The sequence below is a fragment of the Strongylocentrotus purpuratus genome, unplaced genomic scaffold (genome assembly GCF_000002235.5).
Source record: "Strongylocentrotus purpuratus isolate Spur 01 unplaced genomic scaffold, Spur_5.0 spur5_scaffold_14, whole genome shotgun sequence".
Lineage (NCBI taxonomy): Eukaryota > Metazoa > Echinodermata > Echinoidea > Camarodonta > Strongylocentrotidae > Strongylocentrotus > Strongylocentrotus purpuratus.
In genome coordinates, this window is record NW_022145599.1 from 27,118,290 (window position 1) to 27,255,432 (window position 137,143).

At 37.2% G+C, this 137,143-nt stretch overlaps 8 protein-coding genes across 12 annotated transcripts; 5 read left to right on the plus strand and 3 right to left on the minus strand.

Annotated features, from left to right (window-relative positions):
* Positions 1 to 2,678: 2,678 nt before the first annotated feature.
* LOC594475 (small RNA degrading nuclease 5) lies at positions 2,679 to 15,588 on the minus strand. Of its 2 annotated transcripts, none has more exons than XM_030984602.1 (14): positions 15,472 to 15,588; positions 14,452 to 14,601; positions 13,957 to 14,079; positions 12,478 to 12,686; positions 11,791 to 11,914; positions 11,098 to 11,206; positions 10,397 to 10,641; positions 9,153 to 9,268; positions 8,441 to 8,579; positions 7,044 to 7,135; positions 6,083 to 6,235; positions 4,961 to 5,078; positions 4,155 to 4,265; positions 2,679 to 3,478 (listed from the first exon to the last, which is right to left on the minus strand). In XM_030984602.1, the coding sequence occupies exons 1-14, from the start codon at positions 15,571 to 15,573 to the stop codon at positions 3,278 to 3,280; spliced, it is 1,992 nt and encodes a 663-aa protein (XP_030840462.1). In that variant the 5' UTR covers positions 15,574 to 15,588; the 3' UTR covers positions 2,679 to 3,277. The 2 variants fall into 2 exon arrangements, with proteins under 2 accessions (XP_030840462.1, XP_030840463.1); XM_030984603.1 differs by lacking the exon at positions 15,472 to 15,588 and adding an exon at positions 15,341 to 15,460.
* Positions 15,589 to 18,959: 3,371 nt separating this feature from the next.
* LOC587789 (NADH dehydrogenase [ubiquinone] 1 alpha subcomplex subunit 6) lies at positions 18,960 to 22,626 on the plus strand. Its single transcript, XM_787498.5, has 3 exons — positions 18,960 to 19,122; positions 21,035 to 21,150; positions 22,173 to 22,626. Exons 1-3 carry the CDS (start codon positions 18,984 to 18,986, stop codon positions 22,299 to 22,301), a joined length of 384 nt encoding a protein of 127 aa, XP_792591.3. The 5' UTR covers positions 18,960 to 18,983; the 3' UTR covers positions 22,302 to 22,626.
* Positions 22,627 to 24,938: 2,312 nt separating this feature from the next.
* On the minus strand, positions 24,939 to 31,561 carry LOC587808 (soluble calcium-activated nucleotidase 1). The gene is made up of 3 exons (XM_787516.5): positions 30,719 to 31,561; positions 29,975 to 30,178; positions 24,939 to 27,907 (listed from the first exon to the last, which is right to left on the minus strand). The coding sequence occupies exons 1-3, from the start codon at positions 31,338 to 31,340 to the stop codon at positions 27,537 to 27,539; spliced, it is 1,197 nt and encodes a 398-aa protein (XP_792609.2). The 5' UTR covers positions 31,341 to 31,561; the 3' UTR covers positions 24,939 to 27,536.
* Positions 31,562 to 37,982: 6,421 nt separating this feature from the next.
* LOC588335 (transcription elongation factor, mitochondrial) lies at positions 37,983 to 56,098 on the plus strand. 4 transcript variants are annotated; one of them, XM_030984604.1, is made up of 8 exons: positions 37,983 to 38,166; positions 39,041 to 39,180; positions 40,794 to 40,907; positions 42,037 to 42,189; positions 52,194 to 52,498; positions 53,736 to 53,850; positions 54,669 to 54,818; positions 55,369 to 56,098. In XM_030984604.1, exons 1-8 carry the CDS (start codon positions 38,043 to 38,045, stop codon positions 55,810 to 55,812), a joined length of 1,545 nt encoding a protein of 514 aa, XP_030840464.1. In that variant the 5' UTR covers positions 37,983 to 38,042; the 3' UTR covers positions 55,813 to 56,098. The 4 variants fall into 4 exon arrangements, with proteins under 4 accessions (XP_030840464.1, XP_030840465.1, XP_030840466.1 ...); XM_030984605.1 differs by having other exon boundaries at positions 52,197 to 52,498; XM_030984606.1 differs by having other exon boundaries at positions 42,037 to 42,180; positions 52,197 to 52,498.
* Positions 56,099 to 59,063: 2,965 nt separating this feature from the next.
* LOC100890214 (cytochrome c oxidase assembly protein COX19) lies at positions 59,064 to 62,184 on the minus strand. Its single transcript, XM_003726018.3, has 3 exons — positions 62,040 to 62,184; positions 60,874 to 60,985; positions 59,064 to 60,279 (listed from the first exon to the last, which is right to left on the minus strand). Exons 1-3 carry the CDS (start codon positions 62,119 to 62,121, stop codon positions 60,186 to 60,188), a joined length of 288 nt encoding a protein of 95 aa, XP_003726066.1. The 5' UTR covers positions 62,122 to 62,184; the 3' UTR covers positions 59,064 to 60,185.
* A 6,470-nt stretch (positions 62,185 to 68,654) lies between these two features.
* On the plus strand, positions 68,655 to 88,743 carry LOC754565 (indoleamine 2,3-dioxygenase 2). The gene is made up of 13 exons (XM_030984609.1): positions 68,655 to 68,886; positions 70,147 to 70,242; positions 76,091 to 76,210; positions 77,329 to 77,462; positions 77,709 to 77,829; positions 79,498 to 79,594; positions 82,109 to 82,160; positions 83,109 to 83,184; positions 84,492 to 84,573; positions 85,289 to 85,381; positions 85,888 to 85,984; positions 86,912 to 86,991; positions 87,929 to 88,743. The coding sequence occupies exons 1-13, from the start codon at positions 68,785 to 68,787 to the stop codon at positions 88,225 to 88,227; spliced, it is 1,449 nt and encodes a 482-aa protein (XP_030840469.1). The 5' UTR covers positions 68,655 to 68,784; the 3' UTR covers positions 88,228 to 88,743.
* Positions 88,744 to 101,490: 12,747 nt separating this feature from the next.
* On the plus strand, positions 101,491 to 109,952 carry LOC581575 (aqualysin-1). Its single transcript, XM_003726015.3, has 9 exons — positions 101,491 to 101,514; positions 102,230 to 102,355; positions 103,051 to 103,167; positions 104,126 to 104,267; positions 105,853 to 105,962; positions 106,463 to 106,604; positions 107,739 to 107,923; positions 108,771 to 108,942; positions 109,391 to 109,952. The coding sequence occupies exons 2-9, from the start codon at positions 102,248 to 102,250 to the stop codon at positions 109,528 to 109,530; spliced, it is 1,116 nt and encodes a 371-aa protein (XP_003726063.2). The 5' UTR covers positions 101,491 to 101,514; positions 102,230 to 102,247; the 3' UTR covers positions 109,531 to 109,952.
* A 9,117-nt stretch (positions 109,953 to 119,069) lies between these two features.
* LOC587112 (aqualysin-1) lies at positions 119,070 to 127,309 on the plus strand. The gene is made up of 8 exons (XM_030984610.1): positions 119,070 to 119,226; positions 119,911 to 120,027; positions 121,376 to 121,517; positions 122,576 to 122,685; positions 123,575 to 123,716; positions 124,778 to 124,962; positions 126,118 to 126,289; positions 126,718 to 127,309. The coding sequence occupies exons 1-8, from the start codon at positions 119,119 to 119,121 to the stop codon at positions 126,855 to 126,857; spliced, it is 1,116 nt and encodes a 371-aa protein (XP_030840470.1). The 5' UTR covers positions 119,070 to 119,118; the 3' UTR covers positions 126,858 to 127,309.
* The last annotated feature ends 9,834 nt before the right edge of the window (positions 127,310 to 137,143 follow it).

Below are 137,143 nucleotides of genomic sequence, written 5' to 3' on the forward strand. Positions count from 1 at the left end.
ATTACTACTAATACTCCTGCTGCATTTGGTAATAAGCTATACTACTCCAGCTGCTATGGCTACCATCACCACAACTACCCCAGCTTCTTTAGTCTCTTGTACTGATAGTCTTGTTATCCCTCCGCCCACCAAAGATTTTGGGTTCAAAGGTCAAAGGCCATAGAGGTCAATTTCTGAAATGACATGCTTTAGCCTGGCCATTGCGATTTATATCTCAAGAACCACAGGAGATGGGCTTTTTGTTTTCATTGTGTCATGTCACGAGTAAATCCATCCATTCCTATACTGAATTTAAGGCGGAGGCATATAAGAGACTTGGTCGCATTCGTCTTGTTTAATTTACTGATATTTCATCCTTATTATTGCTAGTTTCCTGGGAATGTAAATTCCTACTTTATTTCTTTAAGTTGCAGTTCTGGAATTTTTGTTGTTGCTATGGAAAGAGTACATGTCTTCTGTTATGTATTTGATATCGCCTGTGTCAGGTAGGCAAAAAGAAAACTAGATCACTGTAAACCTCTGGTCTCTCCTCCTGGTATAAGTGATTGGGGGTGTGCAGGTGGACCACTACACTGGGGTGTACGGTATGCAGAATGAAGTAGGTTCTTAATGTGCAAAGATGGTGTCTGGCTAGAAACCGTAGACTACAACATTGTTTGAAGTATCATGTACAATGTACATATCACAGAAATCGACTGGTTGTACACATCACAGAAATCAATTGGTTGTACACCGACTGCTTAATTGTTTCATTAGTCAAATCATATTCCGGTAGCCAATTTAAGAGTCAAGGATCTAGTAATGTATAATGTACATATCATATGGGCTTTTTCTTTTTACTTGGTTTGTTGAATATGTTTCTGGATTTGATTTATAATTATTCATTTATCAATTTATTTTGAAAAAAAAAATCTATGCTGTATCATTTTAATGGTGTTTAATGCAAAGTAAGTATTACAGTTGTGGCATTGAAGGTGCTTCTCAAAGAGGTTTACTTGTGGATTTTCACGGCAAGATTAAAGTACAGTCGACCATCCTAACGTGGCCATCCAAGGGGAAAGAGACAAAGTGGCCACTATAGACAGGTGGCTTTTAGAGAGAGATGGCCACTATAAGACAGGTTCGACTTTAAATTGTGAAGTATTTCTAGATGCACAACATGCACTCTTGTCATATACAAAAATATGTCCACAAAATATGTTACATCCACAAATTATCCATACAACGCCTTCAGTTATTAATCAATTAAAAAAAAAAAAAGTATCAACCATTTGCCATTTGATTAAAATGTCATATTACTGGGATAAGATAACATTAGCTTTCATCAAATCTAGGAAGTAATTTCATCCATGTATGTGGTTAATTAATACAAATAATGACAAAAGTATTGTGTTTAAGATATTTCCTTTTCCAACCAATACAGTGTAATCTTCATTATAGTGTGGTACAAATATCCTTTCACTGGCATTAAATTGCAGTTCGTATTTTGACATGTCAAATATAATTTGCTGTAAAATTGAGATTGATGTTTATCAAGCATAATATATTCTAGTGTATGGTCATTAGGTCAGGCTCTTGACCTTTTTAAATGTTAAATTTTTCTTTAGATTGTGTGATGTCAAGGTGATATTTTTAGTATGCTATGATATTTTGTGGCTATGACTTGATAGAGTAAGTTTGATCACGACAACTAGGATAATATATATCTGTGTTCTTTATTACAACTAATATTTCTTTGATTTAAGAAGCAGTTACTGATCAAATTACCCCCATGATCATTTAAATTCATGTATTTTATGTTATCAATCATCTGTATGAAGTTATTCACTCATGTTATTTTGTATTAAAAGATATGGAGAAAGTGTTATGTGCATATCCCATCAATTATATTCTATAGGAACAATAAATATATTGATGATACTCACAAATCTCACAGTGGTGAAAATGTGTTATTTTTTCCTGGAATTGTGCTTTCTTTCTTCGCCATCTATGGATCTTTCTCTTCTCTTTTCCTCTCTTCCTTCCCCTTTTCACATACACACACTCATGTGCACAATACCCACACACAGTCTCTCTTTCTCTCTTGGAGAAGATGATACATAGTATGCATAAGCTGTAAGCTTAGTCAACATTTCTAAGATTCTTGAGATGTTTCATTGCTATGCCCCCATAACAATAGACCTACCTGTTTATATGCTTTGAGTTTCTCATGACATCTAAAAAACTGGCAAGTGGCTTAGTAACCGACATAGCAACAATTAATATATGCAAAGTGGATTCCATATAGAGTTGGTAACCAGGGGTTTGGGAGAGAAACATGCATAAATTGAAATACACCAGTGCACATGTATACATGTATTGGCTTTACTCTTTATTTTGCACCGGTAATTTATGTGAAATAATTCACCCATGGGATTCAGATTTTAAGTCGAAGAAATCTGACAAATTTTAGTACGAGTTCTATGAGCAATGCAGCATATGAATGCATGCCCTAAATTCCTTCTAGCACAAATCGATCATTCTTTGGACTTCACTTCTTCATAATCGCTACAGGCCTACATTAAATGGTGAAGTACCAGCAGTATTCATAAAGGTTGTAAGGTAATTCCAAGTATGCACGGTTTTTAAGTTTTATGGCATTCAAGCACTGACAAGAGAATAAGGTTTAGAGTCAGAGATACAGGTGTATTATATGTCCTTTATTGCATACCAAATCTTGTTCAAGAAAAGGTAAAGAAAGAGAGAGAAAGATATGGTTGATAACTTGCAAATGCAATTTCTCAAGATATATGCTTTGCGAATGATTAACTACAGTGAAAGAGAGCAAGAGAAAGAGAGAGAGAGAGAGCGAAAAAAAAGGTCGGGGGGGGGGGGGTGGAGAGAATAATATTGTAACTGTTCAAAGGCACTTTATGTATTTTACTATTTAAAAATGTAAATATGTATTCATATGCTTTTTAAAAAAATCAAAGAAATCAGAGTTATCCATCTTATCCAACAGCAGAGATGCAGAGCTCCTTTTCTGTAACGCAAGTTGGTCATCACTTCACCAATAGCTCAAGACTTCAGTACTAATCTTGGGGTAACAATTTCCTATCTAGACCACGACGCACTTAAGCATTTTGTGTTTGGTGAACCACAATGTCTTTAATAGATGTCTTGGCATACCATTCATCTTCTTGATACCTGTACTTATTTGAAAAATAAAAGAGTACCGGTAAGGCTACTGTCCAAATGTAAAAGTTAATATATGTTTCCTCATCAGTGTAAGTCACTGTTATCTGTTTCCTGGGTATGTGATTTCTTCTAGCTTCAGACCAATGACGCATCTGCCGTGTCTCATCTTGTAGTCGCCTCGCTTGGGATCTTTGACCTTTCTCATCTCTGTAGTCCCAGGCATAAGGATCACATGTAAGGAGTTGTCTGGAAGGGCGTCCAATACCGTGCCTACTCGTTCGTCCATTAGGGAGAGGGTCGTCTGAAACGGAGATAGATTGAAAGTGATACAGGGCTAAGTTGTTGAGATGAAAGCAACAAGACCACACGCAATAATTAGCTTCATAAGCATTGTGAAACACAGTGATATTCATGACTTATGACTCAGACATTACTATGCGATATTCAGTATTTGGCCAAGAATTTCAAGGTTAAACATGATGTGTAGACAATGAGGGTTGTACTAATGATACAATTTATTAAAAAAAAATTAAACCTGGGAGAAATAGATTTGTGAAGTTTATTTTAAACAAAAGACAGCACTATTTGAAGGAAAACCGGGGTCCTGTTTCATAAAACTTGATATAAATAAAATTTTCGAACATTCCAAATTAAACAAATTCTCATGACAAATCAAATGCACAGAATTCTGTAGCTTACATGCATATCAATAACTGTTTATTGCTATAGTTCACAACAAGGTTTACGAATCAGGGCCCTGGCATTACAAAGGACTTTAAAAAAGTCGACAGGGTTTGATGGAAAGCATCACTGAGTGTACTTCCATAATCACTCTAGGAAGTATTTGTGAGAAAAATATATATTTGGACAAGTACATCCATCACTGTTAAAACCAATTTCATAGACACTTATGAGAAATTTTTGGCTTGCTACCAGTCAAAAGAAGGGTAGAATGATTTCTAAAGGTTGATGTTTACCTCTGTATCTGCTTCATCCACCGTGTTGCCTTGAGTTAGATTGTTATAACCATGAAATTGCATGTAAACAAAGTCTGAGGTGGAGAGTGCATTACAGGCTTTCTTGCAGATCTGTATGAAACAAGAAGAAAAAAGAAGTTACATAAGGTAGGTTTATTAGTTACCTTACATTACTGAGATGTACTTGCAAGAAAAGATGCGTCCGGAACACAAAATGCGCAGTAGTTAGGGATTTTTGTTAATTAAAAGCTCTCTTTTATATATCTGAATTAAGTTTAGCTAACAACAAGCCTCAACGAGATGGTCCATGCATTCAAAAGCTCTGAATCCTAAGGATGTCGTTCTAACTCTTTGTGATAGAATTATGATTTTCAACAAGTTTGCTTTCCAGATGGATCTTTTTGTGCCACTAGGTAACTATTGCTTAAAATAATGACATGTTTCCAAAAATCTAAAAACATTCTACAAATCCTCGGTTTGTTGAAGCATCATATAAGGATTCTCAAGATATTCAAAGAGGAATTTACTGAAACCATCCTTTCATGGATCTCATCTTGGTGGCACAAACACTGTATATAAAAGGAGGAAGGTAGATTATTAGAGCAATACATCTCATATCTCTGCACAATACTAAATAAAAGATATAGTAAAACCAGTATCATTTCAAGTTTTGTTTATCCCTGTAAATACAATTCAAGATGTTCTAAAAAAAAACAGGCCTGAGTAGAATCATACTTTAGATTCATAACATTAAAAAGTGAATAGCATATGTACAAAGCACGTACAAAAAAGCTTTAAACACATACCTCTTTATCATTGAAGCAGACGTTACAGCTGACAGGCTCTTTCTTGAATTTCTTGAGTGTGAATCGGGTGTCAACAGCAGTTACTTTCTTCCCCTGCTCCTGGGCTATCTCAAATATACTACAAGAGAATTATCAAGATCACACTTTGAAGAAGATACATTTCATTTCATACCAACTTTGTATTTTTTTCTATCAAAATTTTCAGGGGCCTTCCACTTCCTCGGGGATGACAAGAGAATTATGGATATACATAGAGCAAGGTTTAAGAACAATACCAGTACTTGGAGATTCAACGTTCTTGTTGAGGGGACAGTGGGGTTTTGTATTCAAGGAACACTATTGTCACAAGGAAACCACATGTACTCTCATACTTTGTTAATGATAAGTTGGGATACTGTTCTCACATCAGAGCAACCATATAGTGTGCTAGAAGTGGTTTGTAAGTCAGACAGGCGTGAACGCATAATCTTTTTAAAACGGATTAAATGCCCCTCTGACTTTTAACAAGCGATACCATGCCTTTGACCTTTTTAACGCAGTATCTCATCAGCTCATGATTACGTGCTCGTGTGAATTTTGAGAGTGCTTTGGTTAATTCATGCTCACTAGCCCTTGAGCCAGCGTAATTACTAGATTTTCAATCAATTCATTAACCTGTTGGATGCAATTTCATTTGAGTATACCACACATTGACAATGGACTCCAGCACAAAGTTATCTTGATCTCAGCATTCAACAAGTAAATCGGTCGGAAATGGTTTAATCTTGTGATTTTTGGTAACACAGTATTTATCCTATGCGGAGGTGTTGTGGCATTGTGGTTCATTAACTCGACTCGCACTCCAAGGGTTGAGGGTTCAAATCTCAGCCTTGCACTAACGTCCCATGGCAAGACATTGATCCACTTTTGCCACTCTCCACCCAGGTGTAAATGGGTACCTGACATGCCAGATCGCTCCATATATCAGGCCGCCAGTTATGACTGGGGAAAAAATGTAGGAATGCCAGGAGCATCACAGTGTGATGGACATGTGTACTATATAAGAAGGCACAATTATCATCACTATTATTATTATCATTATTACATCATCTCATCAAGGATTGTATGATCTTGGTAACTCACCTCTCTCTTGCTGCAAAGACAGGTCCAGCATTGCATTCTCTGTAGTAGGTTCTGAGCTTATCCCCCTTGGCTAGTTTGAGCTTGAAGAGATCCATGGCTGCTGCAGCATCTTCTACAGAGTCATGACCAGCTGTACCACACTGTATATCACGACTGGGAGAAAAGATTAACGGCATCGTTTAATAATGTTTCCAGTTTTACAAATCTGAGATGCATGGCCATATGTGTTATCAGTGTCTGTGATATGGTGTAATATTGAAGCCCTAAAAAAATTGTGCTTCAAAATGATCATGGAGTGCCTCAAAAAAAAATGAAAATCTTTGAGTGACCGGTTTTAACATACTCATTTTCCCCCCAAAATCTGTAGTGTTGGGAAAACGGTTTTTGAAAGTTTGATTTCCAATCATGAATATCTTTATAATCAGACAGGCAATCGACTTTTAAAAGTCATGGGATTTCTGACTGACCTAAAGGTTTATAATTTTGATAGCAGCATGAGCTAAAACCAGTATTTTGTATAGAAACTGAGGCAAAGATACCAAATCCCTTGAACTAGAGGTTATAGAAAAGGTTGGATACCGGTAAAGATGACACATAATTTGTGATATCTCACATTCCTTTTATGTCAGTCTGAGGGGATATCAAAGTAGAAAGGGCCCTGGAAATGAATTGCTCTTCAAATTCCCTCATATTCAAATTTTTGAAAATTCATTGTATTTCAGTTGTGACTATTAGCTCCAAATCTAAACCACTCACAAAATTCATAAAAGTTTCATGCATGCAAAACTTTCTGGTTTTACAGGAAATGAAAAGTCAGATGCGTACAAAAACATTAATAGACATTAATGTCCCTACAGAGTTCAAAGTCATCGTTCATATCTCTTCCTTAGAAAACTGTTCCTTGCTGCGATCAATTTTAAACCTTCTTGAGGATAACAATGATTGTGCATAGACTTCTTACTTGAGGTATTCCTTGGCTAGGAGTTTCAGCTTGACTCTCCTTCCCGATGCAGTGAACATATTACTAGTATCCACACAGTGAGGGTGATAGATCTGTAGAACACAAAGGACAAACAATCTTAACCCACTGCCTACTGGAACCTGATGGTATACAAATAATACATAGCAGTGAGGGCATTAGTAAAATTACCCACACAAGGTACCTTCGGAACAGTCTAACATGCTTGAGGCGATAGCCGTGGGTGTTTGGACTGTTTTGAAGGTACCGAGTTTGGGTAATTTTACTAATGCCCGAACAAAATGATGTGTATTATTTGTTTTATGAGATTACGTTTGATCTGTTTTATAAAATGATGTTCTATAGCATGATTTTACTAATGACCGGTCATTACTATTGGATAATGACCGTTTATTATCCAAATTACGCAAAGGGCATTGACTTGGTTTCAATTTTAGGATATCCAAGGGCCATAGATTAAACAATTGAGCAAACTGGCTCAGAATGCTTGGTGTCACCTTCTTGTATTAAACTAGGCATTACTTGGTCACAATAGCAGGTTTTCAAACAAAAGAGAGGACATTGATGCCCTGGCAGTGATTCAAACATGTACCTGGTAGGGTGGTTTGTACTGATTTATTGACTATATCAATACTCCTTCACTATCGATGGATTCTCAAAATCTTTGCATTAGTGTTAAATTCCTACATCCAGTCTCAAATTTATGCAAAAGAGCATCTCTGGGACCTGTCTCATTACCAGTTGCAATTAATCGCAACTATGTGCATAAGAGATGGCACACTGTAAAGCTGTGATTGATTGGAGGACATATGATTGATTCCGATCTATCGCAACTCTTTATAAGACGGGGCTCTGGTTTACCTTAGGAGCTCTGAGATCATTCTCCAGTCCCTGTCCTACCAGTCTAACAAGCAGTTGCAATTAATTACAATTATGTATATAAGAGATGGGATACTGTAAAGCTGTGATTGATTGGAGGACATACAGTGTAAGATTGGTTCGGATCTATATCGCAACTCGTTACAAGACGGGCTCTGGTTTACCTTAGTAATGAGGAAGTTCTTAGAAGAGCTGGAGACAGGAGTGCAAAGGAAGATGATACGTGAGATGTTGCTTAGGCAGATAACGTTCATGGGTCAAATTACACGTAAAAAAGGCCTAGAGAATCTTGTATTGACAGGGGAAATTGCGGGAAGAAGGAGTAGAGGAAGAAGGAGGATACTTTGGATGGACAGTCTGCAGAAATTGTTGGAAGAGAGAGAAGTGAAAGAACTGGGAGTGGTGCTAATAGAGAAGGCTAGGAGCCGAGGGTTGCGGACCAGCATGATCGCCAAAGTCAATTGATATGGCACTTAGAGAGAGAGAGAGGGATGGTTTACCTTCAGAGCTCTGAGATCATTCTCTAGTCCCTGTCCTACCAGGATGGCATCCCTTGGTAGGACATCTATCACAGCCTTCTGGGCGTCGGCCAGCCGGGTCTCAACAGGCTCCAGCAACTTCTTGGTGATCCCGCTATACCTGAAATGGTTCAGAGGAGACAAGACATGGATTTAAAACAGGATAAATTTTGTGAAATTAGAATTGAGTAGTAGTATTAGAAGAAGTAGTAGAAGTAGAACAGGTAGATGTAGCAGTAGGCTATGTTGGATAACTTGTAATCCTTCCTTTACATGAAATACATCTATAGAACTGGAATGCTTAAAAATTCATATAACTGTCTTCAAACTATTCATATGTATGTATGTGGCCCTAAATCTCTGCATGCTTTTAATGCCATGAAAGAAGCCGTAAATTTGCCAACTTTTAACAAATCATTGTGTAAAATGTCCTGCCCTGTATCTTTCCTTTCCTGCATGTAGGATGCTTGACAAGAAACAAAAATTTTGAGTACTGTAATGTCCGAGATAAACCAGTCAATTATGCAATGATACTTTCTTTATCATCACAAATAATGCCTACAACATCTGATACATGAAAATTGTAATGAATGATAGTATTATAATATGAGGCACCTCTACAGCAGGGGATATAAATTCAATTTTATATAAGATCACATACTCGTTACATTTCCTGTCTGTGGTCAAGACTTACCTGGTCACATAATCCCTGACAGGGTTTATTGGTTTGACCAGTGAGTTGTAGAGCATCTTCCCTTTGTCATCGGTGAGAGAGACCCTAGCTAGCTCAGTACCAGCAGTCGTTATCACCTTCAAGAAAATTATCAATCTACTTTATAATACCTTTCATGACACAAATGACAAATGTGGAAATGAGGGTTTAATTCCTGGAATGTCCCATATGCAACTGAATATTTTTTAATTTCTAATGGATTTTTTAATCAAAATTGACATAAAGATATCATTTTATTTATGTTTTGTCTGATTCAAGCTCTAGTAGGGCTATCAGCTTGATACAGTCATCAAGATAAACTGTAATCTTAGATGTGATCAGTATCGTAAGGGACAAAATAGTTTGGAAGTGCCCATGACGTGACTTAACATGTAGTTTAAGCTTATGTTTCTTTGAACCAAACTAATCATGAGCCATTTTTTATATTCTCACCTAGATGTTTGATAGGTGGGTTCTTATGGTGAATTTGACACCATTTGAATGATTACCCGTTAACAGACGTTGTCAGTCACCATGAGTGGACTTCACTTTTATGACTGACAGGCCTTGTGTAATGCACTGTGCCTTACCTAAGGAATTCTCATCCTATTATGATGCAATACACATGGACACTGACTACTATGTGGCTCTAACTTCTTTCGTGAAGGCTCTATTGCGATTAATTGCTGACATAGCAAAAAAGTCCCATAACAGGAAGAAGAGAAACAGAAGCTCTTACTGCTTAATCAAAATTGTGAACAATGTACATCATCCTACCAACCCCTTTCACATTAATAATGCAATATCATTCACAATAGCACTATCACTTTAAAAATAAAGTTGAGTTCTGGTCATGCGATTCCATTGTGAAAGAAACGTGGAATCGATCAGAAAAGGTTGAACATCTAGGATATAAGTATTGGTATGAACTGCAAGGTTCTGAAATCATCAAAATGATAAGTAATTTGGCCCAGTCTTGGCAAAGTTTTAGCACTATACATAGAAAGATGTATATGGGTCTACACGAACATGCGGCATAAAAATCTGTCCTGATTTGTATGATGTTACATGCCATATTTGAAATATTAAGGCACTTGAAGAGCCATGCTTTTCAGGTAACCTTTTTTTTCTGATGTTCTTCCACACTTGCATAATACAATAACACTCACAAACTATTTTTCACCTCTTCCCAGAACTCAAATTTCTCTTTAAGGACATGTACATACCATTTCACAGTCAATGCCTATGATGGGGCTCTGATCAGTGACTTGCTCCACAATCCTGGTGTGAACACACCCCTCGTCACCCGGACGGGGGTAGCCCCTACTCTCCATCTCCTCCCTGCTGACTAGGTAGTGGGTCTTCCCTGGCTGCGGTGCTCCATCCACAATGCCATTTTCAGCCTTTCCCTCAATCAATTTCAGTTCTTCTTCGACCTGGTTCTCCTTGACTGCTTTCTCATATTTCATAGCTGTAGAAAAGAACAAACAAGAAGATAATTTCTTATGATTATGAGACAACTAGCCTCTGGGCTACCATTTCCTACCAACTATCCCTAAAGGACTTCTACCTAGACAGCTCAACTCGCCCGTCTACTATTTAAAAAACAAAGGATGGCAATTATATATCACATTAATTTAATGGATATTTCAGTCTCTAATATGAGATAACCAACGGAACAGAATTCAGTTTATCGTTCTATTGTCATTGTTTTTTGAGACAAAACTTTTAAAGTAATCTTAATTGCCTGGTAATGACAGAAAATTAAAACAAGAATTTATACCTCATACCACAAACTAACCTTACTACTAAATGATTTTAACTGATATTGAATGCTTTTTTTAATATCCCACAGATTTATACTTAGCTGACCTAAATGATATAATTCAATCCAATTAAAAAGGATTTCCTCCTATAACACCTTTACCTGCTATTATCCTATGCTTGTGAAGGCTGAACTTGGTGTTGCTTTTCACGGTAGATAGAACATCTTGGAGCATGGCAAAGTAACTGAGAGCTGGAATGACTTTGGTAGACTGAATATTGGAGCAGATAACAAATATCAAAATGCAAATGAGATAGATAATTATATCAAGAATAACACCTTCAACATACATTAATAGTTAGGACCCCAAAACAATGGAAACACCAACAAATATGATATATCAAATACACTACATCATACATGATCAACAGAAAATCAGAAATGCCTGCATTATTAAATCATTTGATTTGTGATGAAGCTGAATGATACCACATGCCACAGTGCAAATAATAGATGGCAGCTCAAAATTTCATTCCTAGCCAATCTAAGGTTAACTTACTTATCATGATAAGTTTGCCTTTTAATATAAGGTTAACAAATAGTAAATTTGGTAGAAAGTTAATGTAATGTTTCTTAAATCCCAGTTTGTTCAAAGAAAAATGATTAGTTAAAACTGGCTATAAATGGTTACCGCCTAGAAGCAACTACACAGACTCAAATACAGAGAAAATTTTCCTTTTTTGTACATAACCCTACCAGTAGACATCATTCAATCTTAGAAAGAAGATATTCCCCAAGGCTTGAATATCAGACTATGAGAGTAATGAAAATATAACAACATGAGGCATTACTCACAAGGGATTTAGAAGCTATGTTTGGGAAGCAATGTCTCTTTCTCCTGTAGATTCGGCTGGTAACACCATTCAGAATGATAAAGACGACCTTCTTGATCTTACCAACCCTCAGTAGCTTGCACCAACTGTACCAAATAACAGAATAAAGAATCATAATATTTTAGCATATCTCAGTTGGTATCATTCAGACTTAGTATGTGAATTTCATATTCTATATACATTATCAATGTGTACGCCACTTCCAACAACGTTTTCATTGTTTCTCTTTCTTGCTCCTCCTCTCTCTCTCTCATGTGACATCCCCGTTGACCAAAGGTCCATTAGAACAAGGGCAACTGAGGCCAGAGTTCAACATTATTTTTCTTTAAAATAACTGTCTAGTTCTTGGAAAATTTCTTTCAGAGGATTATATACAATCCATGGTAATCCTCAAAATAGTAGATGGTTAAAAACTCAATCAAAATCGTTCGATTTTGTGGGTCTCCAGCCTCATAGACTTGGGTTAAATAGGCTTTCTCTCTCTTTCTCTTCCTCTTTCTCTTTCTCTCTCTCTCTCTCTCTCTCTCTCTCTCTCTCTCTCTTACTTTATCTCCCTTCCTCTTTGACTTTCCTCCCTATCTGTTGCTCTCCTTTTCTCTGTCTCTGTTTCTCTTTTCACTGATTATCAAAGAATATCAAAATCTCATACCTTGGTGGAAAACTTGCAGAGTTCCCTAGCAGTCCATACTGGAGAAGATACAAGACTTCTGTGAGTGTTATTGGATCTTTTCGTTTAAATATGGTTGGCACTTTTATCTTTGGTGAATCTACACTCTTTTCCGTGCTGCTGCCATTGTTTGCGATGTGGTTACCATTCATTTTTGGTGTATTCTCATTTAGAAACAATTTTGGTTGTTGCTGAAAATAAGAGAGAGAGAGAGAGAATTGTAAATACACATTTAAATGATGGCAATAAGATCTATTAAAGGTACTATGTCCCATTTGCAGGCCAAAAAATTAAAAGGTTAAATTCCAATGGCATTTGAAAGATAATACTAATTTAGAACTTCCCTAAAAAAGGTTGGGATTAAAAATGTCTTCAAGAGGGAAAATAACGACTATTAGTTGTCAAATCGACTTGAGAGCTGTAGAGCCAATAAGTAATAGTCTTGATTTTTAGACCATTGTACCGAATGGTCATACGTTTTATGCTACGCAAAGATTCAATCAGTTTAATTTTGGCCATCACAAGAAGTGGGTTATTGCTATAGACAAATGCTCATGTACCATTTACAGCTATTTTATGTATGTTATTACCAAAGAAGAAAAAAATCCAGTTAGTCACTCAATAGTGTCTGACAGTGAAGTCTAGCATGTAAACGGGTTTCCTTGCATAATTTGAATATTAGGACACTGCTAACGTTTAAATTTTAAAGATAGAACATATATGACATATTCATAATTCCTGCAAAGTTCTAGGGCAATTCCACGGTAACGGAAGGACACTCAGACAAGATTTTTGAACTTCAGGTTCATACTAAAAGAAATGTTTTATTAGTATGTATTAAACTATGGGGAACAAAATGTGTTTCAGTCAAGTGGAAAGCTTCATCAACTTCACAAAGTTTGGATAAACACTAATTAACTGGAAAAACCATGTCCATTTTTATGTCCTTCCGTTACCGAGATAATTAATATGCACATTCTTAAACTACTTAACTATAATGACAATTTTTTTTGGGAGAATTAAAGGCACTTATATAGGTATTATATCTGTACTGTTTCACATCTTATACTAATAAAACAGTTCTTTTAGTATGAACCTGAAGTTCAAAAATCTTGTTTGAGTGTCCTTCCGTTACCGTGGAATTGCCCTCTACAGAATTTGAGGTTGGCTGCAAAAGGGACATAGTACCTTTAAAATAGATCAATTGTGAAGAAAAAAAACAAATACAAATATTTAGTAGTAAAATGTAACATGAAGAAAGTAAAGAGACCTTGTTCATTCACAAGCAAGACATTTCAGTATCAATGAATTTTCATGTAACACTTGAAAGGTAGAGTAAAGAAGTACTTCTGAAAAATACATGATGATGTAATTTTTTTGCCACGGTCCACACTCATAAAAAGACAGATAAATGAATGCTGATAGATAAGCAGATTGGTCAAGCTATGCAGCTTTTCTTACCATCTTCATCTTCTGAAAATAAACTTTCCTCTTCTTCCATTCTGCCGTTTCTTCTGCTGAGTATTTATGTTCGCGTTTGGGAGACGGCACTGCATCGCTGATGGTTTCTTCACGATTTACTGCCTGTTAACAGAGAAAAAAATATTAATGTTATGGTTAACCCTGCTTGAGTGACTACCTGGAAGGAAGACTATGTCTGAATTAATGATGGCAGTGTTTCTATCCACCCCTGTATTAAGCGAAGAACCTTTATGTTTTGTAAAAAGGACACATAGGTCTGCTAACTTCTTGTTTCCTTGATCAGTCTTATGTAACGGTCTTTCTTTCCTGCCATATTTTGCTTGAGGCATCTAACTTGGAATAAAAACAGTATTTTGGTTGCCTTCCAAAACAAAATACTTAAAAAGCAAGGGTTGAGCACCACAACCTTTACTGTTTAGTTGTCATATGATTTACTAATCATATTTTTTTAATCAAATTAATATAAATTTATACCTGAGCAACAACTGTTTTTTCTTTCTTCTTCTGCTTCTTTCCTGAAGGTTCCTCCTCATCCTGTTTGGATGAAGTCACAATGGCAGCAGATTTACGCTTCCTGCTTGGCTTGGTTGAATTCTCTGCTACACCCATTTTACTTGATGTCAGCTTCAAAGATATAAGATTAGGAAAAGGAAAAAAAGTGAAGATTTCAATCACTTTGCCAGAAGAAGTGCAATTTGTTTTAAAATAAATTAGCGGACGATTTTTCCATTGGCGGTCTGCGGGTGTTGGGTTCTCGATCCACGCGCCGACAATGCGAAAAACAGAAAATACCCCTAGTTCACTGTCTACTTTTATGGGTTGTCCGTCTCCCCAAGGATTAACGTTCACAACGTGTAACTTAGTGTGAAGTGCATCAAGGAGCATCATCGCTGAATCAGATTTTCGCATCGCCAAAGCGTGGACGCGTCTGTCCGCGTTTACGAAGACGATACTCGTTTATGACGAAAATCCTTATTCTCCGATCAGCGCCCCTACTGCTAAACCCAGTACAATTAGGCCTATTCGCAAATCATAAACCGTGTCATCCGCTCCGGTTCCGTGTTCATATGAAATGCAGCTAGAATTATATTATTATTCACTGATTAATGAGAAGAAATACTTCAAGATGGAATCACGATCGCATTAAAAGAGTGATTTTCACTCAAAGATCTAGAACATCTACACCTAGTTAGTTACTCGATTCATGGCTCATGCGTCATGACATGACATGCATGTCATGCATTTGTGTTTTCCACGTTTGCTCACACATTTCGTAATGTGTGGGACCATTCTGGTAAAAACGATCGAAGTATTAACACGTCTCAATTTGTTACCGGGTACATAAAAACAAAAATAAACATACCATTTAAACGAAATCGTTGTTATTTAACAGATGCATTATAGAACCATTCATGCCATGGGTTATCTGAACGTTAATCGATAAAATCTAAGCATTAAATGTAAATCATTAAATGTAAATGTGCGTCTGCTTACCCCTGCATGCGTGATTGAAATCCGTCGAAATGGAATTCTGACGTTGCCAATATAAATCTCCTTACAGATTTGTGCTGAGGTGTCGCGATGGGCTGAGTGCATGACCACAGAACATGAAAATACGGAATTTTACCGGGGAGAGCTCGAGAGAGGTAATTTATTACGGAGGCCCACATGTTTATATCGACAGCAGGGGCGGATCAATTGGGGGGGGGGGGGGGGGGGGGAGGCGAGGTGGCACACGGTATCATATCTCCCTCGACCTTTACATTAATTCAACTCACTAAACCTTTATTTATTTATTTTTCATATTCGAATACATACAGTGGAAATAACTTACGGGTGGCAACTTTTCTTAAAAGCAAACGTTTGTGGTGAGAGTTTGTGGCCTTCATGCTTATGATAGTGGCCTCATGCATGCAGTGCATCTTAATTGATTCTTTGACGTTCGGTTCTTCATATGAGAGTTAGTAACTCCATATGCATTTTAATTTATGTGTGTGTATTCAGTTGTCACTCTTTATGTAAATCAATTATGCTATTATTTTTATTTGAATCAATAAATGCAGAAACATCTGATACAACCCCCCGGGCCCCCCCCCCCCCACCCCCAACAAAAAAATGAACATGAACATGTCACTTTGTACATGATACAAATTTCACATGGGCAAAAACAATAAGTGAAAATTCCCAAGGATATACGAATATACACACACAAAGGACAGACAATAACACACACACACACAAAAAAGAGACGAATAAAAAGGATTGTCATCTATGCCTGACGCACACAACAAAAATATATTTCTTTCTTTAAATCTTGATTTAAAAATGAGTTCAAAGGTGCTCGATCATTATCTCCATAATCATAAAAATCAGTCCCTGTCTATGGGCAAACTATTTAGACCTTCTTTGAGTTTGATGCCATTGATTTTATCAGTTTTAAATTGACTGTACATTTGCCCCCGTTTCCCTCATTTTGGTGGAGTAAACGTAAAGAGCACAATAAAGCCAAAAGCATAAAGCACAAAACTCCCCTCCCCCCAACTCCCCCCCCTCTCTCTCTCTCTCTCTCTCTCTCTCTCTCTCTCTCTCTCTCGTTCTCTCTCTCTTTGGGGTCGGGCTAACCGGATCAAAGACAATATATATATATAGAGAGAGAGAGAGAGAGAGAGAGAGAGAGAAAGAGAGAGAGAGAGAGAGAGAGTTTGGGAGGAGGTGTTTTGGGGCTTTATGTTCTTTACATTTACTCCACAAAAGAGAGGAAAAAAGGGGCAAATACGCAGTCAATTTTAAACTGATAAAATCAATGGCATATCAAACTCAAAGAAGGTCTATATACCGTGTGAGTCAAAAAAAAGTTTACACCTAGAAAATTGCTAAGTATTTTTAAAATCATCTATGAACAGTAAATTATTATACATCTCATGAAAGAGTGTTTTATCCCAAATCATTGTGTTCACGCTTGGATGAACAGGTGGCATTGTTTGCGAGAGTGCAAAAATCGACTTGCGCCAAAGTGATGCCTTCAGTATGTATTATGTTGGGATTAGCGGAGTGAGGGAATGAATTGAATGTATCAAATGAAATGCATTGCATATGTTTTTTTGCAAAGGGCAAAGTCACACACACCCACACACACGCGCACAAATTAATGTTCGTTGATATTTGATATTCGATATTTGATATGTGTGGCATGATTAATTTTGTTAGGGATGTTATTTGGATCTGCAAAGACCGAATTAATACCCAAATCCCAATTGTTTTATTCAAACATCACATAGGCAACTTTGGCGCAAGTCGATTTTTGCACTCTCACAAAAAATGTCTCCTGTTCATCCAAGCGTGAACACATACCACACAAAAATGGTACCAAATGATTTGGGATAAAACACTCTTTCATAAGACATATAACAGTTTAATGTTCATCGATGAAATAATTAGCAATTTTCTAGGTGTAAACTTTTTTTTGACTCACTCTGTAGTTTGCCCATAGGGCCAGTAACTCGGCTGCGCTGCAAAAACGGTCATTTTTCTGTCTTTTACCTTAACCCCTAACTCTAACCCTAACCCTAAACCTTATACCCTAACCATAAACCTGCAAAAACAGTATATATCCCGGCCCCTCTCCGTATTTCTCTCTCCCCCCGCGCGTCCGCCCCCCCCCCCTCTCTCTCTCTCTCTCTCTCTCTCTCTTGAAACCATGAACTTTATAGTTATTTGTTTTATAGTACTTAAGCGCTTTTGACGCACATTTCTTGTATTAATTTACAATATTATATAACCAGGCTGTTTTTTTTTATTATTATGATCTGTTGCTTTGAGGGACCTGACTTTTGCAAGCTAGGCTTTTCTTAATTAGGTCGATCTCCTCGATCGTCTTTCTGTATTCACTAAAATGCATTATTGACTTGTTTTGATTATCGTAATTGTTCCTTTTTATATGTACTCTGTCACATGTAATAAATTTGTTAAATTGTATTACATTCAAGTTGTAAGAAAGACAAACTAAACTACTTGAAACTTGACAACTTGAACTTTTGACATTCATCTACAATAATTCAGTGGAGGAGGGGCGAAGAGGGGGGGGGGGGTGGGGGGGGGGGGTTATGAATCATGCCTGCAGTGGTATATAGCTACGCCTAAATCATTATGAGGCCTACAGAAACAAAATGTTGTATTGCCCTTTGCGACCGACCCCAAAATCTTGAAATCCACGGTCGAATTTCTTTAATTTTGTTTACATTTTTTTTTACCGTTTATATCAGCCCAAAGAGGGACGGAAAAAAAAAAGATTTCCGACCGACCAACCCATGTAATTTAAGTCGATACATAATCCAAATGAAAGAAAGTGGAGACCTTAGAAAAGCTGGGCTTGTAAGAGCAAGGTCCCCATATAAAATAATCCATCAAGGTTTCACTTTTAAAAATGTTTCAAAGTTATCAAAATTACACATGATTGAATATGGGGGAAATATGTACAAAAGGGATAGCTTGAAATTTGAAAAGGAGAGGATGAAAATATATACAAAGGAATCGAGAGGAAAAAAGCAAACTGGAACGAGAAAAACAGAGAAAGAAGAAAGTTATAATGGTATTTGGTGTAAAGAAAAAGAAAAATAGAAGAGAGGAGGGGGGGGGGGTGGGTGGGGGGGGGGGAGAGAATGTGAAATGCTGACATTTATATTGAATAATCAAACATAACAAAAACAAAAAGATAATGCACGTTATCAATAACAATTGATAAATTATTACCTAATATCATTTCTGGTGATATAATTTTTACGTTAATTGTCGACATAGTTACTCAATAAAGGGCTTGCAAGAACAACATCTTTTTTTTTTAGTGAGAGTCTGAGACAGATCATTGATATTCGATCGCGAGATTACCTATTTAATTGAAACACTTCAACTACACACTTCTAGACCATTTACTTCGCATCGATCACTACTGTACATAGTTCTACACGTTCGTACTAAATTGGCATCAATTCCCCTTTTAGCACATAAACATGGCGTCTATTAATCAAGCAGCTCGGGCTGCGGCTGTAGCCAGGCAAGTAAAGCCTTTTATGTCGAAGAATCCTGAAGAAGCCAGAGGAAGGGTGATACAGCTATATAAAGCTTGGTGGAGAGAAGTACCTCATGCAAGTAAGGATGGTCATATGATGTGAAGAATTATGAATTTGATCGAAAATGATGCGTTTGTTGCGTAAGGATTTGCCTCCCCGTTCATCGGGCATTTGACCAGCAGCTCCGCGGGCAGGATCGGGGTGGCGTGGGCCTGGTCATGGTCTCACCGCACCGTCTAACCTAGACGTTCGTTAGCCTCTTATTGGGGTAGGGTCGGCTCTCTCTTTAGAGACGGAAACCGTATATACACATTCCCTTGATAACGCCACGGCCATTTCAGGTCGTAGCGTTTTGCCCCCAAAATCCCCCAAAATGTCATTTTACCTCATGCATTGATTATTTAAAATTAGGAGAAGGTAATAGTTATACTACATCGGTTCCACTTACCAACTTGACTGAAATAATCCGTTTAATGGTCCCTTTTAAGGAAATTATGGGTCAAAATCGATATCCATGTTGAAATCTTGCAAGCCGTGTTAAACTCTCGCTGCGCACGGAGTCATCTAAATCAATCTCATCCCTTCTAGTCTAAGCCGAACGCAAAACAATTATGAAGGAAAAACATCGATAACGCCATTACGAACGTGTAGATGGCGCACAGTTTTTCCTGCATAATCGTTTTGCGTTCGGCGTAGACTAGAAGGGATGAGATTGATTTAGATGACTCCGTGCGCAGCGAGAGTTTAACACGGCTTGCAAGATTTCAACATGGATATCGATTTTGACCCATAATTTCCTTAAAAGGGACCATTAAACGGATTATTTCAGTCAAGTTGGTAAGTGGAACCGATGTAGTATAACCTTCTCCTAATTTTAAATAATCAATGCATGAGGTAAAATGACATTTTGGGGGATTTTGGGGGCAAAACGCTACGACCTGAAATGGCCGTGGCGTTATCAAGGGAATGTGTATAGACGGTTTCCGTCTCTAAAGAGAGAGCCGACCCTACCCCAATAAGAGGCTAACGAACGAAAGAGACGGAAAATTTGGTCTACGTCTAACCCCACTCCAGCAAAGCATAGAGTCAATCAGTCAATGCTAATGCGTATTGACCTCTAGCGCTGAATACTTGCTGAGAGGCAGCAATTGCACACACTGCACACTATTGCTCACAAGCAAGTTTGACAGTCAGCTGACAGTACTAGACTACTCAGTAGACTCTAGACTCACAATTTGAATTTTCATTAGCAGTAGGGGCGCTGGTCCGAGAATGAGGATCGTCCTCATAAACGCAGACAAAAATAAGTACCGTCTGTATTTTCGAGGACGTTTTTTTTTCATCGGCGCTCTGCGGGTTTTGGGTTACCAAACGGCCAGCTGGCGATGCAAGAAATGGATTCCCTGTGGGAATATAACCCTAGTTCACCGTCTACTTTTAAGGGTTGTCCGTCTTCCTAAGGATTTATTGCTCATAATGTGAAAGTCTCTGTACAAAGTCAATGTAAAATACTTCAAGAAAATCATCTGGGAATCCTTTTTTTTGCATCGCCAAAGCGCTGATCTGCCGATCTAAAATATGAAACGTCTGCGAAAATGCAGACGGTCCTCATTTTAGAGGACGCATCGGTCTGCGTTTACAAAGACGACCTCTTTTATGAAGACGATCCTTATTCTTGGACCAGCGCCCCTACTGATTAGGGGGTCTAGTCAAACATCGGTTTAAATAGTAAAAATTGTATTTAATTTTTAGCGAATTCAGTTGAGTTTTTTGTACAGTGGTGTTTGAAATGTTGAGAATCAACTGAACAGTTTTTAATACACAGTCAGGCAGCCGGCAAGATAATGCAGCTACAAATGTGGTCTGTGTGGTCTATATTTCTATAAACCCTACATGTATGATGTAGATGTAGTCTATACCTAGATTTCTAATGTGCTTCAATGTGTAATTATGTAATTTCTGTTTTCTTTTGCTTATCCTTCATTTAACAGTTCAACAGTATCAGCTAGACATATCTGTCAAAGAAGGAAGAAACAAGGTGAAGGAGATGTTCATGAAAAATGCACACATCAGGGATTACAGAGTCGTGGATATGTTAGTGATAAAGGTACATTTTACTATGTCTAAGACTCTAAGTAGCAAAATACCATTCATTATATATCATGAAATTGACAACATTTCCTCCCTCAAATCCTTTGTAATAACATTCTGTTTAATGTTCATGTTACTATTCAGTGTGCTGTAAAATTGTAAATATTATTGTACATTTTCTTTCCTGTAGATGGAGCCCACATGTAAATTTGTGTGCAACATGTATGACAGCATATGTTGCTCTTGTGCAATAGATATTTGAATTTATAGGTGTGATGTTTTTTAATGCATATTTTTAATGAATGATAAATAAATGTTCTGCTGCGGTGCTGCCCATATTCACATAACATTCAAAGTCAATATTGTGATTCAAAAGATGATTCCCATTTCCCAAAGATAATGTAGCATGTTCAGTGAAACTGCATTTGAAAAGAAAAATTATTAAAAAGTTATGTACTGAACTTATGCATCAAAATGTTTTTTTAAAATATAAATCAGATGAAAATAGAATAAGCTATTTGTGTTATTGATATGTTAGCTTCAAACAAGTTTGTGTGACATAATTGCCTAAGCATTTTTTAACAGTTTTCCAATCTGAATTTATTTATCATCATAGCAGAACCGAAGACTAGTGCCTACATATCTGTGAGATGGCTACGTGTATACGGAACCTTCGAAAGAATAACCCATACCCAACTCTGTATTATACATGTACATGTATATTTGAATATATGAATGACACTTTTTGTGGAGTTGGTTAAACTGGTAGCACAGACTAGTCTAGCTCCGAGACCCTTTTTATGTTCTTGCATGCTCATAAATGAATTAATATCAACTATGATTTTTGCTATTTTTCAGTAAATTATTTGTTTATTTTTCCATTACTCATTTTCCAAACTGCTTTATAATAAACAATATCCTTCCGTTTTCTCTTCCTGTCTCTCGCTTTCTTTCCCATTCCATTTTTCTCCTCCCTTGGCTCTCTTCTGAACACTTCCACCACCCTGTCACTGCTCTCCACCCTACTCCCCATTACAGGGAAAGATGGAATTAGAAGAAACAATCAAGGTCTGGAAGCAGAGAACCCACGTCATGCGCTACTTCTACGAATCAGAGCGACCAGCACAAACAGACTTCCTCAGCAAATTCTATTCGGGAAAGGAATGATGGCATATATATCTAGTTAGCATATTTAGTTCTGTACCTACATTGTAGAAATTGTAATGTATAATATTGCATTGAAATACACTTGGTATCTATTGGAAGGCATGGACAGTCCCGATTGTTTTGATTTTATTGGATACGTTCAGATTTCTTCTTGTCAAAATCACATCTGCAATGTTATGAAGCAGTCTTGATGCTGGGAGATGCTCCTAGGTTAGAAATGATTGATTCCTAGATGTGTGAGGAATTTGTTTTTCTGTAGAATAATGATCAATGGCAGACACGTGTTCATGACATGATGGGTTTAGTTGAAGCTCCTCCTGAAAAACAAGGGAAACGCTCTCGGCGGTCTCGCCTGCATAACGCAATTCAATATGATAAACCAGAACTTCAATGACGCAGCGCTCATCCGCATCTCGCAACAACAAATATCGTAAATTTTATGTGGAACACTTTTGAACTGGTCAAAAAATAAAAATTTGATGCCCTGGAAGGGACATAATTTCATTTCATTTGCATAAAGTACCATAAATAATCAATGGAGCAAAGTCTCAAAATTCTGTGTAGAAGTTTAGTGTTTCAAATTTAGCTCTACCAGATAAGGCAAACCAAATCAAAATCGGTCAAAAAATGAGGGAGAAGAAGCAACTTTTGTTATTTTTGGAATAAATTTGCATAAATTACCATAATTAATTAATGGAGAACAATTTCAAAATTCTGTGTAGAAGTTTAGTGTACCAAAGTTAGCTCTACCAGATAAAGCAAACCAAATCAAAATCGGTTGAGAAATGAAGGAGAAGAAGCATTTTTTGCGATTTTGAATAAATTTGCATAAATTAGCATAGATAATGAATTTCACGATTCTGTGTAGAAGTTTTAAATCCCCCTCCTAGCCCTATCATATGAAACAATCAGTATCAAAATCGGTTGAAAAATAACGAAGAAGAAGCATTTTGAAAATCTTGATGTTGATGCCACAACAAAGTCTAAGTTTATTGACCTTAAATGACCTTTGACCTTAACTTAGTGACCTGAAATTCTACTCACATGATTGGGGAGACTTGATAACCCTATAGTCCAAGTTTCATTGACTAAGAACTTATACTTTCAAAATTATATCAAAAATTCAAAAACTTAACCTTAGGTTAAGTTTTTGATGATGATGCTACAACATAGTCCAAGTCTGTTGACCTGAAATGACCTTTGACCTTGACTTTGTGATCTGAAATTCTACTCACATGATTGGGGATACTTGATTACCCTCTGGTCAAAGTTTCATAGACTAAGAACTTATACTTTCAAAATTATATCAAAAATTCAAAAACTTAACCTTAGGTTAAGTTTTTGATGTTGACGCCGTCGCCGTCGCCGTCGCCGCCGCCGTCACCGGAAAAGCGGCGCCTATGTCTCGCTTTTTGCTACGCAGGCGAGACAAAAATGGATAATCGAAGTAACCAAAGAGCAACGTCTTCTACAAATTCAAGGTTGATTGGGCCAAGCCCTTCGCATGCCACATACATCCATAGGAATAGATTTGTTTACTATTTTTTTATTTGATTGATGCAGAGCCCCTGGTTACTTATAATGTAATTTGCCTGCTATACATAATGGCATCTCGGTAGATGGAATCTGCTTTGTATACATTAGCTGTCGCTGTGTCTGGCAAACCTCTTGGTAGCTTTTGAGTTGTCAAGAGAAACTTTGGTGTAAGAAATATGCTTGGAATTAGTAAACGGGTCAATCGTGTGTAAAACTGAGGCAATGGCACGGCAGAGGTTAAATATGTGAATTATATAATGTATTCAGTCTTTATGCTGTTTTTGACACTGATTACTCTACTGGTATTCAAATATAGATTCTCTGAAGTGAAATTTACTCTTTTGATCAGATCTTTCATTTGATAGTGATCAATGAGATTATCTGATATTATTGTATCAACTAAAATGCTCATCTGCCTAAGTGACAAGTAAAACAAAACATCATTTGGGATGTGTCTCTTTGTCGCCTGCTTCATAGGGCTGAAGAAGGCAATTAATCTGTATGCAAGCCTTGTGTACTCAAGTGTATTTCTTAACTGCATTGGAAAAAATATAAATTTTTTCAAAGAGAAAACAATATGCTGTATTTCTTTGACTGTGTGTTGATGTAGAATTTAATGTACAGATGATCAGAGTTTTAGAATTTAATATCTTGGTTTAAGGTACTGCCAGGTATGTACAGAGTCGAGTGGAAATGAAAAAAAAGGAGAGAAATACCTTCCAAGTTGGTGAGAGTTTGAGTTAACAAAGAACAGGAACATTTGCCTCTCTTAATTTTAAAATTATTGATAAGAATACTTTCCATTTGGAGAATTGGACTAGAGATGGATGGAGAGAGAGAGAGAGATAGAAGTGGTGGGGGGGGGGGGGGAGGGGGGTAGACAAGAGAAAGATATCAAGAGAGGTGGGAGCAAGCTTGATCTAGGTTAATTTTTGAGAGACAGAAGGGTGATAACTGATGTGAGTTAATGTCCTTTTTGTGAGTACACTGTATTGTGAAATTATTTAATTACCAATTCTAGAACTCTCTGGATCTCAATTCACATGTGTGTAATGCACAAGCATTTATAAGTCAATAAATATAAAAGCACAAGCACTGTAATAAGAATGCATTATTGGATTTAATTACTTTCAGAGATAGCAGAATGTTATATACAGTCTTCATGCACACACACATAGACACTGTATAAAAAGATAGGTACATTATGTACACCATTAATATATTTCTTTTCTTTAATGAAGAAAAATTAGTATTTACATACTGATATGGCCTGCATCGATTATGGGCAAATCTACAGTATCTGGTCATATAATGCCCCATACGTGTCACGTTACTCATCATGATAATTGATAATTGGCCTGATTTAGGCCCTAGTAGGGCTAGTAAATCAATACAATCCTCAGAAATATGTCCAAAACTTGAGGTCGGTAATGTATTGGAGAAATAGCTTGAAGCCTTGGACTTGCCCTAATTGCAGTGACTGATTTACTGACGCAAGCTTAATTAAAGATCTTTGTAAATGAAATTGAGGACCAGTATAAAATACATTACTGCACAGTACATGAAATCCTTTCTGTCAACAATAGATACAGAGTGCAATTTATGCAGTTAAGGTTTTCCAATATATTCCACAATGTGCAATTGTTAAGATCAAAAATAAAAGTAGTGGTGAACTTTAATAATGGTTATGCATGCCTGACATACCAGATGCACTCAGACTGCATTTCAGAGGTCGCCTGCAAATGCACGTAGCTCCCAAAACATTTCTGCATAAATCAGTAAATTTGTAGCCTTCTTCATTAAAGAACACACGCGGACACCTCAGATAATACACATCAAATAATAAACATGTAAAATACCATAGGTTAATCTCAGATACTGAACATGAACAATTAAAAACAAATTATACATATAAGTATAAATCATAATACAGTACAGAACAATTGCAAAAGTGGACAGATAAAGATAGTGGACAGATAATGATAGCAAACAGAAAATAAAAGGATTAGGTCATATAGACCATATAAAATATCTAGTTCATTCATTGCAGGTTCATGATTTCATAGAATAAAATAAAGCCTACACATACACAAATTATTAAAATAAATGACTTCAGCAGCAGTATGAGTTCCCACAAGACAGGGATCCACACAAACATTTTTCGGGAGGGGGGGGGGGTGAAATATCCAGGGTCTATATGAGCTCCATTTTGAAACTTGGGGGTCAGGACTAACATTTTGGTGCCCATGGCCTGGATTCAACAAAATGGTATCATCCAGTTAAAACTTGTGGTTTAAACCTTCATAAACGTAGTAGATAAGATGCATGCTCTCATTTTCAATATTTGGGCAATACATACACTTCTGTTTGCTTCTTCATACTTAGGGGGTGGGGGGGGGGGTTTAAACCATTTAAACCTTGGTTTAGATGGTCGGTTAAATTTTAAACCCCTTTTGTGAATACGACCTGAGGTGCCTGTAAGTGTGGAGCCCTATACCAGGTATTCTTATTTGCTAGGTGACAACCTTGTCTACTCACAAATAAGGATATCAGCCATAACATACAGAATAGCAACAAATTTGGGGAAAATTTACACTCTATTCTATCTCATCTGTTTAAAAAAAAGTAATGTCTACACTCTACACACAATTGAGTCTCACTGATAGAACTACATACTGTACACTTCCACTAGGGCAATTCCATGCATTGTGTTCTGTACGACGTAGGTCTTTTCTACATATATTTCATCAACAATAAGAAAGAAAGAATCTCATGACATTACCATTCAGTAATGTGCTTTCTGGTATCGCTATTCATAGTCATGCCCAGAGATTTCACATTCATGGATGAAATATTTAGATAGACGTTATATTTAATGGGACACATATTGCATGAAATCAGCAAGTAGGTTGCCAAAATTGTTGGGTCTAGTTGGGTTTAGTTAATTTGAATAAAATAAAGTGTCAGAAGTTGATGTCTCTACTAATTTCATAAACCTCCATTGAAGGCTAGGCAGTATACAATACCAATTTACATGTACAGTACTGTACATACATAGGCATTAAATATTCAAAATTCTAACAACTTATGTACCTAATGAATAATATATCAGTATACTATTAGATCCCAAATTTACAAAAAATGTAAAAATATATTCATCTACTGCAGAGAAAGACACTTTTTATACAATCATGATAAATATGAAACAACAGAAAAGAGAAACTGTTAAAGGCCTACATGTATGTAGTTTTTCTAGAATTTCAATTATTCTAATTGATCAATATAAAAATGATGATATTCTCTTTTTGGATAACATTTGGTGAACTGCAGAATTAATGTCTCCAATCACTTTAACAATCTTAAAGAAATTTATATTCAAACCTGGTTTACGTAATTTATTTTCATGAAGCAAATTCTATGTCTTCCGGACTTAATGGTACCATTGAATGAATAGTTCAGATGAAGTGATGTAGTGGTGAACTGGTGATGTACCCTTTTTTCTTTAAAAAAAAAATTACACTCTTTTAAAGTCACATGAAATAATTTTCTTTAAATTACGACTTAAGCCATACCCTTTTTATTTTATTTTTTTACTGTAAATCAATTGAAATGGATTGATATCAAACTCATGCTGAATTTAAATTAATTTTAAAATCAAGGTAATGTTTTCATCATATAATGAATATAAGCAAATCATCATTATACAAATTCTATTCCTTCATATTTGATGTCTGCAAATTTCTTATCCGGCATCAGGATCTTGCCATCAATGTTGAATGCTGTGACGAATGTAGCGATCTTGCCTGCATCTTCTTCCGTCTTCAGCGCAACGATCACCTGATCATTTGTACCTGGGACAAACTTGAAAGACGAATACCCACGAACACTGATCAGCGAACCAATCTTGCTGAAGCGCACGTCCGTGAAGAATTCGTTGCACGTGAAGAGAAGGTTGGTGGCGCGGTGCTCGTCCGCAGTCTCCTCATATTTCTCGGTGCTGGCACGTCGAGGAAGGAAGAACCATCTTTGGTGGATGTTGCTCCAAACGCCCGATTCATGGATCATGTACCCTGTTACAATGAGAAAATTGTAAAATATATTCTTAATAATACAATGACACTCCAACACAACACAGCTTACATGACTCCTATAGTATAATCACATTTAGTGCCAAGTTAGGGTAGCTTATAAATTAAAGATCATGTTTTAGCTAGTTTTTTTGAAGAAAAAAATTCTTTATTAAGTTGCTGCTTCTAAGGGGAGACAAATTTTAGCCTCCCCGCCTGCTTCCTTTTTTTATGCTGCCTGCTTAAAAAAGAAATATGTTTTTTTAATGAAAATACACGAAAAACATACTACTATAATCAGTTTTTTAAATTTCATTTGGCCTTATATGAAGTATAGATCAAAAGTTGTGCCAAATTACAACTGTCCTTGAAAGCAGCTACATGTAGGGCTTATGCCCTACTGTCTATTATGCAATGTCCAAATGATTAAATCACTCTGTTTGATACACTCTTGGCTAAAGCTCAAAATACATTAGAAGCAATAATTTATCAAGGGCACCAACATATGTATACAAACACTTTCCATATCATTTGTCAATTTAAAAAAATGTAGAACATATCCTCTTCAAAGTTTTGGTCAGATCAAAGTTTCAAGAATTTGTATTACTTGAAAAGGATACTATACAAAAATTAAACTCCTGTTCAAAACCCAGTTCAAAACCCAGGGGCAGAGAGGCCTCCAGTTGCTATGATCATAATTTGTTATTCAACAATGGGCCCATAATGCAATTGAACTACAGGGTAATCAAACATTAGAAGCCTTGAAGGCTTGAACATTTCAATACTATGTAAAGAGTCATACAGAGTAGGATGAAATGTGTTGTGGTTCACTGATCCAATAAAGAGGAACATACACTATCATACCAGCATAAGTAAATTGCATTTCAGTTTGAAAGCACTGCCCTGTAGTGCTACTTTATTGTCTGCTTACTAAATCTAAAGAGAGATTTACAAGACATTTTGTGTACATTGTCATTTACAATTTTAAATAGATTCAGATATTTAACCTAGCTAGAATGAAAATTGTACAAGGCAACAATGAACAAGAACCCATGTGCAGCTTGAGAAAGCTGCTGAACGAGTACATGTAGATAATCCCATATTTTGACATCTTTCCTTTTCTATCATGATGCAGGCAGTACCAGCAGAAAAGATGTCAGGTACATAATTATATACCTTCAAAATTTAGCTCTTAAAGAGCACTACTTATAGCTACTTGAGCCCTCTATACTGCAAACAATAATCAGTGACCACTGGTCCCACATGGTCCCCTTTTTTAATGTTAATCGAGAGCTGATTTGATGAGATAACCATCTGCCAGTGACCATGCAGGGAGGTAAAATCCCTCCTGTCCAAACTAGTGCAGATAGGCTTTAATAGCTTTCCTCAAAATATTACCCATGATAATCTGCCCATGTTAAAGATTGCACATGCACTTGTATGTCTTGATGCATACATGTACGTGTGTACATGTATGCTTGGCAGCACGGTGAGCACCTATACTGTATATCTGTAGCCCTTGAATGCAAGTGGATTTTAAACAACAATGATATTCTATATTTGAGAGAACTTTGTATTGGGGTACAAAGGTTTTCACAGTTAGGATAAACTCTGAGCATCCATGATCACCAATTCTTAAGCTTTTGCTCCCTTAAATTGGCCACAAGCCAGTCCTTGCCCCTTCCAAAAATCTATTAATAAAGGGAACATGCAGCAGACTCTCTTAGCTTCAGACAATATTATCTGTCGAATTGCCAGAAAAATAAGAATTTGGTTTCTGAATTCAAAGGGGAAGTCCAATTTACATAATTAATTTGGCAGAAACCAAGAGAAATAGTTCAATGATAGTTTGTATAAAGTTTTCATTTCAATCAAAGAGTTGCCAATAAGTTATGATTGATCAGATTGTGTATTTTAGAAGTTTGTTTATTCTGTATCAGATTTTCCTCAAACTTTCAATCATCTGTTTCTCTAAATTTCTTTTCTGCCCAAGTTATCAAAGCTAAAACTTGATACCAGGGTGGACTTTCCCTTCAAACTGGGCTTTAAAAATAAAACAAAAATGACTACCTGGGTATGGGAATCCACCCTTGTTTCTCATAGCGTTGTAATTGCTGACCCAGTTGACATGGTGAACAGCACCTAGATGACCTATGACCTTGATCCACTGCGGATTGAGATTCACGAGCTCTCCTGTTATGGTTGTCCATTCCTTACCGAGTCCACCAACAAACAAGTGCTGGTCCTTGACAGCCATCCATTCACCTTTCATACCTGTTCAAAGAAATTAACAGTATACATGTAAGGTGGCAAATGATTGTGGTGTATAATCAATTTCATTAAGCGAGGGATATTAGTACACGGTAGAAAAGTACTTTGGTAAGTTAAGACCAGAGTAAGTTGTTGCCATATTAATTCTTGAATTTATTCATCTTCATCTTCCACCTCTCTCTTCTTCTTCCTCTTCTTCTTCATCTCCTCCTCTTTCTCCTGGTCTAGTCAAGTTGTAACTACAGCCAGAAAAATTAGTTAGCCATATTATTTCTTTACCGATTAGAGGGTCTAGTAGTTCTTCATCTCTATCCTCTCCTGTTGTATTTTTGTAATGGACAGAAAAATCTTGTCTATGGTACTTGGAACTTGGAAGAGATTTCAGTCATGGGATTTGGCAAAGTCAGACATTACATGTAGTCTCAGCGGAACATAGAGTCACATGAACATGTATGGTATCCCCAAACTAAATAGACTCCTTTTTTAGAGACAAATTATAGACGTGTCTCAATAAAACATGTACAAATATGAATTAAATTATACCTTTGGTATTCTTCCCATCTCCGTCTGGCAGAATAACCCAGGGGAAGACTTTGTCCCCTGCAACCTCATAGATGACGCCAGTCCGATCATCTACAGTGTATAGCTTTCCATTGAATGTGACCAACTCGGAGAGTTCCATGCCCCGCCCACCCTGCGAAAGCTGGGATTTCAGCGTCACAGGTTTCTCATCCAAGTTCACTGAAATCTTGTCTCCATAGGAGCTGATAGACAGCGACCCCCGGATCAAGTAACTCATCCATTGGTTTTCTTTATTAGGATCTTTATTTGTAGTGTCAGGATCTGAAATAACAGCAATCTTGTATTTTCTGCCATCTACAGTTCTCTCCACTGCTGACATAGGATAGGTATTGTTGTATACAAAAGCTGCCTGGTTGACCTGAAACGGGACATTGGCGCTGAAACTTTGGCCAGTTGCTGGCGAGTTCGGTAAGAGGAGATATAATAAAAATAAAAGCATGATTGCGCCAACTACAATTGCAATCTTCGGTCGCATGAGAGGTGAGATTAAGCGGCTCCCGACGATTGCCGCACTACCACTGCTGCCTGAGCTTCCCCGAGAGTCGAATACCGGAGACCTAACGTATCCACCGCCGTTCGGCATGCTAAATCTAACCTGGAAATTGTGGGAAATGTATCGTCAATGACAATGACAATGCGTACTTAAAGACAAACACTCCAATCACAGATAACAGATATATTGATATTTGCAGTCAAAGGTTATTTCCTATCAGGCCGGTGGCTAAATAGTTTATCCTGTCACTGGTACCTACGGCTTTTCTGTATACGTGGACGTACACTGTTTACCTCGCGACTTAATTGGGGGTACTGGGTAGCGTGCATGCGGCGAAGGTGCTGCAGGCAGGCTGAACGGTCATGAATAAACATGATATGACGTCGCGATATAAGTCGTCGCACTGGTCCGCGCCACGCCTACTCTAGATCTACTCTAGATCCATTTCTTGTTTTGGACATGTTTTTTTTTTCCTTGCACATATTTGATATATAATTTCTTTGGAACTAATTCCCATTAGTTAATAAAGTCATTAAAGCATGTATTTTTTTATAACATCAAATACATTTTGATAGCGCATATGTTTTTTTTAAACATCGCATATATTTTAGACACATTTATTTTAAAAGCGTATTTATTTATAAACATGAAATATTTGAATAAACACATATATTTTTTTAATCAACATTGAATTTATTTTGATAATGCTTATAGTTCTTATATTAAAACATCAAATATATTCAGTTAATTGCGCTTAGCATTTCCTTTGTGCCTTTAATCACTGAACCTATAAGTATCTGATAGTTCCTCTAAATATACATTCATTGACAATCTTCACCAATTAATTTACAACCTTTTCTAGATGCTGACATCATAATTTCTGATCTGTCTAACCATTTTCCTATATATGCCAAGATGCACTGAGCAAACCCACTTGTATCACTATGCAAATAAACACGTTCATAGGAGCAATCCCGAAAATTGCAACTGACTGGAAATGTTGATAGCTCTTTTGATATCTTCTTAGCAAATTTTTGTATTGTGGCATGATGACAATATGCTTCTATGTAAAAGGGATAGCAGAAATCGCAGGAAAATCCCCCGAATGACATGGATTACAAGATCGCTATTGAAATTAATCAATAAGAAAAATAAGTTATATTATAAATACAAGACAACCAAATCAGAACAATGCACTTATGAATTACACTATATATCGGAACACGTTAACTAAAACTTTTTGGTAATCTATAAATTATGTAGGCCTATATATATAATTTTTCAAGTCAATATGTTCACATAATTACAACAATTACGTTTGTCAATTTTTTGAGGGATCCACTTTTTAAAAGCTTTGCTTTTCAGTGGATCCCTCCATTTCCACATTTTTATCTTTAAAAAAAACTTTTTGAAAAGTATTATACTGGATATTTATGTATACTTTCTATTGTATAACTTTAAACCATGTAACATGTATTATTGAATTGTTACTGTTCTGTTGGAAATGAAAAATTTAAACTGAAACTGAAACAATATTACGTGTTTCAAAGCATAATTACTACTTCCATTCAGTTTCAGGAAATCTTGAATGACAAAAAAAAGGAAAATGAAAGGTATTCACAAATATTTTTAAAAGCAACAGTAAAACATCCAGCGTAAGATCTTTGGAAATTGATGGAGAATATGTTGTTGAAAACTTCAAAAGTTATTTTTGTATAGTATTTGGTCCGAATTTGTCGGAGGGCATATCAAATTGTGATAAATCATTCCATGACTTCTTAAAAGAACCTACTCAGCAAAGTTTGTTTTTATTGCCAACAAAATAATGAAAGAGAAGTAGGCCTACTAAGTATAGTTAAATTTTGTAAGATTAGAAAAAGCCCTGGTTTTAATAATATCTCCAACAGTTTAGTTTAAAATGTAGCAGCAAGAATTGTATAGCCATTAGTGCATATTTTCAATCTGTCAATGACAAATGGCTTTGAACCCAGGAATTTTAAAGTTTGTCTCTATTTTCAAGAAGGGTTAGCGAACTAACGGCCCATTTCCCTATCAACATCTTTCTCTAAAATTCTTGAAAAAAACTTATAGAAGTGTAAAGTTACTCAATACGAGTAATTTTTCGGTCCAACTTTCAACTTGGCTTCCCGATAAACATAACCACCCATGCTATTCTGCACTTTATCATTAAAGATTCTAATACTCTGGACAACCATAATATGCACACAATTGGAATATTCTTGGATTACTATATAAGGCATGGCATACAGTAAATCATCCCATTACGGGGACAGGGGTGCTGCCCTGGATTGGTTCAGGAGCTATTTAGCTGACAGACAGCAATTCGTGTCCATTGTTGGTTCTGTTTTAGAGTTTTAAAATGTCAGCTGTAGAGTCCCGCCAGGATCTTTCTTGGTCCTCTTTTATCTGTTCTTTATAATTATAAATGATTTTCAATATTCTGATGTATTATCCTTCAATTTGTTTGCAGACGATTGCAGCATATTTGTTTACACAAAAATGCACACGTCCTCCTTTTGCAAACAGTTAACTCAGAGTTACGCAATATCAAAGCAAGTGTTCATGCAAATAATCTGTCTCTAATTATATAAATCTTTATAAAAAAAAGTTGTATAGCAATTCGCTTAAGATGTTGCCCGGTGACTTTATTTTCAGTGGAGTTTTGATGAACCAACTCATATAAATAATCTATGCAAAATATTGTCAAGGAATACTGGTGTAATTCGTACGTTAAGGTAGTGAGCACATTTTTTTTTTTTTTTTTTTTGGTCCTCGAAAATTTTAAAATTTGCACCCCCCCCCCTTGAGCGCCAGGGGGAGGGGGACCAACCCCCCAAAAAGGTAAAAATCGCGTGATTTTACATGATTTTTTTCTCAAAGGGGGGGGGGGGGGTGGGCCGGGCCCCCCGCCCCCCCCCCCCCTTGGATCTGTAGCCAGCCTAATTTTATTGTGTTTTTTTTCTTTTCTTTTTTTCTGAAACCTTCAGAGAGGAGAGAGAGGAGAGACATACTTTCAATTTTCTCTCTATCCCCCTCTCTTTCTCGCTCTCTCTCTCTCTCTCTCTCTCTCTATCTCACTCTCCCACCCCATTTCTATATCCCATGTTTTTATCACTCTTATCGCCTTCATTTGTACATAATATAGTTTCTTCTCCCCACCTTTTTTATGGTTCAGTTCAAACCACACTGTTCTACTTGTAGCTATACTTGCTCCCTCTATCATGATATAAAACTTCCCCAATCGGCGACTGTTGGTCCCCCATAATGATCCTCCTTTTCTTATGTTAATTGAGATCTGAGTTGATGAGATAGCCACCTGTCAGTGCAGGCGCGGATCCAGAATTTCTTAGGGGGGGGGGGGGGGCAAATTAAAAATTATGTGAGGTACGTAAATATTGGAACGCAGGGAGGGGCGTTTTCTTTTACGTTTCATTAAATCATTAGAGAAAGAAGGCGATTCGTTGTACTGTTCTCGACTCTTAATCCTCGACTGAATTCAATTCCCCCCCCCCCCTCCCGCGCGAAGCGCGGAAGCTTTGACATTTCAAATAATTATTTAAGAAAGAAGACGATTCGCTGTACCGTTCTCGTCTCTTAATCCTTGTCTCAATTCAGTCCCCCCCCCCTCCTGCGTGAAGTTCGGAAGCTTCTACGTTTCATTAAATCATTAGGGAAAGAAAGCGATTCGTTTTTACGTTCTCGACTCTTAATCCTCGTCTCAATTCAATTCCCCCCTCCTCCTGCGCGAAGCGCGAAAGCTTTGACATTTCATTTAATTATTAGAGAAACAAGACGATTCGTTAAACCGTTCTCGAAAATAATCCTCGTCTGAATCCACTTTACCCCCCCCTCCCGCGCGAAGCCAGGAAGCTTTTACCTTTCATTAAATCATTAGTGAAAGAAGGCGATTCGTTGTACCGTTTTCGATTCTTAATCCTTGCCTGAATTTCAAAACTGTTTTTTGTCTGCTTCTTTTTCTTCCTACGTCCTTTTCCTTTTCTCTCCTCTCTTTTTTTGGCCGGCGTTTTTTTTTTTTTTTTTTTTTTTTTAAGGGGAGGGGGGCCATCGCGCCCCTGGCTACGCGCCTGCGGTCAGATGAACATATTTTGAAACCTTGTCCGCCCCCGGGAACTCAAGGGTTTAAGGCAGTATTTTACGGTCAGATAAGAATTCAGGGGCCCGCCTTAGGGCCCCTGGTGGGGTCGAGGATGCGGAAACCTCGGAATCTCAGGGGTTTTAGGCATCTGATTACGGTCAGATGAACATAATTTTTATACCTTATTTGTGACACTGGCAGGACACTGATTGGCGTGAGGTCCAGCGGGCGGAGCCCCCAGAAGCTCAATGGTTTTAGGCATTACATTACCGTCAGATTAGCACCCAGGTATCAGCCTAAGGGCCCTAGGCGGGGTCCAGGGGGCAGAGCCCCCGGAGGCAGAGCCCCCGGAGGCTCAGGGGTTTATAGGCATTTGATTACGGTCAGATGAACATATTTTTCTACTTTATTTGTGACACTGACAGGACACTGATTGGCGTGAGGTCCAGCTGGCGGAGCCCCCAGAAGCTTAAGGGTTTTAGGCACTAAATTACTGAGAAGCTCAGGGGTTTTAGTCGTTTAATTACGGTTAGATGAACATTTTTTGATACCATGTTTTACACTGGCAGTAAACTATTCTTTCTTTCTTGCTGTCTTTCTTTCTATTTCTCTTTAATATTCTTTTTCAAAAAAGTGTGGGGGTGGGAGGGGAGGGAGCTGGAGGCACCCGATCACCGCCGTTCCGCGGGCCCTGACATGTAGGCATCTCAAGAAGAATATTTCTTGCCTGGCTGTAAATTTCGGACTTTGTCAGTTTACAACAAACGCATAAAAAGTATAATTTACTGAAAAATGAGGAAAAATCTCTGAAAAATATGTCATTTCAGCATTATGTGTAAACCACCGTTATGGAATTAGAAATAAACCACGTTTAAATTTTATTTCCCCCGAGTCCCTTCCCCGATCATTACGCCAGTGCCCCCCCCCCCCTGATTTACACTCAAAACCCAACTCTTTCCATCTTGAATCCATAATGTACATTTTGAGTAGCTAAATTTTCTTTTCGTTCATAATATCTTAATTACTGTTCCTTGTTTAATTGTTATGATTTGTAGGTTTCTTTTCTGTTGTATAGCGCTCTGATCAGTTTGTCTGTAGTAGCGCTCAATAAGAATCAATTATTATTATTATTATTATTATTATTATTATTATTATTAACTGATCTCCCTTACCTTTCTTCTTCCTCTTTTTCGGTCCCTTTTTCCTCTCCTTTTTTCCTTTTCCTTCCTTCTTTCTATTTTTTTTCGGGGCCAGGGGGAGGCAACAGCCTGGGAGGCGAGGCCCTTTCTCCCCCCCCCCCCCGATCTCCTACTTCCCCTTTTCTTTTCTTCTTCCTCTTCTTTCTTTCCCTTTCTCTCCTCTTTCCCTCCTTTCCTTCTCTCTCTCTTTTTTCCTCCTTTTTTCCTTCTTTTTTTTCCTTCTTCTTTTTTTCCCAGGGGGGGGGGGGGGGCGAGCCCCCCCCCCGGCCCCCTGGATCCGCCACTGTGTCAGTGACCTCACTGGGTGGTAATCCCTTCTGACCGAACTACCATGTTTATAGTTATTTGTTTTTATTATATAACCAGGCTGCCGGTTAATTGTTTGATACTGATTGAGGGCTGGACCTGACTTTTACAAGCTAAGCTTTTCTTAACCCTATTTTAACTGGGCTATTTCAGACCAGGTTTTTACTTGGGGGGGGGGGGGGGGGTCAATTTGACCCCCCCTAAGATCTCGGCCGTTTCACCGCCGATCGCCGCGAAAATGTGCATGCATGTCAAGTGAAGTGTATAGAATACTATGGTAATTTCAAATTTTTGAAAAATTTACTCATTTGCATATTTATGGTAATATATGCAAATAAGGTCATCAAATTCACATTTCTGCCCATAAATCATAGATTATTCATGTTTACGTATTCTTTTTCACTACATATATTTATTAGACCATTTGGAATAATAATACAACACAAAAAATTGGAAGAGCCAGGTTAATCCTTATGTTATCTCTTGTTTTTATAATTTCTTATGTATTTCATTGTTTTTTTAACTTATGTATTTTATTGTTTTTGTTGTTTTATTTCATTTATAACTACAATTCAACTATTTTGACCCCAGAACAAACATCTAAACTTTAAACAAGACTGAATAACCAATGTTTTATCTATTTTTAGGAAAAATGACTTTTACATATGTTTTGTACACAAATCACGAAAATGAGCGATTTTCGGGCTGACATGCAAAGACAAAAGGTCACGTGACCTTGTAACTGTAGGTCCGATTTTCAAAAAAATTGTTTTAAAAGATGCGTAAGACTCGAAAGTAAAAAGTCATGAAAGGAAGATTTTATATCTGCCGCGGTTTCGGAGTAGTCGCGAAATTTCTACAGGGGGGGGGGGGGGGGTCAAATTGACCCCCCCCCCCCCCCCAGTTAACGTAGGGTTAACGTCTCCTCGTCTTTCTATTTCACTAAAATGGGGTGTACTCTGTCATTCATGTCAGAAGAAAGACAAATAAACTTGAACTTGGACATATAAACATTAAATATATTTTTTATAATGACCCATATATTTTGCAGGGATCGAATATATTTAGTTTTTCCCCTATGGCTTTCCATACTCGCGCCAATTACAAAATACATGTAGAATCTCTTGTGTACGGGTTACATAATACATCGCGCGCCTACGTTCTCCTACAATGGAAATGGATAACTTCCCACCGTATCTTTTGACAAAAGAAGAAGGAGTGTCCTTAAAGAGAAGATTTGAGATGAAGTCAGGAATAAACTTCGTCCGTTCAAGTAACTATCGGGCTCCTAATGGTAAGACTACGAGTAACTACTGGAGCAAAAGTCAGGCCAGGCCAGGTCGACTATGACTATGCGGTAAAATCTGTACGGTATGCATTGCTAATTGCTGTCGGCCAGGGGCCCGTTCCTACAAATCTAACTTCTTGACTATCCCATTAAAACGCGTGTTAGTTCTATAACACACGTTTCAATGGGATAGTCAAGAAGTTAGACTTATGGCGGTTTCTAGGAACGGGGCCCTGTCTCTTTTGTTCGTTAGCCTCTCTGATTTGGGTAGGGTCGGTACTCGGCTCCTCTCTTTAGAGACAGAAGCGAACCATAGAGACTGCCCTGCAAAGTTGGTATGCTGGAATTGAACAGCTAACCAGGTGCTATAACTTTAAAACTACCGTAAACCTAGACAGAATAACCGTCTGATATGGTCATTTCTTTAATAAAACTGACATTTGTTGATAGGCAGTCAGAGGAGCCAGATGCAATCTCAGCGGAACAACCGTCGATATCAATTATCAGATTCAGAGACTGAAGCTTTTGTTCTACCCTTACTTAGTACCGTAAACAAACCCTAATAATAAACCCCTTTTCCGTTTGTGGTGCTGATTTTAACTCGCACACGAAAGTTTCAACTTGGTAACATTCCCCCTGAAACAAGTAGACCTTTGTTTGAGACCTTTTGTTTCTTATCGCTTATGCTGCATAATAATTGCCCCTTCTCACTAGTTTTTGTTATTGTTGCTGCATGCAGGTGTGTATATTAATAATTTAATATACAGTATCTGACTGGCCATGGCCCTTTCTCGCCCTATCCCCCTGAAAAACTTATTTAAAAAAAAAAAAAATTATATCATGGTATTTTTGTTGCCATAAATTTTTATTCTCTTTTCAGAGAAAGAAATGAACCTCCATTTCGTAGACAAGAACAAGGTAGTCTGCAACAATGAATACCCCTATTCCATCATCAACACTGACACATACGAATGTATGTACGGAAGGGAACGTCATGCTGCAAGGAAGAAACGCTTGCTAGTAAGTGCATTTTACATTAGGCCTATGCTATGTTATGATAATGATGGTTTATAATTTTTTTATTTTTTTTTAGCTAATCAAGCATTTTGGATGTTATACATTTTGTTCAGGCTATTAAAATGTAACTGATAACAGTTTTGATAATAGCTGAAGGTGTTAGGATAGATTTTGATGTTTTTATACAAATAACCAGTGATCCATGTCTATTACCCCCCCCCCCCCCCCCCCAATGACATCACACAGTTGTGTCCAAAGAAGGAGCAATGTAATCCACTTTTGCATGACTTAAAATATCTGAAGTAATTTTACTTTGGACACTAAAACTCGGTATAGAATAGAAGAGCAGTGTTATGAAATCACAAAATTAAAAATTGAAACACTTTGGAATAATATACACAATACACCTGGGGGCCGTTTCTCGAAACCAACTCCATGACAGTCATATCTTTGTCGGCGACCTACGGAGATGTCATGAAGCGGATAAACCGTTTCACAAAGCCATGACAGACATGATATCGATATATCGCGATACTAGCAGCTCAAGAACATAGTCTTTGTCACGATCCATTTGATTTATCAAGAATAACCCAAAACAAGTTTTGGGGCTAAAATTGTTCAAAAAGAAATATATACATATAAATTCTCCTAAAATAAATACTAAATAGTGTCATTATCATATTTACATCATCAAACGATTTGCATATACCTGTAAAGATTCTTAAATTGAAGAAAAACCGGTGAGTGTTTTTTTTCGACAGTCGAATCAAAAGTTAGTTGAAGGATACCGTAATGTGATAGTTTATCAATACGTACTTATTTGTTTATTGTGACGAGGAATTTTAGGCAAAATGTCTTTTCTCAGCCAGTTTTTATTTTAGAGTCTCATAAATACTCGTTATATAATTGATTTGATATTGAAAATATAATTTGGAAGAAGTAAATAGAGAGGGAAAAATAATGCACATAGGCCCCAAAGGTATGACGGTATCTTAAGAAAAGACTATGAATCTACTATGGAAAACGGTGTGTAACATTCTTACCTCTCTTACTTATATGTTATAGTTTAATGATTTGTGATTTAATGTTTATATTAAGCTTTTTAAAGTTTCTGTATAATTTGCATTCTCACTTTTGTACATTTGCATTTCGCATACCAGAGAATTACGTACCGAACTCGTCTATATTTTTCTCAAAATGGTAGTGAAACTAATCGTCCATTTCGCGGCCCATGGAATGGCAACAAACTGACTTGTGATGGCGCTTTACAGCAATTAAAAAGATATGACAGGTTCGGAGCAGTGACAACTCACTTGTCGCGAAAGTTGTCGCTCATCTTGGCAAAGACGGCTTCGTGAAACACTTAGCTGACAAGTTGCGTGACAGTGGCAAGATGTCGTTGATCTTGACGGTTTCGAGAAACGGCCCCCTGATTCCTTACATCTTGATTCAAGATATAAGGAATCAGGTGGTGGTATACATACATGTACAAACTGTATATATATCCAATATGTGTGTACATGTATATATATAATATATGTATGTAACTCCAAAAAACCTTCTAAATTGCAAAAATATATTTTCTGTAAGGTAAAGTGTTCATTTTTTTTCTCCAGGAAGAACCTCGATCGCCATCAAAGCGAGCATATAACGGAGACCATGCATCTCGAAAGAAAGGCTGCCCTGCAAAGCTTATCCTAAAGGAAGTTGTTATGTATACAGACTTCAAGGTAAAAGTATATATAGATTAGCACATTAGATATCTTCATCAAAGGTACCAGTCTAACAATATATGCTGTACACACTTGGCTATTTTGCTGGCTAATATATAACATGTAATTTATATAATTACTATATTTTAATTTTATTTATAAGCAGGTTGATATTACCTCTGTTGTTCATATGTGTTCAAGGGGAGCTTTGCATGCCAGATATGCCAGATACTCCCAAAATAATATTATACAACAATCCATTTCCTCAAAATTTTCCCACATTATACACCCGTTTTTAATGAAATTACATTGGTTGCCAATAGAGCACAGAATAGTATTCAAGAAATTTTTGCTTTAATATTTCAAAGTTTTGAGAGGCCAAGCCTTGAATAAATTGTCTGATATATTATCTGTTAAATCACATCCATAACTTACAAAGTACACAGGACAAGCTAAAAATACCTCACACTCAAAACAAAAGTAAATCTTGGAGATTGTGCTTTCAATTGTGCGGCTCAAAAGCTTTAGAGTAACCTAGGCTTTAGACAAAGGAAATTAAAGCCCCATCTGTTGCTGTCTTCAAAGTTTTGCTTAATAACCCACTCGTTTTCTGAAGAATTTGAATAGAGTTTAGATGTTTATTAAGTAGCACTATAAGGAGATTTTTCATCATCAAAGTGCAGTAGAGTATACATATATATTATGATTATATATACAAAATGCTCCTATTAATCACAATTACACACAAACTCCAAGATAAACAAATGACAGTTAAAGTAAAAAGTAAGAAGAAAAAATGTAAGTTATAAATATTAAAATAAACAAGTAAACAAATAATTATTAATGCATGATTCCAGAGGCAAGTTTAATTTGAATAAGTAATTTCCTTGGTAGAAAACAGCAAATGTGAATTAATCAATGTTTTGATACAGATTACAGAGAGACTATGTTAAAAGGAACTTATAGAGAGGAGCCCATACCATACACACAATTATTCTGCATTGAAAAGCTACCTTTACAGTTTACAATGATTAAGATTGATTGTTATGTGCATATACATCACTTTTCTTTGATCTTCATTGCAAAACATTTAAGAACACATAACTCTGGTCATGATAGCATTTCTTCATGTTTGCTTTCTGTTTAGCTTGATGACGCCATGTCTGATTGGAAAAAGAAGCTCATTGGCAGGGATCTGAGGTCAGCCCTGAACACGAAAGCCAACCTCAACAAAGAAGTTAGGATTTATGTGAAATACCCTTTGGATGAAGATCACCTTTCTGGACATGAAGTAAGACAGGTAAAGATCAATTGCTTGTGTGATATTGTGTTATGATTCTTGAACATATAATTCTTCTACCCCCCCCCCTCCCTCGCCACTCACACACACACACACACACACACACACACAAACTTGAAAGGAGCCAGATGCATGATGTTAATTATGATAGGAACAGTTTGACCCAAATAAAAAAAATTAATATGTAATATCAATTCGCCAGTAATGTTTTTTTTAATGAATTAATGCTATTGTGTTTAATCAGGGAGGTGAAAGAAAAGGAGGCGAAACTCTTGTAATTTATTCAAACGCATTCTTGAGTTCTAAAGCGTAACAATGGGATGTGTAACATTCCACTTGGCTTTGAAGTTCCATGCTCCGAACCGCGCTTCCACTTCGAATTTAGAACTCCGTCCTTCCTTTAATTTGTGTGCCAGAGTTGGTAAAAGAAAAATTACATCCTGTCAAAAATTCAATATTTTAGGATGATGCGCTAATTTGTGCATGCTTTAATGTCCCGTTATTTGATCCATGATTTACAATCTTCAATAACATTAAGTTTGCTAATGTGTGTTTTCGCGTGTTTTTTGTATTTTTCAAGTTTAAAAAAGGATAAAATTACACAAGTTTGTGTTCGCTTGTTTTACTTGTACACATTCAACAATGGATGAGAAATCATTGGAAGGGACAGCGAACAGTTGCTGTGATACCATTTTCTGATGTAGGAATTCTAAATCCTGAAATTTCATGCGCTCTTTTATCTCACCACCTGGTCAACAGTTGCAGATTAGCGCATAACTTTTCGGCGGCTTGGAGCATGGGGTCAAAGGAGAGCGGCTTGATTCCAGTCCTTCTCTATCACGTCCCTGGTTTAATGTGCTTGTGGTTATCATATAAGAGTATCTCACCTCCTTTCCTATTTTCCTGTCATTCTTATCACCACCTAATCCATCCAGTCTCCAATCCTACTGACTATACCACCGTTCACATTCCATAGCCAGATGCGTGATATCCCATACAGGGAAAAGTATTATGTACCTTGTTTATGTCCTAACCAATGTGATGCAGAATAAAGCATTTGAAGATAGTCTGACTCACAAACCAAGGAGTAAATTCTCTTGCTCATCACATTTAAAATCCATGTCCTAGCTAGATATACTTGGTATTACATAGATGGAATTGGCACTGTTAAAGGGAAAGTCCACCCCCAAAATAAGTTTGTTTCGATAGAGGCAGAATAATAAGAAAATCAGGTGAGTGAAAGTTTGAGCAAATTCTGAATGAAAATAAGAAAGTTATGAATTATTGAAGTTGTGATCAATCAAATACATATTGGCAACTCTGTGACTTATTACACGAGCTCTCCTTCATTTGCTTTGTGCATTGTAAAATCTCTATCTTTATGTAGTTAACAAAGATACATCTTGAACTAGGGTATTTAGGAAGTGAGTTTATTTATTCAACATCTTGACGTTCCGTTTCGAGCACTTACATTCCGTGCATGTGTGTGTGTACTCCCTGCCGTAGCTGGCAGTATATACCTGCGGGATATTACATCCCTCCTTTTCTTTAGATTTGTTCATAATCATAAAACAATAAACTTGTTACACATACATGTATTTTTCTTGACACTTTCAAGAGTAACAAAAATGAAAATATCAATATAAAGGTTTAGTGTGTTTGTATCTTTCTTTCAAATACAAAATTTCACTATAATTGTTTTTCTTCAAAGAAGTACATGCATGATCAGTGTACAGAACTATGTATATCAGGTTGAAAAATGTTTTTTCCAGGTACATGTATTTGGTACATATATCTTCACAAATTGAGTATTACCATGGTTACAAACAGATCAATTAATAAGAGATCATACCGTTTCAAAATGACTGACTGTATTTCAAACATAGAAAGCATATTTCTTCCTCCTTTTCTTTAGCTTAAATGAACATAATGTATCAAATACACAAACACTGTTTTGGTACATGTATTGTATGGAACACTAAACTCTCAAAATGACAGGAATTCTTTCCCTCAAAATGAATGAACATGAATAAACACATCTTCTTGCATGTGTGATTAATAACAACAGAATAATGAAACATAAATGCAATATCCCTTAGGATATATGAACAAAAGCATCTTAGCATTTCACAAAACAACTTTAAACATTGGTTACAAAAGTTCTTCTTCAATGGTTTTAGTATTCAGTTTAGGTTTTGTAGTCCTTTAGATAGGCTGGTGGCCTTCTGGTGCGGTTTGGGACCACAGTTTCTGAGTTTTTGTCACTTTGTTCTGACTTGTCCGTCTGTTGAGTAAGCTGTGACTGTGAAGGCGATCGCTTAAAGAAGGATACATTGCGTGTGACGCACCATGATGTTGATTGACATTTAGCAGTGATCATGTTACCCTTCCTCTTGATAATCACTAGAGGGGTAGGATTATACGGGGGTGTGAATTTATCACCTCGTGCATCATTACGCACTATCACTTTGTCACCTACTTTGAAGTCGCATTTCACTGTGTGCAGTCGCTTGTCAGCGTAGGATTTTTGCTTTGCTTTCGCTACATGATCATTCGCTATCGCTTTCGAGTGACTGGCAGCAATTTCATCGTTGACCATTGATGATGTGTTGTCATGAGCAACATCTACTTCTGGGAGGCGCGTAACCGGTTCTCGATTAAACATCAATCGAAATGGGCTTACTCGCGTTGAAGAGTGTGGTGTGGCACGATATTGTCGTAGGTATATGTACAGCTGTTGTTTCCAATTCTTTCCTTCGAGGTGTGCAGCGCGCACGGCTGTGATGAGTGGTTTGTTAAATGCTTCTGCTTGAGCATTAGCTCTAGGCCAGTGAGGGGTGATTCGACGATGCTGAAATCCGCAGTGAGACGCGTAATCCGCGAATGAACTCGAATTGAATGGGCTTCCATTATCGCTTTTGAGGACTTTCGGAAATCCAAATACAGACAACACTTTATCAAGAACGGGTATCACAGCTCTAGCGGACACTGAACCTACAACCTCTACAACTGGGTATCTCGAAAACTCATCAATGAGTACCATCAAATACTCTCCTGTTGGTAACGGACCACAGAAATCGATGCTTAAATTCTGCCAAGGACCGGGTGGCATTTGTGACATCTTGAGGGGCTCCAGAGGCGTACGGATATCGCGTACGGTTTGGCATACAGGGCAATCTTTCACAAGTGATTCCACTTTACTATCAAGCGATTCAAACCAAACCTTTGAGCGGAGCAATGCTTTCGTACGCACAATACCTGGGTGACTCTCGTGTGCGATATCGATGATACGCTTATGAAGGGCTTCTGGTATCACAATACGCTTATCCCTCAGCACAATATCATCTTCAGTGACTGCAATTTCATTGCGAACATTCCACATAGCGCGATGAGAGCCTTTGAGATTCTCCCATTTTCCACTGCGATAGGCTTCGATCGTAGCTTGTAATGCACAATCGCGGGCTGTTTCTGATCGTATGTCGTCGAGACTGGCGGTTTTTGGAGCTGCATGATGAGCCACAAAGTTGATGTAGGCTTCGACATCTGGCATTGGTGTACTAGTGCTATCACTACAGGGATGCCATGAAATGTAGTCAGCTGGGTTTGTCTTTCCAGGGGCGTGGATTACATCCATGTCGTAGTGCTGGAGTTTCAACATCCAGTTTGCAATGCGTGCTGATGGTACAATCTTTGGCTTTCCAAAGATAGGGATCAGAGGCTTGTGGTCGGTGACCACCGTGAAGTTCCGACCAAAAAGATATGTGTGAAGACGATGAACACCCCAAGCAATACCAAGAGCTTCTCTCTCTATCTGGCTGTATCTTTGTTCTGTTGGTGTAAGGGAACGACTAGCATATATGATTGTACTTCCCTCTTGGGTCAACATGGCTCCCAGTCCCACTGGGCTGGCGTCGACATACAGAATTGTACGCTTGGCTGTGTCAAAGTATGATGATACTGCACTTTTTGATATGGAATCCTTCAACGCTTTCAACGCTGCTTCATGCTCTTGATTCCATTCAAATTTCACTCCTTTTGTCATGAGGCTACGGAGAGGTGCAGTGATTGTCGCGAGATTGGGAATAAAACGCGAGCTATAACTGGCCATGCCAAGAAGACTTCTCACTTCCTGGGCATTTTGCGGACGTGCAGCCTGGTGGATAGCGTCAACCTTATCAGGATCAGGCGACGCTCCTTCTGCTGAGAATACAAGGCCAAAGAAAGAAATCGTTGTCTTGTTGAATTGGCATTTCTGCGTGTTCAGGGTTAGTCCTTGCTCTTGCAGACGTTGAAAGAGTGTATTCAGCCTCTCATTGTGTGACGCTTCATCAGGTGCATGTACAAGAATATCATCAGACACATTGAGGACTCCTGGTATGCCTTCTAATGTCTGACGAATGGCGTTCTGAAAAACTTCACTCGCAGAGGATATGCCGAAATTCAGCCTCTTGTAGCGCTTCAGTCCAACATGCGTTGCAAACGTGGTTATGTATCTGCTCTCAGGTTCAAGCTCGAGCTGATGGTATCCAGATTTCAGATCCAACTTAGAAAATACCTTGGACCCGTTCAACTCAGTGATGATTTCATCCATTGTAGGTGTAGGATGACGCTCTCTGATGACAGCCTTATTAGCCGCCCTCATGTCCACACAAATCCGAACATTCTGTGGATCATTTGGCTTGGGAACGGCTACAATCGGCGAAACCCATGGAGTCGGCCCAGTAGCATCCTCGATTATGTCGGCGTCCTGTAGCTCAGCAAGCTGTTTCTCAATCTGTTTTCGCAGATGAAATGGTGTACTGCGAAACCGTTGTGCGACTGGAGGAACTGAGGTGTCAATATGGAGTTTCACCTTCTTGTCTTTCAGCTTCCCAACCCCCGACCATAGGTTTGGGTATGCAGATGTATAGTCATTTTCTGCATTGACAGCATTGGCGGTGTCGTTGATGATGATCAAATTGAGATCTTCAGCAGTGCTACGCCCAAGAAGACATCCATATGAGCCCTTCACCACATATATTTCTGCAGCAGTGGTTTTTCTCTGTGACTCGAGGCTACCGGTAAACACACCTAGGACACTCAAGGGTGTTTTCGAACCATACGGGAAGAGGCGGATAGGAGATTTCTTAAGGCTCACGTTCAGTTTCTTGTAGGTAGGCTCATCGATGATGTTTCGCGAACATCCCGAGTCGATAATCATAGAACAGCGTATGCCATCGATGGTTATACCTACATGTGTTGGCGGCTTGGTGTTTGACACTGCGAACATATACTCATGGATCGTGTCAACAGGGTTCTGCGAGGTGTCTGCACTTGGGAGTGATGTGGCATTATCATCGCTGACAGACTTGACTGGTTTGCCATTGCGGCAAACTGATGCAAAGTGGTTCATTTTATTACAGGTGTTGCAGCGTTTGCCCTTTGCAGGGCAGTCTCCAGTGTGAGGATAGCCATAGCCACAATTTCCACACTGTGATGATTTCTGGTTGGGACGTGCACGCCCTTTCTGTTGTGAAGAAACGCGATGGAATTGTGTAACCTTGTCTGCTTCGACTCCATCCGCCCGCTCATGTGATAACTCAAGTGATCGAGCTAGCTCTATAAGTGTGTCGAGAGATGTCTGTTTCTCAAGGGCGCGTCTACGTAACTGTCCTGACCGACAGCCGGTGATAATCTGAGTGACTAATTCACGTTCCACCTCTGTGAACTGACACTTTTCCGCTTCCTTCCGTAATCTGGTGCAGAATTGTGCAACGTTTTCATCAGCTTCTTGGGTGAGTCTACGAAACAAAATCGTCTCGTAAATGATGTTCTTCTTCGGCACGAAGTGGGCTTTAAGAGCATCACATGCCCTTTCATAATCATTGTCAGTCCCTGTATCAGGTAGGGTGTCGAACACATTCTGGAGCTGTTCACCTCCATAGTGCAACAGAAGGGCCCGTTTTCGTTTTGGTCCGATGATATTGAACCCAACCATGGCTCCTTCAAATCTTTTTATATACTGTTCCCATCTCTGACTCAAAGATGCACTGTCCCCGTGAGGGTCAAACGGTGGTAGAATGGGCATAGACATATTGGGCTATTCACTGGATCACATGAATGTCAATACGTGGGGCACAAAAGTTACTCGGTACACACTCAGTCACCATCACACGTACGTGTACGTACCGTCTGTGGAAAAAAAGTCAAAAGTTCACTTTTTTGTCGAACAGTAGAGCACAAAGTGGATCCCATCCTCGTCGCCATTGTAAAATCTCTATCTTTATGTAGTTAACAAAGATACATCTTGAACTAGGGTATTTAGGAAGTGAGTTTATTTATTCAACATCTTGACGTTCCGTTTCGAGCACTTACATTCCGTGCATGTGTGTGTGTACTCCCTGCCGTAGCTGGCAGTATATACCTGCGGGATATTACATGCATAATATTCCATAAAATCATGTTTTCTTCGTTATTGATGACGGAATATATATTTGTTCCTTGCAGGGGGAGTATAGAAACATATTTGCAATTATTATATTTAGGGTGCATGTACGGTTGAAATTTTTCTTGAGAAAAAAAATGAAAATTTTAGATTTTTTTAGTACTGAGCAAATGGAAGTTGAGCTCGCATGATACGTCATAGAGTTGCCAATTTGTGTTTTATTGATCACAACTTAAAAAATCCTAACTTCCTTATTTTTAATCGGAATTTGCTCAAACTTTCACTGACTTGTTTCTCTCATTTTTCTACTCCTATTAAAACTAACTTAATTTCAGGGTGGACTTTCCCTTTAAATGGATACCAAAAGCTTCATGTGGAGTTGGTGCTAGGGGGGATGGGGTTGGTGCAAGCTAGGTTCAAGAGATACAAATTATCGTGATAGGGTATGAAAATGCGAGGGCTTAATGGTGTACTGTTGACGCTTGGATGGATGGAGTTGGTTCAAGATTAGATCAAGATCGTGCTAAACTGTATTTGGAGTTAATGGGAGGCATGATTGAGTTGGTGCCAGGCTGGACAGAGTGAAATCATGCTAGGAGATAGATGGAGTTAATGTACATTTGTAAGGCTGGATGGAGCTGGTGCTAGGCTGGATGGAGGTGGTGCTAGCCTTGATAGAGTTGGTGCTAGGCTGGATGGAGGTGGTGCAAGTTTAGATGAAATCATACAAGGAGATAGATGGTGAGGAGACAAATTGACAGTGACAAAGAAAAAATCAATAAAAATTGGTATTCGTTAAACTGATATACCAATAGTTATTTTCATAAATACAAAATTTATCCTCCAAAAAGGTTTCTATGTTGAAAGTTGATAGCTTTTGTGACATATCCCCCCCCCCCCCCCCCCCCGGGCTCCACTTTTGCCCTGGGACGCCAACAAATGTTTTTCGAAAATGTTCTCTTTTAATGTATATTTATACCATCAAAAATTGTCAAGGGATAACAGAAATCCTTTGAAAAGTTAATTTTGACCCAAAATCGTGGGATTAGTACTTAAAGAATGTTCTATAGGAGTTTATCTGATTGTTGACTAAAAGTATTCACCAAATTGCATGAATCCAGTTAAGATATTTTAGTATCATAAATACATAAAAGTTGTTTTGACTTTCGAAATGATTTTTATTTTGGGAGTGAAATGGATGTTATCTTGTCGTAGCGACAGTTCATTAAATTAATAAAGGCCTATGGGAAAAGGCTAGCTAGCCTGGCTATTGAAGAAAAGAAGGAAAGTTCAGTAGGGTATAATTACTTATCACAGAAACAAAATAATATTGAGTCCTTATATCACTTAATTTTGCTGCCAAATTGGTTAGACAAATGGAAAAAAAAGTTTTAAGGTCTGAAAATCCAAGAGCTTCCCCGAGGCTTTGCCCCCGGACTCCACGCCGTATAACGCTCGGCTCTTTTCGCTTTACTTGGACACTCAGATTTCAATGTCCCCCCAAAAAATAAAAATGGATTGACGACCCTGTTTTTTTCAGTAAAACCACTGGAAAAAAAGTGGTTTAAAATTCAGTGAAAAGCTGTAGCCCCAAAGATATAGATCTGACAAGGAAGGTTTTATTTGGTTTCAAGTTGGTAGCCCACCAAAAGCGTTATGCTTATAGTCTAAGGTGAACTAAATTAGTGATAGTGTGTGCAGGGGGCACATGCCCCTTGCCCCCTCCCCCTCCCTCCCCCCTCCCGCTGGACCCGATCCCCCGTCCCACAGAGCGATGATGCCAAAGAAAAAAAAAAGTATTCTAAACTTAGACTACGGTTTTTTTTTTCGTAGAAAAGATGATAGATCACGATTTTCCACAAAAAAAAAAAAAAAAAGATGGGTGCACATCGGTGAAGTTCGCAAGTGATTGGCGGTAAAGTTACGCATCGCCGCGCCGCGCTACCTTTGCAAAATATCTATCTACTAACTTCTACCTAAAGGCTAAGTGAACAAGCTAGAAGAAACGGTCGTAGATCTACTAATATTAGAAAGGAAAACCTCGAAAGTTTATATTCATGACATTGAAATGGGTTTTGTTGCCACTCGTTTTCATTTTCGACTAATGGTGCGGATGATATCGGTATGAAACTATCAATTTCTCACATTTCTCCATGCGAAATATCGTTATTGTTTACCCACATACTGTGGTTCATGTAGGGTTTACTAGCGCGGTGGCGCGCATGTGTGTATATTACTAGTCCAAGCTCTCAGTCTGAGATGGACAGTCTTGTGAGTTTTAACTGTCATGTGCGTGTGTAATGTGTATGCCATTGATAGTCTGTTAGTATAACAGAGATATGATTCATGAGGATAAACATTTTCCGGAAAATGAAGAGGGCATAATTAAGGCCCCCTCCCTCGACTCTTCTTGTTCTGCCTGCTGAAAATCATCCAATCGCTGATGAAGAATCATTGACAACATTTGTGTTGTTAAGGAATTGACTGATGATGATGTGTTACACTTAAACTTACAGCTGAACAGCTGAATGAAGTCTACTTGATGGTACTTGGTAGAGAATCTAGAGATGAATTAAGAGATAATTTTAAAAACTTCAAAATCATCTGTAAAATTTGTCCAATAAATGACTTTTTGTATTGAACTTCAGGATGATCTTTAATACTTTTATCAAGTGAAATTTTCAGGCTGTTTCGGTTGAAGAACTTGCTTTTTTAATCAAATGCAGTCCTGACAATACAGGCATATTGGTGTGTAACGTTATTCATATTAGATAACTACTGTACATTTGTGAGTGTACTCTGACTTAAGAAACCTTTCTTCAAAGGTTTAGAATTCAGTCACTGCATGCCTTCAAGCATGAAACAAGTCTAAAACTATGTAGGGGAGATAAGAATTTGAGGAAGTAAGAATATCTTCAATTCTTCTAGTAGTAGTCGTAGTGCTAGATCAGGGCCTGACTAGATGCCTGCTTCTTTTTTTCCTTTTTCATATTCTTCAATCTTCATCATCATCTTATCTTTCCTTCTTCTACTTGTCTTTTCTGTCCTCCTCCTTCTTCTCCTTCTTCTTCTTCTTCTTCTAATTATTTTTTTCCTTCTTATTCCTTTGTCCTTCTTATTCTTTTATCCTTCTTTTTCTGTTGTCCTTCTTTTTCTGCTTCTTCATGTTCTGCTTCTTCTCTTTTCTTTCTTCTTCTTCTTCTTTTACTACTCCTCCTCTTCCTGCTACTCTTTTTCATCCTGGTTGTCATAAAGCTGAAGATGCAAGGTGTGTGCAAAACAGGTGTGGTTAGACAATAATATCAAGGATGCATGTAAAAATCCAGCAGCAGTAGCTCTCTATACTTTCAGCTTAAAAGCTTCCCTGTGGAGTATATGTATCTTAAAAAAGGTCACTACAATAAGAGGGCTGTAAACGAACAAAATTCACAATAAGAAAACCCCCAAAATGCAAAAACAAAAACAAAATGTCTCACTTGACGTTTCAGCATGACCAGCACTCTTGAGTTAAGTTTTCTCTGTTATGATGAAATGGTGAAAGCAACTTTTGAAGACATACACTTATTTTCCTCTTGGTCAGCAGGCATACCAGAAACCAGCCAGCACATGCTCATCTTCCAGTAATCATTCTATACTCTCTGCACTAGAGGTTCCAGGAGCCCTTGAGTTGGGAGAAGAGGTAGAGGTGGAGTATCATGAAACAACTCTTACACCAGCAGACCAGACTGAAAAACTGGTAAACGTATTGAACAGTGCACCTGAATCTGAGCTGAAGATGGTGAAGTACATCAACTCTAAAATGGCAGCTGGTATCATTGCTCACAGAGAAGAGAAAGGACAGATCAGTAGGCTCGAAGAGCTTTTGGTGATTCCAGGGGTAGGAAGGTGAGATAAAGTTTTATACCAAGACATTAGGGACTTTTAGATTCTGCACGACGAGAACGTGGACTGCCCTTTTAAGGCACTGGCAGTGACGTCACATTGCCTTAAAAGGGCAGTCCACGTTCTCGTCGTGCAGAATCTAAAAGTCCCTAATGAGAGATACTGACAACTTAAAAAAAGAGCATACTATAAAATAAAATTATTGTACTGTCACAGTCAGACATTACAAACTTGGAAGAAGTTTTTGAAGCTAAATACATACATATTTACTTGTATTCCTCTCCCACCAAATTTCTTTCACTACTGAACATGATTATTTCTTTTTAGAGGATTATCTGTCTACATATCTTTATCAAAGGTTGGTGGCAAAAGAAGACCATGTCCAAGCTATTTTTTTCTGTAACTGAACCACATATAAGATTTAAGCCATCTGATAATTATATCAAATTGATAGCCATACTAGAGCTTGGGTCTAAAAACTAAAAACTAAAAAAACTTTTGTCTAAGATGGGATTCGATCTCTTGCGTACAAAAGGTGATGTAACTAAAATCACCGCCTTAAACCGCTCGGCTATCGCTATCGGCTATTTTCTTATATATACATTAAAATGGATTGAAAACGGCTTCGCGTGGTGGATGCTTCACGGCTGCTCCATTAAACAGGCCCTTCTTTTACTTTTGCAATGCATATTGGCATGAATTTAGATCAAGATCTATCGGCAGATGTTGTTTTTTTGTTTTTGGAAGTTTATTTTCGTCTTCATGTCAACAATGCAAGATAAAATTGTCGGTAAGAACGATCGAGATTCAATTGTATTGAAATTACCGACCAATTCTTCGCACACGTACGGTATCCTCGATCGCTCAGACCATTTTTTAACATGTAAACCTATGGGGTAACCATGGAGACTGAACTATTTTCCCAATAACCATGGTTACTGGGATTATAGAACTGTTTTAACCATGGTTACTGGGAATTTTACAGAAATAGTTGAAGTTTATGAATGCAATTTCGACCAATCAGATGGCTGGATTGTGAGGTATATAATATCTTTAATAGCGTATCGTTTCATAGCTACATTTTTATGAGAAGATTATTATCCATATAATTAGATTCCTATACATGTATATATATTGTGTGCGATTATTGAATGTGGGACTTTGTCCGGACAATATTTGATTTTTCAGTGATTAAATGATGTCTCATATATATCTCCTTCTGTTCATTTAACTTCCACAGAAGAATTCTGGATAAACTTTTAACAAGTTTTGCCAATGGAAAGCAGGAGAAAACCAGGACAAGAATCGATCCCCAGAGTACTTCCCATACAGAGCTATCAAATGAAAGATTATCAGTGAGTCAGAAATTCATTGGAGTCCTATTGTTTCGAGTAGCTTCCATTTTGCATGTTGGACTTTTTTTTTATACAAGCTCTGTATTAAATGTACAAAACATAATGGGGTGTCTTTAACGCTCGAACTTTATTTTAGAAGGAAGTAGGACTGTGTGGGCATCTTTTTTTTATGTAAAGGACAATACTGTAAATCCATAAAATTCTTCAATATTTCACTAATTTCAAAAAGTCATTGTTATAATTCAGTCATTTCACAACAAGAAAATTGTGCGGACTCTGGAATACTCACAAAATTGCTGAAATGTATGGCTTTTCAGTTGTATAAACCCGCTGCTGCATTGAAAGAGCAGTCATTAACAGTATCACAGTCTAGTGTATAAGTCTAGTTAACAACTTCTTAGGCCTAATAATACAAATGAAGTGTTTCTCTTTGACAGTCGCCTCCATCTTTTTACTATTCAGGAGGAAAAAAAAGCTCCCCCCCCCCCCCCAACAACAAAAAAGGCCTGTGATATAAATTTTGTTACTACAAATCTTTTTTTTTGTCATGCATTGTATCAGTATACTCACATAGCACAATATATGTGAACAAATAGGCTTGGCCAGCTATAATAAGCGTGGCAGCCAGTTGGAAAAAAAATTGCAAAATAGTGAGGCCCTGCCTCCTCCTTTTTTAAAAGTCTGGACGAGAAACACATCACTTTTGTAATTTGGCTTTATGTCTAAAATGTCTAGTTTAAGCCAAGAAATTAAACTATTTGTGTACTCACCTTGATTTTATAACAATATTTAGGATTAACTTTCAATTTCCTCTGTAGAGTTTGAAGGATGTTGTAGCAATAGATGTTGGTCTAAAGCACATAGCATGGTTGCACATGGATAAAGACAGATGGGTACATAACTGGCACTGCAAGATGATCGAAGGCATCTCTCCTGGAAAATGGGATCCCATCAACTATCTCAGATTTGTAAGTTGGACTTCATTTAGGGAGCGGCTTGTTTCCGTTTAGAACATTGGATTGTGTTTGGTTCAGTAGTGTTTGGGGTCCGTTTTTATTTTTATTGGACGAAACTCAGGCTTGGGTGTTTACATTGGTACACTTTATATCCTTTTTATCATAATATGATTTTTGTTTATATGTGAGTTAGTAGAGTTATTCATTATTTTGCTTTGTTTATCTTGTATGAAACCTGGACATGCTTCGTTACCCATAGGTATGGGGTTTAAGGAAAATAATACTTCTTGGGTTAAACTTACAGCAAAACATTGTATGATCTGGGTAAGTATTTTGAAATTTAATAATCTGTCATTATTTGTTGTGACAAATATTAATTGCCCATTTATTGGCCACTTATGTACTTGTGTTGCATCTAGATTTACATTTGTTGTGATAATCCAAATATTAGTCCCTAAAATCAAAGATAAATTGCTTTGGAATACCACCCCAGAAGCACTGTAATTCATCTTCATTGCACTGTAATAAAATGTCTAATGATCCTTCGATCCTGTCGAAACAGATATCGGATACAGTAGAAGAGATGCCCAGACCAGATCTGTACGTTCTTGAGCACAAGTCCTTCACCTCCCTCAACAAAGGCACCTTCCAGACCATGCTCTTTGTGCGCTGCCTGGAGTCCATGCTCTACACCCGTTTGAACTCTGACATTATCGAAACCGGCCAGGCCAAGGCAATATCACTACCACAAAACGTTGTAGGGAGGCACTTTGATCTGCTTGTAGGGACCCAGCGCAAGAGTGGTCAAGCCCTGGCACGGGCGCTACTGGAGGAAGGCGTTGGAATGAGAAATGCTTGGTATCCTGTTCGGATCGGATATGAAAACATGGCCATATTTTGCAACGTCAATAAATACAAGAGGGAACATTTAGCTAACTGTCTCTTGCGAGCAACTGCTTTCTATGACATCCATATTGACAAGAAGCCAGGTTTTAAACTGACGTAATGCAGATGTGCTAGAAATTATGTCATAGAATATTTTATGCAATTATCTTCATTTGAATTGTCGGTTCTCACCATGTATGGTACAGAGGAACCTTGTTATACCTAGTTTTTCTATCCAAGTTCATTGGTTTTTATTGTTTTGTTATCCCTGACATCATTTATCATATTTAAAATAATGTATAATGCAATTTCCTAGGTAATAAGAAGTCTTGTTATAACAAGATTCCAATTTAATGCGGTGAATGCATTTTGTTAAAGATAATAAAACTCTAGCCTTTTAAAAACTTTTTTTTTTGTTAAAGAATTGTATTCCTGTACTAAAAATGCACTATTCAGTGTGCATAAGAATGAAATATTACGTTGTTAAATTCAGGCCTACATTTTAAATCTTAACCAAGCTTTTGCCTGCATTTAGCTGACAAGCAACAATACAATTATCTTGATTCAACTTTTTATGCCTCCGCTATGTAGCTAGAGTAGCTAAGTAGCAAGAAGAATTATGTTTTCTGGTTGTCCCATTCTCGTGATCGCGTAATCTCAAGAACTGATTGATGGATTACCACCAAACTTGGGTCATGTATATATCTTGTAGAGCCAATGAACTAATTAGATTTTGGGGTCACAAGGTCAAAGGTCACAGGGCTTATTATGTATGCAAAAATAGCTTGTGATCACGTCATCTCAAGAACCAATTGATGGATTACCGCCAAACTTGGGTCATATCTGTTTCTTGTAGAGCCGATGAACTGATTAGATTTTGGGGTCATGAGGTCAAAGGTCATGGGGCTCATTGTGTATTCAAAAATAGCTTGAGAACGTATTGTCAATACTGGCAGATGGATTACTATCAAACTCAGGACATTTATATATCTTGCAGAGCCAATAAACTGATTAGATGTTAGGGTCATGAGGTCAAAGTTCAAAGGGTTATACATGTATGGTATATGAAAAATAGCTTTTCATCAGGATATTCTGGAATACAATCAGGCTTGAATGTTGAAATTGCTTCTGTTTTGGTTTGTAAAATCGCTCGTTGGCGGAGGCATCAGTCGAACATCCATCTAGTTTCTTCTGAAAAATGTATTTATTCCCCTCTCAGATTCAAAGATTACTACAGGTATACCCTATCTTCACATGCCACTTCATCATCGTGTTTTGTCTGAAAACCAATTCTCATTTACTTTCACCGTCTGCCTTTTAGCCTCTCTAGTTGTCTGTATACTTCTCGAGTTTATGCATCAGTTGGATAAGTTTGGGTTTCAGTTATAAAGCTCACCTATGGAATTCTTACCATGGACTCAAGCCAACACAGATACTTTCATACAATTTTGAAAGGTGAAGAAAAAAAAAATTGTCTAGAATCTTGTAGCTACATACCTTCATAATTTGTGAGTTCAAATGATAAAGGATCAAAATATTTCTTTATGTTAATACAAGTAATGTTATAAAGTTGTGGTAGACTAACACGTCAAGTGATCAGTGTGAGGGAGCCGGATAGCTTTTAATTTGTTTACAGTCTCTTGCCCTCTTTATTTATCCATTTGCAAGATACCTCAATCCTTATTATCAGATGTTATGGAGCTTAACATGTTCCTTCTTTGGTAACAATACATGGTTCATTTACATGTACATGTCTTATGATCCCCTTGGCCATTATGCTTAGTCAAAGCTGTCAAGTAGCTTTGAAGGAAATCAGAAGAAGACATTTTACAACAAATTTGAAGGGAAAAAAAGGTATTGACATTTTAAGAGATGAGATCACTAAAGAAATAATTTCAAATTGGAAAGATACACAGCTGTTGAAACACAACTGATCTACTATTCTTGAACAATGACATTGTAGGAATCGCTAAATGCAGAATATCATTGCCAAAACCATTTAATGTAATTGCAGGTTATATGAATAAAAGTCATAAGATGCAATAAAATGGAAAATACACCTGTTTATACTATATTCAATGCTGAATTTCATTTTCCTTTATTTCTGTACCGAGTTTTGGGGCCAAGGCAACAAAAACCTACAAAATTTCATAATAACAGTTAATGAATTGGGCAAATAATGTAACTCATTATAGAATAAAGAATTCATGGCTAAGGCACTTTTTTCTTGTACACAGACCCCAACATTTTCACTATGGTGTGGACCTCCAACATTTTGCCCCAGACCCTTAGGAAAAATGAATGTAGACCGTGAGTAGAGGTCTGTCATTAAACAAATGTGATTCTTTACAATGCTTTTCAAGACGCACCATAGTATAATCCACTCCAATCCAGAGTATTTGATATAGTGCCTTTTCCTTGCAGTTACGGGCTCTTCACAACATGCTCCAAAATATATTATAAGGACCACTTAAAGGAGACAGTCATTGAAAATCACAAATAAGGCCAAAAATTATCACTAGAAACCAGGAAGCGTCAATACAGATGACGATCATATAAGTTTTAGGTCAAATGCATATATATCAGAAATAAAAGCACCTCTCAAGATCCGAGATATACTTGTGCTTAACCTGCAAATTTGGTGATGTCGCATCAAACTCCCAAACCTGCGCAAGCAGACAATGTCTTATAACGAATGAACATATTTTCAGTGTAATTATTTGATTAATTTAAAACATGAATGCATTTCACATCATTTTAAAAGGGAAATGATGCTGAAGCTGGAAGTAATGATCCTTTGCTGAGAGACATTCTGGGCAAAGATTAAAGGAAACCAAAACCTTCATACTAAGTTACTTTTATTGTAAAGTTTAAGATGTTTGAAAAATATCAGTGAAAATTTGAACAAAATCGGGCAAGGATTAAGGAAGTAAGAGCTTTTTTAAATTACTAGTCACTAGAGGGCGGTATTCAATTTGATGACATCATCTGTAAACAACTCTCCATGCCTTTTGTACATCAAATTTCATGTTTTTCCTTCTTTCTTGTGATTGAGATAATGTACTCCCCTGAAAGCAAGATATAGAATGCAAAATGATATTCTACTTCACATGTTATGAAGTCGGATCAAGAACACAAATAAATATGAAGAAAACAAAAAAATTGTGAAATTTTATGTACAAAAGGCATGGAGAGTTGTTCAGAGATGATGTCATCAAATTGAATACCGCCCTCTAGTGACTAGTAATTTAAAAAAGCTCTTACTTCCTTATTCCTTGCCCGATTTTGTTCAAATTTTCACTGATATTTTTCAAATATCTTAAACTTTACAATAAAAGTAACTTAGTATAAAGGTTTTGGTTTCCTTTAATGATGGATTAAAAAAACACTTCAATATCAGCTCACTTTCGAATTGATAAGCCTGCTAAATAAAAATGGATGGTGTTTGTTCCTGTCTGAAACACTGCACATGCATTGGGTATGCAGCTGAATGTACAAGGGTGTCTTTTTTTACAAGCCATATTGAAGCTTAGAAAATGTTTGAACATTTAGAGTGAGGCAACAGATCAAACAGTTGCAATGATGATGGTAAGAGAAACAAGTGAAGAGACAACGAAACAGGCATTGAAAATGTATGCATTGTTATAGGACATTGTATGCTTATGCTAATTTGGTGCCTTGAGTGACGTCACAAATCTTGGCAGTGTTCGGAGAGCTATTCAAATGCGAAAGTGTGGCTGTATCTTACCGTTATAAAATCGAGGGGAATTCTGATAACTTTGTCCGATTTAACCTTCCCTTTATGCAATGATCAATGAACCTCTACTTTAAACACTTTAAAAACACCAAATGTCATACAAATATAGCAATCAAAGGAATCAATGCTTTCCAACAATATATATAAGTGGGTCTTCAAAGGTTTCTTGAACTGGTCTACACATGTAGCAGTCTTTAGAGTGGTGAGTTGCTTGTTCCACAACCTTGCAGCAATGGACGGGAAAGCAATGTGTCCAGCATATTTCTTGGAGAGGGGCCGAGTCAACCTTAATCCAGAGTCTGCCAGAGTGTGTTCCATGCAAGCAGTTATCAGTCTTGTGTAACTAAAGTGTGTCCTGGTTCATATCCCATCCTTGGACACATGTTACACATCTCCTCATTGCAGAGAAAGAGCCAAACTAATTTGCTACCACAACGCATTGTCCACTTTGGGCTCAGGTCAGATTTATAATAGACGTATCTTATTTTCTCATCCAATCCTATCACATACATGTAATTTTGATCACTATATCGGTAATTATATCCAGCAGAGTATAATACATGTTCAAGTAGAAAATGCATACCGTGACATGCCTCTCCCCTCAAAGAGGATGATTAAAGTGTGATGAAAAAAACCTGGGTTGATCATACCACTAAGTTAAAAATCTATGGAGCAATGCATTTTACAGTAATTTTACTGTAATTCACCAGTCACAGTCCGACAAATTAAGTCCTATGTCATGAATTACTGGCTGATCCTGCTTCTGACTTGCTCGAGTCTCCCAGGTCTGAAAATCCAAGTTTGGAAAACGATTCCCTCTTCATTAGATCCCTGAAAACAAAGATGATGCAGTAAAAATGGGATACTTTTAGAACTGTACATGTAATGCATGAATCCTCTCTGATTTCCTGAGGCAGAGTAGGCTGCTGTTCTATTCTTAGACGAAACCATTATAATTTTATTTCACTTGAACCTTGTCAAACATGTAAAAACTGATACAGGGTTCTACATGCATTTCTGCTTTTGGATTAATGCATACTCAGACCCGTTGAAGATATTATAGTAACATGAAACAAAATTGAATGTAATTTGTATGTGTTACAGGAATTATGTCCATTGGAGAGGAATCCTTGATAATTCTTGCAAAGCACCTGTAAATTTGTTGTGCATAAGACCTGTACGCATAAAGAGGGTTCTGTGTCACATAAATACAAGCTCTTTTACACCAGACCAGTCTTGAAACCATTTCCACAAAGTTCTTGTCTTACAAAACAATACTTTGATGTGATGTGAAGGAATTACCAGTACTAATTATGAGAATTAGTAATTCATGTGAATGGTTGACGACAATATATATTGTTATCAACTTTTAATTTTAATGGCAAAAATGGTAGAAGAGAAACATGTTTGAGTGTCTTTAAATACCTTTCCATTCTGCATTCCAAATAGTTCTTAGACTCCAGTCTGCACTTGTGATTATCATGGTTATTCTCTCTCAGGCAATCCATGAAGAGTTCTTTGAATTTTCTGCATTCTCCTGTTGGGAAAACATATACCGGTAGACTTTAAATGGACAATCAAAAAAATCAAATATATATTTGGTTTCAAATTTAAATTTTAATATCAATATACAACTCCTTCAATTGGACCTCAATCTCCTTGAACGTGTATTGGTATTCCAAAATTTTATTGTATCTTTTAAAGCGCTTTTGTTGCATCTTTAATATCTCCCATACTCCTATAGGTATTGATAGACCACACACGCACATTAAGAACCCATTGCACTATTCGTATAAGAGTAGGGGGAAACCCTGGTGTAATGGTCCACCTGCACACCCCGATCAGGCCGAGTATACGGCATCTGCAAGAATCTTCAGTATTGAAGGAGGCAGATTATCTTGAAGAAGAAGTTTGCAAGAATTTTCAGTCAATTGAAGGAGGCAGACTTGATCATCATCAGAAAAAGACCTGATTAAAATAAATAGACCATAGTATTTACAACAGAGTCAATTGCTAATAATGCATGCGTATTTACCTATAGGCTCTAGCACTGCACTACGTGTTAATAGGCAGCATTTGAACACATGAATATTCAATACACTCACAACACACAAATGCACACAATCATGCTGATGCGGCTGATCGGCAAGTTTGACAGTAGACTCACAATTTGAATTTTTAAATTATTCTTTCTAACATCGAATCGCATCGGAAAGTTGAACAAATTGTATTTTACTACTAGACTCTAGAGACTAGAGTCTAGACCTAGATCCATTTATTTAGGTGTCATCAATTGTCACTAAAGTACCGATTTTGAGTGAAATGAGTTAAATTTTGTACAGTGGTGTTTGAAATGTGAGAATCAATAGCACAGCTTTTAATACACAGCCAGGATAGTGCACCTATGTGTGCGATGTGCCCAGCACTCAGCAGCATATTTTTTTTTCATTCAAATTTGAATACCACCTCGAATGCAACACATGGGACCGAAGCGAACATGCAGCAGATTAAGCAAGAAACTTAACTATTCTAGTCTAACGTACGTCTAGGCCTATGAATGATTGGAATCAAAGAGAGTGAAAGCGCCTTACCCTCGTGATCCAAAGGGAAACTTCCTTTTTCTGGTGCTCTTGGTTTAAAGCTTTTCACACCAAAGTTCATTGCAGTCGACATGACGATTGAAGACAAAATATATTACGCAATCACTCGGGGTGGGGTGACGTCACATGCATGTGTACTGTACGTACGGTTGTCGTTGTTGGTTGTATTTATGGCGTTCAGGCGGAGCGACTTCCAAAGTGGGGGAGGGGGGCACCAACAAAACAGGTACTTTCTGGAAGAAAAAAGGGCACCTTCAAAGGGAAATCTCAAAGCGAAAATATACAATGTGTTAGACATTGGTATATACCCAGGCACGTAGCCAGATCAGAGTTTGATGTTTGGGGGAGGGGGGGGGGGGGGGGGGGGAGGGGCACATACATGTAATCGATCAAGGTAAAAAAAAAAGGGGTCTAAAAAAGTTCAATCGATCTTGGAATTTTTGGGGGGGCACCCCCCCCCCCCGTGCCCCCCCCCCAGGTGGCTACGTGCCTGTATTTACCCCTACATTGTGATTACATTATCAGGGATGATTTCAATATTTGTTTCACTTTACACATCATATAAGATACTGCTTAAGCATCATACTTTGCAGTTGGGTGTGATGGTCTGAAAATTCATTTGCGAGCGATGAAAATTTTAAAGATTTGTGAGGACATCTTATAAAGAGCTAGAAAAAACCTAATCCTAAGTGATGGGGTTAATAATTAGCACATTCTTTGAACAGTAGACTGAAAAGACCTTTGATAAGTTACATAATCATAACATCTATAACTACGAGCGAGCGTAGCGAGCGAGCTTTTGGGGAAATTGCTCTTAGTCGCCTGTAATTAGGGGCACGTTTAATGATGGGAGGAAAAGGGGGCACTTATCAAAAGGGTTAAGACACTTATTGGAAAAGAAAAGAAGCATGTGTCAAAGTAAAAAGGCTAATTATCAGAGGTAAAAATGGGGCACTTCTTACACCTAAAAAAAGAGGCACGCACCAGGGATGAAAAGGAATTTTATGAGAATGGAAAATGAGCATTTGTCGATGGAAAAGACGCACCCATCAGATTTGATAGGGACATTTTTTAGAAAGGAAAAAGGGGCACATATTGTAAAAAGGGTAATTATCAGAGGTGAAAAGGGCAGTTACCGCATCTGAAAAGGGACACTGACCATACGTGAAAAAAAGCACCTGTGACAATAATAAATGGGCACTAATGATAAAAGAAATGTGCATGTGTTGAAAGAATAGGGGCACCGATCAGATTTTAATAGGGGCATTTATTGGAGGTGAAATGGAGCTTTTATGAGAAGGGGGAAGTGGCACTTATAAGAAGGAAAAAGAGTATTTATTAGGAACTTGTCAAAGCAAAAGGGAAACCCCTCATATTTGAATGGGGCAATTATCAGAGGAGAAGGGGGCGCTTATCAGAAGTGAAAAGGGGCGCTTCTCGTACCTGAAAAGGGGAACTTACTAGAGATTAAACAAGGCACTTATGAGAATGGAAAATGGACACTTATTGCAAAGGAAAAAGGGTACGTGTCAAAATAAAAGGGGCACTTATCAGAGGTGGAAAGGGGAAGGGGAACTTTAAAACTTTAATAGGGGCACTTGTCAAAGTATAAGGGGCACTTTTTTATGAAAAGGAGGCGCTTTTGGGGTACTTGAAAAAGTGGAGGGGGGGCACTGTGCCCCCGGAACACCGCCTCTACCTAGGGGTAATTGTCTGGGGGGGGGGGGTAGTCGTCCATGCATGTTGCCCTAGGGCGGTAGTTATCCTAAGGGTGGTGGTTATCTGGGGGTGGTTGTCGATGCAGGGGGTAGGTGTCCTAGAACCCGTTAGATCTTGAGTAGATCAAGATGGATGCCCACGATACCGACCCAGACCAACCAAGTCTCACGCCTGTAGCTGGTTCCTTATGTTTATTTTGCATGGGAGCAGAAAGTAACTGTTCATTACTTGTTGTAAACACTACATGCATATAAAAAAAAAGATCAAATTTGAAATGTAATTCTTTTTTTCTCAAAGAAAGGACTTATGATGGCTGTGCATTTAACCCATTTGGAAGTGTACAGCCCCCCCCCTCCAGGGGTGTCGCTAGACCTTACTCAGTGGGGGGGGGGGGGGGGGGGGTTAGAGGCCACAAATTACCGACAAAACTAGCCACCAATAACTGACAAATATATTTATGCCAATGTCCCAATTTTTACAAATTTACTGACCCTATAAACCCGGCGAAACCCGGGGCCAGGAGCTAAATTACATTTCAGTTTTCCCCCTCCCGCCCCGGGCCTCCCGCGCGGTAGCTTTGGCATTTTAAGAAGACGATTCGTTGTACCGTTCCCGTCTCTTAATTCTTGTCTCGCCCCTACCTCGCAAAGCGCAGAAGCTAAAGCTACAGTCCCATATACGTCCCGGACCGTCCCGGACCATCCCGGACCCCATCCGGGGTGATCCGGGATTCGGTCCGTGTTGACACCGTGTTGGCACCGGGGTGGTCCTGGATGGTCCTGGATGGTCCTGGACGGTCCTGGATGGTCCTGGGCGGTCCGGGAGTCGACCCCGGATGTTTTTGACGGTCAAAAACTGCCGGGGTGGTCCGGGACGGTCCGGGACAATAGTTTGATCCGGGGTGATCCGTGTAGCCACCGTGCTGGGTCCGGGGTCATCCGTAGTGGCGCCGGGGCGGTCCGTGTTGATCCGTGGCAGTCCGGGAGTGAGTTATTGACCGCCCAGGACCATCCAGGACCATCCAGGACCACCCCGGTGCCAACACGGTGTCAACACGGACCGAATCCCGGATCACCCCGGATGGGGTCCGGGATGGTCCGGGACGGTCCGGGACGTATATGGGACTGTAGCTTTTAAAGCATCACACTTTTTTGAACAAAACATCCCGGACCATCCCGGATCACCCCAGACCATGGTCCGGGATGGTCCGGAGTGGTCCGTGCTCGTCCGTGCTGGTCCGGCTTTATATGGGACTGGGGCTTAAGACGTTCATTTAATTATTAGAGAAAGAAGACGATGCGTTGTACCGTTCTCGACTGATTATTTCTTGCTGTCTGTTGCCTCGAGATCACTGGATCCGAAGAAATGTAACAACGTATAGCAAGAATCCCTATTCAGTGAAGGATTAATTTTTACCCTTTGCAAGAATCCCAGCAGAGCCCCCCCCCCCCCTGCACCCCATCCATAAAGATAGAAGTGGTTCCCAAAACAACCTTTTGTTGTATAAGGTTGGAGAGACCTTTTATTATTTACACAATTCCTTGCTGTCTGCTGCCTCGAGATCACTGGAGTAAAGAAAGGTAACAATGTATAGCAAAAAAAGCCGAGAATCCCAATTTAGTGGAGGATTTATCCCTTTTAAGCTTCCCGGCAAAGGCTCTCTCATGCACCCGATCCGTAAAGATAGAAGTGGTTCCCAAGACAACCCTTTGTTGTATAATATTGGAGAGAATGTGAGTTTTATGTAGTTAAAGCTTCTAATAACCAGGCACGTAGCCACAGGGGCTACGGGCCTGCTAATTGGGGACTATTAGATTTGCCGAACGACCGTAACGTGGATTGCTACGATCGACGTCCTTGTAATGCACTGCCTTGAATGGACGTTACACGTATCAGTCAACGCAAATCTAAAAGTCCCTAATAACCACTCCCGTGGACCTTTTGTCATTTGCACAATGTGTTGCCGTCTCCTTTTCTTTCCTAGTGTTTTTTTTCTACCTGAAAAGTACCACTTTTCCTTTCTCCATAACATACGCTCCTATTATGTAGAGCAACTTTTTCATTTATTTCCCCAGAGCTCGTTCGTATTTATTATTGGTTTAACTTTGTTATTTATGAAATGTATTTTCAGTCTTTCATGACTAAATTGTTTTTAAAACCCATCAGGATTTGTTGTTGTTTTTCTCATTATAAAACTTTTCGCGCTACGACGTCACAAATCGTTTAATTTTCTCAATATTCAGACCATCACACCCAATTGCAAAGTATGATTCTTAAAAAGTATATTGGACCATGTGAAGAGAGAAACAAATATTGGAATCATCCCTGATAATGTAATCACAATTATGAAAATGTAGGGGTATATAACAATGTCTAAATATGGTAGATGTACATGTTGATGTTTCCCTTTATAAGGTGACCCTTATATTCCAGAAAGTGCCCTATTTTGCTAGTGCACCCCCAGCCCATTTTGGAAAATGCTCAACCGCGCCTGTCTGTGCTTAATCTTTTTTTTTTAAATTTAGCTTTGATTCAACCATACTCCCGATCCTCTATCGTCGAGTCCGAAGACTGAAAGGTCCTTTATATTTAACGAAATTAAACGATATTTGGTTTACAGTTTATTAAAATACTGAACCTGGCAGCCCGTAGGCTGAATTGCATACAGTTTATATGATACAATTAACTGAATTGCTCATTAATATTGTAACAATTATCATACAATATGAGAACATTGAAACATAAAAACAATACGGCAATCAAAATTTAAAAAAACAGTAATCTTAAAACAGGGTCAAACTATGTAAACATATTGCATTGAGAGGTATAGCAAAAAGGGAGAGTAGAGGAAAGTACACTGTAAAAAAAAATTTGTTCATTGGTAATTTTTACGTATTTTTTCCATGTAGAATTTACTTGAAAACATTAGTTTTGCCACTTACGCACTAAATTTAAGTCTTGCTAACTCAAATTTTTAATTTAGTAGAACATACCAGGAATATTTAAGTAAAATCAAATACATATGAACTTTAAGTAATTTCAGCTTGTATTAATTTAGTAATTTTAACTCAAAATCAGAAATTATACGTATTACTCAAACAATTTATGTTGATTATTCTTATCTTTTTAAAGGAGGACCGATGCAGTGCGTAATAGAAATATTTACATAATTTATGAATATTCATTAAGACCAAATTAAACTCTTTTTTAAATAAAACAATTCTTTTTTGTGGTTGAATGAAAATTTAAGGACTTTAAAACATTTACTAATTCATTTAACATGGCTAAGCAAAGACAAGACAATTTTTAATTGTTACCCAGTTCAAAACAAATCAAAACTTGATATTTCAGGAAATTGTCAACCAATTTTCCTTTTAAGATGCTACGATCAAATATAATTTTTATATAAAATTTGGAGCCTTTCAATATGTGTCGAATTGAAGCGTATGTAATAGTTTGTGATGGTGGTAGATAAATATATATACGGTTGAATAGAAGAAGTGATAGTGATTAGTGATTAATCTTAAATAGATGTAGTGAATGATTAGTGGATGTTACTTGTTAGATTAGATGGGTACCAAATCGTGCAATATGTAATCCTATCATAGCTTTTTTTTAATTATCTAAAATGATTACAATACTTAAATTATTTACGTTAAAGGTAAAGACCAGTATTGGAAACGCCCCTATTTCAAAAAATGAAATGGAAGCTCTCATTACCAATCATGTGAAAGAATATGTTTTGACCAATACATGATGATAAAAAATTTGCCGGGAAACCGCCTACTAATTTATATATTTGGTAAATTTGTTTCTCTCATGGTCTGTGAGAGATATAGAGTAGTCCCATATACATCTTTCTGTGTATAGTGCTTGTAACTTTACGAAGAATGGGCCAAATTTCTTATCATTTTGATGATTCCAGAACCTTGCAGATGCTAGATGCTAGATGATCAACCTTTTCTGATCGATTCCACAACGTTTCTTTCACAATGCAATCGCATGACCATAACTGGTCTTTACCTTTAATGTAACTCGATTTAACTGAGTAAAAATGTATTCAGCAAAATAAGTAAATTCCACTTAAGATGCCGTAGGTAATATTTACTTAATAAAAATAAGGCAATTCTTTTCCTCAATTTTATTGAGTTATTTCGACTATTATTTTTTTACAGTGTAGGAGAAAAGAAGAGTTAGAGAAGAAGGAATCGAGAGGAGGATAGTGGAAAACGAAGCAAAGGGAAGAAACAAGGAACTGGGAGACTGAGAAGGTAGGGGGGGGGGGGGGGGTAGAAAGAGGCCTGCCGGGAGAGAGAGAGAGGATAAGAGTAAATACTCACTGTGTATGAAAAACTACAGTTCATAGTGCCACCGTCAATGTCTTTTTTCCCCTTCTTTTTCTAAGGCGTATTTGGGTTAGAGCCATCTCAAACCAGGCGGAAAATTAAAAAGAATGACAATTGGGTCCTAAGGAAATTCACATTCATAAAAATTAAAAAAAACTTCCTTCCGATAATTCTATGACCGAAGCAAAAAATAATGGGAATATAGATGAAAACATATACATCTGAGAACGAGAGAGAGAGAGAGAGAGAGAGAGAGAGAAGGGTTGATCTTTATTATTATAATTTCAGCGTTGTTTTAGTTGTTTTCATCCCCATAAATTCTTACGGGCCTTCCTTTAAAATAAAGGGACGCTGACCTTTCATCCAGCACTTTATATTAGATGAAGGATTTTCGCCCTTTTTTTTCATTAGTAAAGGGGTCACACCCCTTTTGCCACGCCCCTTCTTCGCCTCTAGCTTTGTGACTGTGGGTCTCGATCTCGCGCTTACGTCACGTACGCGCGCGCGCGCGCTCGTCAATTATTTTCCCGAAGTGTTGTAATTGTAAACACTCATCGAGATGGTTGTGATGGAGGCCGAGGGAATTGTTAACAACGTTGTCCACTGTCATATCTTTGATATTATATATGGAAATATCACGGAATTAAGATAATACCACATTTGAAAATAAGATGAGTATGGAAAAGAACCGTGAGAACAGATATGCAGGTATTCCAAGACTCGAAGATTACAGCGCTTCACCGACATTCGGGTTCGTCGAAGAATCTCCATCGGTAAGCTAATTTCAATTCCAGCCGAAACTGCGGCGGAGCTTTACGTATGAGTATGAGCTTTGTTCAGGGGTCTGTGAGCTGTACTTGTCTAGCTCTAGTATGGGTCTGTGCATTCCAGAGAGTGCTTCTGCTCTCGGCAGAATTTATATTGGGTGCACGCACGATGTCAATTATAGATTTGACAAAACCTTAGGCTAGGGATAGGGCACACTGTCTCGACTAGCACTGTATTCTATTGTAGCTGTTTATGAGCCGACTTGCAGCTGTGTGGATGCCTGCAGTCAATTATGAATCCTAGATCTATTCATGATTGTAAACGTAAGGTTTCCAATAACTTAGATAGGAATAACCATCTGGTATGGGTCATTTCTTTAATTAAACTGACATTTGTTGACATTTCCCATACACGTATAGAGGCGGTCAGAGAAGCCAGGCCAGATGCAATCTCAGCGGAACAACCGTTGATATCAGAGACTGAAGCTTTCGGTCTACCAATAACTAAGCTTTATTTTCCTGATCAATTAATGAATGACTGCTTATAGAGCTTTCTTTGAAAATTTGAATGTGAACCTTTTGAACATCTGTACAACTGAATTTCCTTTTATTTATTTATTTTGATAAATTATCACATGACTTTCAAATATGAAGTGAAGCATGACACAAGTTTTAAATCATTGCAAAATTATCTTTGTTTTTGCTGAACTCCAGTTCTTCAACATCTTTCAAGTTTTAAGAGCAACCTTAAATCCCATTTTTTCAATTGTGTGTTTTGAAGACGTAAATTCATTCATTCTTTCATTTTTGTATTTTTTTTCTTTCTTCTGTAAATGTACACTATTCCTTTGCCATGATGTAATGTGTGCCCTAATATTTTGAAGTGCCTTGAGCATTTAATTAGAATGGATAATGACACTATACACTGTATTATTATATATTATATTATTATTATACATGTATTAAAGACTTTTGTCAATCATCTGTTATTTGGTGGGGAGGCGCACACAAGTGAAAAAAGAAGGAAGGTCATCACGTTTTTGGAAAAAGAAAATAGAAAAATTAAAATAGGTTATTAGGTTTTCCCTCTCTTTCTTTCTTCCTTTTTTTTGGGGGGGGGGGGGGGGGGGAATGGGGAAGGAGCACATGCCCTATGTACACCATTGATCCACAACTGTTTGTAAGAGTATACTGAAATTTGATTAAAGCTCATAAAATATAACAGTACACAACACTATAATGTTCCCTTTTTTCTTTTTGTTTCAGCTGAATCTCCCTGAATACTTCCAGCGATGGGTCGAACTAGCCACTCATACCGAAGAGCTGATCAGGAGTGGTCAGATCAGGCAAGAGGTTCACCAGGTAAGTGGGGCATTTTCTTTACAGGCTATAGCCCTCATACATGAGAGCAGTACGTGAGCGATGGGTCGGCTGCCCGCAAAAAGGCTGTGAGAGCTACAGTATATGTATTGTCTATGAGAGGAATGGCCTTGTTTGCAGGCAGCCAATGAATTTAGATTTTAAAAACTTCTAAAGAGTTTTGGTAAATTGACAAAGAGCTCAGGGGGGTGTTTCACAAAGATCCTAAGTAGAACTTAACTCTAAGTTGGACTTCAAAATTATGGACAGCCATTGGAGTCTTAAAATGAAATATATTCAAAAGCAGAAATTCAAGTATTTTATACTTTTTTATAGATTCCAAATCCAGAACATGAAATCTCCTTGATGATAGAAAATATGAATGATTTGAATCAACATTTTATGCCTTTCAAAATAACTTTTACAAAATATTTTCAAAGATGCTAACGGCTTTTCATAATTTTTAAGTCCAACTTAGAGATAAGTTCAACTTAGAATCTTTGTGAAACACCCCCCTGGACCTCTGTCCTCTGGTATAAAACACATTTAGAATATATAAATATTGATGTGAGAAATTCACCCATTTGCCACACATCCTAAAAGAGCTCCTGCAAACAGAAAGGTATTTTTGTTCTTTTTTGCTGATTGACAGGTTGTGACAGCAAACAAGACTTGTAGTAAACAAGATGGACAATGGCTGGCCTTCTGGCAGGCCTTTAACAAAGTTTTCTGAGGCCTGAGGGTTCACTTGACTGGTGGCCCACGAGACCAACATCAGTTTGGCTAGCCTTCTGAAAAGTTAGTTGGGAGCCCCAAATTCGCCAAAGCTTTGATGGCAAAATTTCATTTAAATTGTATCATAATGTGAAAGAGGATGTCATTCAAGACACACTTCTGCAAAGATTCCCCCCCCCCCAAAAAAAAGGTGTATTTGAAGACAGATATCAATTGATAAAAGAATACATCAGTTGGGTTTTCTGTTGTAAGCAGAAAACCTAAATTTTGTATTCTTTCATCAATAATCGACTTCAAACACATTTGTTTGAAAATCCTTGCAGAAATGTATCTTAAATATCATCCTATTTCACATTATGATACAATTTAAGTAAAATTTTGCCATAAAAATTAGGGCTCCCAACACTTTAGAGGGGCTTTAAAAATGCATTTAGAAATTTCATTTTAATTCGGAAATGCAGTGTTTATGTATACCGGTATGTTAATCAAGAAAAAAAGAGTGTGTGTTTGTCTCTGTGTACATGTACATGCTTGCTTGAAAGAGGGGAGGATTTGGGGAAGATTGTTTACTATGAACACATAACATGACTTTGTAATTGGTCTATCACATTCGGTAGCCATGGGTAAAGTCTGTATACTATGATGTAATGTATTAATAGTAATTTTGATGGAGCCGTATGTTATTGTTAATAAATAAATAATATTCCTGGCATTATCCTTTGGTTTCGTATGAAATGTCTATCATTTGACCCTTTTGATTTTAAGTGACATTTAATTGAACTCTCAAGGATTTTAAAATATCAACCATTTTAATGATTATTTATTTGCTAAAACTTTAAGAATAACAGACCTCCCATACAAGAAGAATTGATTTTTCAAAATTTAGCCCTTGTGCATTTTCTCAAACGCTGAGCAGAAATCTATACTTTTTTATATACATAAACTTTATGTGAGGAAAAAACCTATACCACAGCTTTGTCAACTCTTGTGGAAATGACTACAATGTGAAAGGAAATGAGTTTTTACCAAAGTTTGAAAATGTCTCCCCCGGGAAAGGAATTAATTAATGAGGGTTGAAAATTTGTCAATATATGTTGGTCAATTTTGTTTCGCCGAATCCACCGGCCTGTCACTGTAACCATTATTCTCTCATTTCCTTTTTTTCATTATACATACCGGTATGTATAATTTGATTTTGAAAATCGTCAGTCGCCATAATAAACAAATAAACATGATAAATTGTTTCTAAACTAAATTACTAAATTGAAACTGGTAATAGTGAAGAATTGAACTCTCAAGGAAGATTTTGTTAATGTTATATATCTATTTATGTATACATTTATTTATTTCACTTATTTATTTTTTCACTTATTAATTTATTCTTTATTCATTCATTTAATCATTCATTCATTCATTAATTCATTCATTCATTCATTCATTTATTCATTCATGTTATTCATTGGTTCATTGGTTCGTTCGTTCATTCCTTTGTTCATTCCTTCATTCGTTCCTTCATTCGTCCTTCATTCGTTCGTTCGTTCGTCCTTCATTCGTTACTTCGTTTTTTGTTCGTTCGTTCCTTCATTCGTTCATTCGTTCATTCATTCGTTTGTTCGTTTATACGTTTGTTCTTTCATTTAAAACTCTAAAAACTCGAAAAAATAATTGATATACACTACATGCAAAAATCTCTATTCATGTTTCGGCTTAAATCCGGCATTCTTCCCCCATCACTATTCATTTTATTCCAACATAATTTTCATTTTCATTCCTACCCAACCAGGCATTCCAATGACTATGTCACCTATTTAACGCAAAAACAGCCTTAGCTCAAAACTCACTGACATTCTGGCCCTGATTCCTGGAATGCACTACCCCCTGAAATAAAAACGATGAATACAATGCTATCCTTCAAAAGAGCAGTGAAAAAGTTTCTTATTGCTCATTAGTGCACCAACAAAATAATTTTCAGTACTCTTTACTTTTTTTTGCTTCCATTCATTGAAACGTTGATTATAACCTTCCATGACCTGGTATGAATAAACGTATGAATAAAGAGTGGCCTTCTTGGGATACTGAATAAACACTGTCTTGTATACAGGGCTCAAATTAATTTTTTGTCCACGGGGGCTCTTCCCCCGAAAAAAGAGCCCCCGTGAGCCTTCTCACGGGGGCTCTTTTATTACTGACGGGGGCTCTAAATACAAATATCCATTGAATTGGTACCTATGATACTCCTCAATTATTTGCTATTTCATCATTATCATTTCAATCAGCATTTTCCCTCTTAAAAATTTACAAGCTACATAGCTGTTACTGGCCTGTGTATATAATATATACGCATACAACACTGATCTTTATGATGTCTTTAACGTGACATGTCTTCTTCTCCCCTTGCAAACGAAAAAGAAAACATGGTCATTAAAAGGGATTAAGCGACAAATAATGATTGTGATTCAAATTGATGCGAATATTTGTTTGAATAAGCACTATTATTCACCCGAATCATTTTTGTAAAAATAACTTTTACAAATCTCAGCCATGCTTACTGAGTTGAGACGTTCCATTCAATTTAAAATACCCATTACATAATACACTTCTCCTAATCTCAAAGTGATCTTACAGCACAGTGGCAGAATTGCATGGCTGAGATTTGTAAAAGTCGTTTTTACAAAGAAGATTCTGGTGAAAAGCATTGCATATTCAAAAAAATCCTTGCATCAATTTGAATCACAATGATTATTTGTCGCATGGTCCTTTTATTAAATAACCTTGTTTTCTGTTTTGTTTGCATAGGGAGAAGAAGCTATGTCTCGTTAAGAAATCATAAAGATCAGTTGTATTATGCGTATATACATATGATACCAGAACAAATGTTGATTATCAGAATGTCATTTTGGAATACCTCTATACAAATACCACATTGTCTTTAGCCCGTATTAGTATTAGTTATGATCCAATATAAAGCTATTATTCTTTATTTAATTCAGTATAATGCTTTTCCTCAAAAGTAGTTTTGCTATTTTTTTAGGATTGAGACGCTAAGAAATAGTTTAAATGTACATTACACGAACCCTGAACCATTGCAAAATGATGGTGGTTCTCTCTCTCTCTCTCTTTATTTTAATCATGCATTATCAACTACATATAAAGCAGCAACCAAAAACTTAGGGTTATCTGAGATAGGTGAAAGTAAGAGTTAAAAAGAAAGTCATGCTAAAACGGCGCTTCACTTCCCCCCGCCCCCTGAAAAAAATAAAACAGATTAGTAGTCCTCCTCTCCAGAATCCCCCTCCCCCTCCCCCTCCCCCCCCCCTGCTTAAATATCACATTTTCACTTGGCAGCCCAAGGGGGCCGGGGGGGGGGGGGGGTGGGAGGAGGGGGTTAAACCCCCAACCCCCCCCCCCCCCCGCCGTAGATCTGCCCATGTTATCATATCATTCCACGCAGGGGCGGCGATCCGGGGGGGGGGGGGACGGGGGGGACACGTCCCCCCCTCAATTTTTTTAGGGGGGGGATTGTCCCCCCCTGGAAATTTGAAAAATTTAGACTAATAAAATTGCAAAAAAAATCTCGCTCGGTCGCTACGCTCCCTCGCATAACATCCTTGTAAAAAAAAATTCGCATTTCGTCCCCCCCGGTCATTAACAGAAATCGCCGCCCCTGATTCCACGACATTTTGGTCTTCCTCTTCTCCTCAAAAGGGACTTTTAGATTTGCGTGTTACGTCCTTTTAAGGCACTGGCAATCACATGTGACGTCCTTTTAAGCACTGGCAGTGCCTTAAAAGGAGGTCACACGTTGCAGTCCACGTTCTCATCGTGCAAATCTAAAAGTCCCTAATATTGATTTACTGGTCGAGGTTCATTATTTGCTGACAACGAAAAACTTCTCCAGGCCATGACCATGTTTCTGCCCTTGCCCGATCGCCTCCAGCTCCAGCAGACATGGCGCGGCAGCGTGCACACGCACCGCTACTAACGGCGCAGTAGGCCTATAACCACTGCTGACGGCGGCACTGCACTGCGAGCTGAATCGGTAATAATAGGCCTACTCATAAAACGAGAAATCTTGCACGCTAATCTTAGTTCCATTTCATTGGTTTAAGGTTTGAAAATTGAAACTCAATATTGTGTTAAAGTTATAACAGAAAAGATTATCTTTATTTTATAATTCCACCGGGGCGATTTTTAATTTTGCAATTGCCCCCGTGAGCAACCTGACGGGGGCGATTTTGTAGCTCACGGGGGCGAATCGCCCACCGCCCCCGTGTATTTTGAGCGCTGCTTGTATACAAACATTTCAAGGCTCCGACTCGAAGGCCCAGGTTTAAAATCAGCTGGCTGATCTCACATTCACATTCATATTGTCCGAACCTCGCGAGTCTTCTCATTCTATTATATCCCAAGTTGGCCACTCAATATTCAAATTTGCATCTTCTTTTTTATCTTTATATAACAAATTGAAATCCAACTTTCACGTACATTTTTGAATCTTGATGTCCATCCCCTCTTTCTTGTTTTTCTTCTTTTTTCTGTCTTTTTCCCCTTTTACCAATATTTTTTACCTCCATATTTTAAGGGTAGTCATACTATCAAGCTTTGCTTACTTTGTCAACCCTCCTGTTTGATGTTTTTGATTAGTTACAGCCAGCCTTACTTTATTCTACATATATTCTTTTGTCATGTGTAAATTTGCAATGTTTATTTGTTATATATTGTAAAAATGCAAAAGAAAAAGAAAATCAAACAGAAATAAATGAATAAATCAAAATCAAATAAATTAAATTTATTCATTCATATTTGTTAATATATTTTTACCAGAGCTCTGTGTTTTTCCATGAAAGTAATGTCTTGTACTTTACATTTAACTTGTATCAGTTTGATAGAATATACACAGATTTATTAACATTTCTGCATGTAATTAGCAAGTCTATGATTTATTAATTGATGTGTTCTATCTTTGACATTACTATTTGCTGCCAATACTTGATGATTAACAACAAGAATGATTTTAAATTAACCCAATGACTATACACTGTATCATCTGATTCCCAGTGCTCGTTATAGGGATCACCCAGTTCTTTTTTGTTTCATTTTTGTCATGGCTTTCTAGCTTCCAGTGCTGGATCACACTCGACTTGATAGCCCCCAAGCTTATAAAGCTGCCATGGTGTGTTTAGTAGCCCTCACACAGGCCTATGTATGGTGTGAAGGGGAGGATGGAATTCCTGAGGTAATTAGGCTTAATTAGTTTTCAAGATTTTTGCTATCATTTATTCATTTTGTAATCTTCATGCCTTTAAAATTAGTCCCAATGCTGCAGCATATATATATGTACATGTGAGTGGCCTTGCTAGGGCAGCCATTAATTTTGACGGAATCAGCATCATTATAGGGGGAGGGAGCCCGGTTCTTAAAGGATGAAATTAACAAGCTGTTTGATGATCAAGGGGAGGATGTGGGATGGGGTTGAATTTGTTACGTTCTATTCCACCTCCTTCTTTTACTCTTTTTTAATCTTTTTTTAAATTTTCTTTTTTTTATGAATTTATATGTTTTTACCATTTGAGTTTCCATCTGAGAGGGGGGGGGGGGGGGGAGGGGTACTGGATCCCCTGTACCCCAAAGAGCTTCACGACTGTTACTTGTCACAGGTTTTTTTTCTTCAAAATAAAAAAATGTATATCATAGAAACTTTTTTATATTGGGTACCGGTATACTCTGGAGAAGCTCATTACGCAAGGTCATGTTGAGGGTCAATGGAAACATGGTAGGCCAAAAGTTAATGAGGCCAAAAGTTTAATGGGCTGATGGAATACAAGAGATTACTGGCATAAACATCTTCACATCAGCTATAATCGCTATGCTGTAGGATAGAAGTGGTTGGAATTTTATCATCAGTAGGGTCACAAAGGGTCAGTCAGACTCGTAGGACGACAAACGATACTTGGCAGATAATTAGAAGAATTCACTCTTGGAAATTTAAATATCTAGCTGTATCAAAAGAGATGTAGTCTTTGGCTTATGACAGAATATTTGTACGCCTGTTAGGAATGGACTTTGATCAGGAATTGAAAATAAAAGAAGAGAAAAGGTGCCCTGCAGTATTAGTACAGGCACACTGGTTATACTGCAGACCTCTCCCCACTTTTAGTCTTAATTTTTTTTTTTTAATGGGTATGTATTGTATGGCTGAATAATATATCAAGATTGAATAAGGAATTGTTAATGCAGCCTACAATGTAAGTACATTTTAAATGGAGATGATTTTGAAATCAATACATTCAACATTATCATTTTATTTTACTTTGCTGCATTATTTTTTCCCCCGGTAATTTCCTTCTAATAAAGGTCCTACCTCGATGTCTTGCTGTCCCTTTAGCAGCTGTAGCAGACTATCTTCAAGTACCTCCGTCCATGCACTCGTACAGTTTTGGTCTCATCAATTGGAAACTCACAGATCCAGACGGGAAAGTAGAACTCGAGTACGTTTTTCTTTACACAGCTACATGTATAGTTACCACCAATGTGACAATGAAATAAACCGATTCTTTGACCACGTAAATAATAAATGCACAAAATTGAATATGGACAAAATGCTGTTAGACCAGTTGGATAATACACAAACTGTAAAGACGAAGTATATAAAACTAAGATTGAACATGGAGCCACTGACATTTAAAATAAACAAGCTTGCCGCCTGTGTCTTTGATTCTTCCCCATTCCCCCAGCAATTTAGAAACGCTTGTGCAAATCTGTGGAGGGTCTGATGAATCCTGGTTCTTCTGCACAGCAACCCAGGTGGAATTAGACTTTGCTCCAGCCCTTAACAGTATGATAGAAGCACAGAAGGTAATTAAAGAAAAACTGGAATAATTTGTTGTTGAATATTTTGTTTTTGTTGGTGGATTTTTCCTCAAAATACTTGAACCCTAAAACAGAAAGGAAGGGAGTTTAATATAGAGAGAGTGAGGGAGGGAGGGAAGGAGGGATGGATGTTGGAGAAAGGTTGATATATATATATATATATATATATATATATATATATATATATATATATGTAGATAGACAGATAGGTAGATATATAGACAAAGAGGGGGAAGGAGTGAGAGAGAGAGAGAGAGAGAGAGAGAGAAGGGGGAGGAAACAAGCAAGCAAAAGCCAAGGGAGGAAGGAGGAAAGAGGGGATAATAGGAAAAAAAAAGAGGGAAACAGAGAGAGAGAGAGATTCAAGGGAGAGGAGGAGAAAGATGAATAGATCAGAGCAATAATAATAACAATTATATAGCGCTCAATACATTGATCCAACGATGTGCCTAAGCGCTTTACAGGTATATTATTACCCCGGTTGTCGGAGAGATAGAGATAGAGATAGAGAAAGGAAAAAAATAGTGACAGAGGAAAAGCAGGGTCAAGATATTAATTGGTAGGACCTAGGAGATACATAGAGAGAGAGAGAGAGAGAGAGAGAGAGAGAGGGGGGAGAAAAATAAATCTCATAATTAAGTACAGTGTTTTTTTTTTTTTTTTTTTTGTGGCAGTCTTTGAAGCAAAACTTTTCAATTTTTGTAGCGTATGTTTAAATTGCAATTGTGATGATTTGACCTTTTTGATCCTTAATCTAACCAAGTTTTCTTCCAGATAATTGTCTCCCCTTGTAGCATTGAAGTGTGAATATTTGATGAGAAACGCTTATGCTATCAATCAAAGTTTCTGTGATGGAATGGATTTTGTAACAATTTGATTGCATTACTATTTTCAGTGTCAAAGTGTGTGGGCAGAACAGAAACCTTAAAGGGGTACGTCCAACATGGCATCAAGTTGATTTTAATCACAGTAGAAAAATCAGAGAAACAGATCACTGAAAGTGTGCGAAAAAAATAATGAAATTGCTTGGGAAAGTTTAAAAGTATCTTCACCTATGATGAGGTGCAATGGTAAACCGCAGCTTTTTTTCTGTGAACTAAATGAATGGCGAGTGAGGATGAAAAGGTAGCTGTGTGCAGCAACGGTCTTATGCGTACTCGCTGTGTTGTATAAACATACAAAAACGTGAAGTGCTGTACACCTAAAACACTCCTGCAGTTGTAGTTTAATAGCCATGTGTGAACAAGCCTTTAAAGTTGTGATTTATGATAGACAAATTGGCTGCAGGCTTTCATGACGAAACACCCTGAGTCGTGCACGTCATTTGTTACCAATTTCAAAATATGGCTTAAGGCATCAGGTGGGGCACAATTGCAAAACTGAAAGGTTAATGCAAGGGTTTGAACCAAAGGTTATTTGGTGATTGTTTTGTTTTATTTCTGTAATGATTTAAAATGGTACACTCAATCATTACACATTTTCCTGCTTTTCCCTGTCGTTTTTTACTTTTTTCCTTGTTTGCCACTTCTTTTGGCATTATCTCGAAATAAACATCTTTTTTCACTTTTCTGAGATTTTTTCTCACCTCTCCCTTCAAAAATCTGTCTTCCTCACTTAAGTGTAATGTTTCTATCGGTAATCTCTTTTTCGTAGGCCGTCGTTGACAAGGATGTGCACAAGATGATCAAAGAGTTGCAGACAATAGAGGGAGCTGTACACAAGATGAAAAACAGTTTTAGCAAGATGATTGGTAATCAAAGAGTAGTACGATGTTATTTTTCTAATACCCCATTCACAGTGGCCTCAAACACCGCGACAGCAGCGGGACTGTCCCGCTGCTGTCGCGGTGTTGTCTTCAGTGTGAAGGCTCGGACCCGTTATAAACTATCGCGGGATAACACCGCCTAGCGATAACGCCGACACAAACTATCGCTAGGGACGCCTAGCTACAGCAGCGGGACAGTCCCGCTGCTGTCGCGGTGTTTACTCAGTGTGAAGGCTTTCCGCTATAACACCGCGACAAACACGTGTGATTTGTTTACTTACCTATCACTGACCTCTTTTCTACAGCAACGGGGAACATAAAGTGAAATAGAAATAAAGTAACCAGTGGATTCAAATTGATTTTATTATTATGTAGGTATTATAATTATCCAAATAAAAATATTTCACACTTCAAAAAATTAAAATATTCTGACTGGAAGCAATAAAAATGCTAGTTTTTTAAAAAGTAATATGATCGAGGATACAAAAAGCATGTTTACCGCGCAATTTCAAGCAAGTATTTCCGGTCATATCGGGGTCACTCGCGGGTCATGAGCCATGCATACACGTGTTTGTTACGGAGGTAATAAAAATCACCCGCTGCAGCGTGAATGGGTACATGATATTTATCCCGCTGCTGCAGCGGGATAACTTTTCTACTGTGAATGCATTTGTAGCGGTGTTATGGCGGTGTCGCCGCTCCGCTACAACGCCGCTACAAATTTCAAAACCACTGTGAATGGGGTATTAAAGTCTTATGTCTGTTTGGAGCCAGAAGGGTGTTAACTCATATACTTTAACACCCTTTCGGCTCTGAACAGATGATTATACATGTATCGTGCATTTAATAAATCATACATTTTAAGTAAATTATAATTAATTTCATTACATTGCAGTCTTGAATTATTGATGACCCGTTTTGGAAAACATTGATATTCAAAGCTGCATCACACTTTTTGAAAATTCAAGTAAAGTTACTGAGGAGAGAACTGAGCATTCATCATATTTTTTGATTATAACAAATTAGAGAGTTCCCAATCGCATCAAAGTTTAGTGATTAATCTGCCACTTTAAGACTTGTATCTAGCCTCTCTCTCCTTTCTCAATCTCTCCCTCATTAACTATTCCTCTAAATATCTTTCATGGACCCCCCCCCCCCCATTTTCTTACATGTACAGTTTCTAACTCTACCCTATCTGAATCTTTCTCCCTGTTTATCTGGATCTCTTTTTCATCAGTGCCATTTCAAATCCATAACCTCTCTTTTCACTAATAACTTCAAGTCTTCCTCATTCCTTTATACCTTGCATCTGATTGTGATGGATAAGATTTCTTGATATTTAGAACGTCACATTCATCATCTCTGTATTTCAAATGGGTTCTCAGACTACGAAAGTAATTACAAGTGATAATGAGATAATCCATCAATGTTCCTGTTTTGTGTGTGAAGGCTTTAATAGGTGTAAAAAGAAAGAGAGAGAGGGAGGGGGATGAGAGAGGAGAAAGAGGACGGGGGAGGGGGAAAGAGGGAAGAGTGGAGGGGGATTGAGGAAGAAAGGAAAGGACAGAGGGAGAGAGGAAGGATGGAAGGGGGATTGGAAAGTGAGTGAGGGAACTACCTATCACTGAAATAATATTGGAAAGGGGAACAATGAAGGATTATCTCATCATCACTTGTAATTACTTTTGTAATTTGAAGAAGGAGATTGGGAAGGGGAAGGAGGGTAGGAGAGGTGAAAAGAAGGGAGATAGGGAGAAAGTTAAATAGAGAGGGGTAGGAAGAGAAAAGGGGATGGGAAAAAGTTGTAGAGAAAGAGGGAGGAAAATGGGAACTGTGAGAGAGAGAGAGAGAGAGAGAGAGAGAGAGAGAGGGAGAGGAGAGAGAGACAGAAGAGGAGAGGAGAGGAGATAGGAGAGAAGATGAAAGAGAGAGAGAGAGAGAGAGAGAGAGAGAACGAGAGGGGGCGAGGAGTGATATGGGATGGAGGGAGAAATAAAGGGCGGCAGAAAGTAAGGGAAAGGAAAGAGATATAGTAAGGGGAGGGGCATACTAAGAAAAATGCTCTAAAAGATATGTACCTTTCATTTTTGGGGTATTTAGAGAATGCATATGAAATTGCAGGAATCAATTTATTGAAAATCAGCCTTAACACCAAACTCTCTTTAATCTCATAATTAAGATTTTGTCAAGTAACAACCCTAAGCAGACCCTATAGATTCCCTGGAAAGCCAGTTCAATGTATATCTACAGAACAGTTCATCTCTTCAGAGCAAGAAAGGCATTAACTTTGAGTGTAATGAGGTAACACTCTTTTTGCTCCAAACAGATCATTTTTTATCCGTTGAAAATTGCCTTCAATTTTAAAAATAAAGTGCGATATTATAATCTTGAATTCAGCAGTGAACTCATTTTCTCTACCAGACTATTATTTATACATGTTCATAATTACACTGTAGATGAATATTATTACATAACAATTCTTTATTCTCTTTTGTACAGATGGATGCAGGCCTCATGTTTTCTACAATGTATTCAGACCATTCCTAGCTGGGTAAGGAAGTGACAGAGAATGTGAATTTTCAAGATTTTACGACAATCAATAACACTTTGCGATTTCCAAGAGATAGAATAAGCATCACATTATTCATTTTGTATAAATTTCATATAGAATATTGGTACTAAGACAACTTTATAAAAAAAAAAGGAATTTGGCTGGGTGAATTTGAAAGTACATAATTCATTTAATCTAACATTTCCAGAAATGTCAAAATATGTGCATACACATTAAGGTTATATATGAATAATTCATTGTATATATGTCTCAGGAATGTGTTCAGGAATGTGTTTAGGAATTTTAGTGCAAATACATGTAATGATAATAATAATAATAATATGTCCATAATTACAGTCCATTTATGTGGTGCAGCTATATGAATAAACTCTACTGGGCTTAATACATAGTATCTTAGATTAATGTCTTAATTACCAAAGGAAATTGGTGCCTGTATGTATTGGTATTGATTTTAAATGTTCTCAGTTCTTTATTTTCTGTTCTAAGAAATCAAATAGATGAATTACATGGCTTTATTTACAATTTAGCACTATTCTAGGTAATCAAAGTATTATCATCTGTCGAGAGCCAGACGGCTACTATATGGCATTTAACACAGAGTCAATTGATAGACCCTCTTGCTCTTACCATATGATATACAGATACCAATGTTATTCCATTTGATATAGGCTAATACCTTACATCTCTTGGTCAGCCCTCTGTCTTCGCTGACAAACTGACTCAGGCGGACATCTGTTTGAAACTGAGTTGCGTCTTTCGGATGGTGAAGTTGAAGGTCGGTCCCCAGATGTAAATAATCATATCTGATTGATACACATCTGTAGAAACCCAATTACACATACACACACACACACTCACACATCCACAATTAGATATTAATTGACAAAATTTTGAATAGTTTTCTTCTTTTTTATTTTTGATCAACAGTTGGGATGCACCCGCCTTTAAGAAGAAGGGACTCAAAGGGTTAATCTATGAGGGAGTCAGTGAAGAGCCACTCTCGGTGAGTATGAATCTGTATATATCAGACATCTTCTTCTGTAAAGATGTGCTAGTTTTGAAGGCATTAACTAAAGGGAATGCGGACAAAAGCTATATTGTCTGTTGAGAGTATATTAAAGGCATTATCTCTGTGGATAACGCCTTTGTAGCTTTCAGCAGAGACAATTTTTCTTTGATAATATGTTTTCATATAAAGTTACCTTTTATCAGTTATCAGTGGCCTGAAAACCCAGAAATTATGATTTTTTATCTTGGAGATACAAGTTTCAATATCTCATTCATGTGAATTCAGAGTTATCTTGTAAACAGAAAACCTTAATTTACACTGTCCCGATCTTTCGGAATTCTCTTGATGACTCTTTCCAGGGGCGTACGCAGGATTTTTTCAAGGGGGGGGGTTTTAAAATATTTTGCTCCCGAAAATTTGAAAATCGCGTCGGCCGAAAAGTCGCTCAGTGGGGGGGGGGGGGGGGGTAAGCGGACACTTTTTTTTTTTTTTTTTTGGAGGCCAAAAAAAAACCGCAACGACTCAGCCGGCACAAAAGTCGCTCAGTGAGGGGGGGGGGGGGGGGGGGTAAGCGGACACTTTTTTTTTGTTTTTTGGAGGCCAAAAAAAATCGGGGGGTAAGCGGACACTTTTTTTTTTTTTTTGGAGGCCAAAAAAAATCGCAACGACTCAGCCGGCAGAAAAGTCGCTCAGTGGGGGGGGGGGGGGTAAGCGGACACTTTTTTTTTTTTTTTTGGTCTCAAAATTTCAAAATTTGACATTTTTTTACGTAGGGGGGGGGGTAAGGTCACCTTATTTAAGTTAGCCGTGGGTATAATTTTTTTTTTTTTTTTTTTTTTTTTTTTTTATAAAAAAAAAAAAAAAAAAAAGCCAAAGGGGGGGTTTTAGTTTTTTTTTAGGGGGGTTTACATACATTAAAATACCAAAGGGGGGGGGTTTGAACCCCAAAACACCCCCCCTGCGTACGCCCTGACTCTTTCAAACACTCACCAAGTCTATTTTCAATTAAACTTAATTCGCAGTTTAATAAAGCTACTTAACACTTAGCAGGCGCGGATCCAGGATTTTTTAGGGGCGGGGGGCCCAATTTCTTTTTTTTTTGCTCCCGAAAATTTGAAAATCGCGCTGGCCGAAAAGTCGCTCAGTGTGGGGGGGGGGTAAGTACTTTTTGGGGGGGGGGGCCCTCAAAAATTGAAAATTTGCACCCCCCTTCCTAAATATATGTTGTATCTCCCTCAAGGCCAGTCCATATTATATATGACCTAACTCTATGATTCATTATTTGTATCATTGATGTCCAGTACACAGGAGGCAGTGCTGCTCAGAGTTCCACGTTACAATGTCTCGACGCTGCTCTAGGTGTAACCCATCAAGAATCACAAGGTATAGCTCTTTTTGTTCCTTCACAGTGGTATTCTTGTACGATGAATTGTACAACACATCATAGGCTTCCTAAGAGAATTGCTTTGCTAGAAGATTTCCAATAATGATTTTCAATAATCTCTTTATAAGGATATAAAAGTCAGGTGCAATTTTAACAGAATTTATTTTACTTGGTAGATGTTAAAATGTAGGTTGAAGACATTCTAGTTCAATACCAGTGGTGTAGTAATGGTTGTATAATGGCAGCTGTTGATACATAATAATCCCCTAATTTCCAAAATAATAAAACAATTCAGTTGCTTTCTTCACCTCTCTGCATGGTGGCCTGGGCGCCATTCTTGCAATTTTGCAAAAAACAATTAGCATCAATTGATTAAAGGATTGCTTTGTGCAACACAATAACTTTGCAAAATTATAAGTTTCCGGCCTTCGTTATAGCTCCATGACAACCTTTATCAATCTTGCGCTGGAAACAGTTAAATAATCTTAAAAGCCTTTGGTATGTCTATCCCATGATAAATTATAATGTGGCATATAAAGAGCTAAAACTCTTCTGGTTTTAAGCAGACAGAGTGATGATATATGTTGTATATAACATTCTTATTTTTTTGGATTATCCAAGATGAGTTTAAGTCCTGTCTTTAACCCAACAATGTCATAACGGTTTCATTGTGCTAGTGATGCAGTGTGTGATTATCTTTGTTCTTAATTACAGACAAATTGTGCAAGTCCTTTCAGCAGTATATGCCCAAGCCACACAGAGATCTTATAAAGGCTATACAGGAAGGACCATCAATAAAAGAATTTGGTAAGGATCAAAACAAGATTGCTTCTGTCAATTTCATACAAGTACATATATAATTATATGCACTCCATTTAAATGTATCATCAAATCTTATAATCTGTGAGATTAATTGCTCCTCAATTTATTTTATTAGATGCATTTCATTCCTTTGACAATTTTAAACTTTTGAAATTATTTTTTATCTTTTTTGTGATGTTTATGATGTGCTATGATGAATTAATTATCGTGATTGGTGAACTTATGCTTGGTGCACCTTGGTTTAATGACGATACCTCAATGCGTTATATTAAACATTGTGAAAATGGACACCAGACACTCCCATTTCCTGCATCTAAGCACACCCAAACAGATCTAGAGAGGTCCCATTTTTTCAACACAGGTGCATATGCCTGTCATCATAACCCATTGACTACTGACCACCAGGTTACAGTAGACAATGAGTTAAAACACATTTCCAATACAAAATTATTATTATTATTCATTTTTTCTTTATAAATCTGTAATTCCAGTTCATAACTCTGGGTCATCAAAAGCAGTCGAGTGCTTCAATAACAGTCTCATGGCAGTCAAAGGTTTCCGAGATATCCACCTTCAGATTGTAACTAGGTGAGTTTGGAATACTAAGTCAAAGGATAAAGGATATTTTCGAGTTGCGAGAGGGAGACTGTAATTCCATACAACGTACTGTCTTGAAGCTGATATTGAAAAGTTGATATTATACATGTAGTAAATAAGAAATATGATTTGGACCACCAAATGCAGAGGTACATGTTAACAAATTTAAAGGTCTTTGTTTAATTGAGGACATCATACCAGGACAAGGATATTTTAACAATAACCTCTTAGATAGATGATAGATAAATGGTATTTATTGATTCATTTCCATGTATCGCAGTTACAAGTAACTGAATTGTGCATGAATAAAACATTGATGGTGAAGACAATTATACATTTCAAGTGATATCACAGTAAAAAGTAATTGAATTGCACATGAGTAAATTGCTGGAAAAAAGCAAGAACTTAGGGTTTGAACCGCTCTCGGGCAATTTGTATTGTGGATAGATAGCTGTCAGGGCACATTTATTTGTCAAAAATGTGGGTCATGGCAACATCCCAGTCCCTTCTAGTGACCAAAGAACATTTAATACCGGGATTTGTAAAGTCATGCTTATATGAGCAACTGGCTCACTGGGACTTCATTTTTCCTGCAGAAGGGCATTGAAAAGGGATCAGTTCAGAGGGATTAAAAGTGTATGAAGATGTATAGAGATTGATAAGCTTCAACGAAAGCATCTTTGTGAGGTTAATCTTCAACATCCCAGTCCCTTCCAGTGTGACTAAAGTAACATTACCAGGATTTTCTTATTTGAGCAACTGGCTCACTGGGACTTGAAGTCATGTTTCCTGCAGAAGGGTATTGTGAACAGGGATCAGTTCAGAGGGATTAGAAGTGTATGATAATGTATAGAGATTGATAGGCTTCAAGGAAAGCATCTTTGTGAGGTTAATCTTCAGTATCTTTGATCTTTTCAGGTACATCATTATCATGTCACAGAAGAGTAATGCGAATAAGAAGTATCTGACGCAGCATGAGGCTGGTACTGGAGGGTCAGGTGGGTCTCTGTTTGAATTGCTGTCATTTGCTACATGTACATGAAATGGTGTAGCTCCATGAGGCCTAAAAAAAGAAAGATGTAATATTGCCTTTTAGGTGCCAAAACATGGGTCGGTCAGAATTTTTTTTTTTTATAATTTTTTTTCCCCTTTTTTTCCCCCTCTTTGGGCTGATATTTTTCAGTTTGTAATGCTTTAAGATTTGTTTTCCTTTTTTAAGCCGACCATAGATTTCAAGATTTTATGGGTCGGTCGCAAAGGGCAATATACTTGAAATAATTAAATCACAATTCACAACCCCTTAGTAATCTCAATGTTCAGTCATTCCTAAATTTGTAATGTTTCACCAGCCTGTTTCTCTGCTTCCTGGACAGTTGTTTATCCAAATCAACTGGGAAAAGAGGTTTCATTGCCATTCCACTAATGTGATTATCTTTGTGCCAATTCAACTTAATCTAATGGCATGCAAAAGCAGTCTTCTTTTTCAGAGCTTTGACAATTATTCATTGAATTTTCCCTCCCTCAGAAATAACCTTTGCTCCCCCTCGCCACTTTTTAAACAACAATTGGGTAATTCCATGCACGGTGCCCCATATCAGCTGTAACATAGGCCTATATCCATTTATTTCAGCAAAAAATGAAAATCTCTTGATATGACTTCTCCTGGTTTCACTAACATTATGAAGTGGTCTTCATATGATATGATATGATTAATTTCTTAATTAAATAATTAAATTAAATTGAATTGAATTGAATTGAAATTGAAATTGAATTGGATTGAATTGAAATTGAAATTGAAATTGAAATTGAAATTGAAATTGAAATTGAAATTGGAATGGAATTAAATTGAAATAGAAGGAAAAAAAGACTTGTCTTGCACAGTTGAAATGGTCCTAAGCAATGAATTGTCCATCTCCCCCTTCCCACCCCCTCTAGGTTTCATGACGTTCTTGAAGGGACTTCGAGATGCCACCATTTGCACCATGCTGGGTAGGGATCTAAATGAGCACACCACTACGGCAGATGCAGTTGCCAAGACAACAAATGGTGCCATCTGTAAGAGTAGTCGTCAAGATGTGGAGTGGAGTAGATGGAAGAAATACATAGCATTTCTGACTCTTTGTGTACTGGTAGTGCTTCTTATCATTTTGATCATCTTTCTGGCATGGACGTCTATGGTACCATTGTATACATACATCTACATATGGCTAGTATGGAAAGTTATACTGCAGTAGGCTTAGGATTGCACCATGTGAGAGAGTGGGGAGGATTGGGGAGCTAGTCCTGGAAAGGACAATCAGTAATCTTTCTTTCTTGAGTGTGTGAGTAGTCCTGATAAGGACTGTTGGTAATCTTTCTTGAGCTTATAGTTCTAAAGAGAACTATGTGTGTAGTTGTTTTACTTACTGAATTGTTCTGTTTATTGCCTGTTTTAAAAACAGAGAAGACACCAAAATTTTGAATGTGCATTAATTCATTTAACTGTTTTCATTCTGTGCAGCTTTTGTACTTATCTGTATTTTGTACTTGTCTTTCTGCCTGTTTTAATAACAGAGAAGCCACTGACATTCTGAATGTGCATTAATTCATTGTCTGTATTCACTCATACTGGTATGTGCTATATTTTGTACTTGTCTTTCAACAATGTTATCTAAATGCTGATCCCTTACAAAAATGTACCATGGTAACCATGGTACTTTTGTCCAAATAAGGGAGTTTACAGATAGCACATGGTACAAATGACCCCCCAAATCCACAGATCTTTTACACATGGAGAAGTTCCACTTTGAGCATCTTAGAATAATAACTGCCAAAGTCCTAGATGTGCTTCATGAATACTTTTTGTTTGCCCTCTTGAAAGGAATACTTCCACCTTCGTATCTTAGAATGTACCATTGGTGCATAAATCAATACTGTTACATAACTTTCCTGAGTGCATGTCCAGTATTCATCTCTGGTGGGTTTTACCTTTTTGGTACAAATGACCTGTATCTGTAAACTCCCTTATTACCATCCACCATGGTAACCATGGTTATCATGGTACCTAAACAATGAAATACATTGTTTAATGACCCAATGTATTTCATTGTTTTGGTACCATGATAACCATGGTTACCATGGTGGATGGTAATTTGGACAAAAGTAGCATGGTTACCATGGTAAATTGTTGTAAGGGATATTTTCAACAACAAGTGAAGTACAATTCATTGTGGTATTGAGAATCAATGTAATCAGTGATATGGCAAAACTACATAATACAATTTGTGGGTGAAAATTGAGCGTATTAGGTGTTATATTAGTGAAATCTACCGGGGGTAACTTCCAATCAAATCTTGAACCTGAGTGCACCCCAAAAATGAAATATGGCACCCCTCCCCATAAAAAATGATCTAAATTTGTTGGCAAAATAAGGTAAGCGACAAACGTGGGCCTCTACTCAAAAGACGGCCTTGATGTTCATGGGAAAACAATGTATTGCCGTTTAAGTTGTTTTACCGTGCTCATTAATGACCAATACGTCAGACAAATTCTTCATGCCAGAGCAATCGTACAGTGTATGCGTATGCATGTATAAAATAAAGCATATAGGTTAGATAGGCTTTGCCAACAAATCATAGGTAAACTATTTTTCTGCTGCTAAACAATGGAGACACTCGTTGTGCACACGACTGAAAATTGCACACTTGAATCAATGCAAATTATGTGAATATCTGGGGCTTTAATGAAATTATATTCGATTGTACAGAAAAGGATCCAAACAGTTTTCAGACAGAATACGAAATATTGAACAAAACCTTAAATAGAACTGTACTTCTGTAAAGTTTTAAACCTGAATTGCCGGAAAATGTGCTACGTGTAAATACATTGTTCTGCTACCTGACGGCCGCAATATCATTTTAAACAAATCATGCTGTATAAAGCATTTTTGGTAAATTTGAATCACTCAATTTCAAAGTACATCATATATTCATTGCTCTCTAAAGCGGCACGACGACATGATATATCCCCTCGCCGATGAAGTCGGAGGGGATATAGAAACGCCGCCGTCCGTCCTTCCGTCCGTCAGTCCGTAACAAATTTGGTTTCTGATCGATAACTTCAGTAATGTTTGACGGATTTTAATGAAGTTTGATATGAAGGTACATGATATCAAAATACAGGCTAAGTTCGATTTTGGAGTACGTAGGTCAAAGGTCAAAGGTCATAGCTCATTAAATATGCGAAAAAATACACATGTGGTTTCCGATCGATATGATGAAATTTGATATGGAAGTTCATGGTATCAAAACACAACCTAAGTTCGATTTCGGAGTATGTAGGTGAAAGGTCATAGCTCATTAAATATCCGAATCTGGTTTTCATTTGATAACTTGAGTAATGTTTGACAAATTTTAATGAAATTTGACATGAAGGTAGATGGTATCAAAACACAGCCTAAGTTCAATTTCCGAGTATGTAGGTCAAAGGTCATACCTCATTTAATATTCAAATCTGGTTTCCGATCCATAACTTCAGTATTGTTTGACGGATTTTAATGAAATTTGATATGAAGGTACATGGTATCAAAATACATGTACAGCCTAAGTTTGATTTCCGAGTATGTAGGTCAAAGGTAAAAGGTCATAGCTCATTAAATATGCAAAAACACCTAATTATATATGTGAAATTGTGGTTAATTTTCTTGCCTATTAATATAATAGTATAGTCTAATGTTCTGATATATATAGGCCATTTGTACCCTGCGAGGGGATGCTACGCTTTGTGTTGACTTGTTTTATATAGTTTTGTTGTATAAGAATTACTGGAAAATAGGCTACGTGTAAATATATTGTTTGCTACATCACCATCGCAATATCATTTCTAAACAAATAATGTTGTGTAAAGCATCTTTGGTAAATCTGAATCACTCAATTTCAAAGTACATTGTATTTTCATTGCCCTCTAACGTGGACAACATTCATTTTTAAGCTTTGCTGTTTAAATATAAAAAAGTAATGAAGTGTGTTGATCCTGGGGGTTATGTCACATTACTGTACATCATCTGCGTAAATCACTTTTTGAGAAGCACCCTAAATGAGAATCAAAGTCTCAAGTAGTTTTGATACCCTATTTAGGGGAACCTGTCTAACGCTTCTGGTCTTTAGACTGCTTCTTCTTAGACTTTTGTAGCCAAAAAGGAAAAGTCAAAGTAAGAAAACCTGATTTAGAACCCCTAACTTTCATTCAAAGAAAAGAATAGAAAATCTTATTTTTTACAATACTAACAAACCCTCTATTATGACTGGTGAATTTGATGCCCTTTTCCATCATCATTTTCCTGTTTTTATACCGTTAATGTGATATGCGCCTGGTTCAGAAAAAGTACTGTTTTTACGCTTTTTCATGTACGCTGATGATATGCAGGCCTTAATGAGTTGTACCTGAGCTGCTGATAAATTTGTTGCCATTTTTTGACACAGGGTTTAGATTTAGTGTGTGCTTTCGAGTGATACATGATTTGTTATTAGCATAAAGTGAATTTTTAAGAAAAGAATAATGAGCTGCATGGATGTCTTTCATGGTGGATGTCTTTTTATGAAAGAAGTTGTGAATGTTTTGCACAAATTATATTTCTGCTGAAGTTAGACTCCAATATCCATCTATGTTTTAAAAGGATGTTTTAAATGTAAATAGACTGGCTTAAAATGCACAAAATTTTGCCCTTGAAAATGTGTTATAATTTGAAATTGATAAAACTGCAATAAGATATTTGCTTTTATTTTTGTGGGTTATATATATTTTTATAATCGTTATAGAAATGCCCTCTTTGCTTACAAATTTGTGTATATAATTTTTGGCAAATTTGGAGGAAAAGAGAAATTAATATAATTCATAGGATTCATATGGTTATGAATTTTTTATACGGTGTTAAAATAGCCCAAAGTGTATCTAAATGTCCAAATCTAATGAACATTAAGAGTTACAATTAGTGATGTATCAAATTTGATTATATTTTAATCATTTAAATTCCATATATATATATATATATATATATCGATCCTCGATTATTTTTTAACAACAGTACTTAATTATTTATTGTGTATATTCAAGGATTTTTAAGGGTTATATTATCCATATTTTTGTTATTGACTTCATTAACAAATCAGATGTAATAACTCAAAGAGGCCAAGCAGGCATTATAGAATTTTAGGAGCTCATCATATTATGTAAGTAAAAAATAAATATGCACTATTGACATTGTTTTCCAAGTGGTAGTTTGACTTTGCATTCTTTTTATGATTTCACCAAATGATATTGTTCGTATATTCAGAGGCTTTGTATCGTTTGAATTCCATCATATCATGTTATTAGTCATTATAATTATACCTCACTTAAGAAATCCAGCCATCTGATTGGTCGAAATTGCATTCATAAGCTTAAACTATTTCTGTAAAATTGCCAGTAACCATGGTTAAAATAGTTCTAAAATCCCAGTAATGACTATTTGATTATTTCCAAGGATTAGTATAATCACATATCATCTGTTAAGAATGAGGATTGAAATCAGTAATGTGGTGACATAGACAATTGGAACTTTATGTGTTCAGTCTTTAAAACTTATTTTTCTGCAATACAAGCAAGCTTTACTTTTATTCATATAGCATGATATTCACCTCAAACCTCTATCCTTTCTTGGTCTTATTATGAAACTATGAATGAGAAGGGCCCCTAAGTCAAGTCGTGTACTCTAAGATAATCATGTTTAAAGTTTTGAAGCCTTTTAAAAGCTAATTACCCAGTTTTCTTGGAAGTTTTCGGACTTCTCCTGGACATCGCAAATAGATTAGTTAGTTTTCTACAGAACACTGAAAAACTGGCTAAATTCAAGTATTCATTTTCTATTTATAGCTGCAATTCCTCTAGATTTAGTCCCTTCCCATTCTCATACAAAACCGTGAAGGAGACGGGCAAGTAAATTAAGGCTCATCTCTCCTCTGTAGGGCTAGTTAGGGCCCTTCTCACCTTTATAGGGCAAGTTAGGGCCCTTCTCACTCATTATCAAAGATGCGCAGAATACTTGAGGCCCTTTTTATTTTGATAAAATTCTCGTTAATAAATTAGACCTACGAAGACCTACAAAGTGATATGCATGAGTTAAGACCCTTCTCATTCTCAACTGATAACACATTTTTGTCTTGATTTAATCAAGTACCGGTAATCTTAATTCGCGTAATCTTAATAATCGTAACATTAGTTCACTCGTATGTATTCAAAGTCAAACATGTTATTGAAATATGATGAATTTCATGATACTAATTGGTCTTTAAAAACATATGAAAGATTAAAAAAATAATATTGTATTGATAAACCTTGATTGCATACTCATTATTTTCACAAGAATTGACAGCATCTTTCTCCTACTCATAAGGCCAATGCGCCTAAATAAATCCATGCGATGGGCCATTCTTGGTCAAGAGAGACCCAAATTTCTGAAAGAGATTGTGTAATAATATGTCCATTTATTTGTAGGGCAAGATGTTACTGTGAATCTGTAAATATAGGATTTCAAAAGAAAACAGTTTAAATAAAGCACTTTGTCAAGATGCTTTTCTATTTTTATTTTTATAGGCCATGTTTTGGCAGTGATTATTTCACTTTATATTGGATAGTCGCATTTTAGTCAGCCGGTTGTGCTTCTTCACAAAGGGATTTTTCCACAAAGAATAAAGGAATTTCTTACTAATGATATATATCTATAAGGAAGGCATTTCTGACGTGGTTTAGGACAAAGGTACATAACTATTTTAATATATATATATATATATATATATATATGTATATATATATATATATATATATATATATATATATATATATATAAATAATAATAAAAACAATTGAAATAAACATCTTTGAGACTTCTCTTCTTATATTTATATTTGTGCATATAATCTATGTTTTTTTTTTATTTGTTCACGGACTTGCAGAAGAACAGCCATTGGCTAAAGCAAGTGTCTGAAAGAAGAATAAAATGATATGAATTGAAATTAAAAAAATGATCCCCGGGAAGTTGCCATATGGGACAGTCCAGAAATGCCTGATCTTGTCAATATGGCCCTTATAGTGAACCTTTAAGGGACTTGGTAACATTGTTCAGATGAGAGAAAGTGGTGCTAAGGTAGTGACTTCAATGCTAGATGTACAATTAAAGATAATCTGAAAATTTGAGTGAAAATTGATCATTGTTATGCTAGAAATTGGGAAAAACTGATCTGATCGATTTTTTAAATTCTCTTAACTATAATCTTACAATACATTTCAGGTGAAGGTTAATCGTCAACAAGCAATAAATTGGCTCTATCTACCATTCCAGACATTTAAGTGTTGAAAGACTTTTAATAGCCTGTTTTATGCCCTTTTTTCATGGAAAAACGGTTGGGAAAATTCAAAAATGGTTGGGAGAATTTACACTTAATCACGGTCAGAGGGTTTTACACTGTGACGCCTTTAAAGAAAACCATAGATATCTTTGTGGTTTGAGAATTTTTAAAGGATTTGTTGCATGTCAGAGGGTTAGTAAAGTGGAAGGAATATAATAAGTAACATTTTAAACAAAAATTATGCAATTTTTTCATCAACTTTCAAGAATGTTACTGAGTCACTTTAAAGCTGAACTCCTAAAATTGTATCGATTGAATAGCATCACAGTCCGATTTCCTGTCTTTTTAGGACAATAAACATGCACTGAAGAATGAGATAGAGACAGAGAGAGAGAGAGAGAGAGAGGGGGGGGGGGGAAGAGACACAACGAGAAAGAGAGAGAGAGAGAGAGAGAGAGAGAGAGAGGTGGAGATAAATTAAAGGAAAGCTTGAGAAGTGATTGATAGAAAATGAAAAAATGTCTTCCACTGTCTAGTAGGATTAACAAAAAAAGAAAAACCTGTATGACAAAATAGGAAAAAAAAATTAACATTTTACTGTAACCAGATGAGCAAAGTTAGGGTATCAAAACGGCTAAACATAGCATCCATTCTTTTTGGTCAATATCAATATAACCTGTTTTTTAAGAATTGGTCTCTCTTTCAGCAATTACATAATACTCCTTTATTTTACCCCACATTCTCCATTACATTTCTATTTATTTTCCTTCAATAAATTTGTTTGCTCTCCATTTTCTTCAATTTGTATTTAAAAATCTTTTCATCTTTCACACTTTCCTTTTTTTTTAAAATTGTGATTGTGGTGGTTGAAGTGGTATTGGTGACGATAAATCCTTCGGTGATGATGATGATAATGATTAAGATGTCTGTGAAAGGGGAAGCACCGAAGCAGTAACGATGTATCTTTTTAATGGGACATCAAACATTTACATCCGAAATTTGAAGATGCCCCGTTTGAAAAGACCCCCATCCCGGCTTTCCCTGATGAAAAATAACATGCCACCTGTTCCGTCTCTGCGTTTAATTTGCACAGAGTAGATTACAGAATCATTCAGGTGACATTGTTAATGACAGAGTAGAATGAGACTGCAGTAATTAGGGTTGAATAAGTAAATGTAAACAAAGAGTATACATGTAGATATGAAATAGACATACATAATGGTAGCATGTTTAACTATTCTGTGTATTCGTGGTATTGATAAATTACCTCTCAAACCTCCCTTTTTCATACATGATACAGTATCAACAGGTAACATCTAATTAACTCACTTTATTAACATTTTTATGACATACTAATTTATTTGATATGTGAATTACATAAAATGAACCACGGTTACCATCATGAAACATTTCTGAAACGAAAACATTATTTTCGTGATTCAAATTATCATTGATCTCTCGTTTTCATTATGTTTATGATTCTATGGATAAAAACAATTCTTTAGAAATAGGAAGCATTGAATCTCGCTTTAATATCAACGATATGTAACAAGACACTAACAGGGCGTTATATATATTACAATCAGCACAAGTTATTAACTTGGATGTAACGCACAATCGTATCCGGACACCTATCCCCTAGACAACCACCCCGGATATTAACCCCCTAGGGTATCCACCCTCTAAGACAACTACCCCCTAGGGCAACCACCTCTAGGACAACAACCCCCTAGGACAATTACCCCCGGACAACTACTCCCAGACAATTACCCCTAGGACAACCAGTCTCTAGGACAACTACCCCCGGATAAATACCCCCCAGACAACAACCACCAAGGACAACCACCATTTAGGACAACTACCCCCCGAACAATTACCCCACACAAATACCCCTAGAATAACCATCCTCCAGGACAAGTACCCCCAGACAACTAATCTCTAGGGCAACCGCCTTCTAGGAGATATACCTCCTTGACATCTACCACGAATGGTAACAACCACCAAACCACCCCGGACAATAACCACTTATGGTAATTATCAATCGGGATAGGAGCATTAAATGTGGAGGGGTGGGAGAAAGAGGGAGAATAAAAAAGAAATAGAAGAGAGAGAGAGAGAGAGAGAGATCTAAAGAAAGAAAAAGAAGGGAGAGGGAGGGGGGGATTGGAAGAGAGAAGAGAGGAGGTTGCATCGAGAGAGAAAAAAAACAGAACAGAGATGGAGGGAATGAAAGGACGAGAGAGAAAATGAGAACTTTAGGCTATACCTGTTTTACACGTTTTATTTGCGTGCTCAAATTTACATGAACGTGCCTAGTGCGTCACAAACAAGATAATGATTTGTGCTGAGTACAGATAAGATGCTATGTCAGGTGATACATTTCACAGGCCATTTCTAAAGGTTCGTCGATCATGTTTCCATAGTTATAGTTTAGATTGAAGCTTAAAAAAGAGTAATCAATGATGAATTCGAATCAAGATTTTCATCTTTAAACATAATGATCTCAACATCCTGTCACCTTAGATCGTACGGTGTGAAGTGACATCCGGACGAATGTTCTTGGCATTTTACAGTGACGCAGTATATTATTTTTCTTGTTATTTCTCTATATTATAGACAAGTCCAATGTCGACCTATTATATTTTTATCCCACCTTTTTACCCCCACCTTCCCCATAGCATGTTTATTCTTTTACCTTCAATACGCGTTTTCGTGTCATTTTCTTCAATTTCCCAAGTAATTTTAACTCTCTTCATCTCTCACTTTTCACCCTTTTTTTATGTTGTGACTGTGATGGTAGAGGTGATAATGAAGTGTGTTGTTGTTGTTGTTGATGATGAAGGTGATATTGATGACGATGACGATGATTGTGGTGATGATGATGGTGATAATGGGGATGGTGGTGGTGACGAGGATGGTAATGAAAATAGGTGATGATGAAAATGATTAGGATGACTGTGAAAGGGGAAGCAGTAATGATATATCTTTTTAATGGGACATCAAACATTTACATCCGAAATTTGAAGATGCCCCGTTTGAAAAGACCCCCACCCCGGCTTTCCCTGTTGAAAAATAACATGCCACCTGTTCCGTCTCTGCGTTTAATTTGCACAGAGTAGATTACAGAATCATTCAGGTGACATTGATAATGACAGAGTAGAATGAGACTGCAGTAATTAGGGTTGAATAAGTAAATGTAAACAAAGAATATAGCTATGAAATAGACATACATAATGGTAGCATGTTTAACTATTCTGTGTATTCATGGTATTGATAAAGTACCTCTCAAACCTCCCTTTTTCATACATGATACAGTATCAACACGTACCATCCAATTAGCTCAATTTATTAACATTTTTATGACATACTAATTTATTTGATATGTGAATTACATAAAATGAACCACGGTTTCCATCATGAAACAGTTCTGAAACGAAAACATTATTTTCGTGATTCAAATTATCATTGATCTCTCGTTTTCATTATGTTTATGATTCTATGGATAAAAACAATTCTTTAGAAATAGGAAGCATTGAATCTAGCTTTAATATCAACGATATGTAACAAGATTAACGAACTTTAAGAAAGAATATGCGTAACACTAACAGGGCGTTATATATATTACAACCAGCACAAGTTATTAACTTGGATGTAACGCACATTGTATCCGGACACCTATCCCCTGGACAACCATCCCCGGATATTAACCCCTAGGGTATCCACCCTCTAAGACAACTACCCCCTAGGTCAACCACCTCTAGGATGACAACCCCCTAGGACAATTACCCCTGGACAACTACTCCAAAACAACTACCCCTAGGACAACCCGTCTCTAGGACAACTACCCCGGGATAACTAACCCTCACGCGAATATCCCTAGGATAACCATCCTTCAGGACTAGTACCCCCAGACAACTACTCTCTAGGGTAACCGCCACCTAGGACATAAACCTCCGTGACATCTACAACGTATGGTAACTACCACCAAACCACCCCCGGACAATAACCACTTAGGGTAATTATCAATCGGGGGTAGTTGTCCGAGAGGGTGGTTATTCTAGGTGGTAGTTGTCTGGGGATAGATGCCCAGGGTAGTTGTCCTAGGGGTAGTTGTCCCAGGGGGTAGTTAGCTAGGGGTCATCACCCTAGATGGTAATTGTCCCGGGGGGATTCGTCCTAGAGGGTTGTTGCCCTATGGGTTAGTTGTCTTAGGGGGTAGTTATCCTAGAGGGTGGTTATCCTAGGGGGTGGTTGTCCAGGGGTAGGTGTCCTCGAACCATGATGTAATGTATAGTCCGAATATGATTAAGCATAAATCTCCTCCGTCATATCTTGGGAGCAACATAGCCCTGAGTGCATATTGATGGCCTGATGTCCTCATTCTTTCTTTCTTTCTTCTTTCTCTTTTTCTTTTCCAACAGCAGGTCATATAAAGAAATGTTTCGTTTCAATACCTCAAAAGCTTTCTGCATCATGAAAAACTATTTATGGTAGTTTCTCTTTCGCTCTTTTTCCTCCTCTCTCCCTCTCTGTCTCTATCTTTATCTCTACCTCAGCTCTCTCTCACTCACTCCTTCGTTGCTTTTGTTCTAAAAAGACAGTAAGTTTATTGTTTGGTGGAGCATTAATGTGGAGGGGTTTGAGAAACAGGGGAATAAAAAAGAAATAGAAGAGAGAGAGAGAGAGAGAGAAGAGAGAGATCTAAAGAAATAAAAAAAAAAAAGGGGGGGGGGGGAAGGGAAGCATGGAAGGAGAGAGGAGAGGAGGTTGCATCTAGAGAGAAAAAACAGGACAGAGATGGAGGGAATGAAAGGACGAGAGAGAAAGTAGGAACTTTAGGCCAACCTGTTTTACACTTTTTATTTGCGTGCTCAAATTACCTGAATGTGTCTAGTGCGTCACAAACAAGATAATAATTTGTGCTGAGTACAGATAAGATGCTATGTCAGGTGTTGCATTTCACAGGCCATTTCTATCGGTTCGTCGATCATGTTTCCATAGTTCTAGTTTAAATTGAAGCTTTAACTGCTTTAATTCTGTAAGGAATTTATAGAATAATTAAAAAAAAGAGTAATCAATGATGAATTCGAATCAAGATGTTCATCGATATTAGATCGTACGTTGTGGAGTGGCATTCGGACGAATGTTCTTGGCATTTTACAGTGACGCAGTATATTATTTTTCTTGTTATTTCTCTATATTATGGACAAGTCCAATGTCGACCTATTATTTTTTTATCCCACCTTTTTACCCCCACCTTCCCCATAACATGTTTATTCTTTTATCTTCAATACGCGTTTTCGTGTCATTTTCTTCAATTTCCCAAGTAATTTTAACTCTTTTCATCTCTCACTTTTCACCCTTTTTTGATGTTGTGACTGTGATGGTAGAGGTGATAATGAAGTGTGTTGTTGTTGATGATGATGAAGATGATATTGATGACGATGACGATGATTGTGGTGATGATGGTGGTGATAATGGGGATGGTGGTGGTGACGAGGATGGTAATGAAAATAGGTGATGATGAAAATGATTAGGATGACTGTGGAAGAGGGAACCGTAATGATATATCTGTACAATGGGTCATCAAACTTTTACATCAACAAATTTGATGATGGTCCGTTTGAAAAGACACCACCTCCTCCTCCCCGGCTTTCCCGGTTGAAAAAGTGCAAAGTGTACCGTCTCTGCGTTCCTATAGCGAGTATGTGTATAGAGTAGATAGTAAGAGGGGAATAATATATTGATATCTTGGATAACCAAAGTCCATTTGCCTCCAATGGGAATTTTTTCTTCTAAGCAACAGATTATTGTATTAGGTATACCGCTCGAGATGTACGAATTGAGATTTACCGGGGATATATGTCTGAGGGCAAAGTTGTCCAGTTTCAACCAGCTGCCCCCTTCTCCCCCCCTCCCACCTCATTCCCTCGCATTTTGGTGATTATTGGCTCAATTTACATGCAGATTTGGAATGAAAAGGGCTCTGCATGTTCATGCAAAACATTTAATTGAACTAACCAGAAATATCTCTACATAGAATTGTAAACTTTTCAGGTTTTGATACTACAATTTTCTTTCATCACTTGCTGTTGCAGAAGAAAGAGAGAAAAAGAAAAAAAGTGAGAAAGAAGAAAGAAAGAGAGAAAGAAAGAAATGGCGACATCAAGCGATCCATATGGACTTAGGTATGATGCTTTCAATACATGACGGAGGAGATAGTAATTTATGCTGAATCACATTCGGACTATACATTACATGATTGCACGTAGGCCTACTATTTGCGTACCCCAACAACATAAACGTATAGTGCGTTACACCCAAGATAATAATTTGTGCTGATTGTGATATACAAAACGCCCTGCATGTCAGGTGTTATCACGAAATTTGACATTTTGTTCTGTCGGGGGGGGGGGGGGGGGGTAAGGTCATCTCTTTTAGGTCAGCCATTGGCAGAATTTTTTTTTAATTTTTTTTTTTTCAATAAAAAAAAAAATCACAAAGGGGGGGGGGGGGGTTTGCTCCAAAATACACACGTACAAACAAAACTGAAGGGAGGGGTTCAACCCCAAAACACCCCCTGCGTACGCGCCTGACCACCACCATGCATCGCCATTACTTTTAGCACCACAACCACCTCCAACAACACCACCGCCATCATTACCATCATCTGATCACCATCTTATCATCATCATCATCATCATTATCATCACAATTCACATCTACTACCGATTCGACGCATCAATTTCGACGTGGCACGTGGCAACAAGGAGCAGAGGGCAAGAGGAATGGAACATTTTTAGACTTAGAGATATTCCTGAATGGTACGAGAAGGAAAGTTTGTTGTCCTCAATAGTTTGAGCGTGAGAAATTGAGAAGATGTTATGAAAACAAACATATCAATCATATAAATCTAATAGCCAGCCACGAGACGATGTGCGACTTTATATTATTGTAACCGAAAATAACTCCATGTCAATAACGGCCCTTTTTATTCAACTGTACATTATGGTGCAATATCAAATCTAATTGATAACAAAAGTGTGCAAAGATGGACAGGTGTCGATGTCCCATAGGGTTATGTCTATGGAGGCATCCTCTATAAGTAGAGGACGATTCTAGCAGATCCAACCAAGTTCGTCACATCTCTTCAGAAGTAAGGTAAGAGCTGACAAGACATCAGAAGGAACACCACACACCTACACCATCCTACTCGACAAGATTTGGGAAGACCTGAGCATTTGAAACGGTGAAATTTTCCTGATTGAAGTTCCGAAAAGTCACCGCGATAGTGAAATCGAAATAGCATTGTAAATATTATTGTAGACCTTTCAGTCAGATTAAAAAAGAAAAGAAAATGGCTCAAGAATGACGACTGTCTCGAGTCAAATCCAATTGATTACGTCCTCAAATTGGAAACCTGACTTACATAATTTTGAAATATTGATTTCACTATTCATATGACTTTCCAGAACTTCAACTAAGCGAATTTCACATTTTCATGTTTTAAAATAATTATCTAAAGTTTTCTCAAATCCAGTCGCCATGTACAGTGTGAGGTGACCTCCGGACGATTGTTCTTCGCATTTTGCAGTGAGGCAGTATATTCATTTCTCAATATCATTTATTGTTATTTCTCTATATTGTGGACAAGTCCAATGTCCTCTTATTTGGTCATTTGTTCTCCTATATCTTACCGAGTATTCTGGAATATAGAACATAAATTGACTTCAAAAAATATAATTGATCTTGATGTTTAGTCTGATTCAAATTTGAGTCAGACTAGCAACATTATTCGTCGAATGTTCATTTCAATTTCGTTTTTATAAACTTCATCTTTCTTGTATTTTGTTGTGTTGAAATTAAATTAATCTAGACAAACCACTAGACCAAGATGCAAGCTCTCCTTGTTCTCCTCTTCGCTGCCGTGGCTCAGAGCCGCATTGCGCCTCTCTACCGAGTTGAGCCCAACATTCCTGGCCAGTACATCGTTGTCCTTGAGGTATTTTTTGTCAGATTCATACAAGGGTTAGGTTATTGATGATAGTACAATTTAGGGTTTCTTGCAATATTCATAGATAAAGAGATTTTAGGCTTCAAAATAATACAGCTCAGAAATAATAGACCTGGCCTTCCCACCGTACAAATAGAGGACCTATTAAAGTGCTAACTTCATAGTCGCTCGTCATCCATGTTACTGGTTCCAAACAATCAGAGTCTGCGCATGAAGTCCACCGCGAAATCATTCAAGAAACGGGCTGGAGAAGGGCAAATTCAGTGTTTGGGGCTAGTGTGATTACCATGCCATTGTTTAGCACAAAATTGTTTGAAACCAGCAACATTGACAACTTAGCCAGAATAAAGTCAGACTTCGGTACTGTATTTTTTGCTGACGTATAATAGACCTCTTTACCAATGTATTTCAATTCCTGCAAGTTTCTCTCCTGATACCCTGGTTATCAACCATTTAATGTCCTGCTATGGATTATGTCTATATAGATGGAATCCACTTTGTATACATTGGTTGCTAATATGTCGGGCAAGCCTTTACCAAGGTTTATTAGTTGTCGAGAGAAACTTTTGCTCAAATCTTATTCACAAAATCAGTAAACAGTTTTATTTTCAAAGCTAACTTTCATAGCTGATTTAGGGTCGCTTTGTTCATAAATATTATCATTGTTATACTTTTGTTTGCAGGATGGCATCAATGCCGGTAGATTCGCTGCCTCCATGCAGGGAGGGATCGTCCGCAAGACCCTCACCGGCCTCATCAATGGACTCGTTCTCACCCTCGATGGCGATTTGCTTGAACAGGTGAGCACAACAATATACTAGAAATTTTGTATGACCATCTTGATTATGAATGATAGTTCACCTATTATGTGCACGCGTGTGTGCGTGTGCGTGAATGTGTGTGTGTGCGTGTGTGTGCATGTGTACGTGTGTGTATTGATATAAACATAATACAGTCAAATCTGCCTGAGTGCATGGCCAACAATTAAAGAGAATTACAAGACAACGATCCTCTCATTCAGTGTTAAAGTTTTTGTTTCCATTAGGATACCCTCGGTCGTGTCCGCGTATGATTCTAACGTTTTCAACCATATTTATTGTGCCACCCAAATTGAGCACTAGTGGATTTTGCCATGCCATTTTCAAAACCATATTGCTTGGTGAACCGTGCACGGATTAATGCATCAATGTATCATTTTAAAGCATATTGCTTTGTATATAAATACCTTTTGAAATGTGTAACAGTCTAATGACAAACAATCCGAACACTATTCTTATAGGCAACAGGTGGTTTATTAAAAGTTCTTGAGATCCGTTTTCTTCTTGATATATCAGCTACATCCCGGGCTCAGTTTTGACAAATTGATACCATCATCGTTGTTCTATCAAATTTTGAATTCACAACATAGTATATAATTTTGTTTAATGCTCACTATTCATGAACAAATCATTTATGTTCAAAATTTGGCTCCAATCCGGTCAGCTTTAACAATGTATGAAAATGTAAGCTTTCAACTAATTAAATTTCCTATCCGTCCTTTACTTAACTCCACATGATTGTTATAATCTATCATAGTCATTAATTTCCAACAAATTATCTCCTCATGTTATAAATTTACTTTGTTCCCTTGATTAATGAGATGTATTCATAAATATATATCTATTTATGATGCGTGTTTATATCTTGTTAAAGATTTTTTTTGATGTAATCACGCCTTGTGTTTTACTTTTTTTCACTGAAAATGATTTGGGTCTATAGGTACGTGGTCTGACTGGTATCAGTTACGTTGAGGAAGATGGCCTGGCTACTGTACTTGGTAGCCGAGACGCTGCTAGTTACTATGGGCTTGATCGTATCGATCAGCGTAATCTACCTCTTGATGGCACAATCAACTTCAGCGGTAAGCAGAATCGATAGGAGTAATGCGAAAACATTGTCAGCCCATGATACCGACCGGAGAGAAACAGAAAGTTTTTATTCTCTTCCAAAAGATGTCGGTCTCACGGGCTGTTGATTTCACGGGCTGCCGGTCTTGTGGGCTGTGGGCTGGGACCGATCCACGAGATGAGCCATATAGAGTACCCAAGTGCTAACCTCATATTTGCTCGTCGTCCAGGCTACTGGTTCCAAACAACAGAGCCTGTACATAAGGTTCACCACGAATTTATCATTTAAAGGAATAGTTGTGTTTTGGTATGGAGAGAACAGTTTTGGTCAAAATAAGTATTAGTAACCAAAGCCTGAATCATTACATTACATTACAATACATACAAATTAATAGTTATAACTGCCAGTTAGCCAGACGACAATCATATTGTGCCACACCGCCTCCTTTTAATAACGTAATTCAATAAAGCGAATGGAGGCTTCCTTGACAGTGCGACACTTGGCATTGTTCGGTTTTTTTTCTTCTTATTCCTCGAATCTATATTCATTTTGCTGACCCGTTTTGTAAAACAAATAATTCATGATTTCGAACTCGTGCATTAGTGGTATGCATTGCACTCGATTAAGGCACAATGAGCCGGATAATGAACTCGACAAGCCTCGTTAATCATCCGATTGTGACTTAACCTGCTTCCAGTACATATTCAGCGATGTACTAGCCAGTGGCGGATCCAGGGGGGGGGGGGGGGGGGCCGGGGGGCCCGGCCCCCCCCCCCCTTGAGAAAAAAATCAAGTAAAATCACGTAATTTTTACCTTTTTTTGGGGGGTGCAAATTGAATTTTTTTTTGAGGATCAAAAAAAAAATATGTGCTCACTACCCCCCCCCCCCCCCCCGACTGAGCGAATTTTTGGCCGGCGCGTTTTTCAAATTTTCGGGAGCAAAAAAAAAAAAAAAAAAATTGTGCTCTGTACCCCCCCCCCCCCCCCCCCCCCCCCCCCCCCCCCCCCCCCCCCCCCCCCACTGAGCGACTTTTCGGCCGGCGCGATTTTCAAATTTTCGGGAGCAAAAAAAAAAAAAGTTGGGCCCCCTCCCCTAAGAAATCCTGGATCCGCGCCTGGCACTAGCAAGCAGCTCTTTATCCGCTAGCCCTCGAGATTTAAAAAAAAAATTAAGGTTATTAATACACTTAGTTTAAGTCGGGCCAATGGGGAGGCGCTCATTTTCCCGAAGGTTCATTATTTCAAACCACAAACCTCCCATACTCGGGGTTCATGATTCCGAACATCCGTTGCGTTATTCTAAAGGTTCGTTTATCCCACGTTTCGTAATTCCGACAAATAGGGTTCATCATTCGGAAAATCAAATAGGATTCGTTTTTCCACAGGTTCGTAATTCTGAAAAACGGTTTAGGGCTCTATGTCATTTTATGAATTCTAAAACCTTCCAAATTATTTCGGAATTATGAACCTTATTCCATTTTGATTTTTGGAAATACGAATCTTCGGAATTGTGAACCTTCGGAAAAACGACACTTAACCTTCACATATAATCTCTCGTGCAACGAATATTTCAATGATTGCCATCCATCCACTACAGGTACGGGTTCAGGGGCAAATGTTTTCGTCATCGATACCGGAATCACTTACTCGCATGAGGACTTCAGTAATAATCGTGCCAATCAATTCTACGATTACGAAAATGGAGATGTAGGTTACTTATCTCATTTTTCTATTCCAATAAAGTTCCTACCCAAACATATTTTCTTTAGAGACATTAGCCTACACTGTTTTATTCAAAACTGGCATTGGAAGAAAAAAAAAACGTTGTTGCCAATTTGAAGAACAATGATTAATTGTGATCTTTGAACATAAATCATGTCCTGATCGATGTGTTAAGAAAACCAGAGAGAATGAGTAAAAAAATTATTTAATAGTGAAAGTTTGATGGTATTCGATGAGATAAATTAGGTATGATTTTTTAATTGTGCCATCAATTAAGCACACATTGGCAGTCGATATGTGGCGTAACTTTTAAGCAGGTAGCGTATTCAGTTGCAAAGCTGACCGTAGTATGAATAAACATAACATAAACTGAATCTACTACTTTTATATATATATATATATATATATATATATATATATATATATATATATATATATATCTCTATCTTTCTTTCTCGCTTTCTTTTATTGTCAAATATTATAAGGGTGCTGATTGTCATGGTCACGGAACTCACTGTGCCGGAACAGTCGGAGGAACATATAGTGGTGTTGCCACTAATACCAACATCTACAACGTTCGTGTGATGTCCTGCACAGGATCTGGTTCTTATTCCAACATCATAGCTGGTAGGCTTATACATCGTAACCCATCTTAAACAATAATATTTGAAGTATCAAATGGAATTCTTTGCTCACCATATTCCAATCAGTCATAATAGGGATTAGTAACAATGATAATAATTAAATTAATAATGCTATTAATAATGAGAATGATAACATAACAATAATAATATAGCGACAATCTTAATCATTCTACAACTACCACTTATTATGATAATAACAATACTGATGATAATAATATTAGCGACAAAAATACTAATATTAATAATAACAATAATGATAATAGTAACAGAAATATTTGATAGAATATGAATAGAAATAATGATGATAATAATAACAATGATGATATCAGTCAGATTGATAGATACACAAATATCAATTTTGATAACAAACATAATGATATTATTACTAATAATATTGATAATATGATATATTATAACAACGATAAAAATATCAATAATAATGATAATAACAATGATTATAATAGTAATAAAATTTACAACGAACACTGAAAAATAGAAAAAGAAGGGAGAAATTAATAAAAAGATTCTGTATTCCTCGGCCAATGCGCCTTTTTCGAGCTGAAATTTCATGACATTTCCTAGTCTCCAATATCTTTTCGTTTGAAGCCCTGGTAGATAATTGGTATAAAGCTAGCGTGTAGCGTTTCAAGATACTGCCTTTAACCTTCTTTCCTATAAGTCCGGTGAATATAGGGTTTGACCCCCAAACAATTGCAAACAAATATCTTGCGGTATTGTTTGACAACAGGAGCAACTTACTTAAACTCTAAGAAAATCCGACCCCCGGAAAGTGGTTATTTTCGAAATGGCATGCGAGATGGCCGCCAATACCTTTGAATAGCCATAAGTCATGGTATATCCATCTTTAAAATATGAATTGGTGTCTACACCTAAAGTTTAGGGATACGAGTAATCCATTCATTACACTAACGATGGGTTATGGCCAACGGGACACTTGTAAATCCAAGATGGCGTCCATAATGGTCGCCAATCTCTTAAATAACTGAAAGTGAGTTACTGTTTACAGTGAAGCAGTATTTAGCAATAGTAAAGTAAATGTTGGATATCAGAATATTCACCAGTACGCTTTGAACTATTTCTCTCCGACTCCTAAAAGGTGTGAATGCTGTGGCGGAATCCAGCATGTCCAACAAGATTGCTTCTATGTCCATTGGCGGAGGTTCTTCGTGGTCTCTCAATAACGCCGTTGCAAATGCCCATGATGCAGGTGTTGTTGTTGTTGCAGCAGCCGGTAACAGCTACGCCGATGCCTGCAATTACTCCCCGGCTTCTGCTCCGGATGTAAGTCATATCATTTCTTTTATAGATCTGCAGTGCTTGATTTTGCATTATTGTCTAATAACCTAAATAGTAAATTTAGAACAAAGGTTTCAACTGAATGTACAAAGATGCTCATGTCTGCGCACTCATTCGGTTAAGATGCAGTTCTTGATTTTTCTAGAGAGAAAGATAATATTTCGATGCTTGTGCAAAAAATTGCCGAAATTGGACCTTTTCTCATTTTTCTTTAAACCCTTTTTTTTTCTCCGCACGAATACTTATGTATTGCCATACTAGAGGCGTCAAGTTTGCGTTCGTCAATTATGTTGTATGCCTGTCACCAGGATCATGCAATAGACCAGTTTATTAATAAATCTCAAATTTATGGATGCTTTTTTCTTCTCCGGAACCTAGTGGCGAATTATTCCTGGAACATGTTATTAATGAATGAGTCCGCAAACAAATTGAGTGTTGTTATGTCTGGTCAGTCTTGGGCAGGCTTTCAAGTTCTCAAGAACGACTTTTTTTGAAGTATGCATAAAATGTGAATATTATAGTTAGCCTATCTATTAAAGCATGTGCCCAGACATAGGCGCTCAAGCAAATTGGCCATGATCCATTACTTTGATATTTCATAATTATCAAGTTAACAAATGTTTGTTCGTTAGCAGTACCTCTTTTCAGTTATTTACGTCAGTTGCTCTGATTTATGTTGTAGTAATGTCCTCGTTGATGCATATAATTTAAAATGTTTCTTTTTTGTACTTTTTTGTTGTTGTTTATATCAATTTCATAAAAAATGGTGAAACAACTAACTATCTATAAATATACGAATAATAAAGAAACCTATTCTGTAATCCATCGACAGGCTATCACGGTTGGTGCGACCGGGAGTACCGACTCAAGACCACTTTTCTCAAACTACGGCTCATGCGTGGACATCTTCGCCCCTGGCGTCGGCATTAACAGCGCTCAATATGGTACATCGAGCAGCTACACACAAATGAGTGGTACCAGCATGGCATGCCCTCACGTTGCGGGTGAGGTTTTTTTTTTGGTTAATAACAGTAATTGTAAATAGTTATAAATTACTAGTAATAATTAGTAGTAAAAATAGTTCCTAGTAGGCTAATTACTAGTAGTAATATTCATTACTACGTCTGCACTTTAAAACCACCTGATAGCATTGGCCTATTAATGATCGAATACAAGATAATCAATGACACTGACAAAGATTGACGATATGGCCTCATTTCTGGCCCGTCACCATCATGATCATGATCTATAATTGAGTATCATATTACATGTAGACCATACATGTAATATTCGGTAGTCAGAGTGTACGGCTGCCGGTTTACGACTATTGAAATGTTTCCTTATAATGATTCTTATTCATCCATGTCTTAAAATATTACTTGATTTTGGAAATACCGATTTCTAATCTGGGTGTGTGTCTCCTCCCTTCTTTAAAAAAAAATAAATAAACAGGCGCCGCCGCCGTCGTTCTCGGAAATTCTCCCAGTCTCTCTCCGTCCGGAGTGGCAGATGCGTTGGTCAACGGTGCTACCTCGAACGCAATCTCTAACCCTGGTACAGGAAGTCCAAACCTTTTGCTGTACGTCGATTAGACACTTCAGTTAAATGTTCCATCTCTTTAAACTAACTCGTCTTTGTGCTTAATCCAAAACGACCTCATTCTATTCTGTTCAACTCTTAGTTGACCGGTCCGGGGGGGGGGGGGGGGGAGCGGGGGGTCCCCAAAATAATCGACATACTAATACTTGGTACAGTCCTTTGGTAGACCTCGGCATGAAAGTGATCGTCAGAGCTAAACAATAAGCCTCTTTTTTTAGGCGTGGGGATTAGTGTTTAACCCGAAAATGACACATTATGGGGATATCCCGTGTACAAACAGTGATAGGTGATGATAAGATTGCTCTGTAGCAGAACGATATGGTAATCTATATTTTGGGAAGTGAATAACTTTCGAGGCACCGGTGTATAAGGAGATGATGGACCAATGAGAATTAAAAAAAAGCATTAATCACAATCATGTATTTGAGTCCATACTTTTGTTGTTGTTTAGTTTATGGCAATGAAGTTAACTAAAGAGAATTGACAGAAGAAACGAAGAAAGTATAGAGCGAGAGAATATATTGGCCCTTTCTCATTTACCCAAAATGGTAAATAGGTAGTGAGGGGAAAAAGAAAAGGGAAAGGTGAAGAAAAAGTAAATGAAGGATAAAAGAGAGGAAAGAAGGGAAGAAAAAGAGGCCAAGAAATATCTAGAAAGGAGATGAAGAGGAAAGAAAATGGAATTAGGGAAGCGAAAGGGGGATAGGAGATGAATGAGATTAGGGATGAAGAGGAAAGCGTTAGAAATGAAATCGAGGGGATGGAGAATATCCCTGCTGGAAAGAACACACTCATTCACACTCATTCACACTGTGAATCACACTGAATCACAGTGGGCTCCACAATGTTAAATTGGGGCGTTTTCACACTGTGGTCGATTCGTTTCACACTGTGGTTCACAGTGTGGATAACCGGAAAAGGAAAGAACACACTCATTTACACTCATTCACAGTGTGAATCAAACTGTGTTTCACACTGTGAATCACAGTGTGCTCCACAATGTTAAATTGGGGGCGTTTTAACATTGTGGTCGATTCGTTTCACACTGTGGTTCACAGTGTGGATAACTGGAAAAGGAAATAACACACTCATTCACACTCATTCACAGTGTGAATCACACTGTGTTTCACACTGTGTTCACAGTGTGAACTGTGATTTCACACTGTGATTTACACTGTGAATGAGTGTGAATGAGTGTGTTCTTTCCAGCAGGGATTAGGAAGGAGGGGGAGGGAAATAAAGGAAAGATAGATGTGAAATACGAGGAACAATGCCGCCCCAGTAAAATTATTATAGAAAAGTTTCATATCCAGGGGGGTGTTTCACAAAGATTCTAAGTTGAACTTATCTCTAAGTTGGACTTAAAAATTATGGAAAGCCGTTAGCATCTTTGAAAATATTTTGCAAAAGTTATTTTAAAAAGGCATAAAATGTTGATTCAAATCATTCATATTTTCTATCATCAAGGAGATTTCATGTTCTTGATGTGGAATTATAAAAAAGTCTAAAATACTAGAATTTCTGCTTTTGAATATATTTCATTTTAAGGCTCCAATGGCTGTCCATAATTTTTGAGTCCAACTTAGTGTTAAGTTCTACTTAGGATCTTTGTGAAAAACCCCCAGGACTTAGACACCACTCGATCACAACATGACCTAGCTCGCAAAACTAATACAAGTCATAATCTTAAGTTACCGAGGGCGTCGTGAATTTTTTTTAAAAGGCACAAATAGGGACATCCACTAAAAAGAGTAATCGTTATTTCCTCCGTGTCCCCGATTTAAAGTCTTTAAATGTATGTTCATATCTTATGACGATTACTGCAATATCTACCAATGTCGGATCGCAGTCGAATCGTATATTGTGCGGTGTTTTATAAAGGTACAATTAAAAATCTAGCGACGCCCCTTAATAGATAGATATATATAGAGACGGATATATAGATAGAAGTACATAGAAAGAGAGAAATGGAAAGAGAAATGGAAAAGTAACATCCGACGTAGCATTCTATTTTTACTCAGCACAAATTGTTATCTTGTTTGTGACTTACTAGACATCTTCGCCCCACCAGAATCAATGTCATCGTCATTATCATCATCAACAAGAACACCACTTACAAAGTGAACGTTCTGCCTACGAAACTATGTCAGGTACTCAAAGGAAAGGACTCATAACATTATTATATAAAGAAAGGAGACCGTTTAAGCCTAAAAACTGGAGGCCTATAACACTCCTGAGCTGTGATTACAAAGTCGTAGCAGTTTTTGTTAGCACGTAGGTTACAACAAGTTATTAAACAAACTATTGACCGAAACCAAACTGGGTATGTTAGAGATCGTTTGCGACTCACAATGTTCGATTAGCAAAAGACATTATTGCATATAATTATGTTGTAGAAAAAATTGAAATGGAGCGATTATGATGGTAGATTTTTACCGGTAGCATTTGATGTTGTTGATATTCTATTTGTTAATACTTTTTGTAGAAAAATTGAACTTGGACCGCCTTTCCGAAAGTTGTTCGAAATTCTTGAAGGTAGTGTATCCCTTTTGCAGCCAACAACAAATTCTGTATAACTTTGCAGGAATTACGAATATGACACGTATGTCCTATCTGTGAAATTTAAACGTTAGCAGTGTCCTAGTTTTCAAATTATGCAAGGAAACCCATTTACTTTTTAAACTTAACTGTTAGACACCATTGAGTGAGTGGCTGACTTCTTTTTTTTCTTTGGTAATAACATACTGTACATAAAATGAGCTTTAAATGAAATGGTGCATGAGCATTTTACCATATCAATAACCCAGTTCTGGTAATGGCCACAATCAAGCTGATTGAATCTTTGCGTAGCACAAAACGTACGACCAATCGGTACACGGGTGTGAAAATCAGACTATTTAATCAAACGAGCGCGCTCGCTAAATTGTAATTGTAACGGTTGTTGTTATTTTATCACTAAAAGACATTGTCAAGACCTTCTGTTTAAATTTTAAATAGTATTATCTTTCAAATGCCATTTGAATCTAACCTTTTAATTTGCTTCGCCTACAAATGGGACATACTACCTTAGTACCGTTAATCTATTTGCTTGCTCTTGGTACTGTATTTACCTGGCTAACGACAGATTTGATCCTGATTTATAATGATACGGCCAAGCGTACCCTAACAAAAACGCCAATCGACACCGAATTATGTATATGTGAGATCTATGATCTTAAAAGAAATAAAACATACAATACATTGATACAAGAATAACAGCATTTAAACAAAATAAATGGATGAATAGCATTTTACAAGGGGGTGGTGTTGCACTGATGAAATCTGTGACTCTATACTTATATAGATTTCGTAAACTATACAGTCTTGCACAGGCGTGTCTCCGCAACGTTTCTATGATGAGTGTCTAAACGACGTGTCTATAAAATTTGGCTATGATGAGTGGATACAAGGAGTTTATATGATGAGTGGATACGACGAGTCTCTGACGAGTGTCGTGTGAGGTGGCTACGATCACTGGAAACAGTGGCTAAGAGGTGTAACTTGTAGGAGTGGCTTATGGTGGCTCTGAAGGGACATCGCGAATAAACGAAATCGCGAATTATTCACGACGAAATTGGCGACGAAATTCACGATATCGTCAATTTCGTCGTGAATAATTGGCGATGAAATTCACGACGTCGTCAATTTCGTCGTGAATAATTCGCGATTTCGTCTATTCGCGATGTCCCTTTAGGGCCACCATAGTGGCTACACAAGCCTTGCTAAGAAGAGCGGTAATACGAGCCCAGGTCGTCCCTAATGAGGAGGGTTACATTCAAACATACTTAAAGATATTCCCTATACACATATTAATAAACCAATTCATAAGGTCCTAATTGTTCCGGATACATGTTACAAATAAAGTTATATGAAAATGAGAATTCTTCTCAAACTGTTATAATCATTGCACTGTTTAAATGTGCAATATGAACAAAATTAATTAATTTACATCATGTAAGAGTTTGCCTAAAATCACATGTCAATCTCACTGCTGACTCTCACCAAAATAATCAAATTGTATTCTGTATTTGATCATAATTTATGCTCAAAATGTATATAAATTGGCACACCTTTCTTTGTGAATAAGGTTTAATATGTATTTACCTTATAATATATAAAAGGGGATCCTCAGTCAACACCTAGGTTATTTCCTTGGTAAAAGTCAAAGAAAGTATATGGTAGACTTCCCCGAAATAACAAGTAATACAGGAATATTTTCTATATATCTTCTTAGATTATGAAAATTAAAACATTTGAAATATCCTCTATTATATCATGCATCAACAATTTATTGGCTTTTGATTGGTTGAGAGCTCGTCACGTGACCAGAAATATTTCATCTATTTTAAGGTTGCTCTGAAAAAGTACTATATGAGAGTACTATTTGGGAGTTGAACGAAAATTGTGAATTTTTGTTTTGAATTGATTTTTAAAAAAAATTCTTAATTTAATAAAATTAAATAATTTTAAATCTTTTTTGATAAAAATTTATAATTTTTGTTTATTCTAAAAAAAAAAAATTCTTTCCCCAAAATAAGATATAAACAAAATATACCATGCCTTCTTTTCGAGATACTGGTTCGGTGACTCAAAAATTACCTTTTAGTACGGGGCTGCGCCCCAGAGCAAATAATAATATTGGAGTCACCTCTTGCGCATAGGTTTAACCAGAACCTCTCAAGACAGTGTATATTTGTATACTATGCATCTTCAAACTTGAATTCTTGCTGAAATAATTAAATTTGTTTCCATTTGTGATATTTTGTTGCTATATTAAAAAATTTATACTGAGTCAATGCATACCTAACTTCCATAGTGCATGGAATGGTTTTCATGATATGCAAGTCCACATATTTTGCTTTAAACTGACTATACGTACACTTTATGGAAAATGAAATTAAGTTCCCAAATTTAATCCCCCCAAAAGAGAGTTTGAACTTACAGTACTCTTGATGTGAGCGAACTAAAGGGCAAGTCCACTCCCAAAATAACTTTCTTTCAATAGAAGCAGAAAAAACAGACAAACCAATCAAAAAAAGTTTGAGCAAAATCGGTTAACTAATAAGAAAGTTTTAAATTTGTAATGACATGAAAAACTTTGAAAATCACAAGACAAATGTGCAACACACTCAGGAGTCTGTGACGTCATTGCCTCACTATTTACTAATTGTTTTCTTTATATTGATAATACGAATTTCCTATTTTACCCGAGTAAGAATCTTATTTCTTCACGCCAGCATCCAAGTTAGATTGATAATAATATGTTTTTACGTGGATGCACTAATATAAAGTAATTTCTTAAAGTAATTTAATAAAATATGTGAATTTTGATAAAATACATATATAAAAATCAATATTTATGAATATACAATATTCAGAAAATAGTATTAATTCTTCTTGGTTCATAAAAGGTTTTGTGAAATGTCGTGCACGCAATATGATACAAATCATATAATAATTGGGCAAAGGCATGGGGAAATCAAGTTTTTGGGTATAAAAAGGGAAATCTATGGGATAAAACTATATAAAGCAATTGATAAATAGTGAGGGCATGACGTCACAAACTGATAACCAAATTGGCAATTTGTGTAGTGATTTCCATTGTTCCATAGTTTTACATACTTTTTCAAAATTTGACAACACTCTTATTAATTATCCGATTTTGCTTGATTTTGATTTTGATTGGTTTGTCAGATTTTTCTGCTTCTATTGAAAGTAAGTTATTTTTGGAGTGGACTTGCCCTTTAAGTCATGGAGGCTTCTTCTGGCCTAAAATGCAGGAGCTGTAATTAGGAAAAGTACCTTTTGATGGGCCTGCATTACCTAACAAGACCAGCACATGCACAAAGGGTATGCCTTCGCCTTGGTGTCTCCATCAACCACCTCTCAATCTCTTACACCACAACTGCCAATCTCCCACACCCAAGCTTTAAAAAGAAAGCTTTTAAAAATAAAAATTTCCTTCTAGAATATAATAAATGAATTAGAGTTTGTTGGCGAAGTCGCAGGCCCAAAGTGTCTGAAGAAATTGAATTAATTTGTAGTCAATTTTATTTGGAATTCCAAAATCGACAGGGTAAAGAGTTCCATCCTTACTCATGATTATGGCCAATAGCGTTACGTATAATGAACACTGAGAAACGAATATTGAGTTTTCGTTTAAGATGGCTCGGTAGATTATTGGATGACTGTAAAGATCCATGGAAAGATATGCGTAATTAGTGGTTTGATTTGCGTGATGGGTAAATTCTCTGTTAAACTGTAACTATGACCATAAATTAGTCAAAGTCCAGAAATGGCAAGTTCCCAATTTCTACTTAGAAATATTACTAGCCTGGATTTATGTGAAAAAAAATTGTACTTGTTGTGAAAATTATCCTGTACAAGATAGAATTTTTCATATGCATATAATATGACATAACAGAAATATTTCTTTGAATATGAATTCTGTGTTTTACGCAGATTGGTGTAGTTGTGGAATAATTTATCTAAAGGTCCTCTTAGAAGAAGGACTTCTTTGTCTGTTAAATACCTGACATTACTCCTTGAAACAAGGAAAAACATACAAGAAGACATAATGCATGTGTTTTTTTAATGTGAACAGAACAAACATTTCTTTGATTTCATCAAACATGTTGTGAAGTACACGTTTGAAATTGATTTTTGAAAAGATATCTCTTGTTTACTTAAGATTAATATTGACAGAGAGATAGACGTTGTAAAACGATCGCATTCTAGTGTATATACACAATTTTAGTCTTCTGGAATAAGTATGGTTTTAATGAAAACCGCTTCAAACTAAAATACGTATTTGAAAGAGAAATACAAAATAAAATTGTTGTAATTCAGGAGCTAAAAAAACAGACAAAAGGTTGCCAGAGAAACTGTTAAAAGCAATTTTACTAAAATGTAGCAAAATATTGTACAGTTGAGAAAAATTGATAACATTGTACTTCAATTAAATTTGTTTCCCAACTATATTTTGATGCTTCAATGTAAATAAACACCTCATTTCAGGTACACACGCATCAAATTATTACCTATCGCCTCCACCATGCATCACCACTCCTTCAAGCACTACAAATACCTCCAACACCACCACCAACACTACCATCGTCATCATCATCTTCAGCATCTCCAGCCTCAAAATTCACATCTACAACCGAATCTACGTATCATTTTCGATGTATCACGAGTCAACAAGAGTTACTGATTTAAGTTTATTATGTTATAAAGTACGCATTATCGTGAATATACGAGTGTACACGAAGTTTGGGGAGAAGGAGAAGGAGGAAAGAGGATTGGACAATTTTTAGAGATATTCCCAAATGGTACGAGAAGAAAAGTTTGTTGTCCTCATAGCTTTAGCGTGAGAAATTGAGAAGATGTTATGAAGACAAACATATCAATCTTATGAAGTATATTAATGTAACCTCAACTATGTAATTGTAATATCCCTAACGTCACCTGACTATTCTGTTATCTGCTCTGTGCAAATACTCGATTTAGGAACGCAGAGACGATGAACGTAGGTGGCACGTTTTGTCTAGACTGGGAAGGGTGCCGGGTTACAAAACGGCTATCTTACAATTTTGTCTGTTAAGACGGCCCATTGAAAAGGTAGAAAATGTCTGCTTCCTCTTTCACAGCCATCTTAATCATCATCATCATTATTATCAACATCATCACAATCAGCTTCATCACCATCAACACTCTTGTCATTACATCCTCGTCCATATCATCACCACCAGTACCCCCATCATCAACGTCACGATCATAGTCATCGTCACCAATATCATCATCATCATTACCAACAACCTCATTTCCACCACTACCACCAAAATCACGAAGAAACAAGGTGAAAAGTGAGAGCTGATAAGAGAGTTAAAAAAAGTGAAATAAATGACACGTGGCACAATCTTGTTTCAACAGGGAATCGGGAGGGGTACGAAACGGCCATCTTGGATGAATTTTGAATTTAAAATGTTGCCAACCATTGAAAAGAAAATCACTAATTCCTCTTTGGTCATCATCATCAATATCATCATATAATCACTTTTATCAGCTCCATCACATCTTCGTTACTACCACCACCACTCATAGAAACTACTTTGAGCACTACAACCACCTCCAGCACCACCACTATCACTACCATCATCATCATCATCATCATCAAAATTATCACAATTCACATCTACAACCGATTCGATGCATCACTTTCGACGTGGTACGTGGCAACAAGAGTAACTGAATTCAGTTTTTTATGTAATTAAGTACCTTAACACGCATTATCGTGAATAAACGAGTGGACACAAAGTTAGCGGACAAGGAGTAGGAGGCAAGAGGATTGGAAAACTGTAAGAGATATTCCCGAATGGTACGAGAAGAAAAGTTTGTTATCCTCAATAGCTTTAGCGTGAGAAATTGAGAAGATGTTATGAAAACAAACACACCACTCTGATATAGTTAATATATACTGCCACGAGACAATGCGTGTCTTTGCATTCTGTGTAACCGAAAATACTTCATATCAATAATGGTCCTTTTGATTTACATTAACATTATGATGCAGAGGCAGATAAAGAGAGGGGGCAAGAGGAAAAGAAACCTTTTAGAGATATTCGCGAATGGTACGAGAAGGAGAGGTTGCTGTCCTCAATAGCTTTAGCGTGAGAAATTGAGAAGATGTTGTGAAAACAAATATATCAATCTTATATAGTTATAATGCAGCCACGGTCCTTTTAATTTACGTTCAAATTATGATACAATATAAAATCAACTTTATAGAGAAAAAATGTGCAAAGATGGACAGGTGTCAATTTCCCATAGGTTTATGTCTTTGGAGGCATCCTCTATAAATAGAGGACGATTCTAGCAGACCTAATCAAGTTCGTCACATCTCTTCAGAAGTAAGGTAAGAGCTGGCAAGACATCGGAAGGAACACCGCACACCTCCACGTCCTACTCGACAAGATTTGAGAAGACCTGAGCATTTGAAATGGTGCAATTTTCCTGATTGAGGTTCCGAAAAATCATGGCGATAGTAACAATCGAAATAGCAGAGTATTGTAGGCCTTTTAGTCAGATTTTGTTCATCGGCTAGAGGATGGGAACTGTCTTGCGACAGATCCCATCGAGCATGTCCTCAGATTGGAAGCCTGACTTACAAAACTATGATATTTTGATTTCACTATTCAAATTACTTTTTCAGAGCTACTACTAATCGAATTTCACATTTTCATCTCTCAACACAATTATCTCAAGTTTTCTCAAATCCAGTCGCCCATGAACAATGTGAGGTGACCTCCGGATGATTGTTCTTGGCATTTTACAGTGAGGCAGTATATTATTTTCTCAATATTGTTTATTGTTATTCCTCTATATTGGCTTAAATTATTTATCTTGATTATTTAGTCTGATCTACTCGAGTCAGGTTTGCAACATTATTCGTCGGGTGATTATTTTAATCTCCTATTTATGAACTTCGTCTTTTTTGTGTGTGTTTTGATATCAAATAAATCTAGACAAACAACTAAACCAAGATGCAAGCTCTCCTTGTTCTCCTCTTCGCTGCCGTTGCTCAGTGCAGCCTTGCGCCTTTCTACCAAGTTAAGCCTAACATTCCTGGCCAGTACATCGTCGTTCTTGAGGTAAGATCATCGTCATATTAGTTGAATCATGGAGATAAGAAGAGATCTCCATGGTTGAATCGACTGATTTCTATACTTTTTGACATCGGATTTAACTACATTGAAGCTCCAGGTAACTTTGTTTTGACGATGGAAAACCTTTTGTTGCTGCAATTATTTTAGGGCAGGTTGAATTTTTTCTCTACCAAACGAATTGTTGTCAGATTCATACAATGGTCAGTTAATTGATGACACTACTTCTTGCTATTGCTATTACTTTGACGTCCCTGCTTGATAAAGAGATTTTAGGCTTCATATTCGTTCATCGTCCATGATAATGGTTCTAAACAACAGAGTCTGCGCATGAGGTCCACCGCGAAATAAAGCAACGAGCTAGAGAGAGCAAATTCAGTGCTTGGGTCTGGTGTGATCTCCATGCCATTGTTTAGCACAACATTTTGTTTAAACCAGCAACATTGATAACTTGGCCAGAATGACGTCAGACTTCGGTACTTTTTGTTCTGTTATTGTGATTGGTACTATGTCGGGCAAGCTTCGTACAAGCCTTTTAGTTGTCAAGAGGAATATTTGTTCAAATGTTATTCATAAAATCAGTAAACAGTTTTATTTTCAAAGCTTAACTTTCATAGCTGAATTATGGTCGCTTTGTTCATAATTGTTATCATTGCTATAATTCTTTTGTAGGATGGCATCAATGTCGATAGCTTCGCTGCCACCATGCAGACAGGGACCGTCCGTAGGACCCTGACCGGTCTCATCAATGGAGTCGTTCTCACCCTCGATGGCGATTTGCTTGAAAAGGTGAGCAAAATATTAGGCTAGACAGTTTTATGATAATCGTGATGATATGATTCACCTGTATGTTTTTTTTTGTGTGTGTGTGTGTGTAGCAATATAAACGTACACGCTAAAAAACAGTTTGTAGTATACAACTCTGTATCCTCAAACTTTAAAAAAACATAACATGCGGCGTACCCCAAGGATACATTCTGGGCCCACTTCTATTTCTCATTTACATCAATGATATTTCGAACTCCTCCACTAATCTCACATAATAGACTATAAGCCGACGACACTGCCCTCTTTTGTTCTCATTCTGAGCTTGATTCATTGGTGAATAAAATAAGTAATGAACTCCAAAAGGTGTCAGCTTGGTTTAAAGGTACTATGTCCCTTTTGCAGCCAACCTCAAATTTTGTAGAACTTTGCAGGAATTATGAATATGTCAGGTATGTCCTATCTGTGAAATTTAAACGTTAGCAGTGTCCTCATATTCAAATTATGCAAGGAAACCCGTTTACTTGCTAGACTTCACTGTCAGACACTATTGAGTGACTGACTGACTTTTTTTCTTCTTTAGTAATATCATACATGAAAAGAATTGTAAAGGGTACATGAACATTTGTCTACATCAATAACCCACTTCTTGTGATGGCCAAGATTAAACTGATTGAATCTTTGCGCAGCATAAAACGTATGACCATTCGGTACAATTGTCTGAAAATCAAGACTATTACTTTTGGGCTCTATAGCCCTAAAGTCGATATGACAACTAATAGTCGTTATTTTCCCACTTGAAGACATTTTCAAGCCCCACCTTTTTAAGGAAAGTTCTAAATTAGTATTATCTTTCAAATGCAGTTGAAATTTAACTTTTTCATTTTTTTGTCCTGCAAATGGGACATATTACCTTTAAGAGCAATAAGTTATCTCTAAATATTATTATGTTAATGTCATACATTTTGATAAAACGCATACAGGAATCGATTAAAAAAAAAATTATCGATGGACTATCCTACCTTTATCTTGAGAAACAAATTCAGAGTTTCCCGGAGTTACTATTGACGAAAACCTAAGTAGGACACAACACATACATATATCAATAGAACCGTATCACGAGCTGTCATTCTACAAAACGATCAACTCTTTATGCTTTTTAATATTTTAATCCTCCACCACATATCATATTGCTATGGGTTCTGACATGCCATTTTCAAAACCATGTTGCTCAGAGAAGCGTGTACAGGTTAATGTAGGTTAACGATGTAGCACTTTCGAGAATTCGACTAATTACAAGTAAGTATTTATATGTTGATGCAATCACGCCTTGTGTATTACTTTTTTCACTTAACATTATTTTGGTCTAAAGGTACGTAGTTTGACTGGCATCAGTTACATTGAGGAAGATGGACTGGTTACTATGCTTGGTAGCCGAACCGCTAGTAATTACTGGGGGCTTGACCGTATCGATGAGCGTTATCTTCCTCTTGATGGCAACATCAACTTTAGCGGTAAGCAGAATCATTTAGGGGTCATCCAAGTACATTGTCATTATCATGAGATCGCAAAAAAAAGAGAATCATGGGGATTTGTATCGGCTTTAATCCAAAATATGTCGGTCACAAGTGCTGCTAGTCTCATGCGCTGTCGGTCCTGTGGGTTGTGGTCAATCCATGATATGAGCAATGTAGAATACCAAAGTGATAATGTCATAATTGCTCATCGTCCAGGCTACTGGTTCCAAACAACAGAGCCTGCGCATTAGGTTCACCGCGAAATCATTTATTGACGGATTGGAGCAAGGGAAATCCCAACAAAAAGTGAAAACTCACGGCTAAAAAGGGATTGGCCTATATATTTTAACGCACAGCTAATTTGTGCGTATATTTGACCGTGGGTTAAATTTAAACCTCCTTCGTGAATTCGGGCCATTATGTTTTAAATGTAAAGGACGTCGATGCGCGCACTGAGACTAGACGCGCATTATACTGTTTGGCTTCCCTTTAGCCAGACGACGATCATATTGCGCCACCCCCTTTTAATAATGTCTTTCAGTAAAGCTAATGGAGACCTCCTTTACAGTGCAATGAGCCGGATAATGAACTCGAAAAGCCTCGTTAATTATCCGATTGTGACTTAACCTGCTTGCAGTACATATTCAGTGATGCACTAGCAAACATGAACTCATAATCCGTAAGCCCTTGGGATTAAACAAAAATAAGGCTATTGGACAGGTACACTTAATGGGGAGGCGCTAATTTTTCCAAAGGTTTGTAATTCCAAACCACAAATTACCCATACCGGGGTACATAATTTCCGTTTATCCCACGTTTCGTAATTCCGACAAATAGGATTTATCATTCAGAAAAACTAATAGGATTCATTATTCCAAAAGTGAGTAATTCCGAAAAACGATATGACCCTATTTTAGGAATTATAAACCATATTTCATTTTTTTTTTCGGAACTACGATTCTTCGGAATTGTGAACCTTCGGAAAAACGACACTTAACCTGCATATAATCTCTCGTGCAACGAATATTTCAATGCTTGTCCTCCATTCACTACAGGTACGGGTTCAGGGGCAAATGTTTTCGTTCTCGATACCGGAATCACTTACTCGCATGAGGACTTCGACAGTAATCGTGCCCAATCATTCTGGGATTACGATGGTGGAGATGTAAGTGACTTTTAACACTTTCGAGACAGTTTGTTTGTTTGTTTTTATTTCCATAACAGTAATAACAGGAGAGTGCGGTGTCTCTGAAACCATAATGCTGTAACTTGTTAAACTAATAACATGGTAAATTATAAATAGATATAACCATGGCGGATAGCCCATTTCACTTGTATTTCACATATTGCCACTGCTCTTTTCATGGGGTCCTATGAACATGATAAATAATCACACACATGAATAGCAATTGTAATAAAACGGGGGAAACGAATCAAAATCATAATTACATACACATAGGGGTATACAAACAAATCCTAGAAAAATATAACAAAAAGAAAGAACGTGTTTACAACAAAATATAAGGAGTTATCGACATAAGCTAGTACATTAGATTTAAAATGAATAAACTGTGGAAATAGTACTCGAATGAAATGGCAGTTGATGATACTGATTACACATCGAAGTCTCCAGTTCTAATATTGTGGTTTGGCTCTATAACTTTTAATTCAGACCTAATATATGTAGAGGCTGATGCGTTAAAAGGGTAACAATTTATACATGCAATGTGTCCTTTTTTATGCATGGCCATATTGCTTTTATACCAGGAACTTTAGATTAAAAAAGCCTTGAGATCTTTAAATTGGCAACATATTCATCAATATATCAATATATATCTTTCTTTTTTTATAAAACAAAATTGGAGACATATTCTCTCCAGACATATTGGTCCACACTATTTTATTCAGAGTATAATCTGGCCTTAAAAAAAGGAGAAAAAAACGTTGTTGGCAATTTAAGAACATGTGATTAGTTGTTAAATCTCTCTCTTTTTCTTCTCCCTCCCCCTCTCTCTCTCTCTCTCTCTCTATCTCCATCTTTTATATATCATAAGGGCTCTGATTGCCAAGGTCACGGAACTCACTGTGCCGGAACAGTCGGAGGACGATATAGTGGTGTTGCCACTGGTACCAACATCTACAGCGTTCGTGTGTTGTCCTGTTGGGGAACTGGTTCTAATTCTAACATCATAGCTGGTAGGCTTATACATCGTAACCAATCGTAACAAATAATATTTGAAGTATCAGATGGAATTCTTTGCTCACAATATTTTGACCAGTCTTATATTCATAAGGATTATTAACAATGATATTAATAATAGTAATAATATTAACAATGATATTAATAATAATAGTAATAACAATAACAATGATAAAAATAATATTAGTTATATTTTATAATACTTATTAATAGCACCACTACTACTACTACCACCACTACTACTACTTCTACTACTAATAATCCAAGATGGCCACCGGAACCTGAAATTAACCATATATCGTGATAATTTTGTATTTCCATTTTAGAGATGTAATTATGGTATCTCTGTACCTGGGTATCGAGGGTCGACAAATTCACGTAGACTGTCTAAAATGTGTTATGGCCACCTAAAACTGTAAATCAAAGATGGCGGCCAAAATACATGACATAAGACCGATCCTTGAGTAGGATGGCATGGAAAGTAATAAACATTTTGCACTAGGTCGTATTTAACACCTGTTATAACTTGTTTCATATTGTACGAGTTTTATGACAATGTGACAAAGATTTTTTTTAAAACAATTTAGAATTTAGTAGCACCGGTCTTCAGTGTGCTTCAGACACTGAGAAGACCCCCCCCCCCCGGTTCGTGTGATATCTGGTGAAAACTAAATCCATTAATTAATTGCAAGGCATTCGGGAAGATCATCTACGAGACCACAACGGGTAAATCAAACAGTTATCATTGTCAATCTATTCAAATCTTTGATGTGCGTTTGACGATTGAAAAGCTTTCTCAAAGCCACGTATTTTACTAAGATTTACAGAAAACCGTTCCTCTCTTTCCAGGGGAACAAGAGAGAGAGAGAGAGAGAGAGAGAGAGAGAGAGAGGATGGGGGACATACCTTTAGAAAATCCACGAACAGTTACATTTTCGCGGATCCCTTAAAACTACCCCCTTTTTGCTACGCGAAATTTTGAATTATCATGCATAGACTGTATTTTAAGTCAACATTAAGTGATACCACTTGGGCTTTTTCTCTTCAACTTCTAAAGGTCTGAATGCTGTGGCGGATTCCAGCAGGTCCCGAAAGATTGCTTCCATGTCCCTTGGCGGAGGTTATTCGGTGTCGGTCAATAACGCCGTTGCCAGTGCTCATGATGACGGTGTAACTGTCATTGCAGCGGCCGGTAACAGCTATGACGATGCCTGTGATTACTCCCCAGCTTCTGCCTCGGATGTAAGTCGTATCATTTCTTTTAAAATTCTCCTGTGCTTGATTTTGTATAATTCCTAATAGTCTAGATAGTAGATTTGAAGAAAAAAGTTCCCAACAGGAAAAATTCTTCTGTAGGGCCATGCATTATGGTTCAAGGCATGCCCAAATAGAAGATTTTGTTATGTTGGGGTCGGGGCAAAATGCAATAAGTAATGAAAACTTATTGCATTTTCTTTGTTTTTTTGTTTTTGTGGGGGCGTAGACGTACCATAGCGCCCGATGCGTACAGTCATGATTCATTGGTTAAGCAATGGCCTCGTCACTGTGAGCCCCCAGGATCAAAACCGTGTCGATGTGCTATATAAGTGCCCTTTTATGAGGTATTAATCCCCATTACTGTCAGTTATGATTTAAGGACGCAGGTCCCCTAGTAGATAAGCATTGTAGCACACATTGCTTTAGCAGTCACGCAAAACAAACACTCCCCAATTGTCATTCAATAAATTCTGAGAATGTATACTATTATCTAGATCTATAAGAAATAAATCATTGTCAAAATTCAATAAATTGGGGTAAAAATAATTATTCCACCATTATAACCAACAGTGTATATAGATGTTCCTTTCCTTAGGAACTAATGACGAGTTATGCTATTAACCTGTTATTGATGAATGAACTACAATACTGAGAATCCAGTTTTCAAAAAAATGATTGTTGGTATGTTGGGCAAACCTTGGGCAAGCTTTCAACATCTCAAGAACTATCTTTTTTAAAAGTATGCCTAAAATGTCAATATATTAGTACGCCTATGTCTATTAAGAATGAACCCAGATATAGGCGGTCCAGCCATTTGGCCATTAGCTTTCATTTTGATATTTCAAATTGAGTTACCAATGCTCGTTCGTTAGTAGTGCACTTTTCAATGTGTTTCTTGTTCAGTTTTAATAATGTTTAAATTCTCAAAATTTTAAAAAATCGTACAGTATAAACGCTAGCTGCTCTGCTTTGTATTGTAGTAATGTTCTGTTTGATGCATATTTTAAAATGTATCTTGTTTGTATTTTATTGGCTTCATAGGAAAATGAATTGATTTCCCTGGTTTTGTATAGGCAAAATAACTAACTAACTATAACTAAATGAATAATAAAGTAAACCAACCCTGTGATCTATCGACAGGCTGTCACGGTTGGTGCGACCTCCGTTGACGACTCTAGACCATCTTTCTCATGCTACGGCTCATGCCTGGACATCTTTGCCCCTGGTGATGACATTAAGAGCGCTAAACATGAAACATCAAGCAGCTACACAAACTTTAGTGGTACCAGCATGGCATGCCCTGCTGTTGCGGGTAAGGATAAACAAAACTAATAACAGAAATTGTAAATAATTATCAATTACTAGTAATAACTAATAGTTTAAAAAATAGTTGCTAGTAGGCTAAATACTAGTAGTATTATTCATTATTATGTCTACACTTTAAAACCATCTACAAGCATAAGCCTTTCAATGATCGAATACTAGATTATGAATGATACAAACAAATATTGACGCTATAGCCTCATTTCTGGTACGTCATCATCATGATCATGATTCATAATTGAGTATTATAAGCTGTAGAACATGATATTCCCATAACTATCGAAATGTCTCCTTAAGATTCCAATGCTTGTCTTCAAATATTATTTCATTTTGGAAATACCAATTTCGGACATTTATGACCTCTAATCTGGCTGTGTCCCCCCTCCCCCTTCTTTTCTTTAAATAATAAATAAACAGGCGCCGCTGCAGTCATTCTCGGAAACAATTCCGGCTACTCTCCTACTCAAGTGGCTTCTAAGTTGGTCAGCGATGCTACTTCGGGCGTACTCTCTAACACTGGTTCAGGAAGCCCAAACCTTTTGCTGTACGTCGCATAGACCCTTCAGTAAAATGTTCCATCTCCTTTTACTAACTCGTCTTAGTTTGTGCTTTATCAAAAAACGACCTTAATATTTTCTGTTCAACTGTCAGTTGACTTTCTTTTTAAAGAGGGGGCAGGGTCATCAAAATAATTGACATACTAATACCTGGTACAGTCCTTTGGCAGACTTCGGCATGAAAGTAATCGTGAGAGCTATAAAAACTAAACATCTATTTTGAATCGTGGGGATGAGTGTTTAACCCGAAAATTACCCTTTTAAGAATAGACACAAATAGGGACGTCCAATGTACAAACAGTTGTAAGTGATGATAGGAAATACATATATTTTAAAATTAGGGTTCTCTGTTGCAGAACGGTATGGTAATCTATATTTTGGGATGTAAAGATTTTTCGAATCACCGGTGCAGAAGGAGATGATGAAATAAAAACAAGCATTAAAAATAATCATATATTTGAGTCCTTAGTTTGTTGTTGTTTGGTTTGTGGCAATAAAGTAAACTAATGAGAATATGCAAGAGGAAATACTAAACAAATTTGAGAGCGAGAGAACATTATCACTTCCCTTTTCTCATTTACCCGAAAACAGTATTATACATAATTTTGATTGAAGGTACAGAATTATGCGATAAGGAAACTATAACATACTATGTTTATGATTAGAGGTATGACTTTTCTGTGTTTTACGCAAAATGTCCATTGATTTTATTTTTATTTTTTATTGATATCTAGGGTAGGAGGGATGGAAAGAGATAGAGAGAGAGAGAGAGACAGAGAGAGAGAGAGATAGAGAAGGAGGAGGAGAAGGTGGACAGATAGATTCAGGGGCATTTCTAGGGGTATGTGAGGGTGTAACACCCCCCTACTTAAAATTCATGTCCGCAAATGTGCCACCTCTGTAAGAAAGATGAGGAGAAATGAGGGAGGCGAAACATTAAAGGAGAAGGGAGCGGAAGAAAGAGATAGGACAGGGAAATTGAGAGGGAAAAGGAAGAAAAAGGAAAAAAGGAAAGAGAAAGGAAAGGAAAGAATGCAATGACAGAAATACAATGGTAAAGAGAGAGAGAGAAGGAGGAGGGAAAGGTGAAGTTAAAGTAAATGAAGAAATGGAGATAGAAAAGAAGGAAAGAAAAAAAGGCCAAGAAAGATCTAGAAAGAAGATGAAGAGGAAAGAAAATGGAGTTAGGGAAACCGAAGAGGGATATGAGATGAAAGAGATGAAAGAGATGAGGGATGGAGAGGAAAGCATAAGAAAAATGATGACGGAAAAGGGAAAAATAGAAACAGGAGAGAAGAGAAATTGATGGGATGGAGATAGACTTATTTGAAAGGGAGGGGAGGGGAAAAAAGGCGAGAGAAATGAGAAAACGAGGAATAATGTCGCCCAAGAAAAATCATTACAGACAAATTTCATTTTCAGAACTCAGACAGCACTGGAACTCAGACAGCACTCAGACAGAACTCAGACAGCACTTGTGGAGTGAGAGGGGGTGCTTGGGGACTGCCACCCCCCTGAAAGACAAAAAGTTACAAGCCATAATAAATAAAAGAAAGAAAGAAAGAAGGAAAACGAAAGAAAATGAAGAGAAAAGTAAAGAAAAAAAAAACTAAACAAACGTGGTCAAGAGAAAGGACATTTCCTTTGACATGTTTCCACTGGTTCTATCAAGAACATCAACAACTAATTTTGTTCCATTCTTTAGCCATGCAAAATTGATACAAGGGTCATACTTTGTACATTGGGTCTAATCAAGTTTTGCGTTCCATCAAGTTAGTCTATAGATACAATAATCTATATTCTTAATGACAGGAGAACGTCTTTATATTCGATCTAAATAACTACGTTTTTTGAGCCAACAAGCCTCATTTTAAGCTCATGCAATATCATGAAAATTATTTCTACACAGAGAAAAAATTAATACCAATCTGGGCAAAAAATCCCATCAAGGAATCCTGAAAAATCGGAAAAAACAAAACAAAAACCAATAAAATGCATGGGGAGGTGAAAGCTAAGGCTTTATAGGACAATACATAGAGACACACAATTAAAAAAAAAAAGTAAAGCTGCCTATCCCAATAAGAGAAGAAAACAAATTTAATCAAAGTTTTCTGTAGCAGAACGATATGGTTATCTATATTTTTGGTTGACAAGATTGTGTGAGGCACCGGTTTTTTTTAGATGTAAAGAAAACAAACTCGTGCTTTCCTAGAGTGCCCGATTAGAAGGCAATGATCAACGCTTTTGATTTACTATTGATTTGGATATATATTTAAAAGTGTGTTCATATGTTATAATGATTATTGCAATATCTACCAAGGTCGGATGGCAGTCGAATCGCATATTGTGCGGTGTTTTATAAATGTACAATTAAAAAGAGAGATATATATACAGATATGTATATATATATAGGGAGAGAGAGAAAGAAAGAGAGAGCGAGAGAAAGAGAAGAGAGAAAGAGAAAAGAGAAAGAAAAAGAAAAAAAAAAAGGACCACCCGACATAGCATCTTATCTGTACTCAGCACAAATTAGTATCTTGTTTGTGACGCACTAGGAACGTTCATGTAGTTTGAAAACACAAATAAAACGTGTAAAAACAGGCATAGCCAAATTTTCTCGCTTTCTCACTCTTCCTTAAATTCTTTCAATCTCATTCCTGTTTTTTTCTCTCGATGTAACCTCCTCTCCTCTCCTCTCTCTTCCCATACGTCATCTCTCTCTTTCTCTCTCTTTCTCTCTATCTCTTTCTCTCTCTCTCTTTCTCTCTTTCTCTCTATCTCTTTCTTTCTCTTTCTCTCTCTCTCTCTCTCTTCTACCCCTCAAGAATTATCCTGCACCCGGACAATATTAATCTTGCTGTCTTTTTTAAGAACAAAAGCAAGTAAAGTCGTTTAGCGACTCGCAATGTTCGTTTAAAGGCCTACTGCACTACTGGTAGCTACTTGCGCCCTCTACATAACAAACAATGCCTAATCGGTGACCATTGGTCCCCCATGATCCTCTTTTTCTTATGTTAACTGAGAGCTGAGTTGATGAGATAACCACCTGTCCAGTGACCTTGTAGAGCGGTTTAATCCCTCCTGTAAACTACGGCAGATAAGCTTTAACAAAAGACATTAATAGACATATGCTAAAGAAAAATAAAACTGGAGCAATTATGATTTTAGATTAAACGTTATTAAATGTGATTGCTGATTAAATCTTTGCGCAGCACAAAACGTAGGACCATTTGGTACAAGGGTCTGAAAATGAGACAATTTGATTAAACGAGTGCGCTCCGAACGGTTGTTATTTTCCCACAAAAAGACATTTTCAAGCACTTCTGTTTTGAGGGAAGTTCAAAATTAGTATTATCTTTCAAATACCATTGGAAGTTTAACCTTTTCATTTGTTTGGCCTACAAATGGGACATACTACCTTAGTACCTTTAATTGTTTTGTCAGCTCTTGGTACTGTGTTTACCTGGCTATCGACAGATTTGATCCGGGTGTATTGGTATGGTCACGCGTACCCTAACAAAAAGACAAATTGACATCTAATTATGATTTATACGTTTTTTTTTATTTGGGCTCTTTGCTCTTAAAAGAAATTAACATACAATACATTGATACAGGGATAACAGTATTTAAACAAAATAAATGAATGAATAGCATCTTCGTAGACTGTACAGTCTTGCACAGGCGTGTCTCCGCAGCGTTCCATGTCTAAACGATGTGTCTATGAAATTTGGCTATGATGAGTGCCTACAAGGAGTTTCTATGATGAGTGGCTACGACGAGTTTATGACGAGTGTCCATGCAATGTGGTTACGATCACTGGCAACTCGCAGTGACAACGAGCTCTGGCAACAAACAGTGGCTGGCTCCAACTTAGCCGAGTTGTATTGGCGAGTTATGACGAGTTGTGATGAGTTGCCTCAAAGACACTCGCAATACTCGCGAATAGCTCTTCTTGTAACTCGGGATAACTCGCTACCACTCGGTATGGCTCGGCGTAGCCTTTTACAATAATATTAACGGCTCTCCAGCTCTCCTCGAAGTCGCGAGCAGTTCCAGAATTTTGAACAAGTCATGTTCAAAAACTTGCATACACTCTTAATATACTCGCATTTCTCGTAACAAGCTTGCACTGCGCTCTTCATAACTCATAGCAACTCGCAACCTTCAAGTATACGCGAGTGCTATTCGAGTTTCCAAGAGTGGAGTACGAGCACGACGATCGTGATGCGTGTCATGCCGAGTTGCCTACGATATTAACGCGAGTTTAGATCGAGTACGGGGACTTACGGTGAGTTTAGTATGAGCATGAGCAGAGTGCAGGGCGATCATAAAGAGCATGACGAGCGCACTGTGATACGTCAGCTGGCCTATTACTGTGCAGAGGGTTAAGGCCCGTTCTTCATCCAATATGCCTAGCAAATATGCTTCTGCCATCCATCTTTATTTTCGAGAGCGCCAAAATCAGAGACAGCCCTCTACGGGGGGCAGGAGAGTAGGAAAGGGTGCAGGGGGGGGGGGCACAGTGCCTACAATTTGTCAAGTACTCGAAATGTGCCCCCCTCTACATAGAAAAAGTGCCCCTTTATCGTTGACTGGTGCCCCTATTAATTTGTAGAAGTACCCCTACCCCTTTAATAATAATAAGCGCTTTACAAAAATTAAATATTATTATTATTGTTTTCACCTCTTTTGAGTGCCCTTTATTTTGACAAGTGCCCCTTTTCCTTCAAAAAGTTCCCATTTTCCGTTGCAATAAGTGCCCCTTTTCACTTTTGATAATTGCCCCCTTCCCCTCTGATAATTTGCTTAATTCAAATCTGAGATGTGCCACTTTTTCCTTTGTTAGAAGTTCCCCTTCCCCTGTTAATAACTACCTCCTTTTTAATTCGGATACTCGCACCTTATATTATTTCACATGTTCCCTTTTCCTCTCATCATTAAACGCGCCCCTGGCCAAAATGATGCATTTTCCGCCCCTTGATTGGGTATGAATCGTTGAAACTCTTAGAAGATCTTGATAACTCATCGGTAGATCGGTACAAGTCGTACACATGTCATACCGAGCTCGCGTGACTCGTACATCCATCGTAGGAAACTCGATAATGCGTCGTATGATAATTCATGCAAATACCATACAAATTAGTAAATTTCAAGCGAGTACACGCGAGTTTACGCGAGTTCAAGCTCGCGCCAGCCCGCCACAACTCGATGCTCCAACTCGGCTAAGTGGGAGCCCTGCTTAAGAGGTGTAGCTTTGAGGGGTGTCTATGAGGTGTAGTTTCGAGGAGTGGCTATACAAGCCCAGCTAAGAGGAGCGGCTACACAAGCCCAGCTCGTCCCTAATGAGAAGGGTTAAAATCAAACTTAAGGATATTCCTTATAATAAACCAATTCATAAGGTCATAATTAATGCAGTCACAATAAGATTTTTGTCTAAAAAACATGTTACGAATAAAGTTATATTAAAAAGAGAATTCTTCCCTAACTGTTATAATCATTGCATTTTCTAATTGTGCATTGTGAACAAAATGTATGAAATTTTTTTTAAAGATTTTTTTTAGGAGTGGTAAAACTTTTCACATTGTGATATTTTACACGAACATTTCAATTTCAGTTACTGTAAATGGATGGATATCAGAAACTTTCCCGGTCAAGAGAAGGATACGACAAAAATGCCCCCTCTTAGCATTACTTTTACAATAAATTGATGACACCTTATTCTTTGTTTAAAATATAAATTCTCTGGAGAATATAATAGATGAATTACACTTATTTGGACAAGTTGCAAGCCCGATATTAGATAAAGATAAAACTGTTCTCTTCTAGATTGGAGATGACGAGAAAAGTTGGTCTTTTTCCGACCTTGATCTTAGTAGGTCAAGAGAACCTGGGGGTGTTTCACAAAGATCCTAAGTTGATCGTATCTCTAAGTTGGACTTAACAATTATGGAAATCTGTTAGCATCTCTGAAAATATTTGTAAAAGTTATTTTAAAAGGCATGAAATGTTGATTCAAATCATTTACACTTTCTATTATCAAGGAGACTTCATGTTCTTGACGTGGAATTTATGAAAAATGTGAAATGCTTGAATTTTGGTTTTTAATATATTTTATTTTAAGGCTACAAATGGCTCTCCATAATTTTTAAGTCCAACTTAGAGTTAAGTTCGACTTAGGATCTTTGTGAAACACCCCCCCCCCAGTACAGTTTTTAAGATATTTTATATCTGCAGACTTATACAATGCTACAAAATTGAGTTGGGAAAATAAATTGACCAAACTACAGAAACTCCTGGACAACTGAAGAAGCAGAAGCCTCACATTAATGGGAAGATTCACTGTTGTTACATCACTTGCCTTAAGTCAAATAGTTTACTTAATGATAGTAGACACGATTCCACCAAATTGTCTGAAGAAATTGAATCTATCAGTATTCAATTATATTTGGAATTCCAAAATCGAAAAGGTAAACATTTTCACCCTTACTCAAGATAATGGCCAAGGGGTTACGTATGGTTAACACTGAGAAACAGATATTGAGTTCCATTTAAGATGGATCGGTAGATTATTGGATGACAGTAAAGGTGCATGGAAAGATATGAGTAATTATTGTTTTGATTCGGTCGGTAGCGTAAATCTTCTGTTCAACTGTAACTACGACCATAAATCATTCGATGTCGAGAAATGGCAACTTCGCGATTTCTACTTAGAAATATTCCTAGCCTGGAATTATGTGAAAGGTTAAACTTGTAGTGAAAATAATCCTGTACAGTCAAGATAAATGTTTTCATAAGCAAATAATATGGAATAGCAAAACCATTGTTTTGAATACGAAGTCTTTATTTACGCAGATTGGTTTAGATGTGGAATCATTTATCTAAAAGACCTCTTTGAAATGTATTGCCTGTTAAAGACCTGTCAGTACGCCTTGAAACTAGGAAAAATAAGCAAAATATTGTATTCGATTATACTAAATTGAAGAAAGCTATTCCAAAGATTTGGTTCAATGATTTTACAAATGAAGAAACTGAACCAGTAGATCACATTCACTCTCTTGAAATTCCTTAATTTAAATTTGGAAAAGTGTCTCAAAATATCAGTAACGTAAGCAGCAAACTTTTCTACAATCTGATATTAATGAACAGAGACTCACCAACAGGTGCTATCATTTTGAGGAAAATGTACTACAAAGAAACTTTTGTCTGGTCTTCCGTGTTCAATAGGAATTTAACGTATACAGGGGAACATCGCTTGAGAGGGTTCCCTTTTAAATTGCTGTACAATATACTACCTGTTAGAAACAATATTTACAAATGGGGATTAGCAGACGACAGATACTTCCCCCAGTGCCACGCCATAGAGGACACAGTGTATGTGTTCATTGGATATGACCAGCACAAATATTTATTTGATTTTATCAAACATGTTGTGAAGTACATGTTGTTCTTTCGGAGTAACTATGGTTTTAGTGAAAACCGTTTCAGACTAAAATACGTATTTGAAAGAGAAATTTAAAAAGGAATTGTTGTAAATAAGGAGCTAAACAAAACAGACAAAAGGCTGCCAGAGAAATGGTTAAAAGCAATTTAGATGATAAGGGGTAAAATATTGTACAGCTGAGAAAATTGAGTACATTGTACTTCGATTATATTTGTTCTCACATCTATATTATTTTTGATGCTTGAATGTAAAAAAAACACCTCATTTGAGGCACGTAAACTGAAACAAATCATCAACATAACCACCTCAAAACACCACCCCCATCACTACCACCATTATCATCATCATCATCGTCATCATAATTCACATCTACTTTCGATTCGAAGCATTTCTTTCGACGTGTGTTAAGCTGCTAAAGTAAACACTCCGCTAAAGTGTAACCCGACGCCTAAGTTTCTGAAAATGAAGTTCACTTCAGCGAACGGGCATCGCGGCCGTATTGTACGTGTTATCGGCGCGCGCGGAGGCGTGATGAGGTACTGACCAGTGTCCAGCAATTTATGCATCACATTATACTCATCATAGTGATAGTCTTAATGGCATGTGGCAACAAGAGTTACTGAATTCAGTTTATTATGTAATTAAGTACCTTAACAGGCATTATCGTGAATGTACGAGTGTACACGAAGTTTGGGGAGAAGGAGAAGGAGGCAAGAGGATTGGAAAACTTTTAGAGATATCCGCGAATGGTACGAGAAGAAAAGTTTGTTATCCTCAATAGCTTTAGCGTGAGAAATTGAGAAGATGTTATGAAAACAAACACATCAATTTGATATAGTAAATATGAAGCCACGAAACGATGCGCGTCTTTATATTTTTGTGACGGTAAATATAACGGAGGAGATAGTTATTTATGCTGAATCATATTCGGACTACATTACATGATAACACCATTTTGTTAGAATCATAGGAAATCAAGAGGAGCTATAGGCTATACCTGTATTTACATTATTTGCGTACCTCAACTACATTAATGTGTTATAGTGCAATACTACCAGATAATAATTTGTGCTATTTGTAATATAACAAACGCCCTGTAAGATGTTGCCTTTCACATATTATTTCTAAAAGTTTTTTTTATTTTTATCTTTTTCCATATGGTTGATATTTAAGCGAGATCTACTGCTTCATATAAGTAAAGATTTTTCTTTAAATTTATAGAAAGATAAACATGATAAAAAGAGTTCAAAAATTATAATTTTAAATGAATAAAAGTAATATTTCGGTTCGGAACTGTTTCATGATGGAATCTATGCTTCACTTCATGTAATTCAGATATCAGTTGATTAAGTCTGTCATAGATATATTAACAACTTAAATAAATGAATCATCTATATGTGTGATTCCATAACTATATTCATAAAGAAAAGGTCACGAATATGAAAGCATGTTGATACTGTATCATGTATGAACAAGAAGGGGGATTTGAGAAATTGTTTATTATTAACATGAATACACAGAATAGTTTGAATATGCTACGATTACGTCTATATCATATTTATACCCTTTGTTTAATTGTATCGCTTTTAACAACACATTTTACTGTCTAATGTAGATGTAATTTTTATTACATAATGTTAATCTAATTGAATTGGGAAAAGAAAAGAAATTTCATGTTTCATGGTGTTCAGTCATTATTAATGTTGCCTCAACTATGTCATTGTAATAGCCCCAATGTCACGTGGCTTTCTGTAATCTACTCTGTGCAAATACTCGCTTTAGGAAAGCAGAGACGTGGAACGTACGTGACACGTTTTGTCTAGACTGGGAAGGGGGTGGGGGTTACAAAACGGCTATCTTAAAATTTCGTCTGTTAAGATGGCCCATTGAAAAGGTAGAAAATTTCTGCTTCTTCTTTCACAGTCATCTTAATCATCATCATCATCATCAACAACAACAACATCACCACGCTCAGCTTCATCATCTTCTCCATCACCACGTTAATCATTACATCCTCGTCACCATCATCACCACCACTATCCCCATCATCAACGCCAATATCATTGTCATCGTCATCAATATCATCATCATCATTACCAACAACAACAACCTCATTTCCACCATGACCACCAAAATCACACAAAATAAGGGTGAAAAGTGAGAAATGACAAGAGTTAAAATTGTGAAAGAAATGACATGTATACGTGGCACGTTTTTGTTTCAACAGGGAAAAGGGGGGTTCAAAACGGCCAATTTGGAAGTTATTTAGAATTTAAAATATTGACAACCATTGAAAAGACAAATACCAATTCCTAAGTTTTGCCATCATCATCAGTATCATAATCACTTTTATCACCGCCCCCATCTTCGTCAACATCATTACAACCACCACCACCACCACTGCCACCACCTCCACAATGCAACGAACTACTTCAAGCACCACAACCACCTCCAACACCACCACCATCACTACCATCGTCATCATCATCATCATCATCATCATCACATTTTACATCTACAACCAATCCGATACATCACTTTCGACGTGACACGTGGCAATAAGTGTTACTGAATTAATTTTATTATGTAATTAAGTACCTTAACACGCATTATCGTGAATGTACGAGTGTACACAAAGTTAGCGGACAAGGAGTAGGAGGCAAGAGGATTGAATATTTGTTTTGAGATATCCGCGAATGGTACGAGAAGAAAAGTGTGTTATCCTCAAAAGCTTTAGCGTGAGAAATTGTGAAGTGTTATGAAAACAAACATATCAATCTTATATAGTAAATATGCAGCCACGAGACAAATGCGTGTCTATATATTTTGTTTGTAACCGAATATA

Excerpts from the sequence above, each read along its gene's own strand:
- LOC754565 (XM_030984609.1), top strand. The coding sequence starts at position 68,785 with ATGAGTATGGAAAAGAACCGTGAGAACAGATATGCAGGTATTCCAAGA. Across the intron at positions 77,830-79,497 it reads GTATGATAGAAGCACAGAAG|GCCGTCGTTGACAAGGATGT; the intron begins GTAATTAAAGAA and ends TCTTTTTCGTAG. Across the intron at positions 86,992-87,928 it reads GGCTGGTACTGGAGGGTCAG|GTTTCATGACGTTCTTGAAG; the intron begins GTGGGTCTCTGT and ends CACCCCCTCTAG.
- LOC581575 (XM_003726015.3), top strand. The coding sequence starts at position 102,248 with ATGCAAGCTCTCCTTGTTCTCCTCTTCGCTGCCGTGGCTCAGAGCCGC. Across the intron at positions 104,268-105,852 it reads TGGCACAATCAACTTCAGCG|GTACGGGTTCAGGGGCAAAT; the intron begins GTAAGCAGAATC and ends CATCCACTACAG. Across the intron at positions 107,924-108,770 it reads CCCCGGCTTCTGCTCCGGAT|GCTATCACGGTTGGTGCGAC; the intron begins GTAAGTCATATC and ends ATCCATCGACAG.
- LOC587112 (XM_030984610.1), top strand. The coding sequence starts at position 119,119 with ATGCAAGCTCTCCTTGTTCTCCTCTTCGCTGCCGTTGCTCAGTGCAGC. Across the intron at positions 122,686-123,574 it reads GGGATTACGATGGTGGAGAT|GGCTCTGATTGCCAAGGTCA; the intron begins GTAAGTGACTTT and ends ATATATCATAAG. Across the intron at positions 124,963-126,117 it reads CCCCAGCTTCTGCCTCGGAT|GCTGTCACGGTTGGTGCGAC; the intron begins GTAAGTCGTATC and ends ATCTATCGACAG.
- LOC587789 (XM_787498.5), top strand. The coding sequence starts at position 18,984 with ATGGCGTCTATTAATCAAGCAGCTCGGGCTGCGGCTGTAGCCAGGCAA. Across the intron at positions 19,123-21,034 it reads GAGAGAAGTACCTCATGCAA|TTCAACAGTATCAGCTAGAC; the intron begins GTAAGGATGGTC and ends TTCATTTAACAG. Across the intron at positions 21,151-22,172 it reads TGGATATGTTAGTGATAAAG|GGAAAGATGGAATTAGAAGA; the intron begins GTACATTTTACT and ends TCCCCATTACAG.
- LOC588335 (XM_030984604.1), top strand. The coding sequence starts at position 38,043 with ATGGAAATGGATAACTTCCCACCGTATCTTTTGACAAAAGAAGAAGGA. Across the intron at positions 42,190-52,193 it reads CTGGACATGAAGTAAGACAG|CAGGCATACCAGAAACCAGC; the intron begins GTAAAGATCAAT and ends CCTCTTGGTCAG. Across the intron at positions 52,499-53,735 it reads GTGATTCCAGGGGTAGGAAG|AAGAATTCTGGATAAACTTT; the intron begins GTGAGATAAAGT and ends TAACTTCCACAG.
- LOC587808 (XM_787516.5), bottom strand. The coding sequence starts at position 31,340 with ATGCCGAACGGCGGTGGATACGTTAGGTCTCCGGTATTCGACTCTCGG. Across the intron at positions 30,179-30,718 it reads AGATGGGAAGAATACCAAAG|GTATGAAAGGTGAATGGATG; the intron begins GTATAATTTAAT and ends TTCTTTGAACAG. Across the intron at positions 27,908-29,974 it reads GGGTGGATTCCCATACCCAG|GGTACATGATCCATGAATCG; the intron begins GTAGTCATTTTT and ends TCATTGTAACAG.
- LOC100890214 (XM_003726018.3), bottom strand. The coding sequence starts at position 62,121 with ATGTCGACTGCAATGAACTTTGGTGTGAAAAGCTTTAAACCAAGAGCA. Across the intron at positions 60,986-62,039 it reads TTTCCCTTTGGATCACGAGG|GAGAATGCAGAAAATTCAAA; the intron begins GTAAGGCGCTTT and ends TTTTCCCAACAG. Across the intron at positions 60,280-60,873 it reads TTGGAATGCAGAATGGAAAG|GGATCTAATGAAGAGGGAAT; the intron begins GTATTTAAAGAC and ends CTTTGTTTTCAG.
- LOC594475 (XM_030984602.1), bottom strand. The coding sequence starts at position 15,573 with ATGCACTCAGCCCATCGCGACACCTCAGCACAAATCTGTAAGGAGATT. Across the intron at positions 14,080-14,451 it reads AAAAAACAGTTGTTGCTCAG|GCAGTAAATCGTGAAGAAAC; the intron begins GTATAAATTTAT and ends CTCTGTTAACAG. Across the intron at positions 11,915-12,477 it reads TCTGCAAGTTTTCCACCAAG|TTGGTGCAAGCTACTGAGGG; the intron begins GTATGAGATTTT and ends TATTTGGTACAG.